This window comes from Pangasianodon hypophthalmus, chromosome 7, assembly GCF_027358585.1.
Source record: "Pangasianodon hypophthalmus isolate fPanHyp1 chromosome 7, fPanHyp1.pri, whole genome shotgun sequence".
Taxonomy (NCBI): Eukaryota; Metazoa; Chordata; class Actinopteri; order Siluriformes; family Pangasiidae; genus Pangasianodon; species Pangasianodon hypophthalmus.
In genome coordinates, this window is record NC_069716.1 from 17,190,345 (window position 1) to 17,332,538 (window position 142,194).

Here is a 142,194-nt window from a genome sequence, read left to right on the forward strand (position 1 = left end):
ATGAATCTATGTGACACCATCTTTTTCAGATTGTAAAAAGTGGGTCTCACTTCAACAAAAATTGGAGTCGTATTTAGAGGAGGTCAAGAGTTTACAAACAGGTATTTTTCTCAGTTGTTTCAGTTGATTCAATTTACTTTTGGTATCGAATGCTATCTAAGTTAATCATGTATTGTTTTTGTCACTTTCTGACATATTAGCACTACCTACAATGCTAAATTTAAAGCATAATCTTTTCACAGATCATCATTAAGGAAGAGGAACTTGGCTGGCCTACAAACCTGATGTATTTTGTATAATAAAATTGAATATTATCGTTAATAAAATTATTAATTTATTGTTTTTCCCCATATTGTCTTTTTTAACAGAATAGGTTAACATCAAATTGTTTTTAGGCTAGACTATTTCCTTGGTGGCGCAGGTGCAACATAAATCACTTGTGAATTTTCTTTGTATTTTGTGAACTTGGAAGCCCAATGGGACTTTTTTATTTAATTGAGTCAGTAAACGTGTTGATGGTTTTACACTACAAAATAAGTTAAACAGTGTTGGTGTTTCTGTAAAAGACTTTTCCTAAAACAGAAATCTTTGGAAGTTTTTTACAGTATTATGTTTATTGATGCTTTATAAGCGTGAATTGACAATTACCGTGTATAGACTTTTTAAGACATGGGAAGTAAAAATAGACATTACAGCCATTTCAGATCAGTTTTATACTTCTGTATTTAACAAAGCTGATATCTAATTCAACTTGAAAGTTGATTTCTAACAAAATTGTCTGTTTCCCTCTTTAACGTTTTTGCTGTCTTGATATTTCATGAATTAAAGATACATTAAGTAATGCTGTTTGGTTTTTGGCTTGCAGCTAGTAATGTGACTGTAATACACAACCTGTCCACACAGACAGGATTAGAACATACAGTAATTTCAAACCTTGTCTTAATTATTTTTCAAACAACACGCACACTCAACAGCACTGGACCTTCTTCATATGTGGTTTAGTTTCAAAGTTTCATTTAGTTCAGGATAGTATTTTATATTAGCATTATATGCTATATAGTATTAGTATATTATATAAGCTCCTGGTGTAATGTTTTGCTGTTTCTCTGGCATATAATATACAGAATGTATAATGACTACGTAATAGTCAGTAGTTAGAATGTACATAGAGTTTCTGTGGTGTAAACAGTGATGGTGTTACATCAGAGAGGGTACATCACGTGTGGACATCCTGTGCTAGTTCAACGTGCTTTGGAGTTGGGTAACAGAATGGTAAACCGTGACCTCCTTTATCCACATGTATTACGCAGAATTGCAGATGTTTCATTGGTAGAGATCTGAAACAGCACCAGGCTGCTATTTGACTTTGTATATGCAGGTTGGTGACATCAATTCTTAATAGGATTATTGTGTGTATACTGTGTACCAGCAAAATAATGCACTGTAGCATCTCATTTTCCCCAATTTACTGTTACTTCGAAACCCTTTTTACTTATCTTTTAATATGAGCATTTGATTTTTGATGAAAACATAACAGAATGGGTGTGTTACATGCGGATTTCCTGTTCTTGCCAGTAATTGCCATTGCGCAATGCTTACACCAGGGGTTAAAAACAATGTTTAAACTTTGTGTTTTTAAAGATTTTAAACAACAAAAAAAAAATCCTATCATAGAACACAGTGTGTACAATATAGGCTATATTGCACAAGTTTTTTTTTTTTTTTTTTTTTTTTTTTTTTTTTGTATATTTCAGCATTTTGCAGTGCCCTGTAATTTGGAAAATGCAGCAAATACTCATTGAAGCATAAATCATTATTACGTCATCACATTTTAAGTTACTATTTTTTTGTTTTGCCTTATAATGTCTTCTTGGTGATGAGGAAGAAACAAACAATGGGTAGTTATGAACAACTATTCATGCAGTTGCTTCCTGATGAGAAAAGTGAACTAGAATAATAAGAAATGGATCCAACGGTATGAGGAAACTAGGGAAAAAGAAGACTAGTTTTTCCAGACAGCCAATGACTGTGCTTTTTTTTTATCTTATCTGACTGATTATCTGTATCTCACCACTGAGAACCACTTAACTGTCAGTACATCTATCGAAGTTCCTCTGCAACCATCTATAAATTTTATGACATCGTCACTCCATATGTACCTGTAGGCAAATGTAAATATGCTTAATTTCTTTCCCCCTCTGTATTCTTACCCTGTAACATGTGCTATTCCTATCATCAAGCAAAGCAAACCAGTGCAACTTTCCAAGTCTAAGTGATGTGTTATTTTTCCTCACCCATATTCTTTTGGTTGGATATTCAGAAACATTACTAATATCACTACACAGTGGCTAAACCACTTAGAGTTGTGCTTGCGATGACTATCATGATCTGTCTAGACCAATACTTTCTTGAAGAAACACATAATCAAGTGCAACCTGCAAAGATTTCTAGCACTGGCAAAATTCAGAGAACAGGAATAAGTCTGTTGGGGTCAAACATGGTCCGTTTTGTGGTGTTTTATTCTTACATTTAATCTATTATTAAATGTAACAGCTAGAGAAACAAGGTGCTTCACCCTAATAGCAGGTTCAGTGGAAACTGGAATTAAATTAAAGATAGCCTTTTGCAAAAATGTCGTACAGGCAGTGGCGAGAAAAGCAATTTGGACAGACAAAGAGACATGGAAAGAAAAAAAAGGGAGAGCAAGACAATATGTTAATTACTTCAAACTCACTACTAAATATAGAGGACTTTGATGACTGTCATTTCATAACCACTGTTCATCATGTCCACCACAATCATTTTTTCATTCATTTCACTGCGATACTGATAATACTCAGCTCTACCTATTCAAAAAAGACCAGGCCATTCTTCCAATCTTCATCTGTCCAGTTTTGTTGAGCCTGTGCACATTGCAGCATCAGATTCTTGTTCTTGGCTGACAGGAGCAGATCCCAATGTGGTCTTCTGCTGTTGTAGCCCATCTGCCTCAAGGTTCCATGTGTTTCTGTGTTCTGAGATGCTTTTCTGTTCTACGTGATTGTAAAGAGTGTTTATTTGAGTCACTGTAGCCTTCCAGTCAGCTTGAACCTGTCTGGCCTTTCTCCTCTGACCTCTCTTAAAAAAGGCCTTTCTGCCTGCAGAAATCCTGCTTGCTGGATATTTTTTGGTTTTTCTCACTATTCTGTGGAAACTCTGTTGTGTGTGAAAATCGCAGGAGATTAGGAGTTTCCGAAATGCTCAAACTCTTCTCTCTAGCACCATCAACCTGCCACAGTCAGAGTCCCTGAGATAATTTTTCCCCATTCTGATGTTTAATGTGAAAAGCTCTTGACCTGTATCTGCATGATTTTGTGCATTGTAGTGCTGCTACATGATTGGCTGATTGAATAATTGCATTAATGACCCTGTGTACATGTGTTCCTAATAAAGTGGACAGTAAGTATACATACATATACACATACAAGCAATCCGTGAGAAAGTAAATAAAGTCAAAGTAGCTAAAAACAATCAGTGTTGTTCCTTTACCAGCTGGTGTTTTTGTTTGGGGAATGACTAATTTATGTTAATTTTTTTAATTAATGTTAATCAATTAACTTTTTTTTTCTGATTCTGATTTCTACCAGCAGCCAAAAAAACAGGATTTGTGCCTGCATTCAGGGCTTTAAGCATTTGCAGTTTTTCATAAGTATTTCTTTTTTTTTTAAATACCTAACCTACTAGGCTTAAATGTTATAATTTTATTATGGCAATTGTATACAGCGTTTTACGATCTAAAAAGCTTTAGTTGTTGTCTGTTTTATCTCTGTACTAATGTTATTGTGGAGAGATGTGAATTATTTGCCCAGTAAGGGGCTCAGACCCCTTCCCCTTTCCCATCTCCCTGCTCACCAGCAGCTAGTCACCATACTCTACATACAGAAACCCAACAGTGTACTGACTAATCTTATAACAGACTTGCGGCGATAAAATAATTCATTGGTTTATACTGATTGAAAAAGTCCGATAAGTCGATTTCCATTCTTCGGGGGGAATGGAACTCCAGTGTACTGCAAGAAAGCGTTAAACATCTTACATTCGGTCTTTTAAAAGTACCATTCTAGCTTTGCATATTCCCCAACAGAAACAGAGACAATACTATACAAGCATGCACACACAAAAACACACGTGTACACAGTGAGTGAGTGTCTTTTCTTCATTCAGCTTCAGAAGGTTTTTTATTTTCCCACTGCCTACACACATCAGATATTTTCAGTAAGGTCTGAGCTATAAGGGTTAAACCATAGCTCATACAATGTCATATACTTTGTCATATACAAAGTGGAGTAAAAGATAAATAAAGCTAAATAAATAGCAGTGTTGGTTTGCTTGAATAGACAGTGGTAACAGAGGTGGGGAGGTACTTGTTGCATGGCTCTACAGTTCCCAATGATGCCATCAACGTCATCAACCACGTACAATAATCTGATCAAAATAACCAATAATCTAATTAGGGATTAGCGAACGGATCAGAGGTACTGCCGTCTGTATAATCAGATTTTTAAATATTATTTGTAATGAACTGACTGATAGACATGACTGATAGACATACAGGACATCGCGCGTGAAGCGACTGGATTGGACCGTCATTGACGTCACTGGGTCCTACGTCACCAAAAAACCGCCCGCGTTTTTTCCCTTACAAGGATTTCCTCTCGGTTCAAACGTCATTAACTCAGTAACTCAGTAAACTCGCCGCCGGCGCTTCAACAAAACCCAGCGCGCTTCTTCTTCTCTGTCTGGACGCATCTGGGAGTGTAAATCCATTCACACACTCACACTCTCACACACGCAGGTAATTATCTTCTATCATTTCTCATATTTTTATTATGTCATAACTCTGATCTCGCAAATACTTTGTCAGGGAGCTAATAAGTCTCAAGCTGGGTTAGAAAAAGGCTCAGGTTGGGTTAGAAAAAGGTTAGCTGCTAGTGGACTAGTTAAGGATATCAGATGAGAAAAGCTGAAAAAATGTATAATTTTCTAAAAAAAAAAAAATGCTCCTGATGTGCTGTGATGTAGACCATGACTTAATCTAATTTAATCCGTAATCTGGTGACAAACTAGTCCAGAAACAAAGCAGACAATGTGTAGAATCTGATATTACATATGTAAAGATATTAGAGGGATTAAATTTGTTCTAGCTCAGGTTTTAGATGCTGTTTATGTTTTTTGCCGCGCAAATGAATCAGAGCACGAGACGCTTCATTGAGATCTCATCAGCCGAGTGACTCTGAAAAGGCATTAGTTTATTTGTGACGTCACAATAACGAATAGACTATATGTTATAGCATCGAAGTGACGTTGTTGTTGTTGTTGTTGTTGTTATTGTTGTTTATTCTGTTTGTAAGCTCCTGTCTCGTCTTAGAAGTGAATCTTTGTGTCTATGCATTATGATGTAACCAGTGCGGTTGAACACGTGGACCAGAGCACTATACAGTATTAATCCTTTTCCATTGTGACCTGCATGTTCTTAGTTTGCTTAGTTTCTAGCTGTCTTAGTGTAAAAACAGTGTGTTTTAATAAGAGTTTAAAAAAAAAACATTCTTGCCATTTAAAAAGCATGGATTATTTACACTTAACCGGAACAGGAACTCTGCCTCTCAAACCATTTCTGATGTAACACTATAGTCAGGGTTTCATCACAACCAAGAAGTGGTGTTTTGTAACTCATAGAACTGTTTAGGAGAGAATTAGTAGCTACTTGCTTGATACATTCATAGAACCATGTAAAAAATTAAGAATGTATGAACATTTGTGCTCATACACAAATGAAAAGTGTGTATGAACATTTTTAGTCTATGTGTTGTGTTTCACAGAAATGTCCATCCCATTTTCCAAAAAAAAAAAAAATTATGAGTTATAGTATCAAACAAATATGCATGTTCTGCTTTAAACTTAAAATGAAGAAAAAAGTAACACTGTCAGGTTTGTTTGCTCTTTTAAAGTTAGTCAGATGTAATTTAGGCCACTCTGGTCCCACGTAATGCCCACAAGTAATGTAAAGTAGAAGCACACAAGTGGAAAAATATGATCAAGTCCTTTTATTAGTACAATATGCAATATTTAATCACAAAGAGATCGCATAACACTGTGACGTCTTTGTGACAGCTCTTTAATTTTCAAAACACCATTTCTTGGTTATGATGAAACCCTAACTATAGTGTTACATCAGAACTGGTTTGAAAGGTAGAGCTCCTATTCTGGTTAAGTGTAAATATGCCATGCTTTTTAAATGGCAAGAATGTTTTTACTTGTTATTAAAACCTACTGATTTTACACTCAGACAGCCAATTTGTGGGATCGCTTTGCACCAACGTTTCTTGTCCTGGCTCAAATGACCTCAGGGATTGAATGACATGACATCATGGATTTTGTAAAACGTCGTCACTGTGGCCTTCTGAAATATGCAGAGCAGGCATATCACTCTCTACCCTAAAATCCATTATCCCTGATATAAAATAAAATAACATTCTTGATAGGGAGCAAGAGGTGACATGGGATGGCTTTTCATCCAGGTAGAGATAGAGATTTTTTTTTTCCCACAGCAGGAATCTGATGAGAGAGATCTATTTATGGGACTTGTCAATCACACGAGTATAAAATATGACATATAACAGTGTTATCATTCTGATCATGACACATAGTGTGTTTACACTGCTCTCTCTACTTAATAGGCTATATGCATGGGAGACTGAGATGCTGATTTACTATAAATGTGCAGTGACTCTGGTCGATTCATTGTGGAAACCACTTCCTTTAAGCTTGTAGGTTTTCTTGTTAGAAGAAGAAACCTAGTATTCGTTGGAATTTACAGGTATGCCACTTTACAGATTGTGGTTTTCTGTAACTTCCTGATGAAGCTGATGGCAGTAGATGTACTAAATATTCATTCAGTATAGGTTTAGTAAATAAAGTGATATTCAGTATATAAAGTGATGTTGTTGAGTAGTCAGTATTCTTTGACTATGTTCCTGACTGAATCTCTGTCTTGTATTTGACCTTCTTAATTATTTTGAAAGGAAACATTTTGCTGTCTTTTGTATTATTCATAAAATACACACGTTTTCAACTAGATTTTGGTAGATCATAAGCTGCTTATATGTCATTATCAAATAAGATGATGTTGAAATGATCTCAGTGTAACTCATTTCCTTTTTAGCAAAGCATGGAGCAACATCTAAAACAGCTTGTCCTGGTTAATTCCTGTTCCATTAGGTTTAGAATTGCCGGATAGTGCTTGAACAAACATGCACGGCTGCTCAGGTTGCTGCGCAAGACAAGAACCTGTTTCAAAATCAGTTCCCTAAAATGGAAAATTCCACGCAATCTGCCTGGCTTTCTTTCATAATATGTGATAGTAATATTCCAGAACGTAGAATTTTTGATGTCCAGTCCATTAAGGGAGAAGGCTAGACGTTGACGTTAATCCGCTGATGTACTGTTAGCCTTCCCTGCGTCATTATTCATTCACAGAGGATCAAATTAAAAATGAATGAGCCCTGAATTACTTGGCTAGACTTGGTCCCTCAGGCCAGGCACACGTCTTTGCCATGTTTTCTGACTTCCTCTTCCCCATTTTGTTTTCATTTTCGGCATTCCTTAGTGATTCATTTGCTTGATTTCCTCATATTCAGGTTTACTCTTCAATTTTTCCTGATTACTGGTCCTTTATTCTCAGTTTACACAGATGCTTTTGGTATTTTTTTCCTCAGTATAAGCACTAATTAGCCTTTTTTTCCCCCAGTGCTCAGTATTGAAACTCCATTCTGTTTCCTCACCATAGCAACAGTGAATACATTTTTTGCTAGTAGACATTTTCCTAAACTATTCTCTGAACTAGTTATCCTAAACGGACATTGTAGGCATGCCCACATGTCACTTCACAACCATTAACCACCTGGAGGTTTTTTGTGCTCTGACTGGAGGCGTTGTCAGTGTGTGTGTGTGTGTGTGGGTGTGTGGGTGTGTATTATGACACACAAAACTAATACCAGTGGAATACTGGTATTTGTGAAGTTTGTTGACATTAGTTTAGTGTTTGTTTTCGCTTTGAGGTTTTATCTTAAGCCAACAGAGAGCAGAAAAACAAATCGCCACATTTTACACAGTGGGACAAAACAGAAAATATAAAATTTTAGGCCAAAAACTTGACTTTGCTCTAATGTAGAGTTTTATTGGTTTATTAAATAAAGTACTTTGTGTCACATCAATATTATTGTGAAGTTCAATAAAAAGTTCAAAGTTAAATAATTAAAATGTGAATGAACCTCTGAAGGGTACAGTACAGTTGGTGTACACCTGCGTGTTTGTGTGTTTCTAAAAATTTTAATATCGCCTTAGGGCAGAATAAATGTTTTAATTCATTTGAATATTGTCGAAAAATTGGTTTGGTGAAACCCAATACAGACGAATAGCTAATAGCTGTTTTTTATTTCGAGTACAAGGATAATTAGAGTCAAAACCTAAAATATGGTTCTGGGTCAAAGGGACTCAAAATGATGGAGCAGCTAGCATATAACATTTATTTCTTTATATACATACAACATCTGAGCCAGATTTTGAACAATTCAATGAGTATTCAACCCAGTAGACATATAATGCTTGTTTTTTCTCTTCTTTCCAGTCTTTTCTTCAACATTTTTCCTCTTTGCTGTTCGCTGTGATTGATTTGCCACCATGATGCACTCCAAGTTGATCGCGTTTGGGAAGATGCTGGTGCGTAGGCGTGTGCTGGACACCAACGATATGGAGACTCGCTTCGCTCGCTGTCTGTCCACTGTGGACCTCATTGCTCTGGGTGTTGGAGCCACATTAGGAGCTGGAGTGTATATTCTAGCTGGAGAAGTGGCCCGGCAGAAGGCTGGCCCAGCCATCGTGATTTGCTTCCTGATTGCAGCTCTGTCCTCGGTGCTTGCTGGTCTATGTTACGCTGAATTCGGTGCACGCGTCCCAAAAACGGGCTCCGCCTACCTCTACAGCTATGTGACAGTGGGTGAAATCTGGGCGTTCATCACTGGATGGAACCTCATTCTATCCTATGTAATAGGTGAGTTGGTGGAGTATCTTCCAGTAAATGGAGATGGTGCAACTGAGAATGAAGGAACACAGTGTAGAGGCAGCATGCAATTAACTCTTACTTAAAGTGACCACTTGACATTAAAACAAGCTTGGTAACACTTGTTATGTGTGGATTTGCCAGTGTTGAATCCTAATAGATGAATTAGCAGTCAGCCCATGAGAACTAACCTATAAATAAGGCAAAGCACTAGAACTTGTTACAATCAACCTGAAATAACCTAAAACATGTGAAGTGTTTGTTTGTTTGTGAAGGTCCTGAGGGTCTGGTGAGTTTTACATTCAACTGCTTTCTATTTGCTTTCTTCTTTAGGCACAGCCAGTGTGGCCCGAGCCTGGAGCTCCACTTTCGACAACCTGGTGCATCAGAAGATCTCAAACTTTTTCAGTGAATACATGTCTATTCCATACTCTGGGGACGTGCTGGCGAAATACCCGGATCTGTTTGCGCTTTTTCTTATCTTACTGCTTACTTGTGAGTCCATTTTCCTTGAATCTTTCAACAGATTTTAATGCCACTTCAGATTTTAAGTCTTTTTAGATTTGCATCTGAAATGACTTCTTTTCTCAAGTGAAACAAATGGCTGATGCAGTTCAGATGATATAATCGAGTACAAGTTAATAAGCTGACATCACCTGCAACTTGATACTCATAATTTTTTTTTGTATTTATGCAATGAGTATAGTGAACGGCACGTGAAGTTTGCACTCACATACAAATGCCATCTTGAAGTAATACAAACTTAAGCCCAACTTTGGTTGGTAGTGAGGAAGAGTCTGTACCACGCCTGTGCTAAAAGACAGTAATGGCAGTAATTCTGCAATTCTCACCTCCCACTCTGCAGGCCTGCTGGCATTTGGCGTGAGTGAGTCAGCCCTGGTGAACAAGATCTTCACAGGCATCAACCTGGTGGTGTTGAGTTTTGTCATCATTGCTGGCTTTGTGAAGGGCGACACTGCCAACTGGAACATCACTGAGGAGGACATCAGAAATAACAAAAGCCCTTCAGTACCCAAGTGAGTCAACCAACCACAACTCTGATGTGTAGGAGGTGGCAGAAGGTGTTGTTTCCAAGAAAGTGTTGATTGAGCCTCATGAAATGTAGTGGCTACACATGCAATATGTGTATTATATCCTTTATTACATTGTAACAACTGTTCAATATATCTTATAGATTATTTTTCATGTTTTAGCTGCTCCATTACAGAATTAAAGTATGTACGTACCTTGTGTCTTTCAGTGGAACGGACTTTGGCACAGGGGGTTTTGCACCATTTGGCATGTCTGGGATTTTATCTGGTGCAGCCACTTGCTTCTATGCATTTGTGGGTTTTGACTGCATTGCCACCACAAGTACGTCACATACCACTTCTAGAGTTACAAGTAGCCTTTGGGTAGGTAAATCACACCAACTAACTGGCCTACTTTTCCCCTTCACGTAGGTGAAGAAGCCAAAAACCCTCAGCGTTCGATACCGATAAGCATAGTGGCTGCGCTGCTCATCTGCTTCGTTGCTTACTTTGGAGTGTCTGCAGCTCTCACTCTGATGATGCCTTACTACATTCTAAACACTAAGAGCCCATTGCCCGAGGCCTTTGAATATGTGAACTGGATGCCTGCCCGCTACATAGTGACTGTAGGCTCCCTCTGCGCCCTTTCCACCAGGTGTGTGTATTTTTAACGTTAACCCTCATGTTCTTTTCACTACTTGGCAACGAACATCCCGCTGACCCATCTGTTCTGATTTTATAGCAATAAATTTATGCAGTTTATTTTAGAATTCTCAATATATCTCATCATTACCTCACTTACTAGCAGTGCAAACAATACAAAACTCCTTCACTTGCTGATGGCAGGTGTGAGTGAAACTCAGAGACCAATTTAATTTCTTCTTTACTCTAAGGTCTAAAAAAGATTTAAGTCACTGAAGTCTTTGTTTAAGGGAAGCCTAAAAGGGAAGGAAATGTAAAATTACTTTTAATGCAGTTATTTTTTTCCCATAAAATTTAAAATGGTTCATTCTTAAACTGAAAAGAATGTAAGTGTTAGAGCAATGATATGAATGATATGAATATGATTATCTCTGCATCTTTTTTATTCATTTTCTTATTTACTTATTTGTTGATAGATTGTTTCACTTCTGTGGCATGAAAGTAGGGTTTTTTTGTTTGTTAGGGTTTGCATGTTAATTAGTATTATTGTTGCCTGGCTCTAGCTTGTTGGGCTCCATGTTCCCTATGCCCCGTGTGATCTTTGCCATGGCTGAGGATGGCCTGCTGTTCCGTTTCCTCTCCCGCATGCACGAGAAAACGAAGACCCCCATGCTTGCCACCATTGTGTCTGGCTTCGTCGCAGGTAGAGCTGGAGTGCTGTTCAGGATTAGGCTTGTGTGATATAGATTTTTCCCTTCTCGCAATTTTCTGTTTTAAAATATAGCGATATTTTTAAACCCCAACAAAACAGTTTTATACAAATCGGGTGTCTAATGTCCACATGGCCGACAGTTTCATTGTCAATGCTGCTTAATGTTGAGCAGGAACGTGCTAGTCTAAACACTGTATAAACGTCACTGAACATTGTGCCAGTGTAATATCGTGTAAGGATGATAAAATCATTATATCACACAAGCCTACTTGTACACGTACTCAGGACTTCAGAAATATTTGTGTTCTCACGGATTACAGCTTTATTTTCTTCTTACTGATTGAACTTCTATGCTCTGTTTTCTCTGTGTAGCTCTGATGGCCTTCTTGTTTGATCTGGCCGCATTGGTGGATCTGATGTCCATTGGGACCCTGCTGGCTTACACACTCGTGGCAGTTTGTGTGCTCGTCCTCAGGTTGGTGCATTTTCACGCAGCACGCATAGACATACAATGAGAAGCATCGGTGGGCGTAAACAATAGTTTTAACTCAGTTTGGGGCTATTGGTCCAAATGACTGATATTAATATCTTACTAAGAGTAGAAGAAAACTAAGAAAGATATTTACCAACATGAAATTTGTTCAAATGTAGTGAAAATCATATATGATATCAGCACGTAAAGGGCCAAGTTTCATTAGCATTTTTTCATATTGCTCATAATTAAGATGTAGGAATGTTATGAACAAGTTTATTGCTTAACTAATTCTCACTTTTATTTTAGCTGTTTTGCTATGATTAAAGAAATGTGTCGATGGGACATCATTACTACTGCATGATTTATGTTTATTCGCATATATTCGTAGGTATCAGCCAGACAGCCTGAATTCCAGCGCTGAGAAAAAGTCGGTGGAGCTGCAGACACTGACAGAAAGGGAGAATATGAGCGAGCTGGAGAAAAAGCCACTTAATGAGATGTTCTCCCCCAGACATCTGCTTCTGCCCAGCTCTGAGTCACCCACCAAGACCTCAGGCCTCATTGTCTATGTCACCACAGCCGTTACCTGTAAGAGTTCCTTCACTGACAAGCTCTGTCTATCAGCAGCTAACACCCCTCTGTGCATATTAACAACTTGTGCTTTGTTGCTTGAGAAATTTCTGATATTTTTATTGTTGGGTATTTAGATGCTCACATTGAGCTTTGTAACTCAAGGGAGCCAGGACTGCATGTAATTGGAAAATGTTTCTCCAATAAAAATATAGACTTTTTCAAATGGCCAAAAGTTAGAACAAAAATTTACTTACTTACCTGGAACTAGGAGTAAATGCTAGGAACTTGATTTGGAAACAAGATTTCACAAGAACTGCAAATATGGCTTAAAAAATACGGTATTTTTCTTTTTTTTATTAGTTGTAACATTTTTTTTCAGTTGTGTGAAACTAAAAACATCTGCAACAATCTGATAATGTATAGCATCATTGTACCCTCAGGCTTAGCGGAGGATGTATACTTCTGTAAAATTCTAATATAGAGTCTTTTAATGTCCCTTGATGACTGTATAAGAAGTCTTGAATTTACTGATATACCAATATCACTTTTTTCATTTTTAATATGATCACGACATCAGACCTGATGCTAAATCCTCTCAGTAATCGAGCCAAATTTCTGCAAGCTGTTGTTGTCAAGTTATGCAAAACATCAGAGACATGAAAATGTTGCGCTTTAATACAAGTTCTGTCTTGTAATCACATGAAAAATCTCTGTTGAGTCAGTCAACATCATATGTGGGAAGGCCTGGAAAAAATCCATAGGATGTAGCTGTGGCAATGCAAACAAATGCAATGGTAAAAACAGACAGTCTGCCTAAAGATGTCTAAAACCTTGCTACCTAAGTGCAACTTCTTCACACACTGAATGTCAGGCTTTGGCCAAGCTTTCACACAGGATATGTATATATATATATATATATATATATATATATATATATATATATATATATATAGATAGATAGATAGATAGATAGATAGATATAGATATAGATAGATAGATATAGATATAGATATAGATATAGATATAGATAGTGTGGCATAAAACACATCAGTGGCTCACACTGGAACAACCCGATTTTGTCTTTCAGTACTGTTATTCAGTATCAAGTCCGTAATTTTAAGGATTCAAGAAATGTTTGATGAAAAAATGAGGATGTTTTCTGAGACTGCCTCTCTCTCTCTCTCTCTGCATGTAGGTGTGTTTTTCACCATGCTGTGTGTAGTGTTGGCAGTGTGGGGTGAGAACATCATAGAAGGGCAGCCTGTATGGGTCACTGTAGTGACTCTGCTCAGCATCGCCTCTGCCATCTGCGTTGTCATCATCTGGAGACAGCCCGAGAACAACGAGGCCGTCAGCTTCAAGGTACACATGCATTCTTCAGTACCTTTCTTTCTATAGTGATCTGACTGCACAGTACAAAATGATCAGTTATGCTATTAATCCCTCCTTTCTCATGTATTCACTTTTCTTAACACCTTATCTTTTCTTCTCATCAGAAATTAAAATGTGGCATGTGAGTTTAATGCCCTTCTCCTCTTTCATTCCAGGTGCCTATGCTTCCCATCTTGCCTTTGATTAGTATTTTTGTTAACATCTACCTCATGATGCAGCTGGATGGACGAACATGGATTCGTTTCGCAGTGTGGATGGTCATTGGTAAGATAATCATTAAGTATTTTTCTAGCACTTAAAGTGAGGATATCTTGACATGAAAATAAATTACACACGATATGAGCGTTCACTGTATTCTTTCCATTGAAGTATCGTGATAGTTTGTCAGTTTTAGTGATTTATATTTATTCAAAGTGTATTATTTAAACCTACTTACAAATGAGTCAGAATTCAACAGGAGCTGACAGTAATACCAATGCTGCAAGATTGATAAAAAAAAAAAAAACAGTCAAGATAATTGTAGAAAGAACAGAGAGAGCCTTGATTAACATGAGGGTTTGACGAATGCACCACTACGCAGGAGTGCTGCAAAGACAGCCATGTATCAATCAGTCGACAGACTATAATGTCAGTCATGATCTTGCTGTTTAACTCTGTGCTGATCTCTCATCATTTCTTGATGTTTCTTGTAGGCTTTTTGATTTACTTTGGGTATGGAGTCAGGAACAGTGCAGAAGCCAAACAGAATTCGGAGGCTGTTCTGGAAGAAAAGCGGACGATATATTCTTGTAAAAATACCAGTGAATTTGAAGGAAGTGCAGCCTAAGAAGAAGGAGGAAAATATAGTGTACAGTTTACAACGGGATTTGTGAAACCTTCCACACATGCCCCATCCATTGCTTTTTAACCGGCAGATTGCCTTATTTATTGTGTAAATGAGCTGTTTCTCATCTCATGAGCTGTACCTGTGGTATGCTACATTTGAATTTTCAAGCTAACAGAAAACTCCACCCTGATTAGTGATATGAGGTGCATAACAATATTTCTAATAATATGTGATCTTTAATGGTGCAAAATATTTATTTTATAATTCAATTCTGAGTTGACTTATTTTGTTTTGAGCTGGAAAATAGTGACAAAAGAAATTCTCACTGTTTTGTTTTTTGGAGCTAAGAGCAAAATCTGACCGTTATCACTTATGCTTTTTTTTAAAATTATTTTTATTTCTCCTATTAAGCGCCATTGCAAGTGCGATAACAATGTCCCCCTGTGATGTCAGCATGGCACACAACCACTAAATTCTCGTAGGAATAACAAAAATACAGCACCAACCAACAAATTAGCACCTGAATCACTAAGCACGGTATTCCTATATATTTTGTTTAATTACACAAATATTTATGTATGTATACATATATTATTTATGTATGAAAACGAAGTGTTGAATATAATTTAATTGTGAGCCACCACGTTATTTGTAAGAAACTGAAGTGTTTTTAAGTCTTGGAATTGTAGGAATATACACCTGGTGTGGGTGAGTCATGGACGTTTTTTCCAGCAGTGTTCAGCCTTACTCTTGGAAACATGTTACACTGTCAGTGCTGTTTTCTGTAAGCCGGGATTTTGGATGTTAGGACCACCTTAAATCCACAGTGGACCATTATTAATTAGATGTTTTTCATTATTTACAAAAAATGAAAGATTTCATCAGTACTATTCATTAGTCCTGTGTTAGCTGCTGTGAATAGTAATACAACCATAAACAAATGTGTAATATTTACACAATCTTGTTTTGTAGAATAATAGGTGTTCTTTGTATTTCAGTTTATTTATGTTTTATTTTACATTCTGAACAGAGTCTTAATGCTTTGTTGTTGCTGTTGTTGTTTTTCCTTTTTTGTTGTTTATTCTAATGAAAATTTAAGTAGTTTTTTGTTTGTTTGTTTAGTTTGTATTATTATATAGGGACCAAATAACTGCTGTATCTATAAGTAATTATTCTGTAAATAATTACTGTAAAAAATGTCCTGTATATTTTGATTTTTTTTTTAAAATAAATTCGATAAATACAATTTGGCATAATCGAATGGGTTTTATTAAGCACTTTAAAAAAGAACAGTTAATAATGCTAACATGTAAGGGACACTTATAGCTGCCAGTTTAACACTGTGCAAACTGCAAATCTAAATCATTACACACTCACCTTAAAATTAATTCTCTAAGTATTTGGCCTACCATCAATTTGGAACTACATTTTCATCTGAATCAGTTTTAATGTACGTAAGTACCTTGTTACAGAGTCTGATGCTTGCAAAGATTGTTACCAAACACTGTTAATTATTATTATTATTATTATTATTATGGTGTTGTTCCAAAATCTTTGTCCCAGCTGGAATCTTACCATACGCAGAAACTCGCCCTTTCAGCTGCTTTCTCTAATAACTCCTGTTTCTCACAGGAAAAACAGAAAGGGTTGCATTTGTGTGATGACTGGATTCTACATGCCAGATGCTTTGGAAGATTCTTGAAGACTTACAGCAACTGCCAAAATCTTTTTCAACAAAAACAACAAAAATTGTGTTGCTAACAATCTAAAATTTGGATTATATTACATGCTTTGACCAAGGCAGGGTAAAACATCAGGAGCTAGATTTGTAAGATGACTGGTTTCTATGTCTCCTGCCCTCATGTTAATAATACATATGGAGAAATGTTCAGAATATATTATTCTTAATATTTAATATCTATAGGCTAGACTATTCTGTTTCAAATCTAAAAATGGGACAAGATGGAGATGACCCATACAAATGTTCCTCTTTAAGAGGTCTAAGTGCCTCAGGCCTAAAGCATGTAAACATTATAATGTAAAACTAATGCATATGCACAACTAATGTATCATGTCAACAGTTTATTCCCAATATTCTTTCATATAAGTTAAAATTTTCCTAGCTATGTGACATACTTGTGACAGTTTTAATAGAAAACAGTGCTTTAGCATCACAAAAGCAAGTCTATTTTAGATTACAGCTTAGTTTTCATTTATTTTTCTACATTAGACTCATAGATAAAACAAAACAAACAAAAAAACTAAAAAGCGTATACATTAAACTGATAAAAACTAAAAAATGTATACATTAAACTGATAAAAACTAAAAAGCATATACATTAAACTGATAAAAACTAAAAAATGTATACATTAAACTGATAAAAACTAAAAAGTGTATACATTAAACTGATAAAAACTAAAAAGTGTATACATTAAACTGATAAATTACATCTAAACATGCAGTAATTTTAACATTCAGCCTAGAGGTATAGATGCAAAACTTCAAATCTTCAGATTGTTCAGGACTACAGAGGAGACAGTCTAATCCACAGAAAATAAAAGAGACTGAGCTGAAATCAAAATGGGGTAGTGATTTATAAACTACAACTCCCGGTGGGTCAGGCTGGGCGGTGACGTCACTCTGTACCGTCCAGCTGCTTTCCGGTGTCTTTAAATGCTCAGCCATTAATCTGAACCCGACACCGAAGGTGTTTTTTTAACGGAGAAAGAATCGAAATACATTATGGCTATACCTATTAGCTAATTGATTAGGACGTGACTGTGTAATTGGGCGCTTTTGTTTTATTGTTTTGGAGCCGTCGAATCGAAGAAGTCGTGTTTTTGAGTCTGTTCGTGCTCTGGGATCGGTCTCGGTTCCTCTTATTTTCTGCCGCAGTCAGAAATTGTTTCAGTTCCCTGAGAGAAGCTAACGGTAGCCTGCTACTGCTGCTGCTAGTGAAGGCCAGCTAGCGGGAGCCGTCGCGGTTCCAACCAAAACGCTGTATTTATTTGGACTGGTTGACTTTCCAATGCTTCGTCAGCAAGCTAAACACTAATAATATTCTTTTTACTTTGTGTCTGCTGAGTCTGTGTGACCTTGTGGAGCTAGCTACGTTTGTTCGCGCAGTTAGGCCGTCTGTTTGCACGGTAGCTGCTTCGCTAGTGCCAGTGTCGGCTAGCTGGCTAACTTTTCTCTCGGTCAGATAATGCAGCTGCAGTAGGACACTTTCACCCGGAATCAAGCCTCGTCTAAAGGTATGTGGCGTTTTACCGTGAGGTTTATATCAACTCTGTTAGCGAACTGTGTTACAAACAGGCATAAGATTCATGGGTTCTTTAGCCTTTAGCACATTAGCCGGCCAGCTAATCAGCTGTTGATGCTCAGTTCGCACTAGAGTAGAGCTTGTCATTTTTTTTATTACATGATTTTGATTAGTTACATCACTCACTTTAGAGTTCATTTAATGTAGAAGTGTATATATATAGTGTGTGTGTGTATGCGGAGGTGAGGGAGCATAAGCATCAAATCAAATTGCTGTCAAAATGGAGTCTGAAATCGGATATGTATGTATGTGTGTGTGTGTGTGTGTATATATACACATATATACATATACACACAGATCATATATATATATATATATATATATATATATATATATATATATATATATATATAATATAAATAGTGTGTGTGTGTATGTGTATATGTATTTATAGCGTGTGTGTGGATTAATGTGGTAATAATGTATATACTGGTGTCTTATTGACAGTGTGTTGTGACACATTGACGTTATGACTTGGTTAATTACCACCTTACTTTATGAAGTGTATTAATTCTGTTTATAACCCAGTTTGGAAATGGTGTGAATGTTTGTCTTGGTGCCAGGCAGTGTGAAGCAGAGAAAGGCTTGAGAGAAAAGCACATACAGGCTCTTTGTGCCAGGGTTTGCCACCTCCAACACACCATTTCCTGTGTGCCTTCCTCCTCAACAACAGCCATGAGCTCGCCCAGAGAATCACAGGACACAGTGAGTATTCTGTTTCCCGCTGTCCACTTCTCCTTTACCTCATAATCTGCTGTGCAGTTCGAGACACGGCCTAGTATGACGAACACATCAAACCGCCACTGATGTGTACAAACATCTGATCTAACTTAAAGCTCGACTGAAACTTATCTAATCTACAAATAAATTGTGTTCTAACATTTTTGAATGTTCTGTGTAGACCGACGCTGTTATAATTAGGGTTGCATTGTTGATTTTTTTTTTCAGATTGAGTAGGGTTTTTGGTACGTATTGAGTTTGAATGTCTTGGCTGATTTAATAATTATTATAATTATTATAGTAGAATAATTATTTCTGTATTATTTCTCATGTTTAATATCTGTAGTCCAGAGCATTCTGTTTCAACCCGTTTGAGGTTTAATGGGACAAGATGGAGATGTCTCATACAAATGGTCCACTTTACCTGAAGTCTAAGGGACTAAAATTTAAAAGCCTAAAGCCTGTAAACATTATAACGTTAAAGTGATACATATTTAAAACCTATGAATCATGTCAACAATTTATTTACAATGTGCTTTCATACATGTTAAATTTTCCTCAACACCATTAAATATATACTAACTATATATTAACTATAACTATGAGACAAACTTGAACAACTTTTCTTTTTTTTCTTTTTTCTCAGAATGAGTACATTCTTTGGTACTTGCCAGTACTGATACTGGTACAGAAAAAATTAACCTACTTATTAGGCATTAAGCAACCTGGAGTGTCATGGAACATGAACAAGGTGTCATGAATGCTTGAAAAGTGTAAAATCTGGTGATCGAGGGGGAAGGAAGCAGTGGGTCCCAGTGCTCACAGAGCTGAAGTGTGCTTGCGGTTTCCCTGCATGCTCGTGTCACTGCTCTGCATTTGTGAATACTTTTTGTATACACAATTCCCAGCACCTTGCACTCTTTATTTTTTTTTAGTTACCATACTCACTGATGCTGTTATGTGCTGTCAGGTCTGCCACCATCATGGACTCTGTTTAAAAGATACTGTTTAAACAGATTAAAGATATTTTTATTTTTACATGTTTTTTGTATTATAGGAAGATACTGAAGTTCCTTCTCTGCATATTTTCCACAAATATCACAGTTTGCAGTCTGTGTTGCTTTGATTGCTATCAGTAGTCATGAAATACATTCAGAATCTTGTCATTAGCGTGACAGCATACACTAGACGTACATCACATTGTGTTTGTTGGTATCAAAGCTTTTTTATGAGTATGAATAATTGAACAAAATATTAGACAGATACCTGATCCCTATATAGGTATTGTGCTGTTAGGATTGGAAAAATCTTTCAATACAGATCATGTTAAGAAATCCATACAGGTTTGATGTAATGCGTGATCTCATGCCCTACTTTTTAAATATTGTATTTAGTTTGTTTTCAGTTCAGCTCTGAAACACTCTGTACTGTTCCCTGATAGAAATTTTATACACTGCATTATATGCACATGTTCCGCCACGTTGTGCGTGTGAGCTTGTAGTGTTCCATAGGATGTGCTGGTTCATATGATGACGTGAGTGTTGCTAAGGGTAATACGGCAGATTTAATATGCTGTTTCTTTAGAGTTTTAGAGCAAAGGCTACACATGGTGGATGTGGTGATGGTGGTGGTGTTGTTGTTGTTGTTGAAAAATTACAACTACCCATTATCCACCACAGATTTGCTTCTTAACGCCCTAAATCCCTTAGGGGCAGTGGGTCAAGCTTTGCACCAGCTTTGTGAGGAGCTAAGTGTTTGTAAACAGACCGATGGCATGATGTCATTGTGTGCGTCATTGTTCTCTTCCTTTATGCCCACTGGCAAAAGTCAGATTGTTCTACGTGTGACAGAAGGGGGGTAGGGGCGTCCTAAAATTCAGCAGCACTCAATGACTGATCTGATTGCTTGACTACAGGGATTAACACCATGTGAAAAGGAAATACTGAACATGAAGCCAGCCATGTGGCTTCAGGATGTTAAGATCCTTGTCTTCTTGCCAGGGTTATCATCTTGGAGTAGTCACTGTCTGAGTAACGAACTAAACTTCTGTTACAGTAGAATGAACTTTGAGTGATCACAATTTTCGGCACCCTCTTTGAATTACACAGCGATAATTGTGAGATAATTGGCTGACATTAGACATCAGTTTGTACTAACTCTGGTGCCGTAAATCACAAGCTCCCCGTTTATATATTTTAACTGTCTAAGGAGCCACATAGCACTGTAATGATTTTCTCCTCTCTGCTCCTTGAACGTGTTGAGAATGCCTGCCAAGCCACTTTTATTAGGCTTGAATGGTTGCAATTATTCAAAGAAAGGGCAAAATTGTATGTATTGTACACAATAATGTACATGAACAGTTAATAATATCATTGCAATTTAATAATAAATTGCAATTCAGTTCATTTCTGGGGTCGCTGTTTCAAAATCAACTATTAGAGGTCAGCCTTATAGGCCTTTCCTGAAAGCACCCAACAAAATACAGTGCCTGAACTTCACTGACATTATTGGCTCTAGAGTTGTAACTGTGTGTTGTGGTCAGATGAGACTGAAACCAAAATTTTTGGTCATGAACACCACTGGCATGTTTGGTTAAAATAAATAAATAAATAAATAAAGAGGAAAGTGCATAGAAAAAGCAGTGTAAAATACAGTAAAGGACCATTGATGCTTCTGTACTGTTTTGTGGCCAGTGGTCTAGGGGATATGTGAATATTGATGGCATCATTAAATCTGCCAGGATAAATAAAGTACCAGGATACTTTAACCCAAAACCTGGTCTCCATGTCTTGAAGGTTCCACCTGTGGTCCATAGCTGAGTTTCCGCTCAAATGTTTTGCAATTGTGAACAAATTACAGAAGTCTGCAAAGGAAAATGCAGATTAATTTGTTTCTCCATCAGCTATGATCGTGTGACATGTTGAAGATGACATCTAAATGATTAGGTAAAAAAGACTGCTATAGCTGCAGTGCATGGCTGTTTTTTGCCTGTCTACAGAAAGAAAAGAGCACCAAAACAATAGTGTAATGAATAGATTAGACATTCGATATACATTTATATTCATATTCACATTATTTATATATATATATATATATATATATATATATATATATATATATATATATATATAAATATAAATATATAATAATTATCTTTATCAATGGTCTGTCTTTTCCACCTTGGCCAAGTTTAAACCCTGTGTTCCCATATTAACCCCAAATATCTATTGTATATCAACAAAGAAATTGCTACAGGATTAAAATTCAGTGTATTTCAATGGCCGTCTCATTAAGCGACTCTCCCAGGAATGAGCATGAGCCGGGAATACACCACATCACAGGGCACCATGTAAACACACATTCACACACACTTTCACACCTAAGGGCAATTTATTGTACCTAGTTGTGAAAGTCTACCTACCATCATGTTTTTGGGAGGTGGAGGAGCTGATGCTGACTCATCGTCATCGCTCGTTTTGATGTCGTGCAGCAAGTTTCGTGTATCAGACACAGATGCCTTCCTGTCATTCTCATTTCTACACTAGTTTGATAAATAAGGGCTGTTGTGCCTAAAGAGCTATCTTATATTTATACGAGAATTTTGAAGGAATTTGGGCTAAAAACTGATGTAGTACAATTTTGCTCATGAAGGGTTAAAAGACTTGCTAAATAATCATTATTTTAATACTAAATGCAGAAGTAATCATGGATATTGTTTTGCTCATTATCACGCAGTCCTGTCTATACCAGTTCTTGTAAGTCTGTGACTGAGAGACATCAAAAAGTTTGAGGACCGTAACAGGAAATTCTTGTTTTTCTCACTTCTGCTTTCAGACACTAACCTATGTATAGAGAGAAAAATCAGTTTGATTGTGTGAACTCATCATTCTTTGCTTTTCGTACCTTGGCCCTGTTCTATCTCAGGGGCCTAGTGGCAGTAAGGGGGCTAAAACCCAAAGCTGTGCCAAGACCAACTGACTTGCTTTTTTCCATCCTTCATCGTCCACCTGATTCTGAACGAGTGCATTTAGTCCCAGCCAAACCCTGCATACAGCATGTGGGTGATGTAATGTTTAAACCGAGGAGTCATTCAAAACCAGAAATGGCGGAAAATGTACCTTTTAAGCTCTTGGGGCAAATAAAAAGAGCTGAACAAGAGACCCCTTTTTGCATTCTTTTAGTCTCAAAGTAAGCTCAGACACTGTTCCTTGTCTCATTTTATTTTGGGAGCAGTAATAAGGTCTGGTGGTACCTAACCTCAATCCACAGTGCAACTGAGCTGCCATCCGTGCTTCCCTTTCAGAGCAGGATGTTCAAAAACAAATCAGGTCACCTGCATTTGGTTCGCTAATTCCAGTGATGCAGCATAAGTGGCAACTTTTCTTCTCTTCACTTTAATAGAATACAGCAAACACTGACTTTTTCAGTTTTTGCTGCATTATAGGAGAGGAATGAGGAGTAAAACATATGCCTGTAATTAGGTGTGCACAGTCACTGGCCTCAGTTGCTTTTTATGTTTTGTGGTGGTGTGATGCCCTACTGGCTCTTGAATCTTGCTTCCTTCTAAACTACAAACACCAACTGAAGTGTGGTCTGGTCCTTGATTGAAACTAATTTCACTAGATGAATTAAGTGGCTTGCATGAAGGATGGATGATCTTTTGCTAAATTGAAAGCATGCAGTGATGTGTAAACAATGACAAACCTAAGCAAAATATAGAACAGTGCAGCTCAAAACTGTAATACAAATACAATGAGTAATAATGCAGTAATTATGAAGTGCATAGACACGACATGCTACTTCAGAGACATTATCAGGCGAGATAAGGCCTATAGCTATATAATCATCCCCTTTTTGGGAATTCTGGCCCTTGCTCATTTTCCCAGTGCTAAAGTAATGCATATGACTAGCAATCTAAATTGTTAGCTACCACGTTTTAGCGAATTTACAATTTCTGAGCAACCAATACATAGAAGTGGGCAAGCACACTGGACATTTATTTTTTTAAACTTACTAGCTAATTTTTTCACCCCAGATAATAAACTGGATTTAAGATTTTAGTGCTGCCATTTTTAGATAATATTCCAGAAGGTTTCACTCTGTTAACAATGAAATTTTGGAGTCCATCTGATGGCTGGATTTGCTACCAGGCCTTTAGGTTCATGAGGTATGGAGAGCTCACACCAATGCAGGACAATTACATCTGTGATATTATGACTCTGATGTTCTCAAGATTTTAAACACATGATGCATAGCATTTTTTGTCACTCCAACGTCACCCTTGTTACTTTTATGTTTTTAGTCTGCAATTTGAGGTCTGGCTGGTTATGTTTATAACAGCTTGTAGTGGGAGGTTTATTTGCTTGTTTGTTTATTGACTTACTGTCCATCTTACCAAGTATTGATGTGTGCTGCAGTTGCTTTTTAATGGGGCTGTTTCTACAAATCAACTGTGTTGCTTTCACCTCCAGTGACAGAGTTCATGAAAATTTAATAACTCTGTACTGGGATGTTTGGAACACCTAGGGTTACCACATTAGGGCGTTAGACCAGTGAGAGAGCATGAGAGAAAGAGAAGCAAAGTGCAGGTTGTTCTTGGTTTTACGGAACCAGAGAGTGCAGGAACGCATCTTTTTTGCCCCACCCTGTCTGTCTGGTCACTCATGTCCATTTAACAGGAAGTATTATAGGAACGACTGATTTGAGAAGCAGCCCAGGCAGCACATTGGAAACAATACCTTTTTCAGTGGTTGTGTTTTTAGGTTTCATGTAATTTCGGTGTGAGAACAGAGGGACGGGATGTGTAACTTAACAGTTGATTTGTTGACAATGTTTGAGGTTTCAGTTCACTTTTAAACAGGTCATTACCAGTTCTTTTGCTGCTTTCAGGTGAACCTGCGTCTGATCCTCGTGAGCGGTAAGACACAGGACTTCACCTTCTCGCCTAATGATTCGGCCACAGACATTGCTCGTCATGTCTTTGAAAACTGGCCTGCAGGTAAGTCTTCAAAGTTAAACTAGAGACCATAGTCATTTTTGTATAACAGATAGTGGCTCAGGTAATTGTTTCAGTTCATTTTCAAGTCAGCTTGACTCAGGACAGTTGCTGGCTACTGAACACCGTAATTTAGCTTAAGTTAAGTTAAACTTAGCCAACCTTATCAACTAGCTTTGAGTAGCATTTGCTTTTACATGTATAGTGAGTGATGAGATGTGATGATTTTGTTTCTGTTTTGTTTTGAGGATGGGAAGAGGAGCAGGTGAGCAGCCCCAGTATCCTAAGACTCATTTTCCAGGGCCGGTTCCTGCATGGCAACGTCACACTAGGAGGTAAGAGCCTGTCAAGCACAGCCTGATGACCTGACTGGCAGTGTTTTACCTTTTTTTGTTTTTTAAGTAATGTTTAGTAAAAAATTTGGACTGTTTTCTTTAAACTTCATCTAATGTTTGCTTTAAGATTATATTGGTATTCAAGAAGAGTGTTAAAATGTTAGTTATTGGTTCCGAATTAGACATTCATAAATTGTAAATAACCAGTATTCAAATACAGTACTGTTTTTTGAATAGCCCTGAAGTTGCCTCCTGGCCGAACAACTGTTATGCACTTGGTTGCCAGAGAGACACTGCCAGAGCCCAACTCCCATGGTAAGAGCTGAATTGTCCCTTTGGCAGTCTCTTTACACACATCCAAAGCATGTCTGAATGTGTGGGTCCTTTCTTTTGTCTCAGACTCTGTGGCTATTAATCTTCTACAACAAATTCATTTACACTTCAAACCCATTTGGTGCTTTTTGTGGGGATGAGCAGCACAAAGCTGATTTGTTGCCATATCTGTATTTGTTTGTTTAGTTTTACCAAGTTATGAAATATAGTGCATCACTTGCACATTAAAAAATGTTTTTTACAAAATTTATTCTGGAAGTTATAATAAAAGCAGTAACAGACTATAATTATTCGTCCTTGCTCACGGACAGTCCAGTACATTTCCAAGCCTTGTCCAATATTCGCTCTTACGTTATTAGGATAGCATTGCTCTCGATCAATCAATACATTAATTATTTCTCTTACCCACGTTTCATACATTAGAACATACATTGGCCATATAAGAAAAGTGATTTTTTTCTACTATTACCATGTGAAGTGAAACAGTCTAAAACAGCCATGGTTAGAATATTTGTAGCCCAGTAGAACTGCTTGTAGCTACAAATGCTATAAGTGGGCTTTGGCTCGCAGTTCTTATTAAGTTCTTATTTGCTTTAGCAAAACATTTCATAATCCTAGTACAATACATATACAACTTGCTACACTTCCAGAACTGCTATCTTTCTTTTATTAGAGAGAGTTATGTAGAGATTTTGTGTAACTTTCAATGATATCGACTGATATACCTGTGTTTTTGAGAGGACAGTCTTCTCAAAGCTCATCTGTTTCCTCATTAAGCTGTACAAGTCTTTTTGTCTTTAGTAACTGATAAAAATAAGAAACTTGACCTTGTTTACTTGGATTTAGTGTGTTGTTTTTTTAAGGTATCATGTTTCTTTTATATAAAGCTGTAGAAGTATGCCAGTGTGGAAACAGTGAAAGGGTGTGTTACTGTAACTTGTGAAATAACCTCCTGAGCTAACAGCCTGCTCTGTGGTATTATCAGGGGTGGGGCTTTCAGATGAATTATATGGAACACAGTAGCTACGACTGGAGAGCTAAAGTGCGTAGTGTCAATATTACAGTTCGTGTATGATGATAAACCATTTAAATCACACAACTTTGTTACACCAAAAAAGATCAAACTTTAACCTGGATTAAATCAGAGTTTATGTATTCATTCCGCTGTACCACACTCTAAGTCATTGCATGTAAGTCGTTGGCTATAATGCTGGCTTTTGTTAGTCCCTTACCTTAAACTCGGATTTAAATTAAAGCAAGGGTTTCTTTTGATCTTGAAGCTGAGGTGGTTAAAGTTTGTGAAATGGCAGAAAATATTAGATGGAGAACAGACATTTTTTATGAGACTGTTGAACAAATGCCACACACAGCATTTTCTTATCTATTTTGTTTACATACAGGGAATGTAAGATACCCATGAGAAGGGTGATTTTTGTAAAATCAATGGAAATACTTCTGTAAGAAAAGCAGTTTTATAAGCTCCACGTTTAAAACCGCTTTAAAAGCTCCAGATATGCGTGCACTGAGTTACTATCTGATAAACCAGTACAGTTTCCAGATAAAGAAAAAGCTGAGGTACTTTCCAGAGTGTTTTAACAACCACTTAATGGTTGAACTATTAAAGTTATGTTATGTAAGGGTTGATATTTGCATAGAGAGCCTAGCATTCACCTGATAGCAACTTCTTATATTCTAACTAAATGGGAGAATATGTCATAAGCCCTAAACCATTTGCCTTTGAGGTAAACATAAAGCTAAAGGAAAGAAAAATGAACACACACCAGTTAGGAGGTGCCTGTCTTTAACACTGAGTATGGTTTCCTAATGAATGTGTGTTACTGTTAAGGATATCTCCTTTTTTATTGTTTACTTAGTTTACCTTACTTAGCTGTTCTGAAAGCTTCATGGAAACGTTATGCAGTTTGGTACATTTTGGTTTGGATTTACTTTCTTGGAGCAGTGATTTTGCCTGCTGCTCATTTGTTTGCTTTTGTCTTCTTTTAAGGCCAAAGAAACCGGGAGAAGACTACAGAAAGCAGCTGCTGCTTACTGCTGTAAAACAGAAGAGAAAAAAACTCCCTGATCCCCGAACATGCCTTCTATTCCTCTATCCCTGCTCCCTTTCTCTGCTCGCCAACCTATGATGCATTCTGAATGATTAAAGAATGGCTCAGAGGGTCAGATCAATTTTTCATTCACTTTATTCCTGTATAGTAGCTGGAAACCTTCTGTGCCAAGTACTCAATTTCATTCTTTCATTTGCCCTGTTTTCTTGCCAAAATTACTTTTTGCTTAGTAAAACCATGATCCTTTGTACATAGATCTCTATTAAAAATCCAGATATCAAATATCCAGATAACTAAAAGGAAAATGTAAAATAGGAGTGTGAGAAACTGTTTAGGGAAATTCTCTAGTGAGAATTTTCCAGGTCCCTTTCTCCACATACAGTCTTTTCTGACTGGAAATGTGGTCTTGGAAGTGGCTCAGCCCTTAAGGGCTAGCTGGCACTTAAACTCACACATCTGATCATCAACATAGCTTGCACTCTACTCAGACCCTTACCTGAAGCCCACAGTGGTTGACAGCACATCGCTTCATCACGTTATCACTCTTGCTTTGTACAAATAGGACAAAAAAAAAAGTTTGCCCTAACATTGGTGGACTGATAGGACATGCCATGAGCACCCCATATACCTTTGACGCCGGACCAAGCAAGAGTTTGAACTCAATCGAAAGGCTTTTTTTCCCCTTATGTGACGGCTATGTCGACACCTGTGCATGCCCTAGTCTAGTGTTTTCTTACCCTGGGTGTGTACCTGACTTCTTGGAAAACTGTTCATCTCTTGTGTGCTTGAAGGTCTGTCTGCCTGAAAAGGAAGTGAAAAGGTTGCCAAATGTGCTTGAACTGTGAGAAACTCATCATCTCCTTAGCCACATAGACGTACTTTGTCTGCTAAGATGTCCTGAGGGACAGTCACCACCATCTGATGCAAAGGATAAAAAGAAGGGAATCGTCAGTGGGCTCCTGCCTGAAAGCCTTGGCCATAAAGGCTGCATTGTAAGCGTGGTGGATTCCTGGAGCACCCCGACGAGCTCCACTGGCATCGGAAAAGACTGCAAGTGAACGGGGGTGGCATCCCTTAATGGGCCCCACCATGGGGTTAGGAGGAAAAATGGGTGTTTTATTTCCTAATGTTTTATGCTGTCTGCTTTTCTTTTGACTTCAAATTGTGGAGAATTAATATTAATAACAATGGAATTCTAAACAAAGTTATTTGTAATCTTGTGTCTGTGTATTTCAGCTTTTAATTGCTACACATTTAAAAGGCGACTGGTGTGAGTGTGAGACAGGTTTTTGAGGAGGGATGGCCCAAATGATATGGGAGAACAGATCAGACATGGATGACAATGTCCAGTGGTCTTTGCTCTTCCTTTGAGTGGTCATCCCTCAGTGAGTGTGTATTAAAACTTGTCAATGCTATAAAATTAGCTTCAGAATATTAAATGTAAAAATACAGTATGCCTAAAATCCTGTATTATAAATTAATAAAAAAAATCTTTCAACTAAACTCAGCATCTGACGATCCTTTATTGAGTTTCATGGAGGGGGAGAAAACTTACTTATTTATTTATTTATTTATTTATTTATGGGCTCTTGGGCTCTGTGCTGTAGATGGCAGTGTTGCTTCAGTTCTCTGAGTAGATGCCCAAATCCATTTCTCTGTAGAGGTCATGCTCAGCACCTCCAGCCTCAGTATTCTCACCATTGGCACTGTATCAGGAATGAATAATAATCAAGCAGTGATGTAACACCAAGTGGATGAAATCTTTTTTTATTAGTCTACATTTTGTTTTAATTAGGATTTGTGGACGGTCTTGATTTTTTGGATGCAGACCAGGCATTAAGCCTGACTATGTAGAAAATGTTGTGTCTTTAATCAGTCACAGAGAAGATGTTACTGTGTGTACATTTGGGTTAGCTTCTGTCTAATGCCAGTCTGAGAGTAAGACAATAATAGACAATAGTAATTCTTGTCAGTATAATAAGCTTGTTTTCTTTTTTAAATAGTGCTTGCCTGATTCTGGAAAGAATCTTTCAGGATGTATAGCTCAGAGAGATCCAGCTTTCCAGTTGACACTGGCAGAGAAGTGAAGGAAAAGGAATGGACCAGATGGTCCAGGCAGCCTAAGCACACATTTCTTAGTAGGGACTGTGAGGTCTTGTCCAATTTCCTTGCTATCAGCATACATTTAACTATTGAAGCAGAAGATATACCTCTTTATAAACCGAAAAATGAATCATACTTTTATACCTGGGTCAGAACTCTATTTCTGACCCGGGGGGGGGGGGGGGGGGGGGTGTGTGTGTGTGTGTGTGTGTGTATGTGCCACAACTGGTTTTGCTGTGTGGCTTGTGGGGGATTTGGATCAGAGCTCTAGGAGTGATAGGGCAGCTGCTTCACAATTCCATTTCCTCTCTCTCTCTGTGGTTTGGCTCAGAGACTGCTTAAGGGAAAAGCCTACTATGTAAGGCACAGCAGGGGTGTATTGGCAGTAGTGGCCTGTTATGGTATAATTTGTTTGACCATTGGAGACCTTTTCTTTCTCTTTCTTTCTCTTTCCTTTCATTGTCATGGAGCTTTTACTCCCCATTTTGGACCCTCTGATAGAAAATGTCTCTCTGATATTATATTGCCACATTTCTGCTCAATGCATGTTTTCCTGATCAGTATTTTAACTGAAAACTGGCACCCATCACATTCAACATTTATAATACATCATTTCTTTTATAACGCTGTCTATCCTAATGGATAGTAGCCACAGGCTACTGGCATCATGTCCACGATAAAAATAATGTGCTTGTTGAATACTGCACTATACTATATGCATAACATTGCATAGAAGTGAAAGATGCATGGGACTTGAAACTAGCACAGCTTTGCTGATTTTCAAGCTTCCCTCTTTTCTGCTATCTTTGGACAGGCTGAGCAATAGCACACTGACAGTTCTACTGATATTAAAACCAGCTGGGTGTCTGTCCATGATAGAATACAGATAGTCCAGAGTCTCGTTTGGCCAATTTGTATTTTTGTTGCTGCTATCTGTTGAATTCCTGCAGCTGCTTACATGAGCGTCTTAAATCTTTGGTAGCCTTTGAAAAGATATCGAGCTCCAGCATAGACTAAATTATAAATCCTTTGACCCTTTTGGCAAAGGTGGTTTAGTCGTAGGAGAGTTCAGCAGGATCACGTGTCTCCAGTGTGTCAGTCCTTTCTGCATGTGCGCTAAGGGTCACCATGCCAGCAGACTGTGACTGCTTACTTATTGCCTCAGCTACTCCAAGTCCCTCTCCAATCACAAGTTCATGTTGCTGCCTTTTTTTTTTTTTTTAAAGGGAAGTCACTAAAAAATGAGAGGCACTGTATAAAGCTGCGACTGTTGACAGGAAATAAGTACACAGCTCTGTTTCCTGGTGGTGAGGGCTAGTCAAGCACCAGAGCTGTTGAATGTTTTATTTCATTGTTTATTTAAGAAGTTCCTTGAATTCTGTAACCTGTCACTGAAATGAGAATCCAGATGGAAAGAGTAGCTTTTAAACAATATGAGCTCTGTACCTCATGGAAAAAGAGAGAAAAGAGCAGTCCACTGCTGGATGAACAGGACTTGCAGGAGCCATATGCTTTGGATGCTCTGAAGGATTGTAGGTCAAAGAATTTCTCACACAGTTTGGAAATGAAATGTATAAACAAAATTATGGGTTGTTCTGTTCAACCATTGTTATATTTTTCACCATCTCAGGTCATCTCAGTTAAATGTTAAACAGCACATTTTATCAAACTAGTTTCAACAGGGTTTTGGATGATTGTACCAAGCATTTTTCTTCCTGTAGCAGCGTTACCTTCACTCAGCAGTGTAATTACAGCTTAATTATACACTGGGTTTTGCTAAACAAGTCTTGATCTGCCAACCTTTTGCACAAAATTCACTGGTATAGTTTCCAGCGTTTTATTCCCAACTTCATGTTTCATGTCTCCATCACTGGTTGGTAGTGCCCACCCAAGTGTTGATGAACGTGCTTTGGACACCAATTGCATAATAAATGACAATAATGATAAATAGATTCATCCCACAGTCCTTGTGTGAGTGCATCTTCCAGTTACTGCTGCCTGACAGCCCTGTTTGCACAAAGCCAATGAGTCTCTGAATTCAAGTTGGTTTTGTTGCCATTCCTCCATATAACAGGGAGTTTTTCCTTTGCCATTGTTGGCTCTGGTTTGCTCACTAGGTGTTTGCAGAAATCCAGATCTAAATTTAAAGTGGCTTTGTGTCTGTAAAAGACTCTGTAACAATAAAATGGATTTGAATTGATGTTCAACTTGTTTTTACAAAGTTTACTTTGTTACAGGTGTCATATTTGTGCATATCACAGGTGTGTACTCTACCTGCATTGTTGATAGTGTCTAATTGAGCCTAATGTCTGGAAACTGTGGTGTAGCAGAGTTATGTACTGTATGACTGGACAGAACCAATGCTAATCAAAGGTGAAAAGTCTTGAGGAAACATTTTACTGCTATATTCTTATATAAATATAACAATATCTTTCTCGTAAATTGATCAAGTAACAATTGTTGTTACAAATATGGTCTCAAGCTGACCTTAGCGATCCGAGCTACATCATGATAAACATATCAGACAAATGAAGTCAACGGTACTTAAATCAATCTAACAAATTAATCTTAACAAACTACATACATACTACCAAATATTAAGAATATTTTTTTTTATCTTTAGCTTGACTTTGAGGTTTTTAGATGTTTGAGTAAACATGAATAAACATAAAACTCATCTAGGCAGGAGTTATTACACTGCTAAACTCCTGTATAAAATGAAATCACCATCACTGTCAAAGCTTTCAGCTGGGTAACATGATAGCATGCTGGGTAGCATGTCTGCATTTTTGGTAAAAGTTGACAATTGATGCTTTAAATTCAGTCCAAGTTAATGGAGAAGAAATTCACCCCCACGATCAGCCTGTGGATGGATAGATGCACACAGACATAAGTGTGGAGAGCAAGTCAGACTGCAATATTCAAGATCCAGAAAGTTTTGGCCAGAAAAGCATACAAAAGATGGTAGTTCTCATTAGTTCCTTATGGAGTGGAGCATCTGAGGTTGAGACTAAAATTGTAGTACTTTGAGGCCAACCAAATATTGGAAGATCATCTACCCTGCCAGTCTGCTGAAACTCTGTTCAGTATAGCAATTTTACAGAAGTGTTTGGAACCACTGGGACACATCGTCTGCTGCACAATGCCTGTGGCTCTCTCCCTTGTTCCTCGTTACATTTTCCAGTGCACAGGAACCTAAACAAGTTTGACCATTTTTGCAGTGACCTTTGCTTTGATTTTATAATGAACTGCTCAGGTATTGCGCCTGGACCTCATTAGGAAAAAGTTCAGCAATGACCTTTTGTGTGATCAACAATTAGTGATGGTTCACTGCACAAGCTGCCATAGGGCTTCCATCAAATCGACAACTTTCTGGAGACATGCACATCCTCTGAATGCAGTCTTTCTCTACTAATTTTTCTACTAATATCAGAACTAAATATTAACCCAGATGAGGATGGGTTCCCTTTTGAGTCTGGTTCCTCTGGAGTCTGGAGTTTAAAATTTATATAAATGTATAAATTACTTATAAATTTAACATTTATATTCAGAATTTATATATTTCTGTAAATCTGTTTTGTGTCAATGTGCTATACAAATAAAATTGAATTTAATGATGTATTTGTTGTGTCAGTTATATCCAGATGGTGCAGGGTTTTTTTTTTTTTTTTTTTTTTGAATCATCACATCCTCCTCATATTCTCATGTACATTGATATTCTGATGCCAGGAAAGAAAACTGTTATGTGGGATTATGGTTTTACAGTAACAATGTAAACATTTTTTCTTCACTTGTGGAAGAACAGTCCATTGCAGCAGTGAGTGCATGTTAGATGAGTGTTGATGGAAGATTGTACTGCTTGAAATCTTGAGATTGTCTGGCTTGGCTTTACAATGTCATATAAAAAAAAACAAGACAATAGAAGGAAATGTTTGTGGATAAACAGCTCTTCCAGGATGCATTCTCTCTTAAAAAAAAAAAAAAAAAAAAAAAAAAAAAAATGGTGTTGAGAAAATGCAGCAGAAAATGAGGCCAGCCAAAGCCTGATGAATGTCCATCATATGGTTCAGAATCACCATGGAGACGAGCCATTCTGACAGCAGACTGGCTGATGGTCCATGGCTGAAAACAGCTAAGCATCAAATTATTCAGCTGTTGAATACGCACATTGCACAAAACCTCAGTAAACTAAGTCAGCTGGATCGTTTCAATTCTGAGAAAACTGCTGCATTTGATTATTTCGCACAGAGAATATGTCCCAGTCATGCCATCTAAAACACATTTGAATTGTTGAATGTTCACCCAGGACTGAAACCACTGGAATGTGCAGAGGATGTTCTGTCTTGCTTTATACTCGTGTACAAGCAAAGAACCTTTAACATACACCCGTTATTTAATGAATAAACATCCCTCTCCTTTTATACATTTTTTCTTTACTAAATTGTAAATGGCTGCATGAACCATAAACATGACTCATTAGCAAGTTTGACCCTGAAGATGTCCTTTGTGTTTGTTTGCATCCTGCATTTTCATCTCTCTTTCCTCTGTGATGTGGATGCTTCCCCTTGAGTCTCCATTGACTGGCAGGTTTATGGCTGTGTGTTTTGAACCTGTGCTTTGTGACATGTAGCTGAGATCTCAGTGCTATTAACCTTGGGCTTCACCTTTCGATGGTTCCTTGGGATCTAATTGTACCTCTGCCCTATTTCTCAGAAAGGCCAGTACTCCATTACATTATCCTAAACTAGAAGTCAGAGTTGTCTGAGATTGTGTTAAATAATGTTTTTATCAAGCAAAAATAAGTGTTCCACATGTAAAACATCACCACACTTATTTAAACCTGTTAAGAGTATATTTCTGTTGCTCATTAGGTTTTTCAGCAACACAGTACAAGGATTTCTTCCTTACGGTGCAATTCCAGTGACTGAATGAACAGTATGTTTGTTAGCACAGGCATGTGTACACATATTTTTAATTCCTGTAGAGTTCGCATAAAACAATTAACAAATCTGTATATGTCAATAGGCTCCATTGTTTGCTTAGTTGTTTAGGAAAAAAGGCGATGCATCATTCTAGACTAAGTTTGTATACAGTTCATGCATGTGTGAGGTCCACATGCAAAACACCACCATCCTCTTGTAAGTTTATTTCAGCAGACAGTGGTAAACTTACTAAGTATGTCCTGAGTATGGGTGGAAATGACTTTCAGCCCTAGTGCATGTTAGGATTTCCTGCTTAATAAAGCCCAGAGTCCTCAGTATAGTGGCCGGGTGAGTCATTAGAGTATGGAAAGATTGTATAGGTGTTAGACACATGGGCTTCACTAAGGCTTTGTGTGGCCTCTTGGGATGCCCTGTGCTTGCAGTTCCAACTATACAGGAAGCACCATTTGGAGGATAAATAGCACAAGGGAAGAAGTGAAGAAAAAAAAGGCTTTGAAGCACAGAATCAAAAGGATTATAACGGGTCAGAGGAAAGAGATAGAGGAGTGCCACCCACCAATCTGAGGTGATACAGGAGGATTTCTTCATTTAGAATTTGCCTCAGATTTGAAGTGTTTGGCTCAAATTTAAACTCATCTGCATTTCATATGGCGCGAAGACGATAAAAAGATCTCGATTGTCTTTCTGTCCAAGCCGTCACAACTACCACCGTTTTTTTCAGCTAATATACAACAGACCCATCTTTTTGGTATGTTATGCAACTTTTTATAGATTTTCAACCAAGCAGCTTTTTTTTTTTAGTTTTTTTTTTTGTATAACTATTTTAATTATGAAATTAAATGTACCTGCATGCATTATTGTAAGGCAGGAATTGGGACTTTCTGCTATAATGTGTTTGTAGTAATAATCAGATTCTGTTTATTCTGGATATAGAAAGTGGTTATTCATTTGAAGAGATACTCCACTGTTTTTAAACCTAATTATTATTACCCTGTAGTTTATGTGTGATTGCCATGGATAATAATTTTGATAGATTTGTACTGAGAAAAGAACAGAAAACATGTTCATAGAAAATTAATGTATAATTAAGTCTCTAGGCACTTGTGCAATCAATAAATGTTGAATTTTGTGACTATATAACAGAGATGAGACATTCGAGTTAAGGATCAGAGTCGCACTTGAGTTGCACTTAACTGACTTGTGACTTGATTCGCATTTCAGCTTGACTGACGCGTGATTTGACACCTCATGTCTCGTGAAATATCTGCCAAAATAAACAAACATGAACAAAAAATAATAATAAATTAGAAAATAACACAGTGAATAAAACTGCAAGTATTGTTTTGTGACTTATTAGAATACTATAGAATGCTATCGCTGCTGTCAGAGTGACACTAACCAGTTGTAGATGTCTGTGAGCTCATGTATGCAGAAGAGGGAAGATAATGCTTTCCTCAGAGTGTGTTACCCTGACCTGTGATGAAGTTGTCTGGCATTACAGGTTTCTGAGAAAGCATGTGTTAGCCTTCTCTCTCTCCAGTTGGTAGTTGTTGTATGATAGGGAAAAGGTGGATGATCAGTGGGAATTGGCAGCTATCCAAATTAGAGTGAAAATGGGGGAAAATCTAGAAAAAAAGCATAGGTTTGTCCCAAACAAATTGGTTACTAACCAGACTCATATTATGGTAATTTAAAATCTAAAATGGTGATTGTAGATATTAAAATGTAAATATGACCAGTCTACGAGCCCTGGATGGTTGTCTAAATACTAGAAATGCCCCTGCTTCAAGTATAACATTAATGTAATGTTCAGTTAGAAAAACTTTCAGTATGATGGAAATGATGTTCCAGGCATGGGAGAATATCTTACCCAAACTGTTCTTCTGTAGTTTATTCCGAGGTTTTGTGGTACTCGTGTGTGGAAATGGTGATTTTTTTGGGAAAAAACAACAACAACAATAAACAAGCAAAAAAAGTAACTGTATTCTGAATGCTACAGTTTTTTTTTATTTTTTTTATCTGAATACATTATCTATATTGCATTACAGGCTAACCCACAGGAGCAAATTCTTCCCTCAGTAAAAATTGTCCCATCTCTGAGAGGATGAATTATACCTATTTAGTGAGTATAATATAATAAATATAATTAATATGATATACAATATATTTACAAATTGATTCATCCTACAAAAGCATGTTTTGCACAAATGTATATTGACTGTGTAACTGCCCTAAGACTTCCATTATAGGTGATAGATAGATAGATAGATAGATAGATAGATAGATAGATAGATAGATAGATAGATAGATAGATAGAAAGAAACCATTCTGATTTGCTATGGTTCTACTAAGGCATCAAGCAGAAATTGACACAGGGATCTGTATGAATCCTTACATACATCTGCTGCTGTTATATGTGAGCTATGTGTAAAACATGTCAAGACCAGGCTTGACTGCTGTGGAAGAATGAGCTGTCTTAAGCCTTTGCCGTCAGAACTATCTTGATTCGCCTCCTTAAAGAATATGACCAAAACAGAGTACATCGGTTCTGAGTTAAGGGAGAGTTTGCTGTCTCTCGTTTTGATTATACCTGCTTCCTGCTTCCTGGTGACAGTGATACCCTTTTGTATGTTTTGTAAAGTTCAAGTATATAGGCTTCATCCACTCTATTGGTTCTATAGAAAACACACCCATTCTCACAATCAACCCTGAAGCTGTGTGCAACCTTAGACAGGTGTTCCTGCACAGCTGGTAGCTTCTATAAAAAAATGAAGGAGGAAGCCACTCTGTTGTGTCCAAACAAAGAGACTCTCAGTTATAAATCTGTCACTGTCAGGTCTCCACACCCATGAGGTCTAGTTTAGACTCTGAGTATTGTATATTTTTCTGCTCATTGTGTACTATACTAAAGCTTTTTAGCATTAGTGTGCTATAACGTGTCCTAGGAAAAACATATAAAATGATAGAAAACTAGCAACTTTCAACTGATTGTAGAAAAGCATTGCTCTATCCAATAAATATTTTATTCATGCACAATCACGCACCACTATACAAGTCACTAAATATAATAACAACAGCTCTAGCTTGCTTCATGTCCAAAGCATGCCTACTGCTAAAGAAGCAGTTTGGTTTAATAGTCTTAATCACACTACACTCATACATAACACCTTCTCAAATGCTCATAAATTTGCCACCCCTCCAGGCATGATAGCTGAGATGGTACCAGTGAGGTCAGGAGTTTACAGTCTAGCCTGGTTTCTCCAAACCCTCCTGAAGCCTGTTGGTGTGGGTCATTTAGGAAGCCTTGCATAATAGCAGATGGTTTGCATTTGAGCCCCAGCAGATGATAAGGTGCCTCAGAGCTGGATGGACTCTATGGCTCCAGAGCTTCCTCACAACTCCTGACGCCTGCACGGCTGTGGTCCTCCATAAACGAGCTTAGCAACATGATTTATTCCTCCATATTATTCATCTTAAAGGTGTAAGAGGATAAACCGACACTGTTTCCAATAGTTTGGGGATTTTTTTTTTGTGCAGAGATTTTATTGAGCTTCTGTTCCTTGTATGTTTGATAGTCAGCTGTGGAAAGACTTGCTTTAGTGTCAGTGTGTGCTTGGCCAAAGTATTAGGGAGAATATGTCTCTTGAGAGAGAAGTTTTTAAGCTCAGCAGAAACAAAATAGAAGCATGGCAGTTGAACGAAAGGACAAGCAGCTGCAATCCAGTCTTTCTCCAATCTCTTCCAAATACTCAAAAGAGAGTATTCCTCATTTTTGTAATCAGAGAGAAATGTGACAGTTCTGATAGTCTGCACATCATCAACAGCTGGACGAAATGCTAGTTTGAAATTTTAAACCATATAAGAATAATGATAGAGTGGGACATTCGTTGCACATCTGTGCAGTATATAATCTTATTTATGAACTGACATCATAACTGAAAGCCAAACAGCTCTGTATTGCTCGTGATTTCTTTGGCAACTGCTTTATCCTGGTCTGGGTCATGGTGGATCTAGAGCCTATCCCGGGACCAATGGCCATGAGGCAGGAATACACCCTAGGAAGGATGCCAGTATATCACAGAGCACCATGCGCTCACACATTCAGATCAATGGGCAATTTAGAGTTGCCAGTCCACCTACTGGCATGTTTATGGGAGGGGGATGGTGTGTGTTCACGGTGTGTGTGTGTGTGTTCACGACTGTGTGTGTGCACTTGGATGGGTTAAATGCAGAGCACAAATTCCGAGTATGGGTCACCATACTTGGCTACACATCACATCACTTCACTTCACTTCACACAGACATGGGGAGAACATGCGAAACTCAATAACAGTAACCCGAGCCCAGGATCAATCTGGGAAGCCTAGAGCTGTGAGCCAGCAATGCAGAACTCAGAATCACTTGCATGCTAAAGTCCCAGTTCACTGCTGCACTCTTTAAATATTAGTGAGTCTATTTTTAGGAATAATAATGTGTGCAAGGTTCTCTATAATTACAGTTGTCATGAGTTTGTTTTTGCAATGATGTTTGAATTCTGTTATTATCTTTTGGAGTCTGTCTGAATGGCTACATACAGAAGGAATCAAGAAAGTACATGCCACATCACATCTCTTTTTATTGGATTCAGCATAGCAAAATTAATAACTTGTATTTGAAACGTGCTGTTCCTTTCACATTTGGGACAGCCAATACTATTTCAGTTCTAGGCAGTAATGTTAACTATTTATCAAAGAAGAGAAACAAATCAGTCTGAGGGAGTGGAAATTTCTTCTGTTGGCTATTGTGAACTAGTATGGAGGAAAAAGACCAGACTGTATAATAGTTATATAACCATTTTTAATTTATGACTCAGGCCACAGTTAATGTCAAGTGATATCTAAAGTACATTCTTATATCTAACTGTAGACATTTTCTGTCTAGCATGTGGACTGATGTTAGACAGGACCTCTTAGATTAGGACATGCATGCAGTGTTGGTTTGGTTGCTAGTATAGGCGCAATATCAAAATCCACTCTTTAATAGAGCGTGGTCTGTTTTTCTAAGCTTCTCTCAAATAGATTCCTGCTGTCAGGAACAGGGATGAGGATTTCTCCACTGTGTTATATTTGGCAAGGTGCTGAATGTGTCAGACCATTCTAAGATCTCTTTATGTATAACAGTGAGAATGGTCTTGCTGATACTATTAACCTGAAGTGGTGGTGCATGGGGTGGGGGGGCCGGGGGATTTGGTACTGTGTGTGGGACGAGAAAAAGAAGCAATTATGGCTCCTTTCCATGAGCTTGACTTCAAAGTGTAGCGTTAATGCCTTTCCTGGAATACTGAGCTTTTCTTGTTTTCTCTAAATCAGCAGTAGATTAAGTAATTCTCAGTACAAGCAGTTTCAACCAGTAAATGAGTGTAAATAGATGATAATAGTCTACTCAGTTATTATAAGTTATAAGTCTTGCATCAGTTATTATCAAAAGGTGGCAATTCTAGTGGCATGCACCCTATGTAAGGATTGTCAACAGTGTACTATTGTTTTAATAGAGGCCACGTGCTTTGTATACTGTGCACTTAAGTGGCTTACGGGTCTTTTTTTTACAAGTGCTAAGTGATAGTGTACTTAGTCTCAGTCTGATTGCTGGTATGTATGACATTAAAGGGCTTTGAGTGGGCCTCGGATCCTTTCAGTATATGGAACAATTTAGAGACACACACTAACACTGCTCTTCCAGGCCTCTCAGGGACCAAACACACTCCCTTGTCCTTCCAAAAGGAGCAGGAATAGGAGCCAGTAATAAAGGACGCCTGCCAAAACCTCAGCGAATTCTTGATGAAGGAAAGAATGCAGTTGGAAAAGAAGCTTCGTTTTCCTACTTTTCTCTTTTCTCCCTTTGTTTATGTTTCAATAAACATGAAAACGACCTTGTCTTCTCCTCTGCTCAGCCTACTTTACCTTCTTTCACTTGTCTGACCCTGCCACAGAAGTGAACTCTAGCCTTTGAACAGAACTATAAAATTGCATTGGCAAACAAACTTAATTTTTGGCAACACTAGTGCCAGCCTTGGTTAAACGATCCAGCTTATCCACATCCAGTCAGTATGTTAGTGGATTCACCATTCATGTGTTATGATTTGTTTTTATTTTTCCCTAAACATAAGTTCTTCACTAGTTGAGAGTACAGTAGTGTAAGCCATGTGTCTTTGTTTATACTGTTAAGTATCAGAGAGGGGAAATGTCATATTACTGCGTGTCATATCAGACACAGACAGCACACTGTAGTTTGTTTGGCTCATGATAAAACTGATAATTACTTCTACATGCACTTCGCAGCCTATTCCATGCCGTAAATATTCCACCAGTGTATGGCTCTGATGCCTATTAGGAAACAGCAAACAAAGGGATTTTTTGTTGCATGTGTATGGATTCAATGTAACTGTAAGCATTTCAGAAACATACTGTGTTCACTGTTTAGAAACTATCCCTCACATATACAGAATTTGCAACTGTTTACTACAGTACCCACTCATCTGGATCATCAACACAGTCAATTCATCTCCCCGAGTAAACATCCTGATAAAAAATTCTGTGAATAAATGAAATCCATAACTGAATAAGTACATCCAGCTGTATTTTCTCTCATTATTTGAAAACACTTCAGTGTAATCTTTTGATTAAAAATGAGCTAACTCATGGATAACTGCATAACTGCTGCAGTGTTTATTGAAAAGAGCCAACACATGGGTTATGGGCCTGACATTAATATTTCAAGAGTTTAAATCATTAAACCTGTTTAAAGCCATGCCTGCAAAACTCACCTACACACATTCAGAGAGCTGTACAAAATAACATTTTGTGGTTCACCAAGATGTCTAAAGTATTTTTTATTATATACACAGATCCTTGCAGCATTCTCTCTCTCTGTTTCTTTATTTATGTGCTGTCTTATATTTATTCCTATCGTTACCATTTTAAGGCCTGCACTACACAGCAGGAACTCTCATCCCTTCCTCAGCATGGCTATACCATTAGTCATGTGTTTAAGCAATGTTCCCAGCTGATGAGTTTTCAGCATCTCATTAACTTCATAGGTTTTTCTGTTCAAGCTGGAAGCTTTATTATGCAGCGATTCTACTGTTTCTGAATGCTTCAAATATTTGAACTAAATAGCAGATGGAATGCTAACAAAGTGCCATTTACTCAAATAGAGAAGCCATTTTCATAGAAATCTGCAGGGATGTAGATCAAATATGGTCAACACATACTGTAGATGATGATACTGTAAAATAAAAAAAAGTATCTACATTTAAAAATGTTTGTTGTTGTTGTTTTTTTTTTTTTTTTATGACAGATTATTTTGATTATATTTTTTAAAACAGAAACGAACTTTCCTCCTCCTCTAGTTTTGCCCACTGGAGCTTCTTTACTGCAATGTGCTCAGCGCAATAATGTCAGCATCTTTGTTTATAATACAGTTTAGAGTTGTAAACCTAAAGAATTTTCCAATGGAGCCAAGACAGGGCTGTGTGCCTGTATTGCAATCTTAGTCTTGTAGTCTTTATTTTTGGCATTGACCTGTAAAAATCTCAGTCTTCAGTCTCTGATCTCAGTTGGAAAGTATCTTGATATTTTCCAGCTCTCGCACTGTTATACTGCTGTGCAGTAATGTCTCTAAATCTGCTTCAGGCTTTTTAGCTGAAGGAGATTTGATGGTAGTGCCATAATAGGATTCAGATATAAAGCCGTTTACCTGCACCAAATTACAGCAAGACTGTAGGCAAGACTTCTTGTCTCCTCTCTGGATTGAATGTGCTGACTGACCCCAGGCAGAATCGCTAAGTACAGTATTATTATCCCCACTATGTTCATTAATCTGCCTGCATCACAGTGTAATAGCTGTTTGGTCAGCCGTTTGTGATTGCATCATTCTTCAAGGTCAAAATGTAAAAAAGTTTGCTAAAAGGCATAATGAAGCTCACACACAGAGAACCAATCGAGTCAATATCAAACAACTGCCTTAAAGAGACCTACGATTAATATGATACATATGAAAATGATAGTGGTTCTCAAGGTTTTTGTAGCCAGGGACCCCTTTAACTGTAAAATAAATTCAATTCAATTTATGAACAGTATTTAAATTTATTGGGGCTATAGAGCTTTTCTTTCCACCAGTTGAACACATTAGGTCTAAGATTACTTTAGCACTTGGACCCCTAAATATAATAACTTTGATAATGTAGGTTGTGATTTCCACCACTGTAGCAAAATTTGTAAATCAATCAATCAATCAGTCTTGGACCCCCCCCTGGCTATACCTCATGAACCCATTGCGGTCCATGAACCCCACTTTGAGAACCACTGGTGTACACCTGATGCGAAAACAGGATATTCGTAAACATTTAAATTTCAATGAAATTTTGTCTCATTTAACACATGTAGCTATATATCATCTCTATTTGTTTCCTATTTGTAGTTATTAAGTAATTTATAAAAGTTAAAGAATAATTCATTTTAAGACAAATACCTGAATAATAATCACAGAAAACAACAATCACAAAAAAAAACAGTTGTGATTTTTTTAAATTAGTGATAAACAGTGTAAAATTTTGTATTAGTTTAGATATTGGGTAACAAATGCTATTGGATTACTATATTACTATAGATAGCTTACATGAGCTGTCACTTGGGTGGAATACACATGCACAGTGCTGTAAAAATGTGACCATGAAGGACATCTGAGAGTTTGCACATGTCTAAGTGTGTACATAATGTTAGTACATTAGTCTATGTAGAGACTCTGAGGTTCTGTGGTAATATCTGTGATGCAATGAAGAAACTGTCCATCATGTCCTCCAGCTGAGTCTGTCAGTCTGTATCAAGAGTCCCAGCATTCTCAAATAACACATCTCCCAGAGACAAACAACATCAGCCTGGAGCAAATCTTTGCTCATTTATGAATATGGTGTATTGTTTTATTTAACTTTGAGTTGAACAACTGAAGAGAGAGCTAGATGTTTAAACACGATGCCACATCACATTACTGGAAGCTGTAGATGCTAATACAGGGTAACATAGTATTGTATTAAATGAGATGGTATCGCATTGCTGTAAAAGATTACAGGCTAGGCAGAGTGGAATAAATATAAAAGTTAATTTGAATGACAGAATTTTCCTGCAGTCGAGACTGGCCATGATTCCGAAAAGTGCTTCATGGAAAGACTGATATCTTTTGCATATGCTGTAATGATGTCATGTAATGTCAAGCTTGCTAAGTATGATGGTTGGGCAATAAAATTCTTTTCATAGTGAGTCACACAGTAGTGCAATATGTTTTCTATCCTATGGCTACCGTAACTGGAAATATAAACATTTAATATAGCTGTGTATATTCCTTTCATCATTCAGCTGTGGACAGAGGGTTAAGATGTTCTCTTCTTCTAGCCTCAATTGACAATTCATAACCAATTCATTTTCCAACAGGATAATTATGTTTTCATTTTCCACTGTGTCAAAGTAGTGGCCATGACCTTTTTTTAATTGGGTTACTAAATTAAGGATCTGATTTAACCATTGTCGTTTCCACTTCATATGCTTCCATCTTATATATAATGTCTGGAAATAATTTCAGGGCTTGAGGCAACATTGTAATTACCTAACATCTGGTCTAGCATAATTCTGCACAACAGAAAATAAAGCTACTTCTATTCAACAATTTATCAATTTAAGTCTTAAGCTATGAAGTCAGGCTAAAGCAATTTTGTTGGACATGAATAGACTTAGATATAGGTGTTTACAAAATAATTTAAGAATGGTCTTTTTTGTTGCTTTTGACTAACTCTGTCCTGTGTACACTGAATCTAACTGGTAACGTTCAGTCTGCTTAGAAGCCATCTTTTAGGCAGCATTATAACTGACTTTCCAGACTGGAAGTTAAATAATAATTTGGGATTAGTCCTAGTTTCACTTGTCATAGATGGTTTAATAGTCTTAGATCAGACGAACTTGTTAAAATAGTCAATAACCCTTTATGAACCTCTAGAGCAGGGAGACGACTGGATAATAAAAAGAAGAAAGGTGAAGAAAAGAAGGAGACAGTCATTACAAAAGCATAATATCATGATAGTGGACAGTGAAACTGTGTGTGTGTGTGTGTGTGTGTGTGTGTTTGTGCGTGTGTGTGTGGGGGGGAAACATTTTGAAGAGAAAACTAATAGTAGAAAATGAAGATAATCAGAGTACACGGTCTTAAGGCAGGACAAGGGGCCCTTTGGTGTAAAACAAATGGACAAAAAAATTAAAAAATTAAAAGGATGATAAAAAGGAGGCATAAATGGGTGCAGATGGGTGCAGAAAGGGGACATTGTTTGGGTTCACGGCTCAGGTCTCCTGCCGTAACTGGAAGCCTCGCATTCCTGAGTCCATGAGTGACAGTGTACAGGGTGAGAGAGGGTCAAGCTCAGTGCTTATTGTTCTAAAAGGTTCTTTCTACTGTTGGCAGTTCATTTCTCTCACCTCAGTCTGAGGCCAATGAACAGATTACAGAGTGTAGAGGAAACACTCTGATGTCGTTAACAAACTCCACTTTGCTCAGAAAGCTGATGGCAACTTATTTACAAAACCGAATACTCTGGCTCACCGTGGTGCTCCTCATAGAGTATCATTTGAGAAAGTAGAAGTGTGCGTATGTGCGTGTGCACTTGACCGGTTAAGCAGCACGGTTCTGAATAGATATGTGGTCTTAATTAATATATACAGAAATTATATAAAACTACATAGTAGTGTGGTTCTTGTTTTATATTGCATGACAAATCCCATGAAACTCAGTTGACCTGTAATGCATATTAAGTTGGGAATGTTTCAGAACTCATCCACACAGGTCCTGACTTGTGTTTGGTGGTAGAAGCATTTCCATGGCAATTTAAGGTATGCTTGCTCAGTTAATGCATACATTTAGCCTGTACTTTTCCTTGCAAGCTATTAATGTACCTTGAAACTAAATTAATTATCTACCATTTGCATAATAAGGGTAGTTCAACTTTCTGAAGTATGAAGTGATTTATAAAGGTAAGGCTAATCTATTATGCACACATTCATAACAGATGAACACATTTTCTCCTCATATTCTTTCTCTAAAATGTCATTTCTGCTTTAGTTAATAGTGAGGGAGAGGACCTTTAGAACCAGTCAGAGATACTGTGGCCCAGGGCTCAAATCTGAACCTGGAGGTGATAAAAGAGTGGCTTTCAGTTGGAAAAGGGCACACATTAACAGAGTTCCCTACTCATTGTGAGCTCTTTCTTCACCCTTTGCCCCTCCCACAGCCCAGGACAGGTCAAGAACAAGAGCTCCACTGTACATGGAGCTGGGGACAGTCCAAGGTGGTGCATTCCTGCCGGCTGGAAGATTTGAGCTCCTTGAGCTCACCCCAACTTTTAATAGTAAACTGTGACATGACATGGTGAATATCAATGGTTTAGAACAACTTGTGCTGCAAATCAGAAAAAAATATGTGGATGTTAGAGAGGAAACGTGCTTGAAAATATCTGAGCACAAGATATTGAAGCACTCAGTGCCAACACAAACTGAACACATGTTGCTAACCCACAGTGACCCACAGGCTGTTGAATGATCCTATCACTGCACCAAGCTGTGCCGTGGCCTCACACATTTGCACTTACCCAAATACCACCACAAGTTCAGTGTTTAGTTATCAGAGTACTGTAACTTGGGCAAATTCACAGATCTTTAAATAAAAAAAAAATCTTTGATGTGTTACAAAGCATGTGTTCACCAGATCCTGCATTAATTCTCTGAAACTTCGTAGAAAAACACGAAGATTGAATACCCAATAGTTAGCTTAATCACTTGTGCAGTTGTGAGATAATAATGTTGTCTGTTATGTTTTTGTGTTATAATATATGTGTTTTTTTGGAACAACAGAATAAACTGCATGAAATCTGCCTGCTGCATAATAGACACCTTATAGTAGAAAAGCGTTGAATTCCTGAGCTAATGACATTGTGCAGAAGTTGACACAGTCAAGAGAGTATGCTCGATCCAGTAAATGAGAACACAGTTGAACCTGTTTTTAAAGACAGTGATTGATTTGCATTCCTCTGTCAAGTAGTCTGTGTGAACTTACACTATATAGGCAAAAATTTGTGGACACCTGACCATCACACCCATATGTGCGTCTTCCCAAAACTCTTGCCACAAAGTTGGAAGCACACAACTGTGTAGAATGTCTTTGTATGTTGTGGCATTACAATTCCCTTCACTGGAACTAAGGAACCCAAACCTGTTCCAGCATGACAACACCCCTGTGCACAAAATGAGGTCCATGAAGACATGGTTTGCTGAGCACCAGGCCTCCTCGCCCAACAACAATGCCTGACTTCAATAATTCTTTTGTGGCTGAATGAGCACGAATCTCCATAGCCCTGTTCCAAAATCTAGTGGAAAGCCTTCCCAGAAGATTGGAGCTTATTATAACAGCAAAAGGGGACAAAATCTGGAACGGGATGTTCAAAACCACAAATGATTGTTATGGTCAGGTGTCCACAAACTTTTGGCCATATAGTGTATGTTGGGGCAAGCAGTGTGAGAGCACAAGGTCAGAAGGTTACACTCAACTTTGACATGCGGTTCAAGAAGCAAATGCAATGATATTCCCAGTATTACATGTATTTCTGAAAATATTCCTTTCAAGGGATGCAGTTTGTGTGTAAATACATTTCCATTTATTCATTTAACAGACACAGTGAGACACAGTCCAAACACAACTATGAGCAGTTGAGGGTTAAGCATCTTCTTCTGGGGTCCACCAGTTAGGGTTGCCAGATTTAATGTTTTTAGGCCAAAAACAATTTTATAATGCATTATTCTTTAATTTTGCCACAGTGCATCCACTGGCTTAAATCCACTTCTCAGTCCAAATGTTATTGTGATAGAGCCCAATATAGGTGGGACAATACTCTGGCAGCACTGACAATAGTGGCTCTCTGACAGACCCAGGACTGAAATTTGAACTGCTGATTGTTACGTTAGGAAGTCTTTCTTTAGCAATGGAGCACATTTTCATTGCTATAATATATGGCACATTCCCGGGACTTACCAAAATTCATGGTGCCATTAATCTTTCAAACATCCTTTGGAACAATATGTCAGTGGCAAAAATCTGACTAATCTGTGTCTAATCTGACACTTGATTTGAATTTTAGCTCCAATCATGCTTGATGATGTTCAGGCACTGTATTTTGTGGGTTGCTCTCAGGAAAGGTTTCTTTCATGCATCGCCTTGAACAGCTTTTTGTTATGAAAGTGGAGTCTAATATTTTAAAACCTAGCAAATCCAATAATCAATATGTTTTCCCCTTAAGCCGGTTTTAGACTGTGAGACTTCAGTGGCCTTTTAAGGTTATTACTTGTGCCACAGTATGAGATGATTCCAATAAAAATCTTGGCTGAATTCTATAACAGACTGTGTGATAACGTGTTCTATCCTCTAGATAGACCTGCAATTAAAGAAAATTATGATGTCATGCTTAGGTCATTATGCAGCGAGATCTGGGGTTGTGCAGTAAACAGGGTCTCATAACCAGAAACATCCTCAAAGTGAGCTTGTAGCAATAAGGATATTTTGTTCTGTCCATTAGCCTGCTTTGTTTGCATTTCACTATCATATTTGTAGCTGTCCTGTGAGTTTCACATAATTTTATCGTACAACTGGTGACTTTTAGACAAGTGTTGTAACAGAGGCCACTCTGAGATTTTTTAGCAAAAATTTCTGACACTGTCAGAACTTTGTCGTCAGACAGCGCATCACACTAAGACTGTCGATCTCAGCTCATGACCAGTGGCAGATGAGTAAATGAGGGTTTTTTGTTTGTTTGTTTGATTTTTAAACATATATGCACTTCATATAAAAGAGCACATAGCCTGGACTGGGGGGGCACGGTGGCTTAGTGGTTAGCCCTGTTGCCTCACATCTTGGGAGTTTGAATCCCAACTCTGCTTCGTGTGCACAGAGTTTGCATGTTCTCCCTGTGCTTCAGGGGTTTCCTCCTCCAGTCCAAATCCATGCGCTGTAGGCTGACTGGCATTTCCAAATTGTCCGTAGTGTGTGTGTGAGAGTGTGTGCAAGTCTCCTGGGATAGGCTCCACAAACCTGTGTAGGATAAGTGGTACAGAGAATGGATGGATAGTCTGGACTAAGAGTAAGTTAGCACATGGTGTGGTAGGTCGAGCACACACAGCGGCGCTAGGACCACGAGGTTAAACTGCAGCGCCAAACTCATCTCTGCTTATTTGGCTGGAGAGACCCCAGTAGGCAACGCACACTGTCCTGCCTTTCTCCAGGAAACCGATTCATCCTACGGGACTTGAGTGCAGATGTGACAGAGGCAGCAAGTGGAGTGTGTCTGGGTGTTAGTGTGGAGGCTGTTTTTTTTTTTTTTTTTTTTTTTTTTGTGGCATTGAAGTGGAAAGGCGCATAAAGACGGAATGGAAGGAAACTCCAGAGCTCGAATAGCCGGTGCACTTGAAGACGAAGACGTGATTTGGATTTGAATAGAAACTTCTCTTTCTCAAGGTTGAGTTCTTTTAATTACGATTGTTCAAAATCATTTTATGTGTGTATGTATTCATTTTGGACCGTACAATATCCTACAAGCCTGTGCGCAAAAGCAGAATAACGGCGACCGGCGGAGCGCGCGCGTTTTAATAATAATAATAACAACAACAGTAATAATAATAATCCATAATGACTGTGATTAAGCTGAGAGTTTAAATGGCTTCACATGCATAACCTGGGAGACTGCCGAGGTAACTCTCTTCTCATTGTAACGATCTGCTTGAGCATTTGCACGTACTGCTTTATGGTTTGTACAGCCTGAATGCAAGTGAAGCTAGGTAAACATGGTGTGTTTTCCTTGAATATAACAAGACGAGTTAGGCGTGGGTAATGATGGTCGGACACCCATTCACCATGTGAAGCATAACAAAAGACGAGGTGAGTTTTGGGTGCTGGGAAACAGGTTGTTCTCTGGGATTTCCAGGGAGGTGGCACACAGGGGTCACACAGGGCCCCATGACACGTTGTGGAACAGGAGAGTGTCTAACATGTGCTCCTGAATGATGATATCCTTAAATCAATCACATAATTCTGTAGATTTAGAAAAAGTAAGCCATTTTGTATTAATACGTCACTGGAGTGTATTAAGATATATATTGAGATCTTTACTATTTGGATACAAGATTAATTATAAAGCACAATCAGGCTTATAAGTTGTTAGTTAATAGTGCCGAGTTAGAGTAAGAAGAATATCATTACTAGTTGCATTTCAGTAATTCAGGTTTGAAATTGTGGTGATCAGCTGGGAGACTGACAAAGTGACTAATCTATGATCTACATTTTTGTCAGTAGAATTTCCTGGGCAAAGAAAATATTGATTTAATTAGCCCAAAATTTACTACTCAGTTTTTTAAATGATTAAATGATAAAACGTACCTGACACAACAGGGTAAAATCTTTGGAACTCTTACTATGTGTAGTGTGTAGATGTCTGTAGTCTTGTCTGAACATGATTCACTGCATTTTCCATGTGTCTACTATAATGTGACATAAGACATGACAGGAGGCCTTCTTGTATTTCACTCAAAATATGGAGTTATGAAGGGAGTATGAAATAAATAAGAAGGTAAATGAAGTTATCTTGTGTTTCAGTATGTCATGGATGTACAATATATTGTGATTATACAGTCTGTTGATATTTGAACATTTATTCACTCTAAATCCATTTCTAGGTTTAAAAGCATACCTCAGCCATACACTAAGAAAAAAGTTCTTCAAGGGTCCTTAGGTTTGCTAATTAGAACTACTTTCTAACAGAGAAAGTCTCTGTTGTAGGGTTCTGCATAGAAAATGTAAGGATTCCTCATGAGGGACAATCAAAATACAATTAAGGCTTCTAGATCTAACCTTTTTTTTCCCTAAGAGTGTAGCTATCAAGAAAGTATTGTTGAGATTTGGCATATTGAAATGAATATTCCAAATAAAACTGATTGACTGCTGCAGTCATGTTGTAAGTTGCGTGTCTTGCTCTAATTTCAGGTTCCTCTAATCTCAGCCATGGCCCGTTACTGGAGATTGGGTTTAGCACATTTCTGTCTTGCTGGTCAGCTCTTCTTACTTCTCCTATCCAAGTCTTCTCTGTCAGTGAGAGCTCCCACCTACCTGTCGCAGAATCTCCACATCCCCTCTCTGGTGCCTCACACCCCTTTGGCCCTCTCTCGCTCCCGTTTCAGTGCAACGGCCCAGCTGGACTTCACCACCCACTGCAATGCCAGCTGCTACCACAAGGTAGAAGACATTGACAAAGAACATCTAACTGAGCAGCTGGCCTTCGAAACACTGTATGCTGATGGCTCACGTACACTAACCACTGTCAATCTGGAAGATGAAGATGCCGACAGCAACATCTCTCCTGCAGTGTCCATCAAGAGGAAGCATAAAATTCCATCTTTCCCTCACAAAAGAACAAGGAGGCAAATCTATGGCGCAGATGGACGCTTCAACATTCGTGGTGACCACTTCCTTTTGGACTACCCCTTTTCCACGGCTGTACGCATCTCGACAGGCTGCACTGGAGTTCTGGTATCCAAACTACATGTGCTGACCGCTGCCCACTGTGTACATGATGGAAAAGATTATGTCAAAGGTGCACGCAAGCTCAGAGTTGGCTTCCTCATCCCACCCTCAGCTAACAGCACCAAAGAAGACTTGAAAAAGCCCTTGGTGCGCTGGGTGAGGGTGCGGCGGACACGTGTGCCTAAAGGCTGGATACTCGGACCCCAGGATGTCAGCATGGATTATGACTATGCCCTTCTGGAGCTGCGTTGGCCACATCGCCGCCCCTTTATGCGCCTTGCCGTAGCCCCTCCTTCTAATGATTTGGCTGGAAAACGCATCCATTTCTCTGGGTTTGACAGTGATAGGCCCGGAGAGCTTGTGTATCGTTTCTGCCCTGTAGAAGATGAGAGTAATGATCTAATCTACCAGCATTGTGATGCAAGACCCGGGGCCAGTGGCTCTGGGGTGTATGGCCGTGTGTGGGACAATGTTCTGGAGCGCTGGGAGCGCAAGGTGATTGGCATCTTCTCTGGACACCAATGGTTGGAGATCAATGGCGAGAACCGTGACTACAATGTAGCCGTCCGTTTCACTCCGCTCAAATTTGCTCAGATCTGTTACTGGGTGCATGGAAACAGAGCAGACTGCAGTCTGGACTGATTTAGATAAGCATGAGAAGACAGAAGGAGAGGAAGGAAAAACTGATCAATGAACACGCGATTTTACAGTCAGTCCTTTTATAGACAAAGCAATTACTGTCAAATCAAGATATGGTCCTTGGAAAGAGGTTATCAAAGGATTCCAGATTTGATCATCAAAGTTTAAGTTAATCCAAATTGGATCAGACATCATGTTTGCATTAAATTGGACTTTTATTTAAACAAGTAAAACACTGCTGCCTCTCCATTTTAATATATTCATCTTGGATTATTTGGTTAGGACTTATGAGAAATGAGACAGAAGGGTGAGGAATTGTACACTTTCTTCAAGCTTCAAGTCAGTACCAATATAAAATAGAAATTACATTTACACTGTTGTGACTTTCTTAGATATCCATAATAACAATCAGTATACCTGGCATGTATTTGTTTTAAAACCTGTTTAACACCAGACACGGTGCACAACCCAGTGGCAACGCTTCCAGCATACTCCCATGTTAATCAATAGCTACATATACGTGCAGCCTAATATTCAGTTAATAATCCGATAGGTTTCTTAATCGGAATAAAAAAACATTCTTGTGTACACCTCAGTAGGAATAGAGTAAACCTATTGAGGCCAGTCTATATGACCTTTGGATTGTACTATTTGCAATTTGGATTGGGTAAAGTGGGTATGGCCTCGAACGTAAATTTTGAGGCAGATGCTGGACAAATTAAATTTGGCGGTTCAGCGTTATTCCCAGTCAAGAGATTGGCTGTTAATAATGGTAACATTAGAAGATGGGCACAGGCAATATATGTGCACTTCATGGCCAAAAGTTTGTGGACACCTGACCATCACAGCCATATGTGCTTTTCGACCATCCCATGCCAGATTTAGCCCCCCTTTGCTGTTAAAACAACCTCCACTCTTCTGGGAGGGTTTTCCTCTAGATATTGGTGCGTGGCTGTGGAGATATGTGCTCATTCAGCCTTAGTGAATTCAGGCCCTGACATTGTGTGAGGTGGCCTGGGGTGCAGTTGGCGTTTCAGAACATCCCAAAAGTGTTCACTAGGATTGAGGTGAGAGTGCCATTCAGGCAATTCAGGTTTTTCCACTCCAACCTTGACAAAACTATGTCTTCATGGACATCGCTTTGTGCACAGGGGCACTGTCATTCTGGAACAGGTTTGGGCCCCTTAGTTCCGGTGAAGGGAAAATGAAATGCTATAGCATACAAAGGCATCCTATACAATTGTGTGCCTCAAACGTTGTGGCAACAGTTTGAGGAAGGTCTGCATATGGGTGTGATGGTCAGGTGTCCATACACTTTTGACCATATAGTGTATCTACTTTTAACCAGTATTAAATGTGTGCGTTTCCTGTTTTAGCAACCATACTTGCACATGAATGTCAGGCAAATACCAAATGCTGATCAACTTTACTGAGGTCACAAACTCATTGTCCGTTCAGTAATGACATTTGGATGACATTTTGCTGAAACGGAAATAATTTAAAACTCGTTAAAAGATGAAAATTTGTACATGCAAACACAGCCATTCTGGATAAAAACACTACAAAATACCATTCATGCCATAGTGTGCAGCCTGGGCCCATAATATTAGTAGTAGGCCTACAGTGCCTTGTTTTAATATGTAGTACTGCAGTGAACTATCTATAAACTGCTGTAGGGTCTCTGGAATGAAAAAGACAGTCTCGATCAAATGCTTGCATTTTCTGTGTATCACAAATTGAGCTGTTCAAATTATTCAACTACTAGACGTGTTGTCAACATGGAGTCTACGTTTCACCTGAGTTTATGATCATTATAAGTCAGATCCACCGGCACACAGAACCCCTTGAGGTAACACAATAAAGACACACGCCGTGGTCTAGAGTTTGATATAAAATGGTGTATGAACTTTGATAGTATAGCTACAGCGGTGACACATGCTCACAATAATATGACGGTCAGTACATGTTGCATTTACTAACCCAGTGCAAGAAAGCACAGAACTGAATTCTCAACGCGCAGCCTGAGAAAAGAGCTTCTGGTGTATAATCAGGTTTAGACTGTGATGCTTACAGTTATAACATTGTGTAGTCTGTCAGATATATTAACCTGTTCCTAATGCTGAGGTAACTGGGGCACTTTAATACTGCTTATCATGATGATAGAGTAAACTGATGATATGAGTGAGCTAAATTTGTGCTATAGGCTAATATAGAGGCTAATTTAATTTCTTGGTGTAGAACCAGCTGATGAATGTTATATGGAACATCTAAGCATAAGCTCCTCTGTGATTTTCCTGAGTAAATATCATAGGATACAGACTTCAACTGCTTTAGCAAGAAGATATATGCAACCCAATATGCTAGATTGGATAGCAGGTACAATAGATGTGGATACATTGATGAATATATTTTTTTCTATTTTCTATTTTCTATCAAAATCCTTCTATTTTAATAAACAAAAAGATGTCTATCATAATTGTTTCTCTCTATTTTGCCATTCCATACTATGCAAAGCTTTGCAGTGGCGTACACAGAAGTCTGGCTCTCCCTTGTGGTCAAGAGGATCAACATTCTTAAGAATCCTTGGTCAAGTTGCTGTAGGCTTCTCTGCAAAACCAAATGAAGAAAAAAAAAATTGGTTTCTAATGCAAGTATCAAATGCATGCATCATTAGTGTATAACATGGTAAGATTTTTCAAGTAATAGAAGTGTATTATGTCATTATGGAATCTACACTTCTCCAGAGTGTATGGTCATTATGCTGTATATCAGATATACCAGCAGAATGAAGCTTCTAGAGCAGGGATATGTAACATAACATTTATAATCCATCCCACTAAATGAATTTAGAAGGTCTGTTCAAAATTAAAATAATCTTGTGGACTATAAATTAATTGACGAAAAGAAAAGAGTTAGTCTGCGTTATTCCACTAAAAGGCAAAACAGAGCAATAAACTTCATTTCATTAGCAAGCTAAAAATTTGATGCTGTAACAATTCTTTCCAAAAGAACTCATTTAGGGGTTTCACAATAATGGCGGAGAATACTTTTAAACACAACTTATATGTTTTGTTTGTAAATCACTTTGCAAACTCTACTGATCCCCTTACATTTTAAAATTATGGGCTACTTTTGTGTAGATTCATGACATATAATCCCAATTCAAGGGGGTCAATATTTATGCAAGCCACTATAAATTGCAGTGTGTTCATGTGTATGTGTTTTTTTAAGGTGATATATATTTAATCTGATTTGCACAATCAGAATGTACTCTTTAGACAAATGAAAAGGAGCTCTTGATGTGTTATTGGTCACTAAACTAATTTTATTATTATTATTTTTGGTCCGGGCCACTTCATAGTGGATTAAGTGTAATGTGGCCCGTTACTTAAATGAGTTTGATACTCCTGCCTCCTGCAGATCAGCACAAGAATGTGCAAACATTCAAGTGTATATAGACATATAGAACTACAAAAGTGCAAACCTTGAATACAATACTCCATAAATACAATACAAATACAAAGTCCACATTCAACACTGTGCTAAAGGGAAAGGTCAGTTCTGCTCGTTTGTTATAGATTTAGATGGCTTCTTGAGAATAGTGACCGCTAGTGTTGGCTCTGATGGTACTGTACTGTTTACTTGGAGAGTTTCTGGGGTCCATGGTGATTTTTTTTCCAGCTCACTTCTTGGCCCTGATGTAATGCAGCTCTTGACCAGTCAGCCTTTCTGAGGTGCACACAGTTCGCTTTTAAGCAGGAGGAGGCTGAGCTGAACCACAGAGTTATTGATGAAGTTAAGATGCCCTCAATAGTAGATCTGTTAAACTGAAACAAAACTGGTTGGTGAGTTTCTTCAGAAATACTCAGTGAGATGCTGAGTTTCTTCAGAAAAACTTTTGCTGATGAGATTTTTTAATTGTTTGTTGTGTTTATTTGCTATTTGAAATCTTTGAGAGCTGAACTACCCTGGCAGTGCCAAACAGTCCAATCTATAACCTAGTGCACACAATGTACAATCGACTGTACAAAAATGCAGATTTTTGGTAATATTTTGGGATTTTCCACAAGCAAACACCACATATCATAGTAAAATTCATACAAGAGCAGAAATAACCAGTGTCCAGGACTATCCAGGGTCTAAGAGGGTATGAGAGCAACTGCTGTTCCATTTACCTGTAAATTACTTTGGGTATATGTATATGCACATAGTGTGATAGTAACACCATGAAACAGAAAGGATTTATTTAAAATGCTCATTCAGTTTCAAAATCATTAAACTGAACAGTAAGTACTTAGGGAATGCTCTCTAAGTATGTTTTTTGGTTTAAAGAAGCTTTAGCTTTGATAAAAAGTTAAACCCCTTGGACCTATATGGCTCCGCATGGAACATAAATCATAATGCATACTTATCTTTATAGGCCATCATGCTGCCTGTTAATGAGATCTCAAACTCCTTGAATATTAAACAGTGGAATCAGTTGTTGCTTACACCATAACCACAGCAAGCATCCAGATGTGTGGTCACTGGTAACTTGCTGACCACACAGTAAACTGGTCAAGTCATGTGAATGACTGAAACAAAGCCTTTGTGCTTCAGGACACTGCTGGAGGCAGTCGTGGCCTAATGGATAGAGAGTCGGACTTGCAACCCGAAGGTGAACCTGAAGGTCGTAAGTTCGAGTCCAGCAGGGATTGTAGGTGGGGGGAGTGAATGACCAGCGCTCTCTCCCACCCTCAATACCACGACTGAGGTGAGACCCTTGAGCAAGGCACCAAACCCCCAACTGCTCCCCGGGCGCCGCAGCAAAAAAAGGCTGCCCACTGCTCCGGGTGTGTGTTCACGGTGTGTGTGTGTTCACTACTGTGTGTGTGCACTTGGATGGGTTAAATGCAGAGCACAAATTCTGAGTATGGGTCACCCTACTTGGCCACAAGTCACTTCACTTCACTGAAGAGAGAAAAGCTTTTACAATAGCATTACTCAACCAGATCTGGTCACAGGCATCAGAATGAGCTCCTTGGGGTCTTGTAATAATTCTACTAAACTCCAAAAGGGCATAATGATTATACCTTGGCATGCACTACCATACAATCTCCAAACCGTTGAAAGAGGAAGGTTGCTTCTACAGTCTTCTGTGAAGTGGATGACTGCCCTCTAGTGGCCCACCCAGTTAATAATTGCTCAGAAATGCCACAACATGGTGACTGCTAGATATGCTTATGCAATCACAAATGATGCGTTTACTTTTCACCCTTGCTGGAGTACTTCACGTTTCTAGGGTTCAATAAAATCAATTACAAGTGAACTGGATTCAGACACAAATAGATTTGTATGAAGAATTACATAATTATGTCATTAAACCACACTAGCTGGAATTTCTGTATACAAAAGCAGTTACAGTATGGGTATTACTAAAGGCTCTAGTCTGAAAGGATTCTTTAGACCCTTCTTTAGAAAGAGTTTTGTAGTTTGTACCTCTGTGGGAACCTTGAAATGTTCCATGTATAACCTTTTGCCTTTCAGAAAAGGTTCCAGATAGAACCCCCATAGAACCCTTAATCAGCGAATCCTTGAAAAACATCTAGGCGTGTAGAGCCCTATCCACTAAAACAAAGTGACTGAACATGAACACATTGAATATTACCACAAATCACAACAAAGGGGGTCATTTAGTGCTTTTTTTTATTAGAGATAAGGAGATGATACAAAACATCCACTATGCAATATCTTTCAAGCTCTGTACACAGGTTGTCCTAATGCATCGCTCCTCACCTTTCCTTCTACTCAATCCTCCCGTCAGATCCAGAATGTTTGCATTTAAGGAATGTGAACAATATTCTGACACCAGTGCCATAGTTTAGAATCAGATTTCAAAATGTTTTCAAATAAGAGCTGGAATCATTAAAACATTTGGAATTGTAAAACAAGAAAGGAAGTGGGAATGAGAAAGGAGAACATACATGTTCCCAAAATGGTCTTTTTGATACATCTTGTGCAATCACTTATGGAGTAAGTTGTTTTGTACTACACCTAATCTCAACTACACACACATACTTAGAAAAATTAACTATAAGTTTGGCAAAGTGTCTGCACACATGTTACAGTTATTATAATAACCTTCAATATGATTTTTATTTTGTTCTTGGTATGTGTGAAATGGAATGACAGCCAAATTTTTTTTTGTGGAGTTTGGAAACTGTCACTTTCATCCAACCCACCCCACCCACTAGAGCCCACCCACCAGCATCACTGCCATGTGCCCTTGCCCTACCCATGTTGAAATGCACAGCTATACAGCTCTATCCCACCAGTATTGGCCTCAATCAATCAGAGGCTTCCCTTCAAGGCTGATCACTGAAGAACCCCCAAGCTTCTCAGCAAGAGTCTTTCGGTCCTTGATGTCTTCCAGTCCGTTCACTTGCCACTCGTGCTTGATACCTGTGCAACACAAGCAGTTCAAACTAAAAAAGCTCAACCAAGAGTCACACTTTTTAAAAATCTAATTTTCACAGTAATGTTCCATCCACTACTATTACCTTCAGCTCTTTGTTTTAAAGTAATATAATTCTAACCGTTATCTATGCATGCATCATCTCCATGATATAATAGACTACCAACCAATTCATATTCATTAGAGATGCAGAGCCATGCACCAAGTTTGATGCTGAATATATCATTAGTATAGTACCACATATACTAATAAAAAATTGACTCTAATTGACCATTAGTAAACAAAATAAACAACTGATTGTAATTCAGGATTGTCACCTGTGAACTTCTTCTTGATTGCATCCTTGGAGCTGGCATAGATCATCTTGCTCTTGAGTGGAGCACTCTCTGGGGCCCTGGAAGTAAAAACACTACAGTTTAGCTGCTGCATCACCCAGTTTAAATTAACCTAAAACTAATTGTTTTCTACTAGCACCAGGTGTTTCCCCAAGCTTTCCTTACCAAAAGATGAATACCAGGTCCTCCTTCTTGGTCTCCTTGGTCTCGTATGTGGCGTCATACAGAGCATAGCGGCAGTCATTAGGGGGCAGCATCTTGACAAACTTCAGGTAGGGATCTCCCTCTTCTCCCTGCAGGATCTCACTGCCCTCTTCCATGATGATTTGCTTTTTGTCCTCACTCAGGCAGAACAACACAGCCTTCTTCCTCTTCTCGTCACTGGCCCCTGCCTTGCGCACTTTCATGTCGTTGAAGATGGTCAGTACATGGTCTTGGACTGTAACTCCGGAGGCCTATGTACAAACACAAAGATGCTAAATTGTATCACCATTGGAACCCGAAGGTTTCCTGAATGTAGAGACAAGGACAGGTACGAACGTGAATATGCATACTTCAGTGAGACTATGATTAAGTGAACATGACATGGCAACCAGCAGGGTGGACTCAAACTAAATCAACTGCAACTACCTGCCTGAGTCACTCTGCAACATCCAGATGTGGAAATACCTGACACAGGAGAAACACAAGGAGGCCCCACTGAGGCCAGGAAGTTATAACAGGAATGCATGTCAAGAACAGACACTCTAAAGATCAGGTGTGGTGTGACTCGTTTTTAAAAGAAAAGATAAATGCAGGGTGTGGGGCTTGCTTAAGTAACACAGGAATTAAAAGATACGACAATACGGATTGACTACTTTGTGCCTCTATAGCACGAGCCATAAATAATTATATGACTGATTAAATTACATTAACTGTTGTTTGAAAAAAAAAAAAATCACCTCACAAAACGTGTCATATAGCTGCCATGCAGTAGGAGGAAAAAGGACGAGAAAGCTACACAAGTGCACAGGCGATCCAAACAATGGCACTACTGTGAAAAATCAAGAACAGCCTGAGTCACAGCATATAAATCTATTCAGGTCTTCTGATTTCCATTACAACATACGGCAAGTACAGACAAGCTGCAGCACAGAGATTTCATGAAGTGGAATTCCAGTCCATTCTGCTTCTGTACTGTAATCCCCAAGACTTTAACTCTAATGGGGCGAACCTCTGAGACAACCAAATACTAATCCAATGCCACAAACTGATGCTTGATCAGCCGCTCAATAACCAGTGGATTATATTATAGCTCGGTGCGGAAAAGAGAAGCATTTGCAGATATAATCTATAAATCTTGGCTACTGAATGACTGTGCTGTATTAGTGAGCCACCACACGGAAGTGTGTATAAAAGGGTGTGGATGGCTTTGCCATGAGGAACACAGACTTTACTTTGCAACAACCACAGCCTGTAGACTATAATTATATAATAATAATAATAATAATAATAATAATAATAATAATAATTATTATTATTATTATTATTATTATTATTATTATTATTATTTTAAATGTAGCAGCTCTGGAGTATGTACAAAAGCTGATATGCGATTATTACAACCCCTGGCAAAAATTATGGAATCACCACACTTACTTTTTTACTTTATAGCAAACAAACAAATCACAGATAGGACACAAAAAAGGTTTTGTTCAATAGCTTAACATTCTGGCTTTGTGGAACATACATAAAAAAAAAAATTACTGACATTTTTTTTATTAATGGCATGTCTTTTTCCAAATCAAGTAGAGGAAAAAATTATGGAATCACTCAATATTGAGGAAAAAATTATGGAATCATCAACAAAAAAAACAATTACTACTTTGTTGCTCCTCCTCTGGCTTTTATTCTTTGAGGCATAGACCTCACTAATGAAAAACAATATTCCCCATCAATCTGGTTCCAATTTTCTCAAATAGCAGTTGACAGATCAGCTTTGCAGGGTGGAGCCTTAACATGGACCAGTTTTTTTACTTTCCACCATAAATTTTCAATTGGATTGAGATCTGGACTGTTTGCTGGCCATGTCACTGAGTTGATATGCCTTTCCTGAAAAAAAGCTTTAAAACTGTTTGCTCTGTGGCAAGATGCATTGTCATCCTGAAAAATTATTTCATCATCACCAAACCTATTTTCTATGGATGGAATGAGAAAATGTCCAAAATTTCACTGTACAACTGTGCATTGACTGCTGAGGTAATGACTGCCATCTCCCCTGGTCCTTTACCTGACATGCAACCCAATATCATAAATGAGTTGGGAAATTTGATTGGTTCAGGCAGTCATCTTTATATGTTTTGTTAGAACGGCACCAGACAAAAGTTCCAGCATCATCTCCTTGGCCAATGCAGATTCATGATTCATCACTGAAATTCACTTTCATCCAATCATCCACACTCCATGATTGCTTCTCCTTAGCCCACTGTAACCTTGTTTTCTTCTGTTTTGGTGTTAGTGCTGGTTTTCTTTTGGCTTTTCTATATATAAATCTCATTTCATTCAGTTTCTTACAGTTCTGTCACAAACATTGACTCCTGTTTCTGCCCATTTGTTTTTCATTTGTTTTGTTGTGCATTTTCTATTTTCAGGGCATAGTGCTTTGAGTTTTCTATCCTGATGCTTTGACATCTTCCTTAGTCTGCCTGTATATCTACCTTTCATAACCTTCCCATTAAGTTTATACTTGCAACAAATTTTAGACACAGCTGACTGGGAGCAACCAACTTCTTTGGCCACACTCCATGTTGAAATTCCTTGTTGAAGGAGTTTTATAATCCTTTCCATTGTTTCAACTGACAACTCTCTCACTGGAGCCATGTTTCCTTTCAATTAGCCAAGTCCAACAGCCCATTAAAGTGTGTAAGCTCTCCCTTTTAACTGCTGACTTATTAGCATTTTTAGACTTGTCCCAGTATTTGTTTTAGAAATGGAAATTAAAAATTGATTCCATAATTTTTTCCTCAACATTGAATGATTCCATAATTTTTTCCTCTACTTGGAAAAAGACATGCCATTAATAAAAAAAAATGTCAGTGAATTTTTTTTATGTATATTTCACAAAGCCAGAATGTTAAGCTATTGAACAAAACCTTTTTTGTGTCATATCTGTGATTTGTTTGTTTGCTATAAAGTAAAAAAGCTGGGTGAACATCCTCTAAGTGTGGTGATTCCATAATTTTTGCCAGGGGTTGTATTATTTCTTCCACATCTTCCTGTTATACAATACCAAAGGACGTTATTTGAAGACCAAAGTTCACACATCAGTGTACTGTACACACCCCAGAAAGTACTGAGATTACAGCAAACCTGATGGACGCCTAAAAGCATGTAATCAAAATTTGTGCAACTCCATTAAGGCAACTGCACCACTCTCTCTCTCCATCTCCCGCCCCCCGGGATTTCCTTCACATGTGACAACACTCCTCTGCAGAAGAACGAGAGGAAAATACACCACCACTGAACACACCAAACACCAGCACTGAACACACCAAACACCAGCACTGAACACACCAAACACCAGCACTGATCAGAGATCTGGAGAAATGGCGGATGAATATTCGCGGCTACAACCAGGAAGAAACATCGTTTCCTTCTTCGTGTCAAAAAGGCAATGTCTTACTAAAAAGAAAAGCATTACTCGCTTTCGTGTTTTTTTTATTTATTTATTTTTTTAAATAAACTTCGACGTATGACGGTCATTACAGCCAGCCAATCTGCGATCGTTTCCACTTGCTCTTCAGCGCGGAGGAATAAAAGGCCAGTTTGCGCGTGCATCAGTAATCAGGGTGGGGCCACAGAGAATGCGGGTCGAGGCATGTGCTGGTCATCTAAACGCACAAAAAACGCCGGGGGAAAACCATAATAACGCCTTGAATTAAATCAAACCCGTCTCCTGATTATTCACACAAACGGACCTATATGCGCAACCAGGTTTTATTTCCCGTTTTTTTTTTTGACTGCGCCGGATGCTCGCGTTCAGACAAAGGACCGGTGGTGTTAGCAGGTTAGCATTAGCACATGCAGTGACGGCCTTCTCCGCCTGGCTCTCAGTGAGACGCGGTGCCCGCGGCGGCGCTTCCACAGACCTGCTGCTTCCTGCAGTGTGATAGAGAAGGCCTGAAAAGAGCCCGAATAAACCCGTGAAAACCTCGCGACAGGCCTTAGCTAGGGCCTAAATTAACGGAAATAAAAGAATGGCTGAGGAAATGGCGCCATTTGTTTTTGGGTCGGGTTTTTTTTTGTTGTTTGTTTATTTATTGTTTGTTTGTTGGTTGGTTGTCATTTTCATTGTAAACATTTGACAGCCGGGGCTGATAAGTTTTCCATTTTAAGTGCCACACTAAAAATGCTTTTTTTTTTTTGCACCGGATGGCGTCCTTAATTCCCACGTTTTAAGATTCCCGCAAGTCAGGTTGGGTGATGAAGCTAACAAGCTAGCAGCGCTACCGGACATGGCCAAGAATGGCGTCAACCCAGACTGATGAGAAAATCTTCCAGAAAACGTGCCGTGTTCAGATTAAAAAGCAAAAAAAGCATTCAACTCTTATCACTGAAACGTTCACAATAAGTTGGTATCATCCAAAAAGGTAAATTTGGACAAATGTAGACATACCATCGCGACGTCTCTGTTAGTCGGCGTTTAAAGGAGGAATTGAATCGCTCTCGCACACCTGAGTGACACGGACCAGCCCTTCAGCTCGCGCACCTGCCACTTAGGATGGCTCCGCATGGAACATAAATCATAATGCATACTTATCTTTATAGGCCATCATGCTGCCTGTTAATGAGATCTCAAACTCCTTGAATATTAAACAGTGGAATCAGTTGTTGCTTACACCATAACCACAGCAAGCATCCAGATGTGTGGTCACTGGTAACTTGCTGACCACACAGTAAACTGGTCAAGTCATGTGAATGACTGAAACAAAGCCTTTGTGCTTCAGGACACTGCTGAAGAGAGAAAAGCTTTTACAATAGCATTACTCAACCAGATCTGGTCACAGGCATCAGAATGAGCTCCTTGGGGTCTTGTAATAATTCTACTAAACTCCAAAAGGGCATAATGATTATACCTTGGCATGCACTACCATACAATCTCCAAACCGTTGAAAGAGGAAGGTTGCTTCTACAGTCTTCTGTGAAGTGGATGACTGCCCTCTAGTGGCCCACCCAGTTAATAATTGCTCAGAAATGCCACAACATGGTGACTGCTAGATATGCTTTTGCAATCACAAATGATGCGTTTACTTTTCACCCTTGCTGGAGTACTTCACGTTTCTAGGGTTCAGTAAAATCAATTACAAGTGAACTGGATTCAGACACAAATAGATTTGTATGAAGAATTACATAATTATGTCATTAAACCACACTAGCTGGAATTTCTGTATACAAAAGCAGTTACAGTATGGGTATTACTAAAGGCTCTAGTCTGAAAGGATTCTTTAGACCCTTCTTTAGAAAGAGTTTTGTAGTTTGTACCTCTGTGGGAACCTTGAAATGTTCCATGTACAACCTTTTGCCTTTCAGAAAAGGTTCCAGATAGAACCCCCATAGGAGGCTAGAACCCTTAATCAGCGAATCCTTGAAAAACATCTAGGCGTGTAGAGCCCTATCCACTGAAACAAAGTGACTGAACATGAACACATTGAATATTACCACAAATCACAACAAAGGGGGTCATTTAGTGCTTTTTTTTTTATTAGAGATAAGGAGACGATACAAAACATCCACTATGCAATATCTTTCAAGCTCTGTACACAGGTTGTCCTAATGCATCGCTCCTCACCTTTCCTTCTACTCAATCCTCCCGTTAGATCCAGAATGTTTGCATTTAAGGAATGTGAACAATATCCTGACACCAGTGCCATAGTTTAGAATCAGATTTCAAAATGTTTTCAAATAAGAGCTGGAATCATTAAAACATTTGGAATTGTAAAACAAGAAAGGAAGTGGGAATGAGAAAGGAGAACATACATGTTCCCAAAATGGTCTTTTTGATGCATCTTGTGCAATCACTTATGGAGTAAGTTGTTTTGTACTACACCTAATCTCAACTACACACACATACTTAGAAAAATTAACTATAAGTTTGGCAAAAAAAAAAAAAAATCCATTGTGTAAATGTGAACAGTATTCTGCAGATTCAATAGTTTAACTGTAATGGCTGCTGTTCTGCCTCATCTTCCTTAAACAATCTAAAGGAACCAGAAAAGAACAAAACCTGCCTGCACACATGTACAGTTATTATAATAACCTTCAATATGATTTTTATTTTGTTCTTGGTATGTGTGAAATGGAATGACAGCCAAATTTTTTTTTGTGGAGTTTGGAAACTGTCACTTTCATCCAACCCACCCCACCCACTAGAGCCCACCCACCAGCATCACTGCCATGTGCCCTTGCCCTACCCATGTTGAAATGCACAGCTATACAGCTCTATCCCACCAGTATTGGCCTCAATCAATCAGAGGCTTCCCTTCAAGGCTGATCACTGAAGAACCCCCAAGCTTCTCAGCAAGAGTCTTTCGGTCCTTGATGTCTTCCAGTCCGTTCACTTGCCACTCGTGCTTGATACCTGTGCAACACAAGCAGTTCAAACTAAAAAAGCTCAACCAAGAGTCACACTTTTTAAAAATCTAATTTTCACAGTAATGTTCTATCCACTACTATTACCTTCAGCTCTTTGTTTTAAAGTAATATAATTCTAGCCGTTATCTATGCATGCATCATCTCCATGATATAATAGACTACCAACCAATTCATATTCATTAGAGATGCAGAGCCATGCACCAAGTTTGTTGCTGAATATATCATTAGTATAGTACCACATATACTAATAAAAAATTGACTCTAATTGACCATTAGTAAACAAAATAAACAACTGATTGTAATTCAGGATTGTCACCTGTGAACTTCTTCTTGATTGCATCCTTGGAGCTGGCATAGATCATCTTGCTCTTGAGTGGAGCACTCTCTGGGGCCCTGGAAGTAAAAACACTACAGTTTAGCTGCTGCATCACCCAGTTTAAATTAACCTAAAACTAATTGTTTTGTACTAGCACCAGGTGTTTCCCCAAGCTTTCCTTACCAAAAGATGAATACCAGGTCCTCCTTCTTGGTCTCCTTGGTCTCGTATGTGGCGTCATACAGAGCATAGCGGCAGTCATTAGGGGGCAGCATCTTGACAAACTTCAGGTAGGGATCTCCCTCTTCTCCCTGCAGGATCTCACTGCCCTCTTCCATGATGATTTGCTTTTTGTCCTCACTCAGGCAGAACAACACAGCCTTCTTCCTCTTCTCGTCACTGGCCCCTGCCTTGCGCACTTTCATGTCGTTGAAGATGGTCAGTACATGGTCTTGGACTGTAACTCCGGAGGCCTATGTACAAACACAAAGATGCTAAATTGTATCACCATTGGAACCCGAAGGTTTCCTGAATGTAGAGACAAGGACAGGTACGAACGTGAATATGCATACTTCAGTGAGACTATGATTAAGTGAACATGACATGGCAACCAGCAGGGTGGACTCAAACTAAATCAACTGCAACTACCTGCCTGAGTCACTCTGCAACATCCAGATGTGGAAATACCTGACACAGGAGAAACACAAGGAGGCCCCACTGAGGCCAGGAAGTTGTAACAGGAATGCATGTCAAGAACAGACACTCTAAAGATCAGGTGTGGTGTGACTCGTTTTTAAAAGAAAAGATAAATGCAGGGTGTGGGGCTTGCTTAAGTAACACAGGAATTAAAAGATACGACAATACGGATGGACTACTTTGTGCCTCTATAGCACGAGCCATAAATAATTATATGACTGATTAAATTACATTAACTGTTGTTTGAAAAAAAAAAATAATCACCTCACAAAACGGGTCATATAGCTGCCATGCAGTAGGAGGAAAAAGGACGAGAAAGCTACACAAGTGCACAGGCGATCCAAACAATGGCACTACTGTGAAAAATCAAGAACAGCCTGAGTCACAGCATATAAATCTATTCAGGTCTTCTGATTTCCATTACAACATACGGCAAGTACAGACAAGCTGCAGCACAGAGATTTCATGAAGTGGAATTCCAGTCCATTCTGCTTCTGTACTGTAATCCCCAAGACTTTAACTCTAATGGGGCGAACCTCTGAGACAACCAAATACTAATCCAATGCCACAAACTGATGCTTGATCAGCCGCTCAATAACCAGTGGATTATATTATAGCTCGGTGCGGAAAAGAGAAGCATTTGCAGATATAATCTATAAATCTTGGCTACTGAATGACTGTGCTGTATTAGTGAGCCACCACACGGAAGTGTGTATAAAAGGGTGTGGATGGCTTTGCCATGAGGAACACAGACTTTACTTTGCAACAACCACAGCCTGTAGACTATAATTATATAATAATAATAATTATTATTATTTTAAATGTTGCAGCTCTGGAGTATGTACAAAAGCTGATATGCGATTATTATTATTTCTTCCACATCTTCCTGTTATACAATACCAAAGGACGTTATTTGAAGACCAAAGTTCACACATCAGTGTACTGTACACACCCCAGAAAGTACTGAGATTACAGCAAACCTGATGGACGCCTAAAAGCATGTAATCAAAATTTGTGCAACTCCATTAAGGCAACTGCACCACTCTCTCCCCCCCCCCCCCCCCCCCCCCCCCACACACACACACACACACACACACACACACACGCGCGCATGAAATGGCAGATAACTGCGTGGGCTCAAACCGGAACCGGGATTTCCTTCACATGTGACAACACTCCTCTGCAGAAGAACGAGAGGAAAATAACGACCCTCGCTAAAACCATCGCTTTGCTCTCAGACCTCAGCTGGCGGGGTTTATTTATCTCAGTGTTTATTTTTTATTATTTCTATGGCGACGCGTACTTCTTGTGCGCATTCGCAAACTGGTGAGGAAGTTCCGGCCTTCTCCGTCTGCAATGAGAGAGAGACTCACACTGCTGCTGAACAAGGCCCAGCCGCAGTGTTCACCACTGAACACACCAAACACCAGCACTGAACACACCAAACACCAGCACTGAACACACCAAACACCAGCACTGATCAGAGATCTGGAGAAATGGCGGATGAATATTCGCGGCTACAACCAGGAAGAAACATCGTTTCCTTCTTCGTGTCAAAAAGGCAATGTCTTACTAAAAAGAAAAGCATTACTCGCTTTCGTGTTTTATTTATTTATTTATTTTTTTTAAATAAACTTCGACGTATGACGGTCATTACAGCCAGCCAATCTGTGATCGTTTCCACTTGCTCTTCAGCGCGGAGGAATAAAAGGCCAGTTTGCGCGTGCATCAGTAATCAGGGTGGGGCCACAGAGAATGCGGGTCGAGGCATGTGCTGGTCATCTAAACGCACAAAAAACGCCGGGGGAAAACCATAATAACGCCTTGAATTAAATCAAACCCGTCTCCTGATTATTCACACAAACGGACCTATATGCGCAACCAGGTTTTATTTCCCGTTTTTTTTTTTGACTGCGCCGGATGCTCGCGTTCAGACAAAGGACCGGTGGTGTTAGCAGGTTAGCATTAGCACATGCAGTGACGGCCTTCTCCGCCTGGCTCTCAGTGAGACGCGGTGCCCGCGGCGGCGCTTCCACAGACCTGCTGCTTCCTGCAGTGTGATAGAGAAGGCCTGAAAAGAGCCCGAATAAACCCGTGAAAACCTCGCGACAGGCCTTAGCTAGGGCCTAAATTAACGGAAATAAAAGGATGGCTGAGGAAATGGCGCCATTTGTTTTTGGGTCGGGTTTTTTTTTGTTTTTTGGTCATTTTCATTGTAAACATTTGACAGCCGGGGCTGATAAATTTTCCATTTTAAGTGCCACACTAAAAATGGAATTACTTTTTTTGCACCGGATGGCGTCCTTAATTCCCACGTTTTAAGATTCCCGCAAGTCAGGTTGGGTGATGAAGCTAACAAGCTAGCAGCGCTACCGGACATGGCCAAGAATGGCGTCAACCCAGACTGATGAGAAAATCTTCCAGAAAACGTGCCGTGTTCAGATTAAAAAGCAAAAAAAGCATTCAACTCTTATCACTGAAACGTTCACAATAAGTTGGTATCAACCAAAAGGGTAAATATGGACAAATGCAGACATACCATCGCGACGTCTCTGTGTTAGTCGGCGTGTAAAGGAGGAATTGAATGAGCGGTGGATGATGCGGTCTCTCGCTCTCGCACACTTGACTCACACGGACGCGCCCTTCAGCGCGCGCACCCGCCACTTAGATGGGGGCGAGCGTGTCGTGAACAGTCACGTGACTCGTGGCTGAACGACGGGATGTGGAGTTCTGTATCCTGCAACAGCGCCACGGTCGCGTGTAGGGCGATATCTTAGCCTGTTTTCTGTAGAAACCACGCCGATGCGTTAATCGTTAGAATGATTAGATTTGTTGATTAGATGCGTTTAACCAATCAAGTCATTAAACGCAGGGATACACCTGCAACTTGTCCTGGAATAAACGTGCATGCTGGGGTACAGCTATCTCCTGTAACTGAGCGACGGACTATGAAATACAGGTTATTACGTGTAATAAAATTGATCACCTAAAATGTCACTCCTTCCAACCCTACTTAATATGCTGCAAACTTGTACTTGCATGGTACCGTCATTTGTTTTATTATTGCTTATTTTTTGCGACAAAGGACGCATTTTGCCGATCCACTGAAAAGAGCGAATTGTAATAATGTGGAATTTCACCAGTCAGTGTGTCCGCGGGCGGCTGTGTTTAGCCCCTCTGTGTGTCTCTGCCCCTTTTAAGGTTCGCTTAACTCGCTTCCAAATAAGGAAGCAAACGGCGGCGGTCGTGCACGCGCATCGAGCGGCTCGCGACTCCTATCGCCATATAAGGAAAAAGGCCATTTCTGCTGTGTGTGCGTAGCATCAGTTCTCCCATTGGCCGCTAGAGGGAGCGCTATACAGCGGCGGAGAGCACACACACACACACACACACACACACACAAATGATAGACAAAAACAGGGAAATGTCTCGTTCTTTTTCTTAAATATTATTTGAAAGAATTGAATAATTAAGCAATCACATGCATAAAGCCGAATATCAGAGTAAAACTATGAAGTTAGTGCATTTTTACGACGCTTGAACTCTGTGGTGACGTCGGCGTTCATCTCTACAGCAGTGCTTATGTAAATCAAGGCATGGACTCAGAACCACATTAAAATCCACCAGTCAGTGCCGACACCTAGTGTGCAAAACCTGCCCTATATTCCTCAATCAAGTAACACTGCATTTCTTCACCCTGCAATGAAACATGAAACAGCACACAGACATATCACATGCATATGACTTTTAATGGGATGCATAAGGAAATGTAACATTGCTATATGAATAGAGCTCTTCATATACCAAGAACACTTGGCAGATTTAAAGCTGGTCCTTTGCATTGCCTGAATGAATAAAACTACTATACACAAGCAGAGGCCATAAGTGAGGCTAAGATGCCATAAAATGTGTATAAAGAATGTGACAGATCCGTAACTTGCAAGCTGAGTGATCACATGACTCAGATCTTCACTGAAAACAAAACAAACAAACAAACAAATTGTTCCCATATAAGCCTGATATCTAAACTCCACATTATCCACAAGACTTATGTTTAATTAACTTAAAGGTAAAATGCAATGTGATTACAGTTTCAGTTTGTAACAGAACCTAGGGCGAAATATTAAAACAACACAGAGGAAAAACTCAGAAAAGAATAATTTTATGACAAAGAAGAGTGCAAGAGTGCATCACTTATTTAATCAGCAAAGGAGCAGTAACAGTTATAGGAGATGATGTAGAAAAACCGTGACACTGTCATTAACATTGTCAACCAACCAACAAACAAAAGAAACCCAAAACAAAACAAAAAAACTCAATTTGAATCAGACTGACCTCTCAGCGCATCGCTTCCTAATTTGGTTAACTACCATGTGGCTACAATGGAACTAAAGACCAAGTTTTAAATGATTTCTTACCACAGTTGTTTTAAAAGCACCCAACAATTTAATGTGCTAATGTGGCCAGGTCTTTTCTGATGAGTACAATTTTTAACTCCCAAAACAGAAGACACGACAATAACACAAACACACAAAATTCCAAAGGAGTATAAAGCAAATGCAATGTTCAAGTTTGTTGAAAAGATGGAATGTATACATAATCCCATACAGGTGCTAAAGTAACAATGTTCTGTAAATGGTACACATTATAGTGTTATTACATTTCTTTTACAGTATACCAGATCTTATTATATCAAGTGTGAGTTTTAATAAAGTCATGGCTTTTTGTGTAAAGATATAAATACGAAAAAGACATTTATGTCCAGTGCAACTTCCTGTATGACATAAACTGCCATGAAAGGTGTCTGTGAGTCTTACTACAAAGGGCAAGATCTTTGGTAATATTAAAATAAGTACTTGTAAACAATTACTTCATCTCCTTTAAGGAGGACAGACCTTGTGCAAAAGCAATCTTGTGCCTGGTAAGTTGTCTGATGACGTACTTTTTTGACAACATACATTTTTCTTAAAAAAAGATACAATCAGTACATTTTCATAGGAGCTGAATATCTGAATAATAGGCTTTTTGCAATTAACAATTGAGATCAAACCAAATTTTCATGAAAGAAAAAACAAATAAGTCAAATATGGTATACTATTTGTCATGGTAAAATACACCGATTGCACCTTTTTAAGAGAAAATACGTTGCAACAGAAGACAGGTTTAAGTGCCATGCTTAGGAAAGTGTTAGCAATATTTGTTGTCAAATGATTGGTCGAATTTGTGTTGTGCTGTTTGTATCTCAATCTGGAATCTCTGATTAGCCCAAAAAGCTATCTTGCTTTTTTGTCTTGCGTAATTGCTTGGGTTCTTGATTTATTCAGCATTCCTGTAGCCTAGACAGAAAAGAAATGAATTTTTGAAGTTTATTGTCAAACAATTATTAAAACAATGAATAATCAATGCATACTTTATTAATTTATAAAAGGTTACTTTTGGATACTTCCTACAAAGAGAAATTTCAGTTATTTTTCCCCCTACATACCTGGTCCAGTAACACCCCAGCCGCCTGGTCTATGGCAATGCCAACAGTTCGGTACTGGCCAGAGTAGCGAATGAAGGCCCAGGTGAGCATAGCTACCATGGCCAGACCCAGCATACAGTCGCATGCGAACGAAACACTGCCCAGGCCAATGAACAGTAAAAGCGCCGAGAGCACATACAAGAGACAAACCAGGACAAAAAGCACTGCTGGTGTGCGGAATGCGCTGAAAACGTTCTTTGACTGAAAAGAGAAAGGAGTTCGAAAAAATTATGTAAGTATCAGAAAAATATTTTAGCACAAAATAATTTATGGATTTTTTTTTTTCTGTTCCTGCCTCTCACCTCATTGTGCTTGCTGAAGGACTCGTAGAGTTCATTTAGCTCAGACTCTAGCTGAGCCTGATAAGGGGCACAGAAGTCCTTCCCACCCATCTTCTTAATGCTGCTAAAGAGATGGAGGGCCTCACCCTTGAAGAAGTTATGCTTCTCCAGCAGAGAGTCAGGTGCCACATAGGGCAGATCCCCACCACAGACCTGGCAGAGGACAGGAGGAACAATATTTGACAGTAAGACAACTCGTACTCACATTCCATCTTTATCATATAAATTATACAATCTGTTGAAGGGTGCTATAATACTGTACAGATGTGTCTTACAGTTCAAAGTTTTTTTTTATATAAAGGATAACATTAAGCATTGTCATACTTTGATTATACACTGTGAATCAGAATTCTTATTGGAAATGTTTTTTATAGACATCATAAGCAGTGAACCGATTCCAAGTCACATACCAACCTTCTCCATATTCTTGTAATACTGGTCCTTAGCGGATGCCACAGCTGCCAAATTGTTAGCCTCAGCTGTAGCCTGCATGAGTCAACACATAAGGCTTATGACTGTTCTGAACATGTGGTTGGAACGCAGACAGGAACTGGTAATTTGGGCTGACTTTCAATGAATGAGTGTGCAAGTGGTTGCAGATTCATTCAGATTCATTCAAACCAAGTCAGGAAATGAGCAATCAAATGGAAAACAGACATAACATAACTTTCTTTGTATTGTCAGAAAAACACTTGTGCAACTGAAATTTGCATTATATAACTCATTATTTTATTTTAGATGTAAACAAACAGATACACATTTCATAATCCATTTCAAAATAAATTATTCATGCAATGCATTGTGATTACCTGCAGCATAGACTTTGGGTGTGGTAGATCTTCACCCTGATATATTTTAATATATGACTGAAATAAAAAACACAAGACACTTATGCTTATTCCTGCACTGAACACATTAAACACTAAATGTACACTAAACACCAGGTGCATGATGGCTGTGCTCACCTTGAAGTACTCCAGCAAACCCCTGCATGTCACTTTGTTGCCATTGATCTCCTTCACAGCCAGTCTGTCAGGGTCCAACAGCATGGGAATGAGGCTGCATAGCTCAGTTTTAAACTCTGGAGCCACATCTAAAGAGAGGACAGGAGAAGAAAATACCAATCTGCACAAGCTGTGAACACCTAACAGGAGTGTTATCAGCCCTCAGCCCTCTGGCTGTCTGAACCCTAGACCTCTACATTTATGCATTCCTGCAAATCTGCTAAGCGGTGAGGTGGAGTACATCATAAAACCCTGCAGAACACACTTGCTGGCCACTTTTATTCATACAATTATCCATTATTATCCATATCATATAGCAGTAGCGCAATACTGCAGATACAGGTCAAGAGCTTCAGGTCTCAGCGACTTTGAACATGGCAGGGTTGATGGGGCCAGACAGGCGGGTTTGAGTATTTCAGAAGCTGCTCATCTCCTGGGATTTTCATGCACAACAGGACGGTGCAAAAAACAAAAAATAAACATTCAATGAATGGCGGTTCTGTGGGTGAGAGAGGTTCCTTGATAAGAGAGATCAGAGGAGAAATGGCCAAACTGGTTTGAGCTGATAGGAAGGCTACAGTAACTTAAATAACCACTTTTTATTCTATACAGTAACTTAAATAACCACTCTTTAATTGTCCAGTTTTTGTCCAGAACCCAATGTGGGCTTACATATACAAATTAAAAAAAGTACATATATATATATATATATATATATATATATATATATATATATATATATATATATATATATATATATATATACACTATATTACCAAAAGTATTCGGTCACCCATCCAAATGATCAGAATCAGGTGTCCTAATCACTTGGCCTGGCCACAGGTGTATAAAATCAAGCACTTAGGCATGCAGACTGTTTTTACAAACATTTGTGAAAGAATGGGCCGCTCTCAGGAGCTCAGTGAATTCCAGCGTGGAACTGTCATAGGATGCCACCTGTGCAACAAATCCAGTCGTGAAATTTCCTCGCTCCTAAATATTCCACAGTCAACTGTCAGCTTTATCATAACAAAATGGAAGAGTTTGGGAACAACAGCAACTCAGCCACGAAGTGGTAGGCCACGTAAACTGACGGAGAGGGGTCAGCGGATGCTGAAGCGCATAGTGCAAAGAGGTCGTCGACTTTCTTCACAGTCAATTGCTACAGAGCTCCAAACTTCATGTGACCTTCAGATTAGCCCAAGTACAGTATGCAGAGAGCTTCATGGAATGGGTTTCCATGGCCGAGCAGCTGCATCCAAGCCACACATCACCAAGTGCAATGCAAAGCGTCGGATGCAGTGGTGTAAAGCACGCCACCACTGGACTCTAGAGCAGTGGAGACGCGTTCTCTGGAGTGATGAATCACGCTTTTTCATCTGGCAATCTGATGGATGAGTCTGGGTTTGGAGGTTGCCAGGAGAACGGTACATTTCGGACTGCATTGTGCCGAGTGTGAAATTTGGTGGAGGAGGAATTATGGTGTGGGGTTGTTTTTCAGGAGTTGGGCTTGGCCCCTTAGTTCCAGTGAAAGGAACTTTGAATGCTTCAGGATACCAAAACATTTTGGACAATTCCATGCTCCCAACCTTGTGGGAACAGTTTGGAGCGGGCCCCTTCCTCTTCCAACATGACTGTGCACCAGTGCACAAAGCAAGGTCCATAAAGACATGGATGACAGAGTCTGGTGTGGATGAACTGGACTGGCCTGCACAGAGTCCTGACCTGAACCCGATAGAACACCTTTGGGATGAATTAGAGCGGAGACTGAGAGCCAGGCCTTCTCGACCAACATCAGTGTGTGACCTCACCAATGCGCTTTTGGAAGAATGGTCAAAAATTCCTATAAACACACTCCTCAACCTTGTGGACAGCCTTCCCAGAAGAGTTGAAGCTGTAATAGCTGCAAAAGGTGGACCGACATCATATTGAACCCTATGGGTTAGGAATGGGATGGCACTTAAGTTCATATGTGAGTCAAGGCAGGTGACTGAATACTTTTGGTAATATAGTGTATATATATATATATATATATATATATATATATATATATATATATATATATATATATATATATATATATAATGTGTGTGTGTGTGTGTTTTATCCTTTTTAACAACAGATGCAGTCTTCACAGATGAAGCCCAGGCCTCAAACCAAGAGTACACATTTAGAGCTATTAATTGTTTAAATCAGTCTAATAGGGCATACTGAAACACGTGTCAGTCACATGTTCCAATATTTTTGATCACTTGAAAAATAGGTGGGTTCAAACAAAAGGTGCCATGTTCTAAGTGCGATGTGAATATCAGGAAATGAAAGCTGAAAATCTGATCTACTGTCTCATGGTCATCTTTTGATTTCAAAACCAAATGTCTTCAGTGTACAACAAGAACTGGTTCCAATACTTTCAGAGTGGACTGTATATGTTTTACAAATGTACACTCTTAAGTACATGAAAATAAATTAAAAGGTCAAAAAGTAGTTTAGTAGTTCTGCTCCCTCAAGTACATGATCTAACTCTTTTCATGTTCTTAAAATAATTAAATCAGACCATAACTCACTACTTATTACCTTATTCCTCTATGTGGGCACAGAAATTGAGCAGAAATTGAAAGTCAAAGCACTGCATGGTTTACATGTTTTTCTGGTATATACACACCAAGCTCAAATCATCAGCTAATCATAGCTTTTTGAATTTAAAATCAGACCTGTTAGATCTGCAATGAAAACTGGAGCTGGGCTCTTCCCTTAATGTTGCTTACTGTCATGGACACTGATACACTACTATATCTGAAAAAATAGTTTTGGAGATATTCTCATTTTAATATTATAGTTAGTAACCTCTGGGAAAATAATGAAAAAATTTTGATGTCACACATCTAGCCACTACTTTGTGAAGGTTCAATTAAATGCTGTCTAGACTCATACATATCTCGCCCCCTGAGGCTACTCCTGTGCTAAAGTAATAGCTCATTAGCAGCAAACAGGGTTCATCAGTGTGTTTTTGTCTTTGTGTCTTCCTGCACACTACAAAGTGGAAAAAAAGCTGACTTTATTCATTTTGAAGGTGTTTTACCAACTTCAGGCTTTTCAGTGATGGAATATATCGCTTCCTCAGACTGAGCTAAAATGCGCTTCCATCTTTATAGCCTGTCGAGGCTCCTCCATCAGTAAGAGTAACTAAAAGGCTCTTGTTAATCTCTTCCTTGTTCTCTGTGTTTAGTTAGCTCACTAAGCTACTGTCAGGTATGTTTAGACCCGGTGGGTAGCGCAGCATATATCAAGCGCCATTGCCTGTTGTCAGTCAAGTAGTTCAACACGATGTCACTCTGACTTCCTGTTTCAAAAGGACTTCCTGTTTCAACAAATCACAGCAAAGAAGACATTTCATGGGGACTTTAAGAATAATGTCAAAGCAGAGGTAAGTACCACAGAGTTGTCCCTGAAATGAAGGGCTCGTGGCAACCTTCAAGCCAGGGTGTGGTAACAGGAAGCAGGAAATAGACGTGAAACAGGAATGAATGTGCTTTCTCACTGTCTGCAGCTCCTCATGTTGAGATTCCTTCACCTGAAAAGAAAGGACAAGTGAAGATGTTACTGTATGTATAGGCACACATTTAGTTTCAACACTGCTGTAGTGAAATGTTATTATAATATAGGCCTACTTGATATAATGTGATGTTACAAAAATTGTATAATATATAATAAGCCTGTCACATAGAGCCACATGCTTAATATTGCACATTTTATCTGCATTATTCCTTTGACTACTCAGTAATAAAAACCTTTTTTGAGCATTGCCAAAGCAGTCATGAAATGCATCTACTGTACCTGGAGCCGTTTATCCAAGAATTGACTGCCTCCCTTCAACCCATAGGTGTACTCGTAGGGGAAGCTCCAGTCTCTTATCAGAAACATGAGTGACTGAGGAAAGACAGAAACAAAACCAAAGATTTAAGTAAAAGCAAGGACCAGTTAGACATTTTAAATCATTTATTATTCATTCTGGAACAAATTTAGCAAAGAAAATAATTACAGCCCAGAATGTTGGATGTGGCATATTAATATCCATGTTTGGATATGCTATGGGCCAGGTAGGAATCCTGGTGCAGTGTAAAATTAAAGATACAAATTTCTGTCTCATTTTATGCTACTACATCTTCTGTGGAATGTCTTTAGTAGCTCCAACAATTTTCTTTTTGCACTGATAACCCTATGCACAATAATGCTAAGCATTCTAATGAAGAAAAATTAAATTACCAAAACATTTAATATGAAGTTATTTGCCTGTACACCAATTATACATTTCTTATTTAAATTCACACCTATAATGCAACTGATAGAAACGAAGTGTCATATTCAAATTGCAAAATAAACACCCCTACTGCTCTCAAGACTGTCTGACATTTTCCTGAAACCTGGGTTTTACTTTAGTGTTAAAGAACTTACCTGAAAGGGCTTTAAAAAGATTTCATCCAGTGCCAGTCGGCCATACTCTGTGAACAGCTACAGGGGAGGGGGAAAAAACAAAAAAAACAAATACGCATGTTATATGTGAAAGATACACTCACCATCCACTTTAATAGAAACACTGTACATCTACTCATTTATGCAGTTATCCAATCAGCCAATCATGTGACAGCAGCACAATGCATAAAATCATGCAGATACAAGTCAAGAGCTTCAGTTAATGTTCACATTAAACATCAGAATAAGGAAAAATATGATCTATGTGACTTGAACACTTGCGTGGTTTTTGGTGCTAGAAGGGCTGGTTTGAGTATTTCAGAAGCTGCTCATCTCCTGGGAATTTTACACACAACAGTCTCTAGAGTTTACACAGAATGGTGTAAAAACAAAAGACATTGAGTGAGTGACAGTTGTGTGTGTGTGTGTGTGTGTTATGGCCCTGTTAAGTTTGGGTTCTGGCCTAGGGGAGTAGTGCAGCATTAGTAACATGAGCTGGAGATAGATGATGAAAAGCTGGGTTGGTGGGGAATGAAGAGACTTTGGAACTGGGGACACTTACAGCATTTATTACAATATACACAATTCACACAGAAGACACTTTGTAAAGCAGCTTTAACAAGTGGCAAGCTGAAGGACAACCAGTGTAGCAGGTCGTCCCCTAGGGGGAGAGAACTAGACAGCATCAAAGGAAAGATACACTTATACACCCTACTCTGGATTTATTCTCCTCCATAACTACCCAGATAACACTAGCTACTACTCTACCTTAAGCCTCTACAAAAATACTAAGGGTGGCACCCGCCCACTTACCTAGTGTGTCTAGACAGAGAAATTCCTACATGAGGGTTATGTATGTGTGTGCACCTGCTGACCAGTTCGTCGTGATGTGCACTACATGATGTGACAGCGATGTGTAACGATGGGACAGACAATACAACACTACTAGCAAACATTAACAGGCAAACAGCACAAATAGCAGAAAGCTCAAAGCAAAGCACAGACGCTTAGCAAATGTAGCAAAGCACACAAATGCAGTCACTGAGAAAACGCAAACAGAGCACTAAGTAGATAGAGTGTGTGTGTGTGAGAGAGAGAGAGAGAGAGAGAGAGAGAGAGAGAGAGAGAGAGAGTGTCATAGGGCTGACTCGTCATTGCCGCCATGTGCGCTTTAAAGATAGCATCTCCATGATCGATTGGCTCAGCTGTAATGATGACTGACACTTGGTCCACCAATAGGGCAGAGAGCTGCTGAGAAAGGGAGAGTGGGGGAGAGAGAAAGAGAGCAAGCAATCGAGCAAAAACGAGGCAGCTAGCAGACACACACACAATCATGTGCACACTAACGTCTGTGCACGTAACAAGGCCATCCCATAAGGGCAACCTGTTTGCGAATACCTAGGTAAATCTCATCTACCAAGCCTGCGAAAGTGTGCCAGCCAGAACCTTTCTTGTGCTGAATTTCTACATTATAGTCTTGCACAATGAGGGACCTTCTCATAAGTCTCTGGTTCTGGTTATACAAGCGAGATAAAAGCACTAGAGAGTTTTATGACCAGTGTATACTACAACTGCTAGGAGGCTAGAACCAACGTAAACTTCAAATTTCTGCAAGGCTAACCAAAGGCTAGAGTCTCCTTCTCAATCGTGGAGTATTTGATCTGATTTTTATTAAACTTGCAGGAGAAATAACATACTATATGATCTATTCCCATGTTGTCCTCTTGGATCAGAACAGCCCCTGGCACTGGCATCCACCTCCGAGATAAAAGGTTTCAAAAAATCTGGGGCCGTAAGTACAGGAGTGTTACAAAGCAAAGCCTTGACACAATTAAATGCATACTGGCAAAACTGGGTCCACACAAAAGACATGGAGGGACTATGAAACGATGTAAGGGGAGCCACCCTTCACTGTGGCCACACAACACTGCGGTAGTACCCAGCCATTCCAAGGAATTGTCACAGCTCACATCCGGTGGAAGGAATTTGGAAGTTCTTAATGGCCAGGACCTTTTCCTCCACAGGACACACCTGCCCTTGCCCTACTTGTTTACCAAGACAGGTTATTGAAGCTTTAGCACACATTTGGTAGGTTTATGGTCAAAGAGGCTTTTTTCAGCCTCTCAAAGACTGTGCGCAAGGACTCCAAATGACTTGGCCAGTTCAAAGAATAAACCACATAGTCACCAAGGTAAGCACTGCAATTAGTTACATCAGCCAAAATTATGCTGATCAATTTCTGCAAAGTTGCTAAATTATTTTTCAAGCCAAATAGTATTACTGTATATTGCATAACTAGATTCACGTAGATGGTCACCAGTATGCACTACAGGAAGTCACTACAGGAACAGAACCCATTAATGCGACTCCCTTGGAGTTAGGGGTTAAGCTATCTCTGCCTCACTTATGTCTCAGGGCTGAACAGTTAGCTATTCTGTGACCAGGCTTTGAACACATCCCAACAACCTTAGCTTGGCAAAAATTTTCTCTCCTTTTGCAATGCAAGTTGGTAGGGAAGGCTCAAGAAGTTTGTTCTTCACCGTTTTTGCAAGAAAGCTTGCATTATGAAACTGTTAAAGTGGCAATACTACATGCTTATGAACTGGTCCCTGAAGCATACAGACAGAAGTTCCAGATCCTTAAAAAAACTGAGCTCACAAACCTTTATTGAATTTGCCAGAGAAAATTAAATTTTATTTGATAAATGGTGCATTTCAATCTATGTTAATAATTTTGAGTCTCTTAGAGAACTCGTTTTGCTAGAGGAGTTCAAAAAAGGTGAGAAGGTAGTCATCTATCTGAATGAATGTAAGGTTTCATCACTGTCAGAAGCTGCCAGACTCCTCTTTGGAGCCTCAACGAGGCATAGCTGCCTGGGCAAGCCGAACCGGTTTGCTCTGTGAGGCAGAAACCTCAGTTTGGGAAGGTGATATGAAGGTGACAGTGATAAAATCTTATGTTCATTCACATAGATGACTACCTTCTCAGGCAGAGAATTTTTGAGCTCTTATACCAAAACGAGTTCTCTAAGAGACTCAAAATTATTAACATTGGTTGAAATGCACCATTTATCAAATGAAACGTTAACATTAACTTCTTCAGACTTATCGCTTACGCTAGCAGGTGATTCATGGCTGCTCACCAAAAGAGGCTCTTGCTCTTCAGAGGTGGCGCCCGTGGAGGCATTATGTGCTCCCTCTTCAGTTGCTGGAGCTGGAGGAGGCCGTGACGAGGCAGCTCCATGTAGCCATTTTCTTATATCCATTTTTTTCTGTTAATAAGTGCACTTGCTCTCAAAGGTATCAAAGCACGCTTATTCACAGATCACAGATCAGGCACCACACCAATGAGCACACTTCCCCAAATGCAACCTCGCGTAAATAAGACCGACAGGGTGTGTTTTTATTTATTTTTTTCCTGATTTTTGTTTTTATTTCATTTTACAAAAACATTTAGCAGAAATGTTTTCACTTTTAATATGATAAATATAAATTAATTAATAAAAAGCAAAGTTACAGGACTTGGCCTGAAGGGGAGCACAATAACTCATCTAGGGGTGCATGGCCCGCGAATGCCCCCTCCATGATGCAGACACTGGTAGAACCTGATGTGGTCTTTTGCTGTTGTAGCCCATCCACCTCAAGGTTTGTTGTGCGTTCTGATATGCTTTTCTGTTCCCCACGGTTGTAAAGACTGCTTAGTTGAGTTGCTATAGACTTTCTGTCAGCTCAGAGCAGTCTGGACATTCACCTTTGACCTCTCTCATCAGCAAGGTGTTTCAGACTGCAGACCCTCTGCTAACAGGATGTTTGTTGTTTTTCACACCATTCTGTGTAAACGCTAGAGATTATTGTGTGTGAAATTCCCAGAAGATCAACAGTTTCTGAAATACTCAAACCAGCTCATCTGGTACCATCAACTATGTCATGGTTAAAGTCACACCCATTCTGATGTTTGATGTGAACATTAACTGAAGCTCGTGGCCTATATCTGCATGATTTTATGCACTGTACTGCTGCCACATGAATGGCTGACTGGATAACTGCATAAATGAGCAGGTGTGCATGTGTTCCTATTAAAGTGGACAGTGAGTGTCATGTGTGGGTATTATGTTTTCAGGCCAATTAACTAAAATGTTAAATTAAAAAATAAATGTTAAATGTTTGGAGATATAATTGTTCATTAGATAAAATAACAACAATTAAAGCTAAGCCCCAAATTCCATCTGATTATAAATGATTAACTATGACTAAAATAATGTGAGACAATTTTCTTCAATCATAACAAACCATTTGAAATTACAGTAGAACATACACAAGAAATCCAGATGGTGGATAAATACTTTTATATCATTGTCAATAAGGTTCACAGCCGTAACAATGTACACACAGAACCTTTTCTATATATTTCATGGTGGACTCACCTGAAGCTGCTGCAAGTCATCTTCTTGGATATTCTGTGAAAGGTTGTATATCTACAAAACAAGCATTTACATATAAATCAATAACTATGCATCTCTAAATACAATCACTGAGGTTTTAGAAAGGAAAATGGGGGACTGTGTGTATGGCTGCACCTGCACTGAGCTGGTCATGGTGCTGAGGGCAAAGATTGTAGCACAGTCTTTCACAGTGGACTGGTTATCGAATGCTCCCTGCGTGTCCATAAGCACCACTGCCACCTGGAGGAAAGAAGAGTTGATAAACTGTGTTCATGCTTGTACTGTTTAAAATTAAGAGTAAAGTTTAAGCACTGCATGAAAGGCACAGCAAAAGAGAACTTTGCACCAGCCAGATAAATGGAGTCAAGTCACAGAACTATTTCCGTATTGCACAGATTCAAAGTACAAAGCAGATAGCATATACTATCAGAGCTACCACAAATTCAAATTATTTAAAATCAGCAAAAGTTGGTCTGAAAAAACTGTGTACAGAGTAATGAGTCACATCTTTAAAGATATTTCACAAGTAAATAATTGACAAAGCAAGCAGAGTCTGATGCATTATTTGTTCACTGCATATACTCTGTGTACATGCAGAGAATTTGAATGTTTTTAAGATGACACCATACTGTACCATCTCTCTGTACCTCTGTGCCATTACTTTTCCTCACAGTGAAGACTTCACTCCACAGCTGGATGCCTGTGGTCTCAGGCTCTGAGCCTCCTCTCCAAGAGAATCCTGTGAGGGGCTCGTCCTCCCGACCAAGCCAGTCCTGACCGGGCTAATGGACCAGAAATAGAAGAGCAAATGGTAAAATGAACATTTAAACTGCTTACACTAGATCACAGGTTCCTAGCCCTGGTCCTGGAATATGTCCTGTATATTTTAGTCAACTATTCAGCTAATCAATAGCCCTTCCTCAGATAAACTGGGTGTGCCAGGAAGAAGGAAAACACTAAAATGTGCAGGACAGGGGGGTCTCCTGTGGACTAGATCATTTTCAGAGACCATTTTGGAGATATTGGCATTTCACAACTCAACATCCAACCTGCAGAAAGATATACAGGTAAGCCATTAGCTAGCTGAGTAAACTAGACTATTTAGCCAGATCGTTTGATGTTTTACAGTATGAAAACTGTATTAAACTTAGGGTGTCACTTTGACGTTTGGTAGCAATCTATCTGTTGTGTTAAATATGTCTAAGCGCTGCTACCGTCTAGAGGTAATGCTCAGGATAGCATGTAAGGGGCATCTTAGCTGGATACCCATCTATGCTAGAAACACGCGTGAATTAACATGAGCTTGCTAATGAACCTAGAAAGCTATTTAAACCCCAGCAGTATTTAGCCAAGTTAGACAGCCATCTAATTTTACCTTTTTTTTTATATAATGTTGATAATCAAGCTGCTCACTTCAGCATAGCTCACTTGGTTAGTGAGCTTAGATACAGAACATTTTTGAAATAGCTGTGTCAATCGGCGATGCGTAAAAAGTCATTTGTACAGTAGGAAGTTAATTATTACTACACGTAGCAGTAATATTTACTTTGACACAAGTCACTGTGTTTTGTACTCTTTCCACCACTGCTCCTGTGCTGCTACTATTACTCAGCAGTACTGTAAGCTACTATGTGATATGGGCTTTTTTTTGAGTAGTTCAGCCATGAGGCTCTGCCAACATTTTTTAAAATGTTAAGTCACACTAGCCTAGCCTAGTTTTGCCAGACTGTTCACATTCCTGTACCAACTTGTGATGCACCAGTGTGAAAATATCTGGCCTGAGCATACTATTTAGCTACACGTATATCAGGTTAGACCACATGCACAAGGTTAAAGTTTTATTTATGATATTTTCATTCCTCTTCCAGAAGAACAGAATTTTCTATAAACTCAGATTACTCTTTTGGGTTATGAATGGTAAGACAGATACAAAAGACAAACTCTTCTATGTAACAAATAAATGCTAAAACTAAAAGGAACCGTTAGTAAAACTCCACAGTAAAATATCTGAATTAGATACTCTTTAGTTAAGTGTTTCCTGCAACATGTGAATACTAAAGCTGTCAAATTCTTTTAATAGTTGCATTTGAATTACATCAAAGATTTAGTATTTGAATGCATTTGTATAGTAATGAGGCATAGACAGTGCATACAGCTGCCATATAGACCACAACATGAAAATTGTCACAAAGAAGATCATGAGGCAATATTTTATATCACAGATTTTTGTCCTTGTGTCTTATTGTCAGTTTAGTCAGAGTAGCCATGTTTTCCTACTGACTTATCAGCCTTTCACTTTCTCCCTCATCAGCCTGTTAAGGTTATAGCCTATGGCTAAAGCACTGGGGCCTGTGCCAACTGGCATGTTTTAAAATTATGATTATATTTGTTTGAATCAGTTAGTAGTGAGACTGGTCATGCCATTTCAGTCAAACTGACTCCTACTTTCAATTAGGTGGATCTTGGACACGCTTACTGACTGTTCCAGACTTTATTGAACATTACAGGTATGGCTTGCTAAACTAGTGCATCCCTACCCCTTTGTTTCATTTTTTTTTTTTAAAGTCCTACATTCCTCCTCCAAGTGCACAACTTAGTGATGTCATCAAGGTGTGGACCTATTGTGAGCAAATACTGAATGGTGCAAGGCTATAAAAGTGAGCATCTGAGCTTTAGGTTAACAGCACCATCTAGTGAAAAAAAGATATCGAGGGCACACTAATTATTTCTCTCCCCATAACTACAACCATGCTGTTTTCATTTAGTTTAAAAAGCTACACTGATTAGCATAGAATTGTATTGCAAGCTCTGTCATAACAGAAGAGGTTAATTCTGGATTAAAATGAGCTTTACAGTCCTTACATTTAAGAAACCAGAGTCCTATCTTTTATAGCACTAGGCATAGCTGTCTAGGGCAACTGATAAATTGAATGTCCCATTTAGCAGCTTTTTAAAAATGCAACATGCCTTGCAGCCAACTTGCAGTTTCAATCATGCTCATAAGGAAAAATGAATGGGTGCGTGGGAATGAAGTCACTTTATTTTCTATGGCTGAGGTAAAGTAGATATCTGATGTATGTATAACACTTATTCGTACTAGGGCTGGGTGATATGACAGAAAGATCATATCACAATTCTTGATGGTATTTCTACAATACAAGACATGTATCTGCTATATAGGTTTGCTCACAAAACTGCCATCAATACAGTAATGTTTCATTAAATAATGTTTAGTGATTTACATAATATGTACTAAGATATTTGTATGTTATTTTTTATATTTAAGAAAAAAATATTTAATTTATAAAAAAAAGAATTTTATACAAAACATATTTAATATTTTAAAGAATAAGTACTTTTTTTCAAAAAATCAAATCAGCTGCTTCCAGTCAGGTTGGAATTTAAAAAAAAAAAAAAAAAAAAAAAAAAAAAAAAAAAACACTTTCATAAAAAAGATATCACAATATCTCAGAAAGGTCTATTGACATAATTGACCACGATATTGATATTATATTGTCATATCGCCCAGCTCTAATTTTTACACAGTATTACCTGACATCACCTACTCGCAATTTGTGTCTAATCTCACAAATTCTGAAATCTCTCAAATGAAAGTCCAACACAGCTGTTAGAAATAACAGTAGCCAATCATAATCCAATCATAAGCCAGTAATAAGCCAACAGAAGCCAATCATAAAATTACGCTGAAAAAAACAATCTTGCAATGTTGTAAAATTGGCCTATTATAAAAATTGCTCAGTGGTTAAGATTCTGTTCAACTAATGAGAAGGTTGAGAGCATTGCCAGACACTGCTGGGCTTGTCTGTGGAACCCAAAACTGCTCTAGTGGTATCTTACGAATCCTGACTGTGCACTCTGACCTCATTCCAAGGCTTGTGAAACACAAATTTTCTTAAAGCATGCAGCCAGAGCAACATACAGCAACATTTCAGAGCAACACACAATCACTGAACTGACAAAAGGGCATGTAGCCCATGTTTTACAATGATGCATTTTGTTTGAAGCAGTTAGTAGTGAGACTGGCCATGCCATTTCAGTCAAATTGCCTTCTACTTTGAATTAGGTGGATCTTGGACATGCTTACAGTGATTTTTTTAAACAAATTTGATGCTGGAGGAAGAAAACACAGCGCTGTACAGCGCTGCTGAATTCTAGTATCTTATCGAATTATTGTAACAACCTACACGGGGACTTGTATGGCAGATGCTCCACATGATCTAAGACTAATAATTAACAAAGAAATATATAAGCATTGTTTGGTGAAGCTTTTTATAATGAGAAGTAAAAAAAAGAGAGACTGGTTGGGAAACAACTGGTGCTACAACACAAGAGATAACAGGAACTAACTTGTTTCATGGATGTTCTGTGCTAAATATATGAATAAACAAATAAGTATGAGTATGTTGTGTTGTTCTATAACGAAACGAAAAATTGTAATCTTTGGCAAATTGTTCACCAGCCCCTTATTGATCATTTCCCTATGCCCCATCATGTAAAACAGCAGTTTTGAATTCTCAGATCAGAAGGTGTTGATTAATTTTCATTAACAGCATGGCTCTGACAGTAGTTCCAGCTGTAGCATAAATGACAGGCTCATACTAATGCACTTGTTCTAATACATGACCTACTTGCAAATGCTCCACATAATCTAAGCCTAATAATCAATGGATTGTTGTTATTTAACAAAGAAAACGTATAATCACTGATATAGTGATTTTCTTTCAGGAGATGTTTATTTAACATTTATGAGAGGAGTCTTGGGTTTCAGTCCATTTTCCAACAGTGTTAAGGTTTCAGGACTGAGGAGTTTGCGCTTTCAGGTTTCTCTGCTTTTTTGCTTTATTAATGCCAAGAGAGAAAGAGAGGGAAAAAAAGAGAGGCTGGTGAAGGAAATGTCCCTACAGCTCCTAAAACATAAGTGATAACAGGAAATAACTTGGAACATAGATGTCCTAGAACATAAAATGTGACTATAAACAGTTTAAAACTGTGACGTTGTTCATTAATAAATGAAATAATAATTTTACAAATTGAATTCAATACATGAAAAATTATAATTGTTGGCAAATTTATGTGAGAAGAATAAAACACTTTGGGGCATGATGTTATAGGAAAATAATCCACTTTCTCACACCACCTCATCTTGAAGTATTTTCCTGTAACAGCACGGCTTCTTGTTTTAGTCCTTACTTATTTCCAAACACACTGAAAGGCTGCATTTCTGAAGTAATCTATTACACAGGTAACAGTGAGTTGCACATTTGTAAGTGTAGGTGACTGACCTTCCTGTACATGTACCGAAGCATGAAGTCCAGGAGAAAACTCTTTCCCTTGCGAAAAGCACCAGCAACAGACACCACCACCACTTCCATATCTCGGATCTCAGGTGCTAGGAGTACTTGTTCGAGTGCTTTTGTGTCCAAACCAAAGGAGTGATCCTCCTTATTGACGGTCACTATTTGGACCGCGCCAGGTTCAGTGGGCATCTTTGGTTCTCTGCTGTGGCAGCTATGCTGTGGAAAACAGGTACACAGTTAGGCTTAGTAACTCCTGAGTAAATACAAACTTAAAGTCAGTATTTCTGACTTGAACCATGTTTGCCAAGACTGTTTGCTTGAACGCATCACAAGCCTAGATCTTTCTAGGAAGCATCATTTGAGACAACGAAGGGTCTGTTGGTTTTTCTGGAAATGTGTAATGTAGACTCAGAGAGGTTAAAAGCATGCTCTACTCCACTCAGAGATCTACATCCTAGTGAAAGAACGCCTTTGTTTTTGCATCATCGCCACCCTCGCCTGTAGGCAAATGCGTCCAGTCACCAGTTTCATGCAATAATTTGAGAAAAAACTACTAAAATGTAACAATCACTGCACATCTGCATCAGTCAGAAGAGTTTGATTGTGTTATGTCTTTTACAACTAGAAATGCAGTCCATCCAAATATACAGCAGTAGTCTATTGTCTGTTTATTTATAGAATGCCCTAAAAGTGCAGTAGTGGAGTGAGGTGTGGTAGCCTGCATGAAAACACAAGAGGCAACATGCCACACATTTCTCACTGCTGAATCTGCACTTCCTTCTGTAGGAAGGAAGAAAAAAAAAACCACTTGCTCTCCAACACATCAGTCAAATTGTGCTTTCATTAAAAATTCTGCTGCATGGTGCACACACAGAAAAAACAAGCAAGGGGAGGGATGACACATTTTCACACCAACAGTGGTGTGTCACTTAAAGTACGTCCAGTTCCACATAGCTCCACACACACACACAGCTCTCCATACACACACAGCTCTCCATCCAGCTCCACACACACACACACACACACACACACAGCTCTCCCCACACACACACACACACACACACACACAGCTCTCCAGCTTGTCAAGCTGCTGGACCGCAGGACTGTCCAACCTTGAAAGCAACGTGTCACATTTACACAAGACTTAAGAGCTTTTCCTTTCACAGCTAAATAACATGAAGTCATGGAAACTCCTAAAGCTACACTGCTATTAAAGCTCGTTAGACTTTAGCGACAAGAAACTATCTTTGCTAATACTGCATCTCTATTCAGTTAGCACAAATCCTCGAGTGACAACAGTTTACAAACTAACAAACAACTTGTTCATTTTCTTAAAATTATGACTTACTAGGATGGATAAGTGTTGAAGAAAATAACTTTTAATCTGTAATGATGCACTGCAAACTCGTTTAACAACAAAAGCCGAAGCCTTAGGAACTATTTTCAGAAGAACCTCAGCTGTAAACACTACATACACTTACACTACAGCGTTTTAATCCAGCTTACCTTTATTTCTGTTAGGTTATTAAACTTGCCACAGCTTCAGTTTGAGAAAAGGGGAGTCTACTGTAGTCTGGAAATAATTAGGTAACTTTTTTTTTTCCAAACGCTAAACCGAGCTGAAGCGCCCTCACCGACGTGCTACATGGGAGGTGTAGTTTGTTTGTGATGGCTCCACCCTCAGTCCCACACCGCTGCAGAACGCGTCACAGCCCGGAAATGACGACAATACAAACTACAGCTCCCGGGATGCACTTCAATTAAACAATAACATACTCTGCATCGATATAGCGCATGGAGAACCTAGGCTGTTAATACTTTTCTACTAGTTTGACCAACAGGGCTCAGAAGTTAATTCTATTGTTATTCTGTCTGAAAAAATAATGTGGCTGTCTACAGGCGCCATATTTTCATTTCAAATACGGAGCTGGATGCATTATACTAAGCAAAGGGAATCACTGCAGAGGTTTATTGCCAAGTGCCTTACATATAAACAAAAGCTGGAGGCATTTTGGTTCAAGCTGCTAATCACACCATTAAACAATTTAACCAAATTAACAGAATAAAATATGGTGCACTAAATATGATAGAAAATAAATTTTTAGAACACACTGACATTACAATGTTAATAATCAACAGAGGAAAAAAAAAAGACTGAACATTACACTTTTGTGCACATCCTAATCAAAAGGCTGAGCTGCTGGCAGTTTTTCCTTTAATATCACTATATAATTATAAACCATAAGGTGTCATTTATACCATTGGAAAACAAGAAGGTTCATACACTGATTTGTTCATTTATTTAGGTACAACCACCATGTAAGTGCAGTTATCCAATAACTGATAGCAACCCATGGCAATCAGTTTGTCAGTTGCAGTCTATTAATGGAAAAAGGACAAATTTAGGACCATTACTAATCAGATATTATTTGGACAAGTTTTAGTATAGCAGTGAAGGCAGTTGTGCTGGTATGACTGCTGAAAATGGTCCATCTCCCATATAATAATGATCACTTACCATTGCACCATAATTGTGCACCTACACAAGTGACCTTTATAACAGGGTTACCTTGTAATGAGTGTAGCAACAAGGTGGGTGTACCTAATAAACCTGTAACCCAGTGGATATATTAATAAACTATGTCTTCGAAGTGTACATCTTCTCTGGCTATAAAAAGTGCTGTCTGATAAACATCTTTATCAACCACAATATTGTTTTAACAGTGATGTGTGCTTTAAATTCTGAATCTTGAATTTTGGATGGCAAGTGTACATCATAGTTTAAGAACACTTTAGAAAGAGTAAAAGACTGGTGTACTACAGTACAGTTGCCTCTTGAATGTCATGAATGACAGATTTTTTTTGTTTTTGCACATTTACTGTGCAAAACTGCAATGCATTAAAGTTGTATATAAACAGCTCCCCTCATTTACCTTAATCTCTTTCAAGCACAATTTTTGCCTCAATTCTTCATTCCTGCAAAAGTACAGTACATGCTGTCTACACCATCTGTATGGCCTTATCCATGAATTTCTATCAGAGTTTCAGTGGTTTCCTCCTGCTAAATCGAGCAGCGATCCTGCAGCTTCTTGTGCCTCTGCGTCAAGCTGGAGGATCTCAACTGTTTCCAGGTCCAGGTCGCTGTTCCCAGGCAGCACCAGATACTGGTATTGTTCACATTGATAGTAGTGGAATTCAATGTAGCCGCTGTCTGCCAGTGGGTCTTTCTCCGACTCGGCCTCTTCTGTAAGCTCTACAGACTGTATGGCCACCAGCTCCTCATGCTCAGGGATCAAAGAGCATGGTGCGTTTGAGGACAGAGTTGGGTTATTTGAGTCCAAGTCTGTGATACAGAACAGAATAGGTGATTTATACATGGGAAAAATACATAACAATAACACTTAACACTTTAATTTCCATAAGCTTTCCAATTTACTATATAGCGTCTATACATTTTTACTTTTGCTCCCATATGTTAAAGTCAAGCCTGTATGAAGATATATTCCTGAGAAAAGTTATACTCCAAACTGTAACATCTGTCTAGGTAGTTATTTCTATAACTACCTATATATTTCATTGCTTATTTCTAAGCAATGCCTAGTCAAAAGGAGAATGTAAACACAAACACAGGCTCAAAATCCCTTTTCACAATGCCTGAGCTAAAAAGACGGATATAAAGAGGCCTATAGGTTGCCAGGGTAATTCCAGGTTGTTGTTGTCATGACAACAGCACACAAAACTAATCTTTGTAAGAAGTAGAAAACAGTACTAAATATGTGGGAAACATTTCGCTATTCAGAGAAATTTCACAACCCCACATGCAGGTACATTGCAAGTGAATCTAATTGTTTTGTTATGTTATTTTGTCATTTTACTCCATGTTTTTCATTACAGATAAAATCTTTTAACCTGAAATCGCCATAGTGTCACACATAGCACTCCGGCCATCATCAGCTGCCTCTAACCTGTTCGGAAAAAAGTTTGAATAGTGGCGTAACACAATTTATGAAATTAGTATTTCATAATATAATAAAACTAATAAAATCCAAAATATATTTCCTTCCTCCATCAACACAAACGTTGCTGTATCAAATGATCTGAAGAATACATCTTTGTATAGTTTAAAAAAACAACAAACAGACGTATACTCACAAAACAGGATTATTCAGCAAACTGCTGTTGTTGCTGTGGCAGTAATGAGTTTTCTTAAGCACCTCTAAAAGACCCGATCGATATTCTGGGCAAACGCACCACAGTGACCCCTTTCCAATGGACTATGATTAAAAGCACAGATTTTATTGTTAACACAATGAAGTACTTATCCTCAGCATGAGAACAACATCCAAATTTTGTGAACTAAATCTAAAATGAGGGAGAGAGACACACTTGACTCTTGTCCCTCTGCATCCTGCGAAAGCTCTTGCTCAAGGACAGGTTGTGTCGCACTGAATTTCTCCAGCCACTTGGGGCTGTCCTGTAGTAGGGGAAGTTGTTGACTATCCACTCATAGATCCCTCTTACAGGAAGCCTTTTGTCTGGCGAGTCTTCGATGGCCATGAAGATGAGACTGCTGAAAGAGTATGGAGGCTTGGCCGGGGAAGACGATAGATTTGAGATAGGGGGTGATTCAAACTGAGGTAGCGGGGGCATTTTGGACAGAGGCAGTATGTTTCTCTGATGCAGCCAGTTGAGGCAGGTCAGGTCATCCTGATCTGATGGAGTTGAGGGACTGAGGCAGTGTGACTTAAGCCCTCCTGGGGACTGAAGGAGGTGAGAGGGAGAGGACTGGGGCGGAGAAGGTGGAGAGTGTGGGAGTGATGCAGGTGCTGTAGCAGAGGGCTGGGGAAGAGATGGAGAAAGGGAAAGTGCTTTAGACAGGTTTGTTGGGGAATGGATAGGGGAAAGGGATGGCAGTGTGTGTGTGTGGCTCTCCATCTGACTCCCAGCTCCAGGGCACATGTACACACATTCAGATTCCTGTCTGTTAGGACATACACACAAAAAAAAAACAGCCATTAAACTCATACACATATGCAGATAAAGTAAAATAAGCTGCATTTCAAATAAGATTAGCATTAATACTGCACTTTTACACTTTTCATATACATTTCACTGTACTGTATAGGGCTAAAAAAAAATCTGTGAATAAGATAGATGAGTGAAATTTTTTGTTAGAAGATGCAAAAAAGTAAAAGATTTGTCAGTCCTGTAGAAAAACTAGTCTTTTGGTCCTGCAAGTCTGCAAGTTGGTAAATAATTGAGCAAACTAGTAAGCCAAGAATGTCTCTCTCTCTCTCTCTCTCTCTCTCACACACACACACACACAAACACACACATCCAAGTGCAGTCTACTGGAGAGAAATGCGGGGGAGGGGAGACAGATTCATAATATTACAGATAATTAATAAATAAATAACAAGGAAGAAATCTTTTAAACGCGTCTATTACACCACCCTAGCTAGCCAGTTACAGTAGTGAAAACACAAGGCACATGTAGTTTACCTGACAAAATGGCGCTAGAATATTAAGTTACGGTGCGAACAATTATGCACTCATGAGCCTTTCATGTGAGGAATAAATAGCGACAGGCAGGAGAAACTTACCCCACGGACTAACTTTCACTTCGGATTTAAGATTCCTATTACTTTGCGGCTAGTCTGTTAAAGTTGAGGCGCAAAAAAGTAGGAATTTTGCTCAAATTTGACCAAAAGAACAGCCACTCATCAAAAATATCCCCTCACTGTCCTGTCCGCGTTCTCTCCTTTCCCACGTTTCCTAGGAAACCAAAAAGACGCTTTGCAGCCGGCGCGCCTCGAGCGCGAGACCATCCTTAAAGGGACACGCAGCTATTTAGAGAGTGGACAGAAGTACAGCTATCTTTCAAACAGCAATAAAACGTTAAATAGTACCCCAGTACAGATGTACACGAGTTATTTATAGCTTTTGCATAGCTAAAAAGCAATCTAGATACATTCTGAGAAAAAAGGGGTACTCTACCTTTCCTTGTCACTGGGGTGATATAGACAAAAGTACATCTTCTGTACCTTGAGTGCATCATTTACATGGAAAGATGCATGTAGATCTTTTACACTCAAGGTTTAAAACGATGCACCCAGTGACAAGGAAAGGTACAGTCCCAGTACCATCTCAGAACTGGAGTTTGGGGTGGGTGGTTAGTCACAAATTCCCAAAATCAGTCAATTACTGAGAAATCAGGGCTACTTCATGTAGTGTGCACTAGGCTTTTTTTCTGAAAGTGTATTACATTACTAATCAGCATGATAAGACATTCATTAGCTATTTCACCTACCATACAGGTGCATTTTGTAGTATACAATTACTGTCTGCTGCCCATCTGCTGCAACGCACAGTCTATCAGCCCTCCTCTACCTTATCCATAAATGGAACAGGATGGAAGATGGATAGGACCACTGCTAATCAGATATCATCTGGGTGTGGATCATTCTCAGCATATCAATGACAGACATGGTAATGGCATTTTGGTGGGTGTTGTGCTGGTATGAGTGTATCAGTTAAACACTGTGTACGCTCATGCGGTGGTGGTGGTATACTGATAGACTATAGCTCTCTTTTCCATTTGAATTTTGTGTTAATCATTATGTAACCCATTGCTGTTCATTTCACGAGCACAGAACTGCCTAGATATTATCAGTATCCTTCTTAACCCATCAGTGACCTTAAAATCTTAGCAACACTGTGGTGCCTGATATACCACTGCAACCCTATTCATGTCAATGTCAGTGCTGCACTAGGAATACTTCAGAAATAAGATCATAATATTACATTTTGTCAGTGAGGTAGAGTGGGGTTACATTCTGTAATTGTACACTCTCAAAATGCACATACAGTCCCCTCTGAAAGTACTGGAACGGCAAGGCCAATTCTTTTGGTTTTGCTATACACTGAAGACATTTGGCTTTGTGACCAAAAGATGAGTATGAGACAATAGATCAGAATTTCAGCATTCATTTCCTGATCTTTACACCTAGATGTGTTAAACAACTCAGAATATGGTACCTTTGGTGGCAGACCACCCTATTTTTAGGTGGATAAAAGTATAGGAACAGATAGCCTTAAAGTAAATAACACTTTGTTTGCTGGCAAGTCCCTTGCTTGCAATATCCGCATCAAGCCAAAGACCCATTGACATCACTAAACTGTTGCATTCTACTTTTGTTATGCTTTTTTCAGGCTTGTACCACAGCGTCTTTCAGTTGGTATTTATTTAAGGGGATTTCTCCCTTCAGTCACTCTTCAAGAAGTGAAATCCATGCTCGGTGGGGTTAAGGTCTGGTGATTGACTTTGGCCTCTCTAAAACCTTCAATTTTCTCCCGATGAAGTCCTTTGTTGTGTTGGCAGTGTGTTTTGGGTCATTGTCTTGCTGCATGATGAAGTTCCTCCCAATTAGATTGGATGCATTTCTCTGTAAATTGGCAGACAAAATGTTTTTGCAGACTTCTGAATTAAATCTGTTGCTACCATCATCATCATCATCATCATCATCATCAATAAAGATTAGTGAGCCCAAGCCATGACACTACCTCCACTGTGCTTGACCTTTGAGCTTGTATGTTCTGAATCATGAGCAGATCCTTTCTTTCTCCACGCTTTGGCCTTTCCATCATTTTGGTAGAGGTTAATCTTGGTTCCAGAACTTTTGTGGCTCATCTCTGTATTTCTTTGTGATTCCAATCTGGCCTTCAAATTCTTACTGCTGATGAGTGGTTTGTATCTTGTGTTATGGCTGTATTTCTGCTCTTGAAGTCTGGATACCTTCACAATCCTTTGGAGGGCCCTGTGGAGATTGGTGGCAATGTCACTGACTGTTGTTTTTGGGGTTTGCTTCACAGTTCTCATGAAGTTTCTGTAATCAGCTGCTGTTGTTTTCCTTGGCCGGCCTGTTCGATGTCTGGTTGTTAGTACACTAGTGGATTCTTTCTTTTTCAGCACAGTCCAAATTGTTTGTATTGGCTATGCCCAATGCTTGTGCAATGGCTCTGATCAATTTTCCCTCTTTTCTCAGCTTCAAAATGGCTCTGTTTTCTTCATGTTGGTTTACCATTTTTACCAACAAATGCAGTCTTCACAGGTGAAACCCAGGGCTCAAACCAAGAGATACATATAGGTATCATAGACATGTCTTCAAGAATCGTGATGTGACGTTTTTGTCATATTGACCACCCCTACTTTTGGAGATGTTATGTTCAAGAATGTACAAATAAATGACTTGTATGCCTTTTGGAGAATACTATAACAAAATAGTTAGTGATGGATAAAATGAAGGTTCAAAGGTTCTTTAGGTTATTACGGGACACACAGACCCAAAAGTGCATACTACCATACTAAGCAGTATGCAGAAATGGTGTTAATTATATGTGTTTTAGATTATGTAGTTTTATACATAGCCATACAATAAAAATATGATATATATATCTTCAGAATTGTACTATTTTGACATACTCCTATTTAGTATGAAGTCTGAAAAGGAGCCACAGAAGATTTTTAAAATGAAGGTTTTTCAAGAACATTTACAAAACAACATACATAAACAAATACAAACAGAAGGTGTTTTAATACATAGTATTGTGTGGGGTGTTTGGTAGGAATCAGTTTAGATTGTCATTAGATGATGTCATCAAATACATAAAACTATTTATGATGCAGTCTCGTCCATTATTCTTCTTTAGAGCTCTACATTGTATGGTCTGGAGTGCACAATACCCTAAAATAAACAGTAATGTATCAACAAACCTAATTAAAATTTAACTGACCGTTTATTTCACTGTAAGAAAAAGCACTGTTGTTCATGCACAGATAAATAGAAAATAAGGGCACATTGGCTCAGCAGAGAGTGTGTTTAGCACAATTATAATATACCACACAAAATCACGCTGGGCATAAGGGACACAGGGTAAACTGAATAATTAAACCTAAAAGAGAGGTTATATTTTTAAACCGAAGATCTTTTCTTCCCTATGACTTAGTCAAGTCAGAAAAAAAAAAATTCAATAATACTAAAATGTAAAATCCAAATCCTGAAGAAAAGTGTGGGCAATCACTTTTTCAAATGATAATAATCCCATGGCATGTTCTCAAAGCCAGGCAAAATTTAATTTTTACTGGCAGGCCATATTTCAGGTTGAAATGGAAAGAAAACTATGGAGTCATCACATTCACACCAGACACTGCTTTTTGTACTGTTTTAAAGTTCTTTTCCTCCATGTGAACCTTTACACCTGGTCATCTGACCAAATGAGCAGTCAGCCAGTAGATAATGATTGGCTGAAAGACAGCAGAAGCCACAGTGATGTACAAGCGGAGGCGGGGTTTAGCACTCGCTCCGGCACCCATCGCGTCTGAAGACAGTGAAGAAAGGATCTTCATTTTGAGAGAGCGGACCTGAAGACAATTACAAGAAGGTCATTTGTGCACTTGTTTTACCTTCAGAATTTTGCAATTCTATAATGAACTTATATATATATATATATATATATATATATATATATATATATATATATATATATATATATATATATATATATATATCAGCAGTTCTAAAATGCAAATGTAAAATATTGGAAAAAGATCTTTTCTCCCCAGGTACAGTGTAGGACAACCACAGTGTAGTCTAAACTCATGCATCAGGTTAAATAAAGCATGTTGTTCTTCTTCTTTCATCTGTTCCTGTCAGGGGTTGCCACAGCGGATCCTCCATCTCCATTATGGAAATCTGGTTTATGATCTGCATATTTGATTTGGCACAGGTTTTTTGCCGGACACAACCCTCCCATTTTATCTGGGCTAGGGACCGGCACTGAGAGCGCACTAGCTCATGCAACCCCAGTGGCTGGGTTTGGTGCCTGACTAGGGGCTCAAACCCATGACCCTGAGAGTAAGAGTCTCATGCGCTCAACATGAAGATGCTGCAGTTTAAGGCTAACAATAAAACTCACACTACAAGAAGCTTGCACACTAGAGTACTTTCTGTGCAATAGAAAAGCATGTGCCAACCGGTGATGAACATTCTTTAGGTTTTGAATTTAACATATGCTAAAATTTTAACATTCTGGCCTGTAAAACTATATTGACTTTCTTTGCCAAGTGTACTTTCGATGCTGCATTTAAATAAGCCAGCACTAACGTGACACTGTATTTTGCCTACTGGTGAATCAAATTGTGCACGCTAATTTGACTCAGATGGCAAGACACAGACAGTGGTTCCAGCTACAGGTGCATAGATAAAGAAAACATGTTTCACACCTTCAGGCTATGAAAAAGACAAGTGAGATTTAGGCATATTTTTCTTATTTTGATTTTTCTTATCTTGCTGCTGAAGATGGACACAATAAAATAAGCATGCAAAACAGCCAACACGAACAACTTGGTAAGAAATTTGGCCAGCAAGCTTTGCGGTGACTTCACTGGCTAAACAGCTAGATGTTTTTACTTAAGAGTTTAAAAAAATGATTATCTGCTTTTCCGTTTCCGTAGTGAGTCTTGCAGCTGGTGACACTACTAGTAGCTTCTTCACAATTGTCTTTACAAGTTAATCAGTTAATTTTTGCATAGCCTCATTTTGAAGGTGCACAAAAAAATTTGTTGTTCAAAACCTAATGAATTGATGATGTTTAATGGTACATGCACACAGTGCAGTTTCAGATTGTAGAGTATTGGGCTATAACCATAATATAACTAACATTAGAATTTATAATGTTTTTATTTATTTAATGCTCACGCAACAGCAATTCACCTCCCGATTCCCAATTGGTCAGCACTGCGCACCTCTAACAAGCGATTTCTAATTTCAGGAGATATTAAATGAAACCATGTTTGAAGTACTTAGCTACTTATTTGTTTTATTTAACTTACGAAGAGTTTTGTATTCTTTAAAAAAAAGGAGGAAATTGCTGTTTACTGCTAACAATCTGAGTTTTGGGTGTTCAATAACTATGGTTTCCCCAATTTTAATTTATTACTTTTGGAAAAAGTATTGGTGGTAAATATTTAAACAAGTATTACTAATTTATTTGTAAATATAAGAATTATTAATGTTTTGACATTCCAACTTGTTTGATTAGAGAGAAGTCAAGCATCAATGAGCCAAAAAAGACACCTCTGATTTGGGTTGCATAATGGCAAGTAAAGCTACACTATATAGCCAAAAGTTTGTGAACACATGACCATCACACCCACGTGTGAGCCTTCCCCAAACTGTGGCCAGATAATTGGAAGAACACAATCGTACAGAATGTTGTTTTATGCTGTACCATTAAGATTTCCCTTCCTTGGAACTAAGGCCCAAACCTGCTCCAGTATGACAATGCCTCTGTACACAAAGTGAGGTTCATGAAGACATGGTTTGTCAAGGCTGGTGTGGAAGAACACAAGTGTTCTGCACTGAGCCCTGACCTCAACCCCAACGAACACCTTTGGATGAACTGGAATACTGACTGCACCCCAGGCCTCCGTGATCAACATCAGTGTCTGACCTCACTAATGCTCTTGTGGCTGAATGGGCACAAGATCCCCACAGTCACGCTCCAAAATCTAATGGAAAGCCTTCCCAGAAGAGTGGAGGTTATTATAACAGCAAAGGGTAAACTAAATCTAGAATGGGATGTTCAGAAAGAACATATGGGTGTGATGGTCAGGTGTCGACAAACTTTTGGCCATATAGTGTATGTAAATCCCATTTAAAAACATCATATATGAATTTCTCCCAGTACTCACAATGAAAAACATGAGGGCACAAGAGCACCAGGCAAGAGCAACAAAGTAGCCATCACTGCCGAAGAGAAGCCCACACAAAACAGTGAAGATCATTCTGAAAAGAAAAAACAAAACAATTGACTTTTTTGTGTATAACTGTGTAATGGAAAATGAATGTAAATAGCAATGACATGATTATGGAATGTAGGATGATGTCATTAAGAGCACATGAGAGGAGTGGGAAAAACCCACCCAACGTATTTGTATCCACTGTAGGCAACAAGGTCGAAGGTTGAAAGATCTGTGTGCACTGTGAGCAGGTACAGACTCAGCAACATTACAAGAACCTCAATGATGACCCAAACCAGAGCAGTGCTTGCACACAAACCAAGGACCTCTGGGCTGAACCTAGCAACAAACAAATGCAAACAAAAATCTCCAAGTTAGATCATAGACATAACGATGACATAACGATGAAAACAATGAATAATTCAACACTGCATGTTATTTAGAAGTGTACATGACAATAATGTCAAAGACAGACATATAAATAAAATATTATGAGTTTGTATTATTTAACCAAGGATCTTTAAATAAACACTTCATAAGCTGTTTCTGTGGTGCTTCTATGGGTGACATTTCAGAACTCACCGTTTCTGTATTCCTAAAGCCATTCCTGCCAGCAAAATATAAGTGATGAAAGCCATTGCTACAAAAGAACAAGAGTAAACCCTTTCGATAAGCAAACCAAGCAATAAGCAAGTAATACAGTATATACCTTGCAAAATGTGTCTGACTATATATATAGCCCAAATAGCGTAAATGTTAAATGAAATATGGTCATACTTTATATAACAATGTAATATCCCGTAGGTGTGTTATTCTTCCACATCAATTCATTAGGGCTCATCACAAGTAAAATAAAGCTTGGGTTTTGTTGAGGTATTTTTTGCTTTTGTTAAACCAAAGCATTTCGTAGCTGGATTTTCAAAATTACTGCAGTAATATCAAAGGTTTTGCCAGAGTTTCTGTGAAATTTCAGTCTGATCTCATAGCATGTACATTCTGATTCAACTGATCTAATTATCTGTGAACAAAACAATTTCACGCCAGAAAATCTTACATGCAATATCACCTACTAGATCCTTTACACAGAATAAATACGAAGCAGTGAGTATTTACTTGGTATGTAGAGATCTGGAGCATTGACATCATGTCGAGGAGGGAGTGGAGAGTCTCTGTGGTACCGAACTTCCCAGTCCTGATGATACCAGAGTAGATTACAAGACAGACAGTGTTACAGTGCTGTACTCCTGTTCAGACATTAGTTCATGTCATTTATAAACACTGAATCGAGAGAAAGCTCATCTAGAATTCTCACAGATCATATCCATTAAACATTTTATGTCAATAAAACATTTTCTAAAATGACGCTGAAATGACATCACTGTTACAGGAATGACAACCTGCCTACTGAATGCAACAATTCCTTTTGTTACCTGATGTGTATAGGGGAACATGAGAAGCATTAACTTCTTCATGACATATTTGGTGTCAACTGCAAAGAAATACTTCAGCTTGTTCACAGACATAAATCGACTGATCTGTAACGTAGCAAGCAGAAATAAATTTGATCAAAAAACTAAAAAAAATGAAAAATGCAAATGTCTGAGAAAGAACTAAATCAACTGAAATGTGTGATATCCACAGCTATCATCATCTACACATCTCACCTCTTTGTTTACTATATCTTTGCCTTGATTTGCAAGTGAGGAACCGTACATCATAGCTGCACTGGCCATGGGGTCTGCAAAGAGGTTGTTCACTCCACCAGTACCTTGGCCACCTGATATTCCGGGGCCCATGTTATAACCGGATTCGTAGTAGTTCTGGTTGTTCATGGGTGGCACCCCAGAACTGGTGTCCTCAAAAAGAAGGGGATCTCCTGGAGGAGCTGCACGAGCTCTCTGTTTTGCTGTGCGAGATGATACACAATTACAGAGATTTAATACAAACTGCCATGACTTAAACATTACACTACAAACACTAATCACACGGTTAGAGAGAGGCATTGGTCAACATGTGACTGTAACGGAATGTAAAACTGCTGTGGGGATCCATCCATCCATTTTCCGTACTGCTTACCCTACACAGGGTCACGGGGAGCCTGGGGGTTCAAGCCCCAGCACTGCCAAACTGCCACTGTTGGGCCCTTGAGCAAGGCCCTTAACCCTCTCTGCTCCAGGGGCGCCGTATCATGGCTGACCCTGCCCTCTGACTCCAGCTTCCTTAAGCTGGCATATGCGAAGAAAAGAAAATTCACTGTTCTGTAATGTATATGTGACAAATAAAAGCTTCTTTCCTTCCTTTCTATCCCAGGGAACTCGACGCACAAGGCAGGGGACACCCTGGACAGGGTGCCAACCCATCGCGCAATCAAATGGCTTTATTGTCATTTCAACCATATACAGCTAGTTAGTACACAGTGAAACGAAACAACGTTCCTCCAGGACCATGGTGCTACATCAAACAACACAGAACTACAAGAAACTGCACATTTCTACATAAAGTGCTCGTGCAAACAGCACAAGACAGTACAATAACTCCTAAAACAGGACACTAGGCACAGTAAGAGACAGTGCAGCCCCGACCAGTTCACAGTTCTAGTATGAAAGTGTCAGATATAACAATAATGCAAAAGAATAACAATATAATAAACTGCTGTGAATGTAAACATAACATACTATAACACAGTATTTGGCAGATAAGCTTATACTATATATGGACATAGCAGTTATTGGGGTAGCAGCCGCGTAGAGAGTATAGTAATGACAAGAAATTATATACAGTTTTATAAATACAGTAGCAGCAAAAATGTAAATAAATTGGACAGTTTGGAAACATCAATCAGGCTATAACGCATGTCTCTGGACTGGGGGAGGAAGCCAGACAGCCTGGAGGAGGCCCCCAGGACACAGGGAGAGCATGCAGGCTTGTCACACACAAGGCGGAGGTGGGATTCGAACCCACAACCCCAGAGATGCGAGGCGACAGCGCTAACCACTAAGCCACCATAACCCCACCTACCAGGGGGATGTGAACTGAATTTGTTTTCACTTTTCATCTTGATTTGCTTAACAACCTCAAGCGTACTACAGCTTTAGAAATGATGCATGTCATCATTAAGAGGCAACCGATGTCAAATTTGGCGTATTGACCTTATATTTTAGATGACATGCCGACACTACTGCAGTATTCTGAGGAAACTAGGAAGCTTGATTGCAAAGTTCTCATACTTACTAGCCCGGTAACCATGATGCTGATGGGCCATCGTTTTTCCTCCTTTAAACAAGAAGACAATATGATTATCTAGTTAGATTCACCAGAAAAAGAACAAAGGTGCACACACCTATTAATCAAATATCTAACGTGACTGCTGTGTGTATTATAAATAGCCAGTTAGCTCATTTAAAACTCAGCGTTCCTCCATTTCTACCTGAATACTGTGCTATCTGACTAGCTAGGTGGCTAGACAGACTGATAGCCAGAGAGCTGACTTTAGAAGATGACACCGACTAAAAGCTATTGCCAAAGCTCGGAATCAAATGGACCTACAAAGTCAAAAATTTATTAAATTTCAGCTACCTTAATGTTACAATAAAAGCAGAACTTCAAAACAGGCAGCTAAGTTCCTGCGTTAAGTTGTACTTACAGCTACGTAGACAACCGTAAACCCGCCCCACCTGCGTTGTCATTGGCTGATGAAAATGTGCCTGCGTGGCACCGCTGCACTGTCTCTAACCTCATTGGTCAAATAGCCAAGCTATTGACCGTAACTCTGAATGTTGATTGGATTCTGTGCATGTCAGTCAAAATAGTCACAACGCGTGTAACATTGAACGTTGTGTTGACAGAAAGGCCAATGGTGAGGCGAAGACAATAACCCTCAATCAGTCCAATTTATTATTATTATTATTATTATTATTATTATTTAGGACGTATTTAAACAGTTTTCCTTAATTATAAATGAATATATTTACATCCTTTTATCTATACCTTATATAAATTATTACATATTAACGTCATATAGCCTACCACGGCGCTGTGAAAGTTTGGAAACTGAGTCAGAAGGTGTTGATTAATTTTCACCAAAAGCATCTCTGACAGTAGTTTCCTAACGATTTGTTCTCCCTTATCAAACTGTCCTACTGTAGCGAGACTCCGTAAAATAACAGTGCACGTTTTGTATTATTTTGTCTATTACTTTATTGCTGTGACCATTTAAGAAAAAGTCTCCAGTCTTTATTATAGGTAGCATATAGTGTATAGGCGTCTTATAATCAGAGAATGTTACTAGCATTAAAAGGCATTAGAGTGCAAAACTGAAGTGCGCATGCGCACAAACCCTTCGTTAGTTAGGTGGGAAGGTATAGAACAATGCGCCTTTGGCTGTAAGACAAACCGTTTGGTTAGCGGTCTTTCTACCATATTATAGTTTCTTAAGAGACATTCTGACTCCGTTTGTATGGTGGACGTCCCACACCCTCGTCATTCTCACTAAACTGTATCCTATAAATGAACTTGGAAGTTTTGCTGAAGACATAAATAAACTATATTACACAGTACAGTAATTACTGTGTGTTATTATGATATAACATATTATGTATTACATTATGTCAGCCAGAAGAACTAGGCATTCACAGTTCTTATTTGTCTATATAAAGTAATTAATGTTAGAATTAACACATCAAATCTGGCTATGTTAATGGAAATCAGTTTTCTTAATAAAGCACAGACTCTCCAGGCACAATAACATTAATATAGAGACACCTACTGTATTTATCAACACACATTTGTAGGGCTTTGGTGAGTTTATATTTATCTAAATATATTTTATAAACCGTAACACATTGCAATACCCTTTAGTTATTTTGTTAAACAATTTCAGCTACAGTTAAGCAAAGAAAAAACAAAATATCACAAACTTTATCCACTGAAAAAAAATGGCAATGAGAGGTCTGAGATCTTATTGGACCTGAATTCACTGTAAAACTGGAAAAGTGCAGATTTTTAAAGAAAATGTTTAAAATGTCAATAATCTGATTTTTTTTAAATCACGTGGGTGTGTTTTGTAAAGGGGAGTGTCACTGTGCACCGCCCCAAAACTCATCAACGTCATCATTTTTCATTAGAATAAAGCCCGCGGGATATCAGGGCATGCCATCTCACCAAGAAACCACGTACCTGCCGTACACACACACACACGCACACACACGCACGCACACACACACGGCTGGGCGTGTCTCAGTGATCTTAGTGTGTTTTTTTCATGCTCTGGTCCGGGCTGATCTGCCTCAAGCTAGTCCCAGTCAGACATTTTACAGGCATGACGTCACACGCACCTATCACCTGATTTCTCACTCTTTCTGCTTACATTGCTAACTAAATATAAGACTGCTGAGATATGAAACTTTCTCATAACATCGAGTCCAAAACTCAGTAACTGTAAATTAGGAGAAGCTCAAAAAATATGTTTATATATCTAATATGATCATATAATATGAATTAGAAAACTCATTATGATATTATCACCCCAAAATGATATTTTTGTGTTTATTATTTAGAAAAAAACAACAACCTAAAAACAATAGGTGCTGTTTAGTATGTAGTGGCCCCACTTGGGGTTATGTGGCACCAGCTTTATTCAGGACATCACTGATGACTCACAGGATTGCTGGGAAATGAGTGGCAGAAAGACGCAGCTGTCGATTTTCATATCTCATACTGACCACATGGTCACACTACGGATTAACAATTAACACCAACAAAACGAACGAACTGCATTAAAAACAACGTTAATAACATAAAAAGAGAAATGAACACGACAGTCTTTGAATAATTTGATTGTTTTGTTTTCACGTTGATCAAAATAGCTGATCAATCGTTGTGGAATTTATAAACTTCCTGTTTGTGAAATATTCTGAAACTTCAAGCTGAACCATTTCGTCGACTTTCTTTTTCTGTTTCAGCATTCCCACTCCTCTTTTAATTCATCCGAAAAAGTACTCAGGTCTACTCTCATTATCACTCATCAGGTGCTACACTGTACAGTACATTAACATTATAACTGAGATTAAAAACAATTACAAACTTACTACATTATCAAACATTATACCTTTATACATTATACATTTATTTTATTACCACTGTCCTGATCTACACACACAAACACATTTCTGTTATTACAAAGGGGTGAACCCTTCAAAAAAGTGTAGAAAAGAAACAAAATGGGATTCCCGGAAAAAACTAAATATGGGCATATACGTCATCTTACACGTGATCGTTCGTCACCCTATTTGTAGACCGGAGAATTCTCGTACTACAGCAGACTGTAAGTTAGTCAGCGCAGGAGAGAGCGACCGTTTGAATCTGTCACGGACTAAGACGCGTTTTTATTTGGTTCGTTTTCTTGGGATTTTTTTGAAAAGTAAACGGCCTACATGTATCGAAACTACGGGAACTTTGGGCGAGGAACGGATCAGAACTTCCCCGATAGCAGTTCTGGGTCTGGGTCTGGGTCGAGCTCTGCCAGCGGTACTCAAGCCACCGGCACCGGTACGACTCGGCATCAAGAGGTAAGTCCGTCACATAGCTGATTTATTTTCGCATGTCTCTTCATAGTCATAGACATAAAGTAACTACACGTCCAGTAATAAAGCGGTGTTATAACTCTGGACAGAATGCTCATAAGTCAAAATTAATATTATAATTCATAACTCAAGAGCCAAAGTATAACCATAACAATGAGTACTCGTTTGAAATATCTTGGCTCTATGAGTGCTTTTTTTTTGTATTGGACTCTTAAGAAGCCATATGGTCTCCAAAATCTGTATTTTTTCCACATACACCTTCATAATAATAATAATAATAATTATTATAATAATAATAATCCTTATGGTGCTTTTATTACTTCTGTGTTACATCTTAATAAGGACAAAACCCATGTTTTTTGCTTTAATGACAAACTCTTCATCTGTCCTTTTACCCATAGCCAAAGTACTCAGTGGCAGGATCTAGTCAGTTTGTCCCAACTCTAAATGCCATAACTTCAAACCAAGACCTACAGTGGCTTGTGCAGCCCTCTGTATTTCCAGTGCCAGGACCATCCAAGCAACCTCCTCGTCACCCGTACCCCCTGCCTCCAAGACTCGCATCTGTGAACCCTCACCCCACCCAGTCACACCTTGTTCGACCAGGAGTCATCAGGGCAATAACAGCACCAGGAAGCTCCACAAGACGCAGAACTGATGAACATGTAAGTTTTGTTTATCTCCCAATTCTGAATTAATATTAGTGTGGGTAATCATGAAGGCCATAAATCTCTTTTTGCTAATGCTCTAAAGGACTTCAGTCACATTGCACTCTGTTCTTAAATGACTACAATCCATTAGCCGCCCCCCCCCCCCCCCCCCCCCCTCTCTACATTCTGTAGAAGTTGCTGGCAGAAATTATTGAGGGATGTAGAAACAGACGATGTGTAATATCCTGTAGTGACTCTGAAGGGTGTGCATATGACCTAGCTGTATAAGTGCAACGCTGAGCTACAAAAGGTGTGGAAAAGGCATGGCACAATCATTTGGCCTTCCTTGGGTGTGTGTGTCCTTTGCATTTATGGTTTAATTCAGTTTAAATGAATCCAGTTTTTTTTGGCATCAATATGGACATTGTTTCCACTTCCATGTTGATGATATACAGCAATAAAATATCCTTGATTAACCTGTTGATGTGCTAAAGAAAGGCAAGTTTTGTCTGATTCATGCCCTCTAGTCTGTCTTGGGGTGTGAGACAAGTGAAATAATGAGACAGGAAATCATGTGACTCATTGGAGCAAAATCATATGACTCACACCTGAGTCAGTGAGGGGTCTATATGAGTCATCAAAATAAGGGGCAGAAAGAAAGGGCCCATGAAATCGAACAAGAAAGTGAATTTTTAAATTAGACAAGTGTGAATGCTGAAATGGGAGAAGGCAGACTGCAAGGATGCTGATGTAAACTACTGGTAATTTTTACACAGCCTCTGCTAGTGGTACCCATCAAATGGAAATGATCCTGTCCCCTAGATGGCAGTATTGCAGTTTGAAAGCTGGTGATGGTGACCTTTTCACCATTTTGGTGATAAAAGTCCTGAAATATTTTGTACTGTTTATAGGATTTTGCTCTAAACTACAATGTTAAGTACATACATATGAGCTTCCTATATGAACATCTAAACCATGTGTTTGGTTTAGATATTTACACTTTAAAGATTTTTATCACATTACTGTTGTTTTGTCCTTAGTTATCACCAGAAGAAAATGAAAGGCGGAGAATTAGAAGGGAACGAAACAAACTGGCTGCTGCCAAGTGTAGGACTCGTCGCCGCGAGCTGACCGACTCACTTCAGAATGTAAGCTGATCTACATTTACACATTGTATTCATTTGGCAGATACTTTTTATCTAAAGTGACTCATAAGTGAGGCTACTCATACTACTCGCCTTTTTTCACTGACTTAGACCTAATTGTACCACGAAAATCCTTTGTTGCAGGAGACTGACCAGTTGGAAGACAAAAAGTCCAGCCTGCAGAAAGAGATTGCTGAGCTACAGAAGGAAAAAGAGAAGCTTGAACTGGTTCTTGAGGCCCACAGACCCATCTGCAAAGTCCAGGAGTCTGATTCAGACTCTGACTCTAATTCTGTTCTTCCTACCCTGGGTGGAATTAAAATTGAGCCAGTAGATTCTGAACTTCCTGGACCCTCTAGAAAATGCCAGGTTCCCACCAAACAGGAGAAACCAAAGCCAAAAATCACCATTCCACCTCCACCTTCAACCTCTTCTAGCAGTATGAATCCAGAGTCAGATTCCCTCCACACTCCGATCCTCATTTCCACACCTTCTCTGACTCCGTTCACTTCTAGCCTGATCTTCACCTATCCTACTACCTCTCTTGACACCAGTACTCCTACTTCATCACAAGCACTGAGCCTTTCTGCCTCCTCCACCACTCAGCATGGTACGTCCCAGCCCTCCCGAAACCCAGAGCCGTGTGGTATTGCCCATCGGCGTAGCAGCAGCAGCGGGGACCAGTCAGATCAATCCCTTAACTCGCCTACCATCATGACCATTTAATCTGTTTTACCTCATGGAAAACAAGTGCTCTGAATGTTCACAGGTGTGTTTAACACTAGGTCAGAGAAGCACAAGTGTATTTGTGAATACACTGAAGATTGTACTGATTGTACCTAATTTTTACCTTTAGCACTGTGCCGCCTTATACACTCTGAGAAAAATAAGGTTCGTTAAAACCTTGGACAGTTAAGGGTTCCTGGCTTCCTAAAGTGGTTCCACTCAGAACCCACTCTGATGGAGAAACACACTGTTGTTGAGTTCTACATAAAACATTTAAAGGGTTCCCCCAGTGAGACAAATCCAACAAACCCTCAAGTAGGATCCAGATTTAAGCAGTGTAGCTTTAGTGCTCACACTGGGTATTAAATAAGAACAAATCAGAAATACTGCAAAGCACAATATAGTATTTAGAATATTCTGTTAAGAGTAAACTTTTAAACATTTCTTATCAAAACCATAACTATGAGCTATGAACTATAATACAAACTACCTTATATACTGAAAAGTATTTACGTATACTTTATACTTTATACAAAACTATTCTTATTAGAAATATTCATTAACTGACTATGTACTGATGAATGGGCATGTAGGCCTATCACTGTTTGGATCGACACTACTTTACTATTGTTGACAGTTTTGATAACTTTGTTCTATGCAATCTAAAGCTATAAGTCTAATTTTTTATGTTTTTACATGGTACAGTGTATTAAGCTACTTAGTTACATCATGTCCAGTTTAAAATATTTGGGTATTTTGATTTATGTCAAGATCACAAACATTACAAGCCTGAAACATTTCAGTAATCATTCAGTTACACACTGATTCATTTGAATTGTTCTATTGATGATGAACAGTCTTGGACAAATATGCACTTAATACAACTTTTGTTTAGATGCTAGCTGTGTGTGTGTGTGTGTGTTTTGTTTTTTATTTTTTTCCTAAAGTAGCAAAGTTATATATAAAAAAGATAAAGCATTTAATATATTGAAATCTACAGTGAATGCGTTATTACAGCTTATTTGATCCACTGCTAGGGCTGGTCCACAATTTAGCAGATATGTATTTATTGTTGAGAGTAAACTATATTTGTACTTTTTCCTCACAGAGAATTGTAAGCCTTAGCAGTGAAGAAAAGTTTTCATACTGTACAACATGTAAGAGTATAATAAAAAATAACTCAAAATTAGTTGGCATTTGTGTAAATTATTAGTAAAGATTCAAAGTTTTGTTGATTTTAATGTGTGCCTTAAAAAGCACTTTCAGCAATGCTACTTCTTCCAGAGTCCTTTTTTTTCAGTTGACATGCAGATTTCTACAGTTGCACTCATTTAATTAAAAAAAAAAAAGAAGCCGTTGATTGAAAACAGAAATGGAGTACAGCAGAGGCCTAGGGGATAGGAAATGAGGAAAGGAGGAGTCAGCACTGTTTCCTCTTAGGATGTCCTGATAGCCAGTGTATTCCCTGACTCCCTCACAACTAAACATGTGCCAATGTACATTTTTAGATCACAGTAATTCCCTAACTTTTTCAGTGTTCATAATAGTGCCAGTGTATTGCATTTTTTTTTTTAAAGTTACCTAAAATGCATTCAACTTCAGTAACCACGTTATCCTAGCCAGGGTCGTGGTGGATCCAGAACCAATCCTGGTATCACCAGGCACAAGGCAGCTGACCCCAGTCAATCACAGGTCTACAGTAAAATTGTATGCATAAAAACTATGTCTGTATGCATTTTTCCTTGGTTGGCATGACAGTTCTGCCCTCTGTGTTCTGCCTCATATCTGTGACGCTACCAATAAGGTATCTGAGAAAAGACCCGTCCTTAATTTCCCTTCAGTGAAGGATAACCTTGACTCTTTGCACAGTTTGAGTTAGAGACAAATGACTTGAAATCGGAAATAAATAACCCAGGAAATGATGGAAACAAGGGTTACATAGAATGCACAAGAATGATGGTGACAAGAGCAATATTTGCAAGTAGCCAGGGCAAACTGAATAAACGTGGTGACCCTGATTTGAACACAGAGTCTTCTGTTTGCTCTTGAATCTAAAGAGCGGCACTTACTCAAAGCTTGGTGCACGTATGATTGAGATAGTGAAGAGAGGGTTTGTGCTGAATGAACCAGTAAGTACATGCTCTCAAGGACCCGCTGTATACTCCAGTAGGGAAAATGGAAAGCCAAAAATATAACATGCTTCATACTTCAGTCTTTTTGGCCTCCAACATGACCAAACAATTTTTATAAGCAAATCAATAAAACTTTCACTCTGTATGCAGTTTGCTTGTATAGGTGGCTCCCAGCACAGAAGAAAAATTATTTCACATTCGGGTCTCTCAGTCAAGCTCAATCAAGTGTATTTAAAGCTCTCCTACTGACAACAACCATGGCCCAAAGATTACAGCCAAAAACACAAAATCAGATTCTTATGATATAAACAGGGGAAAAAAAGACATTAAAGTAATACTGATGTACATCTAAATCAAAATATATAGGTAAAAGCTAAAGAACATAATTAAAGTAATTATACAATATTACAAATTCACAAACACCATTGTACCCAGTGCAGTTGACAGTGTGTGAACATAGCGTGTAGCTATGTAAAATCCCATAAAATCAACAATCAAAAACACAAAAAATGGTACACTGAGTAATTACGTAATAAAATTTATCAATGCAAAAAAATTATCTGGTGTCCAGTGTAGTAGTCAACAAGATGGTTTAGTGTAACATATCTTACTAGAGCAACTTTAGTACATCATAATCGTGAGAAAGTGTACTAATTCTGAATGTGCGGTTTCAGTGCACATTTCATACAGCCAAATAACTGGCAATCCATTCATTTTAAATCAGAGGTCTTGAGAGACCCTTGAAAAAGATTCAGTGCTGTTGTGCATGACCTCAAAGAGGTCATTTTATGGCTCTATGCAGTTTAAAAACATGAATCATTTGAGATTTGTTTCAGCCCTGTTTAGTGCATCATTAAAACATGAGACCCCCTTAAAATTCATTTCAGTGCAGTAAAAACAGGTGGTAAATAGCCAGTTGATCAGTTGGTGTCTATATACAACCACTTTTGTAAGAGATTAGTGGGGGGAAATCCCAGTGACCTTGTACTACTTTCTTTTCAAAAAATTTAATAAACACAATATGACAGAGCTAAAGTAAAGCTTAGAACTATTGCAATCATGCTTGCTTTCTAAAGCAAAGTAATATCATTCACATTAATAACGTCTATCTACACTGGGGGGGGGGGGGGATTAACAACAGTCTAAAGGGAAAAGCAAAGAAAAGACTAATGTGGCCTATCTATTTGTCTAGCATAAGCAGCTGAGATGTTTGATGACAACTAAAATCGTAAACTTCTTTGCTCCTTTGGGTTGGCCCACATAACTTCGTTCAGGCCCTTCTCTGTCATTCTCTGAGAGGAATAAAGGGATAATGGCTATTATCCTCTCTCTTTCTCTTAACTCTCGCTCAGTCATCAGGTGAGCACACCAGGTGGAGCTGGTCAGGGCTGCCTACGCTCCCAGTGCTCGAGCTTCCATCCCCGAGGTCCCGGGCCACCATACATGGCAGGTTGAGCTCAGTCGATCCCCCAGGGCTGGAATCACTCCTGCTCACACACTCCTCCTCAAGCACTAGACACAGCTCCTTCAAGTCCAGATTCTCCTTGACCAGACCATCCTGCAGACGCTCCAGGTCAGAGAGCTTCTTCAGGTAGCCGCCCAGGTCATCCCGCATCACTTTGGCGGCATGGTGGCCAAATAGCTGCCATTCTCGTGCCAGCTTCTTCACCTTCAGCCTGTCATCGTCTAGGAAGCAGCACAAGTCACGCAATTCCTGGTTCTCCTCCTGCAGCCGCTGGTTGATGGCTTTGAGCTCCCTGATTTCAAGCAGATGTCCCTGAAGTTGCTTGTTCACCTCCTTGATTAGGCGCCCACGCTGAATGAGCGCCGACATCTTCTCTGACTCCTCTCTCCGCAGTCGACTCACCAGCTCTTCTTTAGAGCAAGCCAGCAAGTCCTCATCAGACACCTTCGCCAAGTCATGGCTTAGGATTTCACCATCACTCCCCATCTCGCCCAAACTTTTACTTTGGTATCCTGAAAGAAGTAGACCTGCAGATTTGATTGTCCAGATATAAAAAGGGTGCAGTCAGTGATCCCAAACAGTATGTTGCATATTATGGGAAAACACAGGAGTTTAGCTGGGAACTCAATGCCATTGAGTTGATCTGATCATATTTAAGAGGCACGTGTATCCTAATGTCTTATAGCGTGTTTGTCTTTAAGCACACCTCGTTTCCAGGCCTTAAAGTAACGCTGTGGTTTTTCCTCCAGGTCCTGCAATCGCTTGATTACATTAGTGCACAAAATCACAGTGGAACATCTTTACATGTTACACTGATCTATAGGTAAATATTACCTGAACACAAGTCGGGGCAAATCACCCGCCCTGTTTCTTTACAATTGGACGGCTTGGGGACGATATTAACGTCGTTTTGATTGCTGTAAACAACAGGATGCTAAGACCATGGAAACAGTGTTACATACTGTGCCGATACGGTCCTGAGTATCGAGATGTAAAAGACTCTGTTTGGATTAATTGTGCATCTTCTGTGTGCGGCTGTTTTCGGCTTCACAATGTCCGCCACTCTGCCTTTTCTCTGCGCCTCGGCTCTTCACCTCATTCCCGGATTTCTGTCGGCAAATTTTCTGTCCAGAATGTTTTTTATGCCTTTATGGATGAAGCAAACATCCGCCTGAAGATCTCTCCACGAGACAGTTTACTGTAAACATAAAAAACACGCATAGAGAAAATAGAGTATAAAATGTAGGGCAGCCTCGCCGAGCTCGAGCTTCCGATTTCCCAGCAATAATAATAAAAAAAAATCTGATAATCCGAAGCCTCTGGCAATAAAGCTGCTTAATAATTTCCAGTACAAGTGTATTATATTCTCCAGTTAGGCCTGCAATATGAAAAATTCTGGGTGTTTCTTCAGGGATGAGCTTCCCTTTCTCCACTTGGCAAGCATGATTCTGGAGGCTGCTGATGTCAACCCACTCCTCTCTCTCTCTCTCTCTCTCCCTCTCCCTCTCTCTCTCCCTCCCCCCACTCTTCTCCCTTCCCTTCCTTCCCTTTGCTCTTCCTTTACCGTAAGAATGTGTATTGTAGGCAACCCCGCCGCATGACATCATAATTCCACGAAATTCCCATTCTCTTCTCACTGAATGCATAATCTTAATGTCTGCATTAGAAATTAATGAAAATATGATCATCTGGGGATCATAAAGGGACTCAGTGTTTGTTCACAATCCCTATTCAACCCATATGATAGTCACATGCCCTTCTTTTCCTCTTTCCCTTCCACATGTTCTACAAGAATGAGCCTGGACAAAGCACACACACACACACACACACACACACTGACGGAAAGAGTTGCAGTACTGCACTGTACATTAATCCATGGTATGTGGTCATATCCTTCCGCCCTCCTCTCCAGCACCATTGTTACTGTGGATCTATAACAATGTGGGGTGTTAACCGGGATGAAAAGAGGGCTGTAGCCTGAGGCTGAGTGCAGACAGGCTGGGGATACCGGTGGGGGTGAGGGGTGTCATGCAGCCCACCATTTTCACTCTTGTGCTCATTTTGACTGACTTGTTGACTGAGAATTGGGAGCATGAGACGGATTTGGAATTTTTTTTATTCATTTGAATTTAATATAAAATAATTAAAATATGTTTTAATATGTATCCTATATTAACCCAGTATTGCAAACATCATGATACTCTCATGGAAAAAAAAAAAAAAAATATATATATATATATATATATATATATATATATATATATATATATATATATATATATATATATATATATATGAATGTATATATATATACAGTACTGTGCAAAAGTCTTAGGCTCATGCAAAGAAATGCTGTAGAGCAAAGATGCCTTCAAAAATAATGAATTTAAATGTTTCTACATTACAAAAAATACTACAAAGATCAGTAAACAGTAACAAATGAAACGAAGTCAATATTTGGTGTGACGATCCTTCGCTTTAAAAAAATAGTAGTCTCAGGTACAGTGTGTGCAGTTTTATAAGGAAATGAGCTGTAAGTGTTACTGAGCATCTTGCAGAAGCAGACACAGTTCTTCTGGAGACTTTGACTGTCACACTTGCTTCTTATTTTTGCAGCAAAACCCAGCAGCCTTCATTATGTTTTTTTGTCTGAAAAGTGTCTCTTATGTAATATGCTGCTTTCTTTACTGACATACAAACATTTTTCTGTAACATTTAATTTTGTGCTGGAAAACTTGTTTTGGAAATCTAAAATGTATTTGTACTGAATCAATAATGTAGAAGTCATAAAATACAAATCTATAACAAAGTTTGTACTAAAAAAATAGGGTGCCTAAGACTATATAGCATTTTATAACTTTTTTTAATATATTATTATTATTATTATCATTATTATTATTATTATTATTATTATTATTATTGACTGGGGTAGTTTGTACTGTAGGTTGGTGCATATTGCAACAATGCAGTATTTTTTTGATACTGAAGATTTGAAGTATTTCAAATGTAACATCTACTCTTTGCAACCATACTTTTTACATTTTTTTCTTTTGTTGAATCGAATTTCTATTTTTAAACTGATCTTCTACTTTTTAGAATGCTGACAGTGAAATATGACAGATTTATACTTTAATTTGAATTAGGACTTTACACATCATCTGAACATTAATCCAAGCACATAACTGTCTCTGGTGCCTGTGCATCTGCTACAATCAGAATCAGAATCAGAAAGAGCTTTATTGTCAAGCGTGCTCACTCACACAAGGAATTTGACTTGGTAAGTGAAGCTTCCAGTACATACACAAACATAATAATGCAAGACACATAATAATAAGATTTAAGACACAATAAAGCTGAACAGATTCTATGTACAGCTATGCAAGGGATAATGCAATGTCCAGAAGGTAGGGGTATATACAGGTAATATAATAAATAGGAGTGAATTTACAGTTGCACATAAGATAATATCCACACTGAAACCTTGCACTAAGAAGGTCCCTGGAGGCAGTTAAATGTTCATGAGGGAAATGGCCTGTGCAAAAGCTGACAACTGACTCTTCCTCACTTCCTGCATTATTACTCCACTCTTCACTATGGTCTAAATCATTTTCACTCTGTCCTAGAACATTTTGTACATGTTCTGAACAAAAGACATGCAAACATTACATATGTAACTGTGGTTCAGTGAACACTGGATAACTGCCAGGGGTATTGAGAATCACTTGAATACCTTCTTGTGCGTGTGCACACATGCTGAGACCTTAAACAACGTTGCACAGTGACTGCATGACATACAATTTGATATAAATACTGTCGTAATATAGCCATGTGTGAAATGACTTTGAGCAAAAACCCTGGAGTAATCTAGCTATCAACACGTTCGTGGTGAGCTTATAACTGAGACATTGGTGTGACAAACAGGACTCTGAACTGACTGCTGAATTCTGTGCAATGTGGGAAGAATTTACAAAATGCATATAGAAGAGAGTGAGGCTAGTTGCGAGCCACCTAGCAGACTGCTCAGTTCTGTCCGGGAGAATGACAGTCAGAGAATGAGTTGATTTGGCATTGGTGAAGAGGTCCACTTGCATGGTGCCAAACTTTTCGCAGATCTGGGACACCACTTCTGGGTGCAGATACCATTCTCCTCATTTATGTGCTGTCTCAACAGCGAATCCGCTGCACCATTGTGGCTCTCAGTGAGGCTAACTGTGGGCTGGGCTACCTGCGGAATTTGTCAGAACAGACCAGGATGTGGTGATCAGAATCGGTAATAAGAATTTAACGGTTAGATAGACCACAATTAGTTCTAAACTAGTTGATGTGTTCTACTCTCACACTGATGCTCCATCTGCCTCCTGTGCCCCTGTGGCACCAACACTGCTGTCAGCCAGTGACACAGTCATCCGTGGTGACTATCTATCTCTGATGGGGCATGGATTCCATGCACAGCCCTTTTGTGAGAAAAGCCTTGTGATGCTAGCGAGTTAGGGCTTGTGCTCTTCTCACTGAGATCTCTGTCTGTGGTATTTGGGGTTTAGTCACAGACCGTGCCTAAATGAGACACACCTCTGCTTTTTGAAAACTCCACCTATGTGCAAATCCCACATAAATGTTGAGAAGCGTATAAGTCCGTACTATGTCTGAGGTCCGAATACTACATGTCTAACTCATCTCAACAATATGCAGTAGAGAGTACACTCATCAACCATTTTATTAGGTACATATGCCACATAGGTGCAATTTGTAGAATCTGTCAGCTAATATCTACCCTGTCCATTAACGATAATGATAATACACCGCCAGACCACAGACGAGCGGGTATTATTTGGGGGGCGGACCATTTTCCAAAGAGCAATAAGACATGTTAGTGACAAGATAGTGTGTGTTGCACTGTTATAAGCCAACGCCTGTGGTTTGTAAGCAATACATATTTTCACTTTATTACACACACCTACTTAAGGTGTACATTTAGATACAACAGCGCATTTTCCACGAACAATGAGTGTTAATTATTCTCTAGCCCTTTTTCAGAGGTCAGTTTCTGATTACAGGATAGCTTACGGTTGACAGAATTATTTGGTGGACTTTTCTTATCCCAACAATGATACTCATTTATTTAGATATTTAAAACACCAAGCACTGCAACTGTGCCTAATACATTTGTACCAGTGTCACACACATGTTCATGCCTCTACCACGTTAGTGTCATTGCAGTGCTGGGAACTGTTCACCAAATAATGTTTAGTCAGCAGTGACAGTCAGTAATTGTACACATATAGACTCACTCACTCTCAGTAACCTTTGTATCCTGGTCAGGGTCACGGTGGATCTGGATTCTGTCCCAGGAACACTGGCAAAACTGACCTTTTTTGTCAGCTGAACCTCTTCAACCTAATTACTTGCCTCAAGTACCTCAGAGATGCAAGCAGGCTAACATTAAGTGAATCTTTGGCTTGTTGAAAAAAATTTGTTTTACTCTTTTACAGTTATTGTTGCTATTTTAATCTGTTTGGTTTTATAGCCAGATTTTGCTTCCAAATCACTTCTGGCTTTATATTTTCTTTAGAAAGCTGCTTCAAACATATCACACACTTGAGAAAGGGTTTGGCCTTTCACTGTCTGTGCATGTAAATCCAAATTTGAAATATTCCTTGCTATATTTGCAGAACCTGTTCCCCTTTGGAGCTTTAATTGTCTAACTTATGCTCCATTTACTGAAGTGTCTGTCCAATTTAAATGATGTTAAGGAGTTCTAAAGATGAAGACGCTTTTAGGCGTTAAGAATCAGCTAACACTGTAATTTACATTTAACTCTCACATGCTAAGAACTGGGGGGTTATGGTGGCTTAGTGGTTAGCACACTTGCCTCGCACCCCTGGGGTTGGGGGCTTGAATCTCGCCTCCACCCTGTGTGTGAGGAGCCTGCATGCTCTCTCCATGGTTTGGGGGTTTCCTCCAGGCACTCCGGTTTCCTCTCCCAGTCCAAAGACATGTAGGCTGATTGGCATATCTAAATTGTCCATAGTGTGTGAATGTGTGTGCAATGCAATAGTGTTCCTCGCCCTGTGCCCGGAGTCCCCAGGGATAGGCTCAGGGCTCCCCTGCAACCCTGTGTAGGATAAGTGGTACACAGGATGAATGGATGGATTCTACGAACTATTAACTCTATTATCATTTTTTATTTATGAGATTACAATAAAATGCTACAGTATAAATGGTTTTGATTAATTTAATTTTTTTATTTGTAAAATATATATTATTAAAATATAACTTAATGTGTCATTTCCATCATAGTCTCAGGAACCCCATGCAATGCCACCTCTAGGTATCCCTAAAAAGTGTCAAATAAGTGTGTAATTAAATATTTATTATATTATATATTAAATATATATACGTATATATTTAGAGTGGGTAGCATTGCTGGCTGTGTATATGTGGGAAAATATAAGGTAAAATATATAGATAATAAATTATTATTATATTATCTTATATTTTATTATCTTAAATATCTTAAAATATAAGATACTATAAGAAAACTATGATTTGCACACCAGCCATTTTTCGCTGCCTGGACTCCTCACACAAGGGAACTCGCTGACCCGGAAGTGGTTTGCTGCTGAAAAAAGTGGTTTGTTGTTGAGTTTTTCTAAGATGGTCAGTTCGTATCGAGCTGAGTTGATGAATTCAGTTACACTGTTCGGTAGTTTATTTTGAGCGCTTGTGCTTAATATGTGTTATCAGTGTTCAGGCTTATGCTGCTCTTCCAACATTTTCTGGAGCTAGTTAGCTAGCAGCTGCGGGCTAATGACAGCTTCAGTGTAGTGTTCACAGGACTAGCTAGCTAACGCTACATTTCCCAGTAACAAACACACACAGTAGCAGGTGAGTGTACAGTTCAAAATATAATCATTAAACTCTCGCCACACGATCATTTTTATGTCTGTTTTGGAAATGTAACGCATTTCTTTTATGCTAGCTGAATCCATACAGTTTGCAGATCAAGATGTCAGTGGAGCTGGACGTGTTTGTGGGAAACACTACCATCATGGACAAGGAGGTGTACCAGTTATGGCTCAATGGATACACAGGTAGCTAAACTCACTGCTTAGAGAAAAAGAACACATATTACTGACCAATACTGACAAAAAAGAATAAAACTAGAGTAATTTGTAGAGTAATAGAGTAATTTTTGACTCAAAAGATATTAGAATTTTGTTTCTTGGTTGATACTTGGTGCTCATCTAATCCTGTAATCATCTGATGTCAAGCTGCCCCCCTGCAAACTTCTGTCACCAGCTTGTGTGAAACATCACAGGTGTGCCAACATGCTTTAAGACAGTCTATGTTCTCTGTTTGTGTACAAGATCTTTGTTCCCTCAATATAACATAACATAACATGCTTTCACTGCATAAAATAGGCTATGTAACAGCAATGATGGATCCGGTACAGTTCCTGATACCAGCATTCTGTATCAGATCAGTACACTCCAAGTAATTTCACAGGTTGCAAATAGTTTCAAATGATTGACCATCAGTTTATTCCTGATGATCCGTAAATCTACACTGAGTGCATAATTATTAGGTAAATGGTATTTCTCAGATTAATTTTATTGTTGAACCAATACAGTGGTCTCAGTTGATCCTGGTGTTTATTTCACTTTAAAATAGAATGTTTAACAAAGAAAAAAAATGAGATTTGTCTTTCTCAGGGGAAGTTATTAGTGTGCACAATTATTAGGCAACTAAATTTCAAAATTTTTTTCTACTTACTTTTATTTTTTAATTTTTTTACATTCATCAGTCTTAACATAACATAAAAAAAAAACAATTTTGACCCTTCAAAACTATTCAGTGATGAATATAGCTACCTGTCTTTTCAATAACCGCCATGAGCCTTCCATCCAATGAATCTGTCAGTTTCTTGATCTGTTCATGATCCATTTTAGCTGACGCAGCCACCACACCTCCCAAATGCTGTTTACAGAGGTGAACTGTCTTCCCTCACTGTAAATCTCACGCTTGAGAATGGCCCAGACGTTCTCAATAGGATTTAAGTCAGGTGAGGAAAGGGGCCAGGTCATCATTCTGTCATCTTTGATGCCTTTTAAGGGCTACCCAGGCAGTGGTGACCTTGATGACAATGCTCCATCGCATACCTGTATAAAGCTCATGGCCTTCCTGAATATTGCTGACTTCTTCCTGTACCACTGCTTGAAGAAAGTGCCTTCTAGTAACTAGCAGTAGGTGAGGGAGTTGATTTTCAGTCCATCTTCATCCCGAAAGGTCCAACTAGCTCATCATTAATGATACAAGCCCACAGCTGAACTCCCTCCTCCACCTTGCTGGTGCCTCGCTCGACCTGCTACTCTGTGCTTATTAGTGATCCACCCACGGGCCCACACATCCGGTCCATCAAGAGTCGCTCTCATTTCATCTGTCCATGAAAACTTTGAGAAATCCGTCTTCAGGTATTTCTTGGCCCAGTCATGACGTTTCAGCTTGCGAGTCTTATTCAGTTGTGGTTGTGTTTCAGCCTTCCTTACCTTAGCCATGTCTCTGAGCACTTGACACCAAGTACTTCTAGACACTCCTGGAAGCTGCAGTTCTGAAATATGGTGGCACCGGAGGCTAACCGGTTCCTGGTAACCTCACGTTTTATTCTTCTCCACACGTTTTTTGCGACCATGTTGAGTATTCAGAGCAAAGTGTTTGATTGTCTGGTGGTCATGCCTCAATAATTTTGCAGTCTGCAGTGTACTGCATCCCCCTGACAGGCATTTTAAATTTTTTACTTCTCAGTCTCAGGTTTCCTGAGGTAGAGAAGCTGTCTGATAATAATTATGCACAACTTATATAGGGTGGTAATCACTTTAAGCCACACCCTCCCTCATTAAATTAAACATCACCTGAAAATAATGATACCCAGTTAGCATTCAGGTTTATATGGTTAAGAGTTGGATAATATGCATAGAAATAATGATCAGATCATAATCCTGACTTACCTAATAATTGTGCATGCATTGTAAGTGATGTGAAATTGACATAAACAGAATGATATGTCTCCTGTAGTGAATGATGCAGTGAAGGTGAGGATAGAGGGAGGTGTGATGGAAGAATGTGAGGCGAGTGCTGACGTCCTCCTGAGTGACACCATGGACCAGTTCCGAACCTTCCAGATGTGTGAGAGGCTTCTGCAAAATCCAGCTAAACTAGCTAACCAGCTTCTCTTCCAGATACCACCAGATCGACAAGCCATGCTGATTGAAAGGTGTGCAGTGTTATACGCTTAATTTGACAAATTGTCTATTTATTGATTTCAGTAAACATTTCCTGACAGTTCTTGTCTTTGATGACTGAACAGATATTATGCATTTGATGATACCTTTGCTCGTGAGGTCCTTGGAAAGAAACTCTCCAAAGGGACGAAAAAAGACCTCGATGATGTTAGTGCCAAAACTGGTATTATGCTGAAGAGCTGCAGGCGACAGGTGGGTAGAACAGTAAAGCAGCTTGTAGTCTTCTGAGTAAACTTGGAAAAGGGTTTGGTGGTACTGTACGAATCGTTTGTCTTGTAGTTTGACAACTTCAAGAGAGTGTTCAAAGTGGTGGAAGAACTCAAAGGCCCCCTGGTGGAAAACATAAAGCAGCACTTCCTGCTCCCTGACCAGCTGGCGAGGTGAGAGAGAAGTACAGTTGCTCATGTTCATGGCTGAAGGGATATCTGCCTTTGATTATCTGCTTCTAACTCTTGGACCATTTGCTAAAATTTTATGTTCATTCCTGATTACCAAGGTTTAAGTTAAATGTGACTTGTGTATTGCACATACCTTCTGTCAACTCATAGATAGTACAGCTGCTCACCCTGGTTTTGCTCATGTACAGATATCACAATAGTAACACTTTCACCAGTTATGCAATCATATGGGTGTTTTTCTAAAAACAATTAACTCAAGCCTAACTTTAAAGTTACTTCACATGAACAGTCTGAGCAGTACCAGCACTCAAAACAGTGTTAGTGGTCATCTGAGGAAAAAAAATAAGGAAAAAAAGAGAAAAAAGTCATTGTTGAAATATTTTAGGGTTGTTATGGATGAATTTATAGCTACAGTAATGTATTAAACAAATTCAGTTGTACCTTGGCAGAGCTGCTGATTCTTCCCTTTCATTCCCCTCCCTTATTTTCTCTGGACACTGCTGCCAATGCTTTTTACAGGGATTATGCAGCCATTGTGTTCTTTGCCAATAATCGTTTTGAAACAGGGAAGAAGAAACTACAGTATCTCACTTTTCAGGACTTTGCCTTCTGTGCTGGGCAGCTCATCAACAATTGGACAGTTGGAGCTGTGGGTATGAGAATTTCAATCAAGCTTAAAGTTACTCTTTACTCATATTTCTAAAAAATTGGTAAATGATTTGTTGGATTTTAGTTTATTTGAAGGCTTATGCCTATGATTATTTATAGCTAGTACCCTTAAAACTATTGCTGTTGCTGTAATCTTCCTCTTCTCATTCAACTTCTGCTCTAAGACAACATGGTGGAGGACATGGATGTGGATCTAGACAAAGAGTTCCTTCAAGATCTCAAAGATCTCAAAATGTTAATCACTGACAAGGATCTTTTGGACCAACACAAAAGGTATTGGATTGCAGCCAAGCATGAGTCTAAGTGAGGGAGGTGGATGGAGATTAATGGAATTTATGTGTAAATGTCAGCATCTTGCATTGTAATGAAGGCAATTTTTTGTCTGCTTAGTCTAGTATGTGTAGCTCTGCGAGGAAAAACCAAAGTCTTCAATGAGATGGAAGCCAATTTTAAGGTACGAGAATGCTTATGATGATCATATTATCCTGTACTGCATCTATTACATGCTTAAACAATATGTCAGTGAAGTAGATTTCTTAGGATAAACTCTTAGTAGTCTGCTGTTATATTTGAAGGGTAAAGAGACTTTAAGGGTTTTATTTGGAAAATATCTCCTCTAGAACCTCTCCAGAGGCCTTGTGAACATTGCTGCCAAATTAACCAACACAAAAGATGTTCGCGATTTCTTCATTGATCTTGTAGAAAAGGTAATATTCATATCTTTAGAAAAGTTTCTGGAAATGTGAAGGTTTCTTGATGTTGATGTGAGACCTTGCTCATGTGCTCTTCACAGTTTATTGAGCCTTGCAGGTCAGAAAAATGGACATCTACAGACGTCAACCTCTACCTCACCCACTACACAAACTCGGCACACATACTAGACAGTTTCAAGTAAGTGCATTGTTGTGTGAGTGACATTTCTCCTCATATACAGGTCTAACATTTTTCTCTACTTTTCTTTCTGGTGAAATACAGTACTGTGCAAAGGTCATGGGTACATCAAAAGAAATTCTGTAATGCAATGACACTTTGAAAAATACAGAAATGAAATTATTTGAAAATTATAGATATGACTATAGGTTGAGTAAACATTAAAAACAAAATCTCTGCTGTGCAGTTTTAAAAGGAAGGAAATGAGATGGTAGGTTGTTCCAAGTGTTTTGGAGAACATTTGTTGTTCTTCTGCTCAGTTTGGTTCTCACTTGCTTCTCTCTCTGCAGGTCCCAATCAGTCTTGATGATGGTTTGATCTGAGTGGCCTTTTACTTAATAAGTTACTTCCTTCAACATTAACACGATCTCTGTAATATTAAATTTTTTTGAAAAATGGTTGAAAATCTAAATGCACTTGTATACTGATAAATGCAGTAGTTTTGCACGGTACCGTACAGTGTTCTACCAGTGGAGGTCACTGTGTCTCGTATTGATTTGAAGTGAATATACTGTAGTTACCTTCTTTCCGGCCTAGTCATTTATACACTTCGACCACTGTGGAATGTGTATTTGTGTTTACATGACGCCTACCAGTATACTAAGCGATGACACATTCACCCCAAACCTTGTGAATTAGGAACTTCTCATACAAGATTTCTTGTGTGGTTGTACAGTTGCAAATACATAAATGAGTCAAATGCTATTTGGTTTACCATAATATAGCTTCTCCGTGGCATTTTTACGCCGCTCACTCTTTCTCTTTTTCTCATTCTCAGGCACCAGAATGTCTGGACTAGATATATGGGAGTTATTAAAAGCTGCATCCTCAGAATGTATCACGAATGAAGAATAACAGTTCTTTGTTGTTTCTTTCTCTCCTCTTCACCCTTAATAAAAACTGCTTTGGACTCATCCCAACCCAGCTCGCAGTCTGACCCCGTCTTTCTTTAAATCCCCATGTTCATCATTTTCCTCCTCTAATCCTTACCCAAATATCTCCAACAGCTGGCCATCTCCTGGACTCCCTCCTCCCACTTCCCCCTTCCCTTTATCCTCTGTTCGTTTCTTCACCCATTGGCCACTGTCGATTCCAGGATGACTTGTAAATAAACAGAGTATTCTATTGGTCCTCCTTACACTGTGTCCTCTGTTTAAATGGTCCTAACTGCTAGCATTAAGTTTAATGAATAACACTGTCAAATTATTCTAAAATTCTACCATTAGAATAATTAGAATAATATTGACTCATACTGGATAGGAAGATTGAATTCTAAACCAAGTGGTGTGTCATTTGAACAGTTGAACCAATAAGTGTGAGATGTCGAAGCCTGGTGTGTGAGATGGGTGTCATGTGAGGCCTTTTGAGAGGGTGGACTAACAGTAGGGGGGCACAATTTGTCAAGCTTTTAGGGGGGTATACATGGTGTGTGGGTGTTCAGTGTTGTCACAGACCCCAGGCAGAGGCCAATAAATCAATATTTCTACTTTCCCAAATGGATCTGCTCTTTTAATACCAATATTATTAAATATAAAATACATGTGTCATAAAACTAACTAGGTTTTGTGTTACTACTCTAAAAGAGGAGGCTGAGTGAGTGAGAAAGCAGGCTATATGCCTATAATAGTATTAATGAAGTAAAGGTGTAATCTGTGTCGCTGTAAACTGCATGACATTTAAACATTTCTTTCTTTATATCATCAGTAAGGACCTCCAGTTTAAATATTTGGACAGAATAAAAAAAATGGATGTTTCCAAGCAGACGTGTGCAGACGTGCAAAAGTCTATTCCTCCGCCTCTTTGTCTCTCTCTCTTGCTCTCTCTCTCTCTCCTCTTGCTAATTTTTGACCACATTCCACCAGCCTCTCTCCCATGCTATAAATATCTGGAGTATGAAAGGGAGCGAGTGAGCAGTGGAGTGGAGTGAAAAAGATGGGTGAGATGAAGGTTGAATTGAGGTGGGAGGGGGAAAAATGGAGAGAAAGTCGCAAGCTGTGGGGGGTGAGTTTAAATGAAACCAGGTGCGTTACAGCCCTAATGTGCATGTGTGTGACTGTGTGAATCTATGCACTGTTGTTCTCCCGGCAAATCGGACAGATTTGGTATTTTGGAATTTGGGCCGCAGACCAGGAATTTTCATCCTGGGGGGTGAGGCGGGGGTGTCTGGGGGGCGGAGGATGGCTGTACAGGGGGCCTAGAGGGGGGGGGGTCAGAATGGGCTGTCCCTCTTTTTTTTTTTTTTTTTTTTTTTTTGTGAACACGCTCACACTCCAGCTGTCTGTCTCCACACTCCCTCACTCTCACACTGAAGAGGCAGAACAAGGCAGTAGAAGAAGACGAAGGGCCAGAGAGGAGCAACAGAGAGCAAAAGAGGCCGGAAGAGAAGAGGAGTGTAGAGGAAGAGCCAGAGACACACTCTAAAAGCGGAATCCAAGGCCACAACCAGAAGAAAGATCTCGAAAAAATAAAAGTGTCCTGTAAGTATGCATGCATTATATTTTAAATGAAATACGTATCTGAAAAGTAAGGAGAATAAAATGATGCTGTTCCATTCTGAATATATGGTTATATGATAAAGTGATATCAGTGCAGATGCAAAAATGCTGATGTGGTCATCAAAATGAAGTGAAGGCCATGAGGAGGAGAGAGCAAGCAGACAATGAGACAGGAAGAGAATGTATGAGTGTGTGTAAGAAAGAGAGGGTGAAAGCGACAGTTTTTAATCATTCCCAGGCTCTTTAAAGATCTTGGTATGTCATACTTGCTCTTCTGATTATCAGGCTTGAGTGCCTTGTGCTACTTTTGTTCAGCCACAAAAAATTAAGCAGCACAAAATATAATCACCATGCAACCTTCATGCAATGCCATTTATATATCTTCAGCTAGTCCCTAGAGATGCATCAGACAGTAGTGATTATTCCTTTAGTGTCTGTTACCCAACCATCAGCATGTTGTTAACGCATCATGCGTCACGTACGTAGTATTGCAAAACTTTCCAAACCATTTTCCAGCTACTATTTCACAACTAGTCTAAATGTCACTTCTTGTCTGATCCCCATTCAGACAAGTGGGGTGCACTGGCTTTGGCTTCTAAGAGTGGATTTAATATATGAGAGCAACTTGTGTGTGTGTGTGTGTGTGTGTGTGTGTGTCTGTTTTTTGTTTCAGTGCACTTTTAGTCTCATTGTATTAAACAGACAACTCTTGGGTTCTCTGAAGTTTTGGGCATACAAAAAAAATCCCTGAGGTACTTAGTGGTGTGAACATTTGTGCCTACAAAAACATTTTGGCCCCCTGAAGAAACACAGGTGCCATAACAAGAAGAGAAAACACACACACACAATTAAATGCCCACTTGACGTCACAGCTGAGAACAGTAGCCTACTATACTAACACAAGCTACTTCTATACTGCAAAGAGCTTCATGATCTTTATTTATATATTTTTGGTAACTACTGACATTTGCCTGCATTATTTTATATGGCTTGGTGCTGACTTGAGCATTTATTCGAAGGAAGAGAAACATGTTGTGCCCTGGGCCTCAGTGTCACTGCAGACACTGTAAATGTTTGTGCTCTGCATTTTCATTATTTATAAAAAAGCCCTTGTGCTTCACTTATAAACTAATCTAATATGCTTGTGCATTACAATGCAATATAAGCAATTTACAATATTACCTGAGAACCAAGTAACACGTCTCCTTGGCCAGAGTCATATATTTATATTAAACGTCATGGCAGACTGCACACATATTGCTAAGTGCTGAAAAGGCATAAACACACTACTGCGGTTTACACTGGTCAGTGGTGATCCAGTCAGTCATTTCACCATTTGCCCATGTCCAGCACGTCCACAGTGAGACTGTTTCGAGCAACACGACAGAATGTCTGCTTCATAGGCAGAACACAACAGAATACAGTTACTGTACATCACAGGACCGGATAAAGTGATTGTGTTTGCAAAAGGTAGAGAGATGTAGAAAGAAATCCTTTGTCTCTATACATGTGTGATCCTCAAATGTGTACCAGTGAAAGCAGGTTTTTAAGATCCGTCCAGATTGGTGCAGGTTATTGAAGAGGAACTTAGTACTTAGTCCTAGAAGCTTACTCTATATGCATAAATTTACAGTTATTTGCTGTTATGCACCAGGTACACCATTTAAATTTTAAACTAAACTAAATCAAATAAACTAATGAACTAAAATAACATTAATATCTCCTCACTGAGAACATAAGGTATGAATTATGTCTTGAAAAGGGCCATCCCAGGTATGCCTACTTGCCCTCTCCAGTGAACTTCAAGGGGCTTTCCTGAGGATGTGATACTCTGGGAAAACTCTGCCACAGTCCGGCTGACCCGAGTGGAGAGCTGTGCCCACATCCTCACCAGTGGCATTCCAGAAAACCGATGGACGCTTGGCGCGCCAGGGTAGTCTAAATTGCCCTTACCACCAAACATACTCAGACCAGTGTCCGACACGGTCCTGCCCTGCCCTTGGGTTGCTACCATGGCTGATTCTGGGCTTTCACAAACTATATGCTTGCTGTAGAGGCTGTGTGTGTGTGTATTAGAGAGAGAGCAAATGCATACCTAGCAGCAGCTGGGTGAATAAGGCTGGCAACTGGTGTATGGGAACAGCCACGCCAGTTAAAAAAAATGGAGGAATGGAACTAATGATTAAAAAAAATATATAAAGGATATTTTAAAAGAAGTCTTGTATGACTTTCCATAGGAGTTTGTGTCACAGGGTGCAAACGTGATAGCTCATAAACTGGTCCATCTACCACATACAGGTGTGCATTAGAAGGAATATTTGGCCTTTGAAACATAGTATTAACATTGGCTGTGCTTAAACAGTGTGCAAATATGTGAATTATACGGAGATCTTTTATTGTAGGCACATTGTAATCACGACTTGAGAAATAGCAGTCTGTCAGAGGGACAGAGTAAAATGTAATTCTGTCACAAATCATATTTGCTGGTTCATTCATTCTTTAATAGGATTTGTTTGAGGTTTCCTTGTGTATACTTTAAATCATGACAAACAACACGGTGTGGTTTGGGCCAAAGCAAAGCAATCTCATTTGGAGGCTGATGTAACAAAATCAGAATATGTGCTTGCGTGTGCATGGTGCCCTGTGGCTAGCTGTTTATCACTTTGAGTCAACTTGACTATACCAGTGCACAGGCCAAAGCCTTCCACACTGTGACCACAAGGTCTGACAAAGACATTCATGTTTTGGAGTCAAGACAAGCTTCTTTACACTGTGTATTTGAATGTTTGTGTGAGTGAGTGTTTTCATGTATCAGGAAGACAGTGGTTATGATCTTTTCCCATGCTATTTTCTCTCTGGCACAAACCAGCTAACTGCACTACACTACACAGTCCAGAAACAGAAATGTTTTATAAGTACTGCATTTGGCTGCTTTTCTATTTATTCTCCAGGCAAGAGACCTGAAAGACAGGACTTATTCAAGCTGACAGATTTACTTAGAAATCTCAGCCCTCTCTCCTACCAAGAACAGTAATTGAAGTTTAAAACTCTAAATGAGCTCTTTCAGGCTGTTTTTTTTCTCTCTTTTGATTCCATAACATGTTCTAGCTAAAAATGGCTGAGAGTATGAAAGGCAAGCTGTTAGACTTACAGTTTGGTCAAATGTTAATAAGTGTGGGTATGTACTGCATGTAAAAGGCACTGATGGCATGCGATTGTAATAAAGGCGTAACTAATTGTATGCAATTTCAGTTCAGCCACCAGAGGGAGCCATCAGGTTGCCACATACTGTACATGGTGACCTTGTGATGAAGGCCAATTTAGATGTAAATTATCATTTAAAGTACCTGTAAAATCTGTGGCAATAATTAAACAGTCCAATCTGTACAAAAAATTAATTGAGATACAAATTAAAATAAAATCACATAATGCAATTAAATCTGTGACAAATGAACACATCAGAAACAAATTTTGAATGTCAGAATTTTCAGACTTTAAGGTACTTATTCAGTTCTCTTGCCCTCTCTTTTTCCCTGTGTCCTGCAGATTCCGCAGTGTGATTTCAAACCTCGGGTTAAAGCCGGTGTTCTCACCCTTACCCGAGACCCTGCAGCGTGTGCCAGTGTGTGTCTGTGTTTGACACGCTAGTTGTACTTTTTCTCTGAGCTCCAAAGAGGCAGGTGAAAGTGTCTCTGTGTGAAGATGTGGTCTGTGTGTGTTTCATTTTTGTGCGTGTGCGTTTCTGTGCTCCTCCACCAAGCTATTTCACAGCCACCCACAGAAAGTGACACCTACACGGTAAGGAGGGGGGGAACTGTTTCCCACTCTTTTTCTTTTTCTCTTCTCTGTTCATTTGATAAGCATATGTCTACAAGCATTTGCATTCATGCCTCTTATTCTTTGCTGAAACTTCAGGAATGCACAGATGGCTATCACTGGGATCCACAAACTCAACACTGCAAAGGTAAAACATCTCCATGTGTCCTGATCATAGGGCATATATTATACTTTATGTCTTTATTTTAACTGTATTAACATAAAAAAGAATTCTGTTATAAAAAGTGAAGTTCCAACTCTCTGCACATGTTCCCTTTCCCCTAGACATAAATGAATGTGAAACTATCCCAGAGGCATGTAAGGGTGAGATGAAGTGCTTCAATCATTATGGTGGCTACTTGTGTCTCCCGCGCTCTGCCTCAGTAATCCCTGCCCCTGATCCACCCAACCAAATCCCTGCTGGTGTGGGCAACACCTCAAGCGAGCCCTACAACCCCTGTCCCAGCGGCTACGAGGCTCATGGAGACAGCTGCGTGGGTGAGTGTGTTTGGAAATGTGTGTGTTTGGGGAGGGGAGAGCAGTGTGGGTGTTAGTGAACAGGTGGCAGGAGTGAATGACAGTGTGAATGTGTATATTGTGAAGGCAGAATTTTTCATAATTGCACTCTGATGTTGTTTACATGTAATTGATACAAGAAATTACACATAGTGTTAGGGTCTTATACTGTATGTGTCGGAGAGTGTGTATTGTGGGTTACGGGTTCCAGGACAATTCAGCTAGTAATTCAGAAACAGGTGGTATGTAAGGAAGAGGTTGTCTGGGAGTTTTGCACGACTTGGCAGGGGGTAGTCTGCAGGAGGTAGAGGGGATTTGGAGGGCTAAGTTATTTCCCAGCTGCTATCAGCAGTCAAACCCTCATTAATTCACCCCACAGTTGTATTACTCAGCACTCAGCATAAAGTCACACAGTTAGCATTTCTTTATTCCTTCAAGCTGTTAGTCATAAATCAGTAAGCGGCCTCTCTGCTGCAGTAACAAAATACCAGTGCAGCAGCAAATATGAAAGGAATAAAGGTGAACTCAAATGTGGCTCATATAACCTACACAGTGAATTGTTTTGATACCCTCACAGATGTGGATGAGTGTGAACGGGATGAACATGACTGCCAGCCCAGTCAGGATTGCATCAATACAGAGGGCTCGTTCACTTGCCAGTGCCCGAATGGATACCGCAAAGTGGGAACAGAGTGCATCGGTAAAAAGCAGCTACACTTTTAAAGAGGCATAAACAGAATCAGCACATAGCCATTTCACTGAATGTACTTAGAATACATACTTCTGCCATAGAGGGTCATATTTCACAAGAGCACGTATTATATTAGTATTCATGTGTATACGTCCACAAAATGTGAGTAAATGTGAGCCAATGATGCTTAAGGAGTAACAAGCTGAGAAGCTCGTTTGTGATTTTCAGCCAGTGCACTTTTAAATGTTTTTCACCCTCTCTAATTTGGAGAACCAGTGTCACTGGGATATAGAGCACTGCCCTTCAACTGAGTGTGATTGTGTTGATGAAGCTGCTAATGAAGAATAAAGGTTTGAGCTGAATGTGAAGTTCACCTGAACTTTTCCCCTTCACTTTTGTCAGACATTGATGAGTGTCGGTACCGGTACTGCCAGCACCGCTGCGTTAACGTGCCCGGCTCTTTCTCCTGCCAGTGCGAGCCTGGCTTCCAGCTGGCAGGCAACAATCGCTCCTGCATTGGTGAGTGTGCCCACACACTGCCACCCCCGCGCATAGCCAACAATGCTGTGCCCTGAGTCATAGGCCATCCTCCACACACGCTCAAACTGTGCACACACAGTAATTTGGAAAACCAGGCCCACATGCTGTTGTACAATATCATCCTACACCTCAGCTCCTCTGAATGGGGGCCAAAGTCAAAACAAACTGCCACAACACCTCGAATTAGGTGAATAAGTGACACTGTGGCCACATAAGGGAACAATTACTGTGGTATTCCAAAGTACAGGGCAAATCTTACGTTAGATTTGGTGCATCGAAAAAATAAACCTGACATTCCTGTGTCCATTACCTTGTATAACCTCACACCAATCATTGTGAATTTAAATACAAACTCTATCTAATAATTTAGCATTTAAAAACATGTGGCGTGTAGACTACATGAGGCACTGGAAAAGTTATTTTTGTCGCTGATGTCAATCTTTAAAAAAAAACAAACCAAAAATCAAGGAATAAATGAAGTTCCACATTGGCACTTTCTGAATACATAATGACTGCACTTTTTCCTTGAAATGTGCTCTGTAAAGCATACTTATAATTTGTGTCTGCTGTGTCATGATTTGTGGTCTCAGACGTGGATGAGTGCAACATGGGCGCCCCCTGTAGTCAGAGGTGTTATAACACTTATGGCACTTTCCTTTGCCGCTGTGAGCAGGGTTACGAGCTGGGGCCAGATGGATTCACCTGCAAAGGTGAGACATACACAATGCAGCAAATACATAGATTTTATGTGTAACCTAAACAGCATATTACTGTCTACTTTTCATTTTGTTACTTCTTAGCCCACTTCCTACTGTCTTCTGTATTCTTTACAGACATAGATGAGTGCAGTTTCTCTAGTTACCTTTGTCAGCACCAGTGTATAAATGAGCCTGGCAAATTCTCATGTGTCTGCCCCGAAGGCTACCAGCTCCTCGGGACTCGCCTCTGCCAAGGTCAGCATCTGTCTCTCATCTTCTACTTCATTCTCTGACCTCATTCAGCCTTCCGTTATTTTCTCATTTTGACTGTTATATTCGTATTGTATTTGATTCCATTTTTGATCTGTATGTGTGTCTTAATGTAGATATAAATGAGTGTGAGACAGGAGCACACCAGTGCACTGATAGCCAGACGTGTGTGAACATTCATGGCGGTCATCAGTGCTATGACACGAACCGTTGTCAGGAGCCCTATGTTCAAGTATCAAACAAGTGAGTGAAGTGGTTTTAGCCTAGCTGGTCCATGTACTCACTTATTTCCTCCATCATTAAAATAGGAACTTTGTTCTCTTTGTGTCAGTTGTATTTACTGCAGACATAACTTTTGGTTTCTGAAGCTGCACTATGAGTTTTTCCATATCTCTGGATTGCCTTAAAGCATAAATCAATACACTCTACAGCCTTCCAAACCTGACATTGATAATAAGTGATGTAGAAGGTTTATGTTCTGAAGAAATATCTGGATGTTAATGGAGAGCACCCAAGATTTAAATATTTGTCTGATCTGTGGAGAATACAAAGGTGTAGTTTGATACTCTTAAGGCTCAAATTTCTCTACTGAACCAGCAGATGAAAAGAATAACACAATATCAATTGGTTTACTTCTGGACAAATGAAGGTGTGAAAAAGACTGTGTTGTAGCTATCACTGAATCATGTCAGCTCCACATTTCATTCATTTGTTTTAAAAAACAAAAAACAAAACTGTGCTCCTTTTAAGTCATGTATCTGCTATATCCAATATTGTTAAACCATTATTATACTGTAACCCTGTCTGTCTAGTCGCTGTGTGTGTCCTGTCTCTAAATCTGGCTGTCGAGACTTGCCCTTCTCCATTGTGCACCGTTATATGAGCATCACCTCAGAACGGTCCGTCCCCTCTGACATCTTCCAGATCCAGGCCACAAGTGTCTACCCTGGAGCCTACAACACCTTCCGTATCCGCTCTGGAGATGACAATGGAGACTTCTACATAAGAGTGAGATGCAACTTCTTCACGTTTATTGATTTAAAACCTCCGAGGTTACGGAAAGCTATCCTACCCGTTCTTGGCTTTTGAATTATTTAATTAATAGTTGAAAGAATTGATTTATACAATTATTTTGGATAATAGCCTGCAATCTGTCTATTTCTGGGATTTAAACTACTGAAGCCAAAATGTGAGCAGTTAATATTTGAGAACATGGCCCTGGGAGGAAGGGAGTGAGGAAAGGAAAGGAGGGGGAGGGGGGCACTGATGTTAGCAGTGGAGAAGTGCCAAAGTTTGAGGACAATGCAGTTCTATTTTGGTGCCAGATTTTCTGTTTATAGCTTTTAATAGCCTAAGGAGCAGGGGGACACTGCACAGTACTATTGCTTAGCCTTTTTATTTAGATTTCTGCAGCCGTAAGTGTGCACAGAAAAATGTAGAGCATGTGCCATATAGTTACATTATCTTTGTCCATGCATGTTTCCATTGTTTCAGGTATATGTAGTGGTGTTAATCTCTTGTGCAGCTTTCACAAGTACATTATGATCACTGGAATATGCATTACACTATGCTAATTTCCCAATACTGCAGACTTCTAAGCCAAATGTGTTGTTTTCTCCCTTAGCAAATCAACAATATCAGTGCCATGCTGGTGCTAGCCCGTGCTGTGACTGGACCCAAAGAGTATGTTCTGGACTTGGAGATGGTTTCGGTCAACCCCCTCATGAGCTACCAGACTAGTTCAGCTCTTCGCTTATCAGTCTATGTGGGGCCTCATACTTTCTAAATTACAGTTACATTTAGAGCAGGGAGGGGGAGAAGGGCTAGCAAATAAAAAGTGGCAGAGGTGTGAAGTACGGACGACATATCCATTGAGGATGAGGAGGGATTGAGTTGGAGATACTGGCATAATTAGCAGAACATCTCCCCAAGTTTGCTGGAAGAGCAGTGCCAAGCTATCTCGTAAGAAACCAAAACAAACTATACAACTACTACTTCACAAGTGATGCTGGTCTTCCAGACAGGTAATATAATTGCAGACACAGCCATACCACATATGGTTTTACTATATTGTGTATGAATATCAATTAAAAAGGAGCTGCACTACAATTTCAAAATCTGCTGTACAATCCATATAGCCTTTACTTTCGGCCTTTCTCATACCTCTCTTGTCATCCATGCTCATTTTCAAGATTGCCTCTTTAATTGAGAATGTGTTTTCTTTCTATTTTTTGCCTCTTAGCACAAATTCATTCCACTGATTAGATTTGCCACAGCCCTTGCTGATGGCCCATGCATCCTCCCCCTCTTTTTGTTTTTCAGATATATGTAGCAGTTTAGTGTACAAATAATATATGCAGCTCTGCAAACTTCTTTCTGGGCATTGTGTGCCATTACTATTCTTCAGTAACCACTCAGTCCTACATCTACAAGTCTATATCTTCTTCTGCCCCCAAAATGATCACTAAATAGTCACATTATTTGTGTAGTTGTCATACCATGCTGTCAATGTTGTACTTTATGTTCTGGACTTATTACTGTAATAAATATGATAATACCATAATCATTCTGGCTATAGACCCCTATGTTGAATTGATTTGTATTATGGTCTATATTTGACCCACATTCTTTTGTTTTCATGGTTCACTTACTAACTCCATGCCATTGGAGTGTTTTATTTTTCTTACTTTGTGGAATCTCTTCAACAGCAACACTGGTATAGACATAACAGTTTAAGTCACAGCAAGCAAATGAATGGTTTAGTACAGGAAACAGATGAATAGTTTAGTTTAGTAGTCAGAGTCCTTTGGTTTGCAAAAAGCAAAATCCCTGGTACTTCAGCAGACAGGGATGAAAGATTTCATTATTAGTTTCCCAATTCTTTATAAACAAAACATAACTAAATTATATTTAAATACATTGATCTACTGTGTACTTATTATTCCATTGAATAACTATGTAGGTGGAGAACCTTGCAATGTGGCAACTCTGTTAACAGCTTTAAGTCTAAGGAGGGATCCCACTTGGTTAGGAGGAACATTTACTGCTTGGCAACGGGCAGCTCAGTTAATTAAGGAGACTTAATGAGTCCAGATCACAGTAGGCTCACTGCAAACTCCTCAGAAAAAGGTTAAATCTAGGGCTCTAAACTTATCTAAAGTTATGTAAATCTTTGGTTCATTCCTTTAAAGTTTTCAGGTAGAAACCCTTTAGAAAGCTAGGACCATTACTGATCAAAAAAAGAAAAATCCTTGATGAATCCATTGGAGTTATCTACATGTATCCTGATCATTAAAGGAAGATAAAAAAAATACAATACAAAAAATAAAATTTAATTATATTTACCCAGAATCCTGAAATTTTTACCTGGTAAAAACTGGATCTTAATTCATGCATATGTGGAAAAAAAGCTTAATTTCACCACTTTAAAATGTGTGTCTTATACAGGATCCATGGATGCAGCTCAAACTTTACACAGGTGAGGATGACAGCAAGATCACCGTTTTACTTTCGTATGCACGTAGAAGACACAAGGAAAGACAGAAAATCGACTTATTCAGTCTTATCTAGTTTGTCAAGATGTCTTCAGTACCTCTCAGTCAGTGGAGTGGATTTTTTTTCAAGGATGATGAATTGAGGTTCAGATTCTGGTGAATTTAGAGCTACAGTGCATAGTTTGTTAAAAATCATTATTTAGTCAGGGGAGGAAAAATACTCTGTGATATGATGTTTTTGAGGTGCTGAGTCATTCTGACAGTCCTGCTCAGATATGTCAAATGTCATCATACCCTGACATGAGGCATGAAAAAAGTAAACAAACCAGAGAGTCAAAGAGCATGAAGCAGTTAATAAGAAGAAAAAGGATTCAGGATTGGTGGAGGTTTAGCTTAGTTCTTGCTGAAGAGGTAAGCCATTTATTTGTTCTGTAATTTAGTGGAAAACTAATGAGTGATAGTCATCTGATTTATCCTTGTTGTCTAATTCGTATCGTTACCCAACTGAGAAATTGTTGCGCTAGAAAACCAATGTTAGCTGGCTACCTTCTGAGTCCCAGCACATCCAAAACACATACACTATATGGCCAAAGGTTTGTGGTCACCTGACCATCACACCCATATTTACTTGTTGAACATCCCATTCCAGATTTAGTTTCCCTTTGCTGTTATAATAACCTCCAGTCTTCTAGGAAGGCTTTCCACTAGATTTTGGAAAGTGGCTACGGGGATTTTGCTCATTTAGCCACAAGTGCATTAATGAGGTCAGGCACTGATGTCGGGTGAGGAGGCCTGGGGTGCACAGTCAGCATTTCAGTTCATCGCAAAGGTGTTTAGTGGGGTTGAGCTCAGGGCTCTGTGCAGAACACTCAAGTTCTTCCACCCCAAATTTAATACACCATGTTTTCATGGAGCTTGCTTTGTGCACAGGGGTATTGTCATGCTAGAACAAGTTTGGGTCTCTTAGTTCCAGTGAAGGGAAATTGTAATGCTACAACATGCAAAGACATCGTATACGATTGTGTGCTTCCAACTTTGTGGCAACAGTTTGGGGAAGAACCACATATGGGTGTAATGGTCAGGTGTCCACAAACTTTAGCCGTATAGTATATTTTCCACTGTTCAAAAGATGTCCACTGAAAAGCCATAATGGATGTTTTTAGAACAACTTGTTGGATCTCTCCAGAATGTCCAACATTGACATCCATGGAATGTGTTTACTATAAGTTTACTATAAGTTTACTATAAGTTTTTAAGGCATTATTATTAATGTCTTTTTAATGTCAAATGCATATTATACTACAGTTCAAGGAGCTTTCCATTTTAAATCAAGTACAGTAACTTTCTTTACGACGGTAGACCACAGTTTCACACAATAACCATTTAATGCCACACACTCTAACCACCATAATTAAGCCACTCAACTTCATTTTCACTTTCTCTTAGGTGCAATGTCTGTCTCTCCCTCCCGTCTATTCCATGACTGCCCCTGCCCTGTAATATACATGAAGTACTATTCACTCTGGATTGTGCATAACATTTTTTAGACGTATCACTGAAGTCAAAAGATTCCACTTTGAAAACTATGATGTTTTATAAACCTATAGGCTCTCTTTCCTACTTGCAGTAAAGCTCTTCCCATCCCAAGCACTGCAAAATTCCATTCCCTACTCACAGTAATACTGAAACACATTTGCAGTGAGAGCAAAGGCTTCCTCCAGAAAAGTAAGGAAAACTGTGAATTACCTAAGAAGGTCATAGATGATGCCATGGAGAGTGTTAGAACTACTGTGAGAACGTATGTGCTGACCTCTATATAATCTACTGCTAAAACGCAGGGATTTCCTTTTGTGCTCACTTATCACTCTGCTAAGAAAACAGTGACTCAAATTATACTTAAAAACTCTTCAGGAAGATCCTGAGACTGTTGACATTTTTAAAAAGCTTCCTACAGATGGGACGAAAACACCAAAGACATGTTTGTCAGGAGTGAATTAAATGTTTAGCCTAATAGAATCTGTGGCACTCTTGTATGCAACCTTCTCGATGTTCCCGTTGCGAATATATTCATACAGCCACTAAAACCACAGGCCCTAAAGGATCGATTTTAGTCACCCATTACTGCTCATGCATTACCACAGGACTTGTTTACTGTCTCTTGTTTAAGAAATGAAAATGATATACTTTGGAGAAACTAAGATGAGCCTGGCTGATTGTTTTGTCAAGCATCTTTGTACCATCGGAATGAACAATTTCTCCTTTGCAGTGGCGAGACACTTCAACAGCAGCACTGGCCACAACACTGATCACATCTCTGTTTGCATCACTAGTTGTTGTAAGTAGTAAGAGCTCATCTATACTCCCAGAACTCCAGAACCTCATAGAATGAATAGCATGTTTTGACAGCTATTACATCATCAACCATTTTGAATATTTACTGGTTTCACCTCCTACTGCCTGAAGAGCACTTTGCTTGCACAGCTGCTGAAAGACTTTCAACTGAAATGTCCAGATTCTCTGGAAATGTTGTGTACTACCCTGAACTTTTACTAACAAGGGTCCAACAGTTTCAGCATGACAGTGCCAGGGCTTAAACTCACAACCTTCTGCTCAGTAGCCCAGACTATGTATATATATTGCTTGTGATGAATTAGAGACAGATAAACAGAGACGCTCATAAGTCAGAACAGGGCTGCCATATTGGACTGGCTTTTACGGGTTGAATTAAACCCACTATTCACTATAAATTAGAGTATATGGCCAAAAGTTTGTGGACACCTGACCATCATACCTATATGTGGGCCTACCCCAAACTATGGCCATGAAATTGGAAGCACACATTTGTATAGGATATCTTTGTATGCTGTAGCATTAAGATTTCCCTTCACTGAAGGGGCCCAAACTTGTCCCAGCATGAGAAAGCCCCTGTGCACAAATGGAGGTCCATGAAAACCTTGGTTTGTCTGGTTGGTGTGGAAGAAGTCGAGTGGCCTGCACAAAGTCCTGACCTCAACCCCACTAAACATATTTGGGATTGACTGGAATGCGCACCAGGCCTCCTCTGGAATGGGATGTTCAAAAACACATAATGGGAATGATCAACCAAAGAAGCTAAATTACATCTAAAGAATTCAGAGTTATGTCTTAACGGGATTAAATCAATAATCCAGCAACACTAGAATCTAATCGAATATTATTATATATAATATATTGGTACAGCTCTACATGCTTCAACTGGCGTGACCAGCAACAGTTGCAGGAAGGAGCAATTACAGCGTGCACCCCATGTAATGTTAGCCTGTCCATCACCATGATAAATAAAAAGTAGGCTGGGAAATCTCTAAGTGCATAAACTATCGGACCGGCTCCCATATATGAAAACACATAGGCTTTCTCCTCAGCTGTCGATGCTGATGACTCATTCTCTGCAAAGCCTTACATAATTATGGCACAGAGATTTGGCGTTAGTCTGCCACAGGGGGGCAGTATGGCACACAGAGTTTCACAATGGCCCAGAATAGAAACAAACCTGAAGTTACAGAATCTTGCTGCTCGTTTTGCAACCTAATTGACCAGTGAACCCATTGTTTTCTGTCTCATTCCAGATAGTAAATGAAGCACTGACTAGGCAATGGGTGGAAGTGTGAAGGCAGCCAATAAAGAAATGTCAATAAATGTCTGTAACTGGTGACACACAGACATATACATGCACATCTTGTGTTCATCTGGTCAGGCAAAGAAGTACATAGGTAGACACTCCTTCAGTAATATTCAAAGTCATATGAAACACACACACACACACACACGCACACACAGAGCTAAGCTAGGCTAGGCTAGGCTACACATAACCCTAACCTTAACCTCAGTAACCAAAAGGAAACCTTCTAACTCTTCTTTTTTTTTTTTTTTAGAAGTTTTTTTTTTTAAATAAAAGTTGCAGTTGTTGTGGGGACCAGCCTATCCTACCAAGATATAACCCCCCCTACACACACACACACACACTCCGTGTGGTGCTATGAGGTCAGTCAGATCAGTGCCTCTTAAAGGAGATCATGACAAATTAGGTGAAGATGATAGAGTGGGTGGCTGGGTGGGGAGGATGTGTGGTGAGAACGGGACATAGTCGTGCTGCTTCCTGTCGGATCTCCGGCAAACCACACACCCAAGTGTGAGTACAGCGGCAAGAGCGAGCCGTGCTGTACCCGCCCTGTGGGCACATGGAGAGGTGGGCAGGAGAAGCTGTGCCAGTGAGCCCCCGCATGCGGAGGAGGTTGCGAGCAGAAAATTGTGTATACACTCAGTTTAAAGGCATGCTTCAATGTGTATGGAATTTTCTGTGAAAGAGAGACAGAGAGAGAGAGATAGAAAACATATCAGGTACGATTTCCCCTTTGGTATACAAAAAACTGTGTATGATGTGTATGTGGATTGAAGGGTGAAAGCAGGACACAGTTGAACTCCATAATTGGTGAACATAATCAACACTCAACCCAAGTAAGAAATATTTAAGATTATCATGTCTCTGTATAATCCTTATACTGTATCTCCTAGTGTCTCACTGCATATGTGCACATATCCTCTCTAGTTATGAACAAAAGGGACAGAACAGATGGCACATTGGATTGTACGAAAGACATTTGTCAGCTTGCCCTTGCTAAAGTGTACCATGGAAGAAGGGAGTCAATCATTACAGATTATGGGCGCAGCAGTGTAACTGAAATTCAGTAAGGGAGATTCAGATTCAAGGAGTTACACTGCACCGTGTCCATGCAGTTCCTATACCAGATGATTTGATGATGCAATCTTTTACTTAAAAGCAATAAATTATGACCATGCCTGTTCAACTTGCAACTGTGACATACCATATACATGCACACATTTAGACATCAGATATCAACTGCTGCTATGGATGGATGGTGGAGAGAAACCTAATTCATTCAATATTAGCTATGGGAGAGGCAAGAACGAAAAAAAAAAAAAAAAAACTTTCACGTCCAGCAGGGGTTTGTCTGAACATGGTGAGCCTCCTACATGGTGAGAGGTAAGAGGGAAAAACAGTTTATCTGATTACTCACTGCCTTTAACGAAAGACTCAGCAACTCAGCTACCCACAAGCAGCTGCCAACCCCAGCTGGAACCTCAACCGTTACCCACAAACAAAAAAAAAATAGGGACTATGCTTTGCATCCTGGCCTGTGTGGTGCAAATGATGATGTATGTATGTAAGACTTCCAAATATGCTGAAAGAAGTGTTTCAACTTTCTTTATACCACACACTGACCACTGTCCGGTGGAGGGTTGATAAAAAATAAAAATGTATATATGGAGTTATTGTAATTAATTTAATGCCCATAGAGCAGTCCTTCCTTCAGCCTTAAGTAACAACTATAATAGAGAAAACATAGCTTCAGTAACAGCCTGAGTGACAGTAACCATCACTGTCAATCACTGTTATAGTATCAGTATCTTTTTCTAGTTGGTCTTGGCATTTTGCCCGCTTCCTTCAGCTAAACAAGACCTCCAAAACATCAGTAGCATTAATTACATGAAAACACAGATATGTTGATCATAAATATTTCATAAAATGTGTCCATGTTGGAGGAAAGGGAGCCAACACAATAGGATGAGCAAACAGGAAACGCTTTCCTATTTTTGGTTTATAGACCCCAGATTTACACTGTCAAATGTGTAATGCCCAGGTTAATTGAAAGAAAAAGCTAATGAAGGATCAGATAATGACTCCAAATATACACTCACCATCCACTTTAATAGGAACACCTGTATACCTGCACATTTATGCAGTTATCCAGTCAGCCAATCATGTGGCAGCAGCACAGTGCATAAAATTATGCAGATAAAGGTCATGAACTCATCAAAATGGGGAAAAAATTGGATGTTTCAGTGAGTCTGTGCCCATGATAGCCTCAGATTCCTGTTCTTGGCTGACAGGAGTGGAACCCAATGTGGTCTTCACCTGTTGTAACCCATCCAGCTCAAGGTTTGATGTTTTGTGCACGCTGAGATGCTTTTCAGGTCACCGGGGTTTTAAAGAGTGATTATATGTAGTACTATATCCTTACTGGCATCACGAACCAATCTGGCCTCTGACCTCTCTTATCAACTGCTGTTCACTAAATGTTTTTTGTTTTTTGCACCATTCTGTGTAAACGATACAGACTGTTGCATGTTAAAATCCTAGGAGATCAGCAGTTTCTGAAATACTCAAAGCCCTTCTGGCACCACCAACAACGCCACAGTTAAAGTCACAGAGATCACACTTTTTCCCCATTCTGATGTTTGATGTGAACATTCACTGAAGCGCTTGACTTGTATCTGCATGATTTTATGCACTGTGTTACTGCCACATGATTGGCTGATTGGATAGCTGCATAAATGAGCAGGTGTACAGTGGAACACCTATTAAAGTAGACGGTGAGTGTAGATACCTGATTATTCCATGACCCAATACCAAGGAAGAAACACCCGTTCAAATGGACTGTTGGATGTCACAGG

General features: G+C 39.1%; 13 protein-coding genes across 21 annotated transcripts in view; 7 read left to right on the forward strand and 6 right to left on the reverse strand.

Annotated features, from left to right (window-relative positions):
- The window catches only part of si:ch211-126c2.4 (uncharacterized), an 11,956-nt gene extending 11,115 nt beyond the window's left edge, over nt 1-841 (forward strand). For all 4 annotated transcript variants that reach the window (XM_026917379.3, XM_034306233.2, XM_034306234.2 and 1 more), the window contains 2 exons: nt 30-101; nt 243-841. In XM_026917379.3, the coding sequence (XP_026773180.3) occupies nt 30-101; nt 243-253 (83 nt within the window). In that variant the 3' untranslated portion in view covers nt 254-841. The remainder of the gene's footprint in view (nt 1-29; nt 102-242) is intronic.
- Nucleotides 842-4,677: 3,836 nt separating this feature from the next.
- Nucleotides 4,678-15,994, forward strand: slc7a3b (solute carrier family 7 member 3b). Its single transcript, XM_026918176.3, has 12 exons — nt 4,678-4,834; nt 8,666-9,088; nt 9,431-9,592; nt 9,963-10,134; nt 10,359-10,471; nt 10,561-10,783; nt 11,334-11,473; nt 11,855-11,957; nt 12,346-12,545; nt 13,726-13,892; nt 14,078-14,186; nt 14,615-15,994. Exons 2-12 carry the CDS (start codon nt 8,719-8,721, stop codon nt 14,746-14,748), a joined length of 1,893 nt encoding a protein of 630 aa, XP_026773977.2. The 5' UTR covers nt 4,678-4,834; nt 8,666-8,718; the 3' UTR covers nt 14,749-15,994.
- A 1,398-nt stretch (nt 15,995-17,392) lies between these two features.
- ubl3b (ubiquitin-like 3b) lies at nt 17,393-29,023 on the forward strand. 2 transcript variants are annotated; one of them, XM_026918179.3, is made up of 6 exons: nt 17,393-18,003; nt 18,639-18,776; nt 24,681-24,789; nt 25,035-25,121; nt 25,359-25,436; nt 27,460-29,023. In XM_026918179.3, exons 2-6 carry the CDS (start codon nt 18,747-18,749, stop codon nt 27,510-27,512), a joined length of 357 nt encoding a protein of 118 aa, XP_026773980.1. In that variant the 5' UTR covers nt 17,393-18,003; nt 18,639-18,746; the 3' UTR covers nt 27,513-29,023. The 2 variants fall into 2 exon arrangements, with proteins under 2 accessions (XP_026773980.1, XP_026773979.1); XM_026918178.3 differs by having other exon boundaries at nt 17,394-18,003; nt 18,635-18,776.
- Nucleotides 29,024-48,502: 19,479 nt separating this feature from the next.
- LOC113528794 (serine protease 23) lies at nt 48,503-55,008 on the forward strand. The gene is made up of 2 exons (XM_026917510.3): nt 48,503-49,140; nt 50,662-55,008. Exon 2 carries the CDS (start codon nt 50,680-50,682, stop codon nt 51,838-51,840), a length of 1,161 nt encoding a protein of 386 aa, XP_026773311.1. The 5' UTR covers nt 48,503-49,140; nt 50,662-50,679; the 3' UTR covers nt 51,841-55,008.
- A 3,136-nt stretch (nt 55,009-58,144) lies between these two features.
- LOC128318645 (cofilin-2-like) lies at nt 58,145-63,405 on the reverse strand. The gene is made up of 4 exons (XM_053235764.1): nt 63,281-63,405; nt 58,792-59,081; nt 58,609-58,685; nt 58,145-58,278 (listed from the first exon to the last, which is right to left on the reverse strand). Exons 1-4 carry the CDS (start codon nt 63,281-63,283, stop codon nt 58,160-58,162), a joined length of 489 nt encoding a protein of 162 aa, XP_053091739.1. The 5' UTR covers nt 63,284-63,405; the 3' UTR covers nt 58,145-58,159.
- Nucleotides 63,406-64,477: 1,072 nt separating this feature from the next.
- On the reverse strand, nt 64,478-68,967 carry LOC117597680 (cofilin-2). The gene is made up of 4 exons (XM_034305888.2): nt 68,808-68,967; nt 65,756-66,045; nt 65,573-65,649; nt 64,478-65,242 (listed from the first exon to the last, which is right to left on the reverse strand). Exons 1-4 carry the CDS (start codon nt 68,808-68,810, stop codon nt 65,124-65,126), a joined length of 489 nt encoding a protein of 162 aa, XP_034161779.1. The 5' UTR covers nt 68,811-68,967; the 3' UTR covers nt 64,478-65,123.
- A 1,031-nt stretch (nt 68,968-69,998) lies between these two features.
- Nucleotides 69,999-89,049, reverse strand: atl3 (atlastin 3). The gene is made up of 14 exons (XM_026917950.3): nt 88,873-89,049; nt 87,352-87,582; nt 82,696-82,830; nt 82,184-82,288; nt 82,031-82,081; nt 77,590-77,646; nt 76,972-77,064; nt 76,570-76,708; nt 73,099-73,226; nt 72,943-72,999; nt 72,548-72,619; nt 72,095-72,286; nt 71,754-71,993; nt 69,999-71,604 (listed from the first exon to the last, which is right to left on the reverse strand). Exons 2-14 carry the CDS (start codon nt 87,553-87,555, stop codon nt 71,542-71,544), a joined length of 1,536 nt encoding a protein of 511 aa, XP_026773751.1. The 5' UTR covers nt 87,556-87,582; nt 88,873-89,049; the 3' UTR covers nt 69,999-71,541.
- Nucleotides 89,050-89,302: 253 nt separating this feature from the next.
- Nucleotides 89,303-93,857, reverse strand: si:ch211-145o7.3 (forkhead box protein N2). Its single transcript, XM_026917952.3, has 5 exons — nt 92,970-93,857; nt 91,753-92,347; nt 91,519-91,640; nt 91,276-91,331; nt 89,303-90,709 (listed from the first exon to the last, which is right to left on the reverse strand). The coding sequence occupies exons 2-5, from the start codon at nt 92,323-92,325 to the stop codon at nt 90,411-90,413; spliced, it is 1,050 nt and encodes a 349-aa protein (XP_026773753.3). The 5' UTR covers nt 92,326-92,347; nt 92,970-93,857; the 3' UTR covers nt 89,303-90,410.
- Nucleotides 93,858-95,941: 2,084 nt separating this feature from the next.
- yif1a (Yip1 interacting factor homolog A (S. cerevisiae)) lies at nt 95,942-102,896 on the reverse strand. 4 transcript variants are annotated; one of them, XM_053235763.1, is made up of 10 exons: nt 102,743-102,808; nt 102,398-102,439; nt 101,243-101,391; nt 100,831-101,072; nt 100,597-100,701; nt 100,280-100,358; nt 99,749-99,806; nt 99,350-99,505; nt 99,119-99,212; nt 95,942-96,787 (listed from the first exon to the last, which is right to left on the reverse strand). In XM_053235763.1, the coding sequence occupies exons 4-10, from the start codon at nt 100,996-100,998 to the stop codon at nt 96,629-96,631; spliced, it is 819 nt and encodes a 272-aa protein (XP_053091738.1). In that variant the 5' UTR covers nt 100,999-101,072; nt 101,243-101,391; nt 102,398-102,439; nt 102,743-102,808; the 3' UTR covers nt 95,942-96,628. The 4 variants fall into 4 exon arrangements, with proteins under 4 accessions (XP_053091738.1, XP_026773126.1, XP_026773125.1 ...); XM_026917325.3 differs by lacking the exons at nt 101,243-101,391; nt 102,743-102,808 and adding an exon at nt 102,810-102,896; XM_026917324.3 differs by lacking the exon at nt 101,243-101,391 and having other exon boundaries at nt 102,743-102,843.
- A 2,572-nt stretch (nt 102,897-105,468) lies between these two features.
- Nucleotides 105,469-109,457, forward strand: fosl1a (FOS like 1, AP-1 transcription factor subunit a). Its single transcript, XM_026917430.3, has 4 exons — nt 105,469-105,732; nt 106,149-106,412; nt 107,438-107,545; nt 107,687-109,457. The coding sequence occupies exons 1-4, from the start codon at nt 105,598-105,600 to the stop codon at nt 108,266-108,268; spliced, it is 1,089 nt and encodes a 362-aa protein (XP_026773231.1). The 5' UTR covers nt 105,469-105,597; the 3' UTR covers nt 108,269-109,457.
- A 1,148-nt stretch (nt 109,458-110,605) lies between these two features.
- On the reverse strand, nt 110,606-113,367 carry ccdc85b (coiled-coil domain containing 85B). The gene has a single exon (XM_026917554.3). It carries the CDS (start codon nt 112,349-112,351, stop codon nt 111,749-111,751), a length of 603 nt encoding a protein of 200 aa, XP_026773355.1. The 5' UTR covers nt 112,352-113,367; the 3' UTR covers nt 110,606-111,748.
- Nucleotides 113,368-118,455: 5,088 nt separating this feature from the next.
- Nucleotides 118,456-124,299, forward strand: fibpa (fibroblast growth factor (acidic) intracellular binding protein a). Of its 2 annotated transcripts, none has more exons than XM_026918538.3 (11): nt 118,456-118,750; nt 118,859-118,956; nt 120,938-121,136; nt 121,230-121,356; nt 121,444-121,544; nt 122,082-122,215; nt 122,396-122,504; nt 122,622-122,685; nt 122,852-122,938; nt 123,025-123,122; nt 123,940-124,299. In XM_026918538.3, exons 2-11 carry the CDS (start codon nt 118,872-118,874, stop codon nt 124,007-124,009), a joined length of 1,074 nt encoding a protein of 357 aa, XP_026774339.1. In that variant the 5' UTR covers nt 118,456-118,750; nt 118,859-118,871; the 3' UTR covers nt 124,010-124,299. The 2 variants fall into 2 exon arrangements, with proteins under 2 accessions (XP_026774339.1, XP_026774338.1); XM_026918537.3 differs by having other exon boundaries at nt 118,457-118,750; nt 118,845-118,956.
- A 1,117-nt stretch (nt 124,300-125,416) lies between these two features.
- efemp2a (EGF containing fibulin extracellular matrix protein 2a) lies at nt 125,417-134,750 on the forward strand. Its single transcript, XM_026917332.3, has 11 exons — nt 125,417-125,638; nt 129,203-129,454; nt 129,572-129,620; nt 129,758-129,970; nt 130,566-130,688; nt 131,082-131,198; nt 131,810-131,929; nt 132,053-132,172; nt 132,304-132,430; nt 133,000-133,195; nt 133,812-134,750. The coding sequence occupies exons 2-11, from the start codon at nt 129,359-129,361 to the stop codon at nt 133,971-133,973; spliced, it is 1,323 nt and encodes a 440-aa protein (XP_026773133.2). The 5' UTR covers nt 125,417-125,638; nt 129,203-129,358; the 3' UTR covers nt 133,974-134,750.
- The last annotated feature ends 7,444 nt before the right edge of the window (nt 134,751-142,194 follow it).

Bases quoted from the DNA above. Each gene is read 5' to 3' on its own strand.
- slc7a3b (XM_026918176.3), top strand. From the start codon at position 8,719: ATGATGCACTCCAAGTTGATCGCGTTTGGGAAGATGCTGGTGCGTAGG. The intron at 9,089-9,430 runs GTGAGTTGGTGG...TTTCTTCTTTAG, and splicing joins CATTCTATCCTATGTAATAG to GCACAGCCAGTGTGGCCCGA. The intron at 11,474-11,854 runs GTAGAGCTGGAG...TTCTCTGTGTAG, and splicing joins TGTGTCTGGCTTCGTCGCAG to CTCTGATGGCCTTCTTGTTT.
- ubl3b (XM_026918179.3), top strand. From the start codon at position 18,747: ATGAGCTCGCCCAGAGAATCACAGGACACA. The intron at 18,777-24,680 runs GTGAGTATTCTG...TGCTGCTTTCAG, and splicing joins CCAGAGAATCACAGGACACA to GTGAACCTGCGTCTGATCCT. The intron at 24,790-25,034 runs GTAAGTCTTCAA...TTTTGTTTTGAG, and splicing joins CTTTGAAAACTGGCCTGCAG to GATGGGAAGAGGAGCAGGTG.
- LOC113528794 (XM_026917510.3), top strand. From the start codon at position 50,680: ATGGCCCGTTACTGGAGATTGGGTTTAGCACATTTCTGTCTTGCTGGT.
- LOC128318645 (XM_053235764.1), bottom strand. The intron at 58,686-58,791 runs GTAAGGAAAGCT...TTTTACTTCCAG, and splicing joins GACCTGGTATTCATCTTTTG to GGCCCCAGAGAGTGCTCCAC. The intron at 58,279-58,608 runs GTGACAATCCTG...TGTGTTGCACAG, and splicing joins AATCAAGAAGAAGTTCACAG to GTATCAAGCACGAGTGGCAA.
- LOC117597680 (XM_034305888.2), bottom strand. The intron at 65,650-65,755 runs GTAAGGAAAGCT...TTTTACTTCCAG, and splicing joins GACCTGGTATTCATCTTTTG to GGCCCCAGAGAGTGCTCCAC. The intron at 65,243-65,572 runs GTGACAATCCTG...TGTGTTGCACAG, and splicing joins AATCAAGAAGAAGTTCACAG to GTATCAAGCACGAGTGGCAA.
- atl3 (XM_026917950.3), bottom strand. From the start codon at position 87,555: ATGCCCACTGAACCTGGCGCGGTCCAAATAGTGACCGTCAATAAGGAG. The intron at 82,082-82,183 runs GTGCAGCCATAC...CTTGTTTTGTAG, and splicing joins CCATGACCAGCTCAGTGCAG to ATATACAACCTTTCACAGAA. The intron at 72,620-72,942 runs GTAATCACAATG...TGACTCATGCAG, and splicing joins ACCCAAAGTCTATGCTGCAG to GCTACAGCTGAGGCTAACAA.
- si:ch211-145o7.3 (XM_026917952.3), bottom strand. From the start codon at position 92,325: ATGTGCCCTGGAGCTGGGAGTCAGATGGAGAGCCACACACACACACTG. The intron at 91,641-91,752 runs GTGTGTCTCTCT...TTTTAATCATAG, and splicing joins TGCAGAGGGACAAGAGTCAA to TCCATTGGAAAGGGGTCACT. The intron at 90,710-91,275 runs GTTAAAAGATTT...TCTGTATCACAG, and splicing joins TGACACTATGGCGATTTCAG to ACTTGGACTCAAATAACCCA.
- yif1a (XM_026917325.3), bottom strand. From the start codon at position 102,428: ATGGCCCATCAGCATCATGGTTACCGGGCTA. The intron at 101,073-102,397 runs GTAAGTATGAGA...CATCTCGCACAG, and splicing joins GCATCATGGTTACCGGGCTA to CAAAACAGAGAGCTCGTGCA. The intron at 100,702-100,830 runs GTGAGATGTGTA...GCTACGTTACAG, and splicing joins AAGATATAGTAAACAAAGAG to ATCAGTCGATTTATGTCTGT.
- fosl1a (XM_026917430.3), top strand. From the start codon at position 105,598: ATGTATCGAAACTACGGGAACTTTGGGCGAGGAACGGATCAGAACTTC. The intron at 106,413-107,437 runs GTAAGTTTTGTT...TTTTGTCCTTAG, and splicing joins GACGCAGAACTGATGAACAT to TTATCACCAGAAGAAAATGA. The intron at 107,546-107,686 runs GTAAGCTGATCT...CCTTTGTTGCAG, and splicing joins TGACCGACTCACTTCAGAAT to GAGACTGACCAGTTGGAAGA.
- ccdc85b (XM_026917554.3), bottom strand. From the start codon at position 112,351: ATGGGGAGTGATGGTGAAATCCTAAGCCATGACTTGGCGAAGGTGTCT.
- fibpa (XM_026918538.3), top strand. From the start codon at position 118,872: ATGTCAGTGGAGCTGGACGTGTTTGTGGGAAACACTACCATCATGGAC. The intron at 121,137-121,229 runs GTGTGCAGTGTT...ATGACTGAACAG, and splicing joins CAAGCCATGCTGATTGAAAG to ATATTATGCATTTGATGATA. The intron at 121,357-121,443 runs GTGGGTAGAACA...TTTGTCTTGTAG, and splicing joins TGAAGAGCTGCAGGCGACAG to TTTGACAACTTCAAGAGAGT.
- efemp2a (XM_026917332.3), top strand. From the start codon at position 129,359: ATGTGGTCTGTGTGTGTTTCATTTTTGTGCGTGTGCGTTTCTGTGCTC. The intron at 129,971-130,565 runs GTGAGTGTGTTT...ATACCCTCACAG, and splicing joins TCATGGAGACAGCTGCGTGG to ATGTGGATGAGTGTGAACGG. The intron at 133,196-133,811 runs GTGAGATGCAAC...TTTCTCCCTTAG, and splicing joins ATGGAGACTTCTACATAAGA to CAAATCAACAATATCAGTGC.